We start from the raw sequence: 125947 nt of genomic DNA, 5'->3' as shown, positions 1-125947 counted from the left end.
CGATCCAGGCACTGGTAGACCCTTTCCATGGAGTCGCTTAGCAGGTTATTCTCAAGTATACTTGGAATAGCCCACCAACCCCGCCCCGAGTTTGCTACATCGCGCACTCATTTTCAGAGTGAGAAATAATTCGACCGGTCGACCGGTAGACGACAGATCGTTTCAATGTTTCACTTATTGACGATACGTCCAGTTGCTTCATGGCAGCGCAGAGGCAAATGTCTCCGCATTCAATGCCCGCGCCCGAAGATCAACAAAAGGGCAAAGCAAAGGGCCACCAACGTATCAACTCTTCATTTGCCAAAGGTTTCGTTCGTCAAACTGCTTCCTCCGTTCGCCAATGCCATCGCTCGCACTGAGCCTGTTCGTCCTGCCCTCTCAACCGAGATACACGGCACCCACATCTTGTGGTTCTCTTCCGCCGAACGAGCCAGAGTCGTATCGTACGACCATATTTCGTCCTCTTTCGATGTGTCAAGCTCCGCCCGTCCACATTGCAATACACCATGACCTCTATTGGGAACAGCAAAACACCTTCATGAAGTACCGGTACACACAACGCTTACACCCCAACATGCGCCACCACACAAACGTTGCGCCACAGGCGTAACCGGCCCGAGCTCCAAGAGCGCCCGCTAAGGCGGCACGGCACATACTGCCACTACCCGTGCCCGCCCCGCCCCCACTCGCGTGGATGATGATGGTTCTAGTTTAGTGTATGGGGACGTGGTGTGCTGCGTAATTAATTAACCCGAAAAGTGGGAAAGGACGCTGGTAATTTCGCATCACGTCGGGTTTGTTATCCTGCCCATCCCATTTCAGGGCAGAGGTGTGCGTGGGACAGGGTTTCGGGGCTCTTTATTCGGAACAACCAAGTTAAATTGACGCCCGTTTTTGAACCCTGGGGGGCGGACTCGGTTTGGGTTAAGCTATGGAGGGTTCCCGAACTTAGTTTCGCACGACAGAACCGGCAGGGTCCTAAAAGAACGATCCTCGTTCTTAAATTCCATATCCCCCAGGGTTTGGTATCGCGTAGCTTCCACCCCATGATCATGATGGTGTGCTCCGGCGGGCCATTGCAATTTGCTCCGTGAACTTGGTTGCTTCGTTCACTGCATCATCATTCAGAGGCAGGTGGATTTTGCCGATTATTCAACTGGCTTGGCTTGCTTATGCAATTTTGTGTTTATTTGAATTTTGTAACAGCACGAATATGGGTAGGGGGAATGGATAATGTTGGTGACCAAGCACCAAAGCAGTCACTCTGGTGATACTGGTAGTCATGGTGATGGTGGTGGAAAATCTGGTCGCTTCGAGCCGTCTGCCCCAACAGAAAATGCGGACTTGAGGGAGTTTCGTAGGGTCTCGATCGGGTTTAGTCCATCTCACAGGGCTCAGTGATTCTTCCACTTTCGGGGCTTAATTTCCCCATTCCCTACCTTTTTATTTCTCATCCTTGCCTATATCTTTGGTCATACATTGAAGAGAATATCAATATCTCCATAGCCAATGCAATGGTAACCCATACATACCTGCATGCTTTGTTGTCCGGAAGATCGCTTCATGGTTTCCTTATGAGCAGGCGTGGCTTCAGTTGAGTTGTAAATGGCAGCGTTTTACCAAACAATTCACATGATAGTTAGAGTTCCCATTGGCCCAGTAGCACGCCGAAGGCAGACGCGTAGTTCGTAATAGTATAATGTACAAGACTGATATCATAATGAGAACCCGGAATGAGCCAAATGGCATGAATGAGATTCTTGAAGAGAAAAGTGAATAAAAACTGCGGGAGCAGCTTGGTATATATAAGAGCGGCATAATCGGCTTACGCCCAACCTTCACCTCGTACAAAAGAACCACCACCGTCATCATCAGAAGCTATTTCGTCGTCTCCTCCGCTATCGACCATTTCGTCTCAATCGTAATGGCCTGCGCATTCCTCGGAAGCCTCCGCGTCGACTCGCTCTCCGAAACGTCGTCCTCGTCCTCGTCGTTCGTCCCCGACCCCCTCCGCGAGTCACCCCGGCCGATGACCGTGGTAGTGAATTGCACATGGTTCTTGCCATACATGGTCTCGAGCGGTATGCCGTTGGTGAGGTCCGACACCAGGTGCTCGTGCTTGCACGACTGGCTGTTGCCCCCGAGCCGCGACACGTACTCGTCCGTCTCGAACCGGCGGTGCTTCCAAAAGGCCCACAGTGGCAGGAGCATGGGCAGGCTGTTGCATAGGATGGTCAACTGCGTCTCGAGGACCGTCAGGAAAGTCGTGATGGGCATGTTGTTCACGACCTGCGTCAGACTGTAGACGTTCATCATGATGGAAAGCCTGACTATGGATGCAATAATTGCGCTGCGAGTGAGGAGAGTTAGTCCAATATTCGGCAGGAAGACGTCGGAAGAGGGAGCAAGGCCACGGCTGAGAATTCAGGGGGGCCACCTACATCAGATTCAACAAAAAGACGCCGCTAAGGCCCCAGCGTGTCGACACGCTGACCTTCTTCAGGCTCCAAATCGTGTACAACGGCACCAGCATGATGAGGGTGTTGGTGATGCAGTTGAATAACCCGGTGGAGAGGATGCTCGCTTCGTGCTCGCGGCAGATGTCCGGGTTCGTGGCGTGCCATTTCCCGTCCTTGATGTGGCAGACCAGCAGCGTCTGCAGGATATTCCCGATGCCCCAGAGGATGACAATCGCAAACGTCAACCTGGTCGCGATGCGCATGGGGCGGCTGGTGAACACGCGGAGGTAGAAGAAGAGGACGCTGAGCTTCGTCGTCAGGCTGACGAAGCCGAAAATTGTGTCCGAGGGGAGGAACAGCTGCGAATCGACTCCGTCGTTAGCAAAGAGAAATCACGCACGCCCCTCGGGTTCCAACCCGTCTGCGTAGTTGGATATGGACTCACAGAATCCAAATAGGCCCAGTTGTCCGTCACCTCGGATAATTGGTATCCAAGCCCCGCTGCTGTCCCTGTCATGAGTTTAGCACACAGTCCCCAACTCGTTTCCGAGCCGCGCGCGGTGCCGGCGCCAATACTTACAGAGACCTTGTATCACCAACAACGCAATTCCCTGAGGGACGGCCAGCAGAGTAAAGTAGTCATCCCATCCCAGTTTGGATCCCGCCAAAATCCGGGAGACGACTCGCAGCGCAACCACCACCACGGTGATCAAGGCCACCACTGAATTGGCAATCAGATACGCCTTGGCCTCGGGGACTATGGCCATTGCGGTGTAGGTGTATCGTCGTTGTATGTTTGTCTCGAAGCTCGCCTCATGGCTCACCTCTGACATGGCGGAGCGTCAGGGTGGGAAAGGAGGGAAGAAAATCCTCCGGGGCACGGAGTGCGGGAGGAGCCAATGTTAAAGTCAACATGCGCCTTGCAGTCCCGACAGGGATACGGTCACATCAAGTTTCACACGAGGGCAATCGCGCGTGCAATGGGTCCGGTCTTCTCGAAGGGGCAATGACTCGCACTGGGGCGTTGTCTTGCCCCTGATCTCGCTTCCCCCGGGCTATTAAGTGGACGCCTGGCGATGCTGACTCGAATGAGAATGCCCTCGAGCCCGGTTAACCCACAATCCGTCAGCCCGCACATCCACAACCCGAGTCCGGCAGATTCTATTCGCTCGGCTCTCCGAGTGATGTGCACTCTTTCCATCTTCTCCCCTTGTCGAGCCCTCGCTGATTGTAACTGACTGCCTCAAGTTGTAGAGTAGGGCAGGGGGATGTGGGTTATGGGTTAAGGATTATGGGTTTTAATACAACCTTCAAGGATTTGGTCCGTGAGCAGGAACTCGCGATAGAAACGGCCGAGGTGTTAGATGAAAGTTACAACAGCGACGACTGGGCATGTCAACCTGCTTCGGGGATACCAGGTGAATTTGTACGGCTTTGCTGTTGCAGCAGGCCGCGTCTTGTGGAACTCGCAAAGGACACCATGGCCAAGTTCCAGCAAAACACGACGTCCGTTAGGCCACCGGGCGCTAGGGCTTCAAGGCTTAATTAACCTTAACAGAAGCGATATTCTATTTTTACGATCGACAACCACCTTGCCTACATGGGGTCTTGGCAGCCTGAGAGCCGACCCACTCTGTAAGTCAACAGAGTCGTCTCGATGCTTTTGCGCCAACGAGGGACGCCAGTTCCCGCCGGGACCTGCCACGCAGCAATTCACGTCGCATCCCGTCAAAGACGCGCAAGCCACCGCCACAGATTCTGAGGGCTTGTAACTAATTGAACTATATGAATAGTTACCTCGGATTCGAGAACCGCATCTCTACTCGTCGCTGTAGAAGTTTTCAGGTCAAACACTCAGCTTAATGACAGGACTGCAAGGGCACAGGGTGTGTTTCTGCAGCACGTTCACAGCTCGGCCCCGTCTCTGGGCTTTCCCAACGGGGTTGATGTGCTGGATGCGATGGACCTCAAGGATCTGGCTGCTTAGACCTTGCCCCCAGTCACGCTTGCGTCAGCAGACAGCATGGATCTAGGGGAGCGCCAGATAATTTCACCTGAGATTTGATTGGAGACTGATTGCGTTACTAAGGGTTCTTACGATTCTTCAGGGGCGATGACTTGATATTGCAAAGTAGCGAGCTTTTGACGTCGATGGAGGGTGGATTTGAAGAAGCATGAGGAGCAAAAGCAGATGGTCCGGCCATGGCAGCCCTTCAGGATTAGATAGTCGTGTGCAATGTAAGTATGTGTGGGGGATAAACTTGACTTGATGGCTCCGATGTGAGAAATTTTTACACAAGGTCATTGACGTCTTCATGGTCGTAAGTGATGTACAACCTGCCGGATGGAGGTTGAGGGGCAAGGATGCGCAGGGACGCATGTGCCTGAAGAAAAGATGTTTGAACCCCTTTGACTCTCAATCATGAGTCCTGTAACCCTGACGTGACGAAAAAGGGGGTGAGGTAAAAGTTGAGATGAGTAAGAGATGAGATGGCACATGAAAGGATCCTGTGAACCGGGCTCACTCACATCTGACTCACATGAGTTTGTCACAACAGTGTCTTTTATATTATCTGCGGCTGCTAGGGACTACTTTGAATATCTGGACATGTCATAATGACGAGAAAATAAATACTTCGCCGTGGTACTGCATCCAAAGAAAAAGCGGTTCCGGACACCATAGCTAACACTTTACCACATCGACATGACTCGCGCAGCTGGATGGATGGGTGGTACAGGACGGGACACTTGTCGATGCATCACGCCGAGACATCAGACGCCCCGCCCCCACCTGCCAATTTCAGCCAAGACACGTTCTGTTGTCAACCCCGCCAGTTCTCCAGACATCAGAAACTAGCATATCCACTAGTAATGACGTGAAATGTGGCTGCGGTTGTGGCTGCATCTGCCTCTGTAACTGTGGTCTTTAGTTTCTAGAATGTGGACTGTAGGTCGTACGATGCAAGTCACGAATTGCGGACTACGGACTGCGAACCCGCAGTTTAAGGGGTTGTGAAGGATGGCGTCGATAGGCCAGCATCCGAATGGCTGCACTGATCTTTCGCAGCTTGTCGCAGGGAATTGCTACTCAGACCAATCAGCTCCGACAGCCTCTTTCCGGCATGCCGGTTCCCAGTTCCCTTCTCGTTTTGCCAACAATGTTATTGTCATTCAATCGAGTGAAGAGAATGTCTCGCGGAAAAGGGCGATCAACGGGCAGCGTATCTTCGAATCCCCGCACGCGGGCACCGGGCGGCGGATTAACCTTCCGACGGGAGATCGGCATGATTTTGACTCGGAGGTCTTGTTGCTGATCCTTTTCTTTTCGATGTAATTTTTCCCGTTTACATCCATGACATGTGCCGATCCCAACTATCACCCTATTACCGGACTGAGACAGCGTTTCAAGGGGCAGGCCTCTCTTTGAGTTCACTGCTTGTCCACCTCCTACAGATGGTCGACTTCATCTCGTGATGGTTGAAAGGGTGCACTTCGCTGTGTTTGCTTCCCTTTCTGATTTTGGAGGCAGATCATGACATGTCAGTTTCCCCATACAACTCCCCCAACCATCTGATGAACCGAGTGCAGACCCCAGAGAGGGGGGAAATATGATCGTGGTGGCCAATGTAATCTATCAGCGCCACAGAAGCAGGCTCCCCAAAAACTAGGTATCCCATCAGGGAGGTGTTGGAAGATGCGTTGTCCTAAAAGAGGTTAGTGGTATGCATACTGGGCACCAGCAGCGAGTGATGCGGTAAAGAAACCTGGTCGGCGGAATGGAAGAAGCAGAAAGCCACCGGACTGTTCGGAAAACGTTTACGTAAGGGTTGCACAAGCACACCATCTTTCTCGACTTGCAAATCCTTCCGCGGAGATGTTATTTTCTGCGCGCCTGTTGTTGCTTCATATTTACATCTTATTTGGGAATGCAAACGACGGACTGGACTTTTCTAACTAACAGCTCCAGAGAGGATAGCTTTCCAGAATATCATCAAAATACATCCGTCAACCTTTTATCTCCCGGAACACGAAGCCGGGGTTCTCAACCGAGAGAATCCATTGGCCTTCTTGGTACAAACCGTTCAGACGGCGGTGAGAGTTGTACAGCAGCAACCATGCAGTCGCTGTCACAAAACGTGCATTTCAATTGGGGAAATTTTGTACGTGCTACTTGTCTGTCAAAGTAGCCCGATCTCTAGCCAGACTATGCTTGAGATACCTGTTGGCACTTCTTTAGGCAGCAGAGTCGACAGATTGCTCTGCAGACAAGTTTCCTAAAACGTGGCTATTGTGGTGAAGTCTTGCTGCTCGTGATGTAATTGTCAGGGAAGCCTGCACGTTGAGGCGCAGGGGGAAAGATTAAGTGCATCACAGCCTGACCAACTTTAACATAAAGTTTGTTCGTCCTGCTACCTGATTACTGAAATAAAACACAGGGTTGAGGCTCAAGTTGCTTAGTTTCCTGCAGCCAAGCCGTGGCTGAAGGCAAGGTAGCAATAGTCCCTTGCAAACACTCGCATGATTGGCGCAACGAAGCAGCCACAGCGCCAACTAGGAAGTATTCGTATTGTCTTGCAGAAGTAAGCCCCCTCCTCTAAATGCTTGTTCCGGCGCAACCTGAGCCCGAACCCGACCAATGTGAGGCCATCTTGGCCGATAGACAGCAACAAACGGGAGACCGGGTTCTTTATCATCTGATGATTTCAATTTCCGGCAAGGCGAACCTGCAAGGCGAACCCGCAAGATGGAGGCGAGGACCTGCCTCGGAACGGTGTGTTGGGAGATTTCAGAGGCAAGTAGATAAACCGTGCGACATCTGCTTGTATCCCCTTGGTCGAACCGGTCACGCAAGCATTGTGATCCGCCGCCCTCTTCACGGGCGTCATTGCCTAGCGCGTTCAAAATGTACAAACGAGTAACGGGCTACTTATCGATCGCTACATTTTTCCTCGCCGCCACTCTTTTGGCTCTTGAAAATGCAGCGCCTCCGAGAGCCGGCGTCGATGTCCGTGGTCTTTCTGCGGCCGCAACCCCCCTCCCCCAACAAGGAATAGGGGCAGATATTCTCGTCGACAGAACATTCCAAGACTCTTTCCGCCCTGATTCGGGTGTCGAATCACTTTTCAAGGACAAGAACTCGACCGGGTCTGTATCCGAAGGCTCACTCTTCGGCCGGCAAACATGCGATAGCCCCGCGAGCCCCCGGTTCTGTGGCAGCTTCTGCTGCGGTGCATCGGACCAATGCGTACGTTGAACCGAGCCTTCCTCCAACTCCTCTGCCCCTCGATCCATGGGAGTAGTTGGGCTAAAGTCTCACCAGTGCTGGAAAAATTGCTGCCCTCTGGGGAACTCGGGCACATGCTGTCCGAGCCCCATGACTGGATGCTGTCCCAACACAGACAACTGCGTCCCAGTAGTGAACAAGTGCTGCAACAAAGCTGCAGAAACTTGCGGTGGCGGATCCTGCTACCCAGCCGGGTCAGTATGTTGCGGCAGCGGCGCATGGGCGTGCGAAGCCGGCTGGTCGTGCTGCGCCTACAACAAGTGTTGCAAGCCTGGAAGGAAGTGTTGCAACAACGAAGGGTGTTGCGACAATGACACAAAGTGCTGCCCGGGGATCTGTATGTCTGACGTTTTCCTGCGAGTAATTGATGGGAGTCGTAGCTAACTACCGCGCAGGCTGTCCGAATGGGTATGAATGCGGTGACAGCTATGGGCAGTGCAAGCGAGAGACGACGTCAGTATCGACACCGACTTCTACGTCCACTCGAACCTCATCTTCCTCCACCGCGTCGCCGCCTCCGCAGGTAACGATTCCCAAAATCAAGACGCCAAAGGTGTCGTCAGAGCCAGTTACCTCCGGCACTTGTGCATCGGCAACAGTAGTGGCGGTACCTACGTCGACAAACCTGCCCGTGCTTGAATTTTTCTATCCTGGCAAGGACATCTTTAACGATGTAAGTGCCACCCCCTTGCCGGAGAATGAGCTCTGCTCAAGACAGCTGCTGAATGTAACGGTTCAAGATTCCCATGAGTACTTGCCTAGGTTTGTCCCTCCCAGTATTCCCTGTAAATTATCGTACCGATGCTTATTCCATTCAGGTATCCGCCACCAACTCGGCTACTCGGCCCAGGAGATCGTCCTCACCTACGCCGGCGACGGAAGCGACTGCGCCAACCAACGCGGTCGAGAGTCAGGCTGCCGCGGCTGCTGCAAGAACATCAGAAAGCTCTCCGGTGTCAATGCGGGCTCTCGGACCGAATGCGACGAGTTCCCATACAAGTCCACCCTCGAGGGTGGCGCCAGCGCCTGGACGCGATGCGTCACGGCCTGGGAGAACCAGCTGCAGGGGTACCACCTTAATTCGTGGTACAGCGATGTTGGCATCTTGACTGGGGACCAGTTTATTGTAAGGGTCCTCGGCCTCGATTGTGCGACGGTGAAGGAGGACGATTTGCAGGGCTGTGAGGGTGGTTCTTTCAAGCGGCAGCTTGCGTCCGAGGGATATTCGGGCACCGAGACTACGATGCACCGCACCTTGGATGGTAAGGTGAATGTGGTTGTTGTGCCGTTTGGCGATCTCGATGGCGGTTCTTTTCTGGCGAACGCGCGAATGGTGACCGGGACGTTGAACTCGGCGACCATCATTGACGGCGACGGACAGCCGATGGCTTCCTTTTCTTATTCGGAGCTTTCCAAGCTATACACCCAAGGGGGAATGTCGATGAATTGGGATTTGAGTGATTATGTCGGCGGCATTGGGCTCATTGGGGAAACGTCCTCGTCCAACGTCAACCTGGTTTGGAATTTGACAACCGTTTCGGGCCAGACGACTTCAACCCTCGTTCCGATTCCGACGCAATCAAAGTCGGGCTCCCCAGATCGGAGAACATATCTGGGCTCAGTTGTGTGGCTTCTTTGCTTCTGGGTACTTGTCTTTTCAGTGGCCCTTTTCCCGCAAACTTGAAGCATACATGTTTGGCGATTCGCCTTTTTTTGGGGGGGGGGAGACGGGGGTGGGGGTATCTGTCTTCGTCCTCGTTTTCTTTTTGGGAGAATCTTTTCCGTTCCTTTTTTCCTTTCAAAATTATGTTTCGTACCAGGCCGGAGATACCACATGCTAGTCTTTGGTCGATTCTAAAGCGATACTCATGATACGAAGCTGTCATTGACAACTGCTGCAGCTGATTGTGTTTCGTTCGTGATTGAGATGAACTCTATACGGATACAAAGCCAGTAGAGCCTGTACTAGACAGGGTTTGATAGTTCGATGTAACTCGAGAAGCCTGACTTGGTAATTAATGACCGGGTGTTGAGGCTAACCCCCCTTTTTCATTTCGAATGGTCGGTCTGTATTCGCTCGGCGTTTTCGCCGAGAAATGTCACCTTTAGCTGTTGGTTCCAAGTTCTGCCAGCAATCTGCTATTGCAGGCACTCTTTCAACCCCTGAATGTGCGATTGGCCGACGACCAATTTCTCCAGCACCCCCAAGATCTTGCCAATGCCAGCAAGATAAAGCTCTTCGCAAACATCGCCCGTAGCAAAACTCCCGCAGGATCGCAGAAATTCTCGTGCTCCGATTAGCGGAGAGGCAAGAAACATGCGGGGAGCTCCAACGGTCTTGCAAGGCCCCATGCCGGTTGCAATCTCGCTAAGGCGGTGATGGCGTGAGCTAAGACGAGTTGGTCAGTGTTGGTTGAGAATTTGGGAGGCTTCTCCTCCGTCCAGTTCCCGTCCCGGCGCTGCGAAACACGTCCCTCAAATTGGCCATTGCGCGTTTCTTGCAAGGATGTTGATCGGGTAAAGCCCAGGCAGATGCCTGCTAGTTCTCGCGGGATGATGGCTGTGTTTTTTTTTTTTTGTTTTTTTCGCGTTCTTCATCACCAGCACATAAAATCACCATCGACTTTTTGGAGTGGTCCGGATCGTGAGTTCTCCCTCTCCTCTGCAGTATCGGAATCGAGCGCAATATGCTGACTGATTCGAAAGAGCATTGAACGTCTCGTCTTTGAAACGAACCGTTGGTACCCCATCCCGATCCGCGAACCCGAAAAAGGTCGAAAATGTCGATCCCAACCAAATCCGAACCGGAAGAGTCGCATTATCAATCGCGGTGCTGGTCGGCAAACACCGAGGAAGAATCGACAACACCACCCGAGGGCCAAGAAAGCAGCGACAAGATCACGGTGACCACTGTAATATCCATCGGCGATGTATACCTCAATATGCCTACGAACCCCACGTTTCGTAAAAAGAAATACTGACCAGAAGACAGCACGACGAAGTTTTCAACCAGCCCGTGGATGCTGGCGAGAATGGCGCCGACGATAATACAGCGGCGGAGAAATAATGCGTAGAGATGCGGGGTCAACCTTGGGGGATTTTGTGAATTCTTAGCCTGAGCGAGAGGGAGGCATGATTTTCGACATGAAGCAAAAGTATCAGCCATTATGTGTGCCTGGATTCTGCGGCAAGAGGCGCAACCGAGACAGAAGTGTTTAGATGGAAGCGACGTAATCATATTTGTAATCATATTGTGTAATCAAGACTAATTAATCATAGCCATAGTTATTTACTGCACTGCCCTTTCACAATGGCCTAGGAATATCAATCTTTTATGTGTCATTCTTGAGGTTGCCGTCAGGACGCAAGAGTCAAGCAAATGCAAATCTTGGCTCGGGGCCACGCAAACCTGGCGAGTCATCGTATCTTACCGCTATTTCAGGGAGCTTTGAAGGGCAAATGGCTTGGTATGGATGGATTAGTAATTGTAGAGCGGTGCCTAAGTTATGATGGGGTTGTGCCATCCCTTTTGATGACCACAACACACCTATTAGCGCGAAATTTGCTGGCCCGTGCGTGACGAATTTATGGTCTTATACAAGCAGTTGGTCTTGATAGTTGATATTGTCCGCTGAATTCCCCGTTTGCGCGGGGACGCTAAACGGCGTAGTTGTGGTCGGCAAAGGGCGTACGCAGCTCAAGTGCCCACATGCCTTGTCGCAGCTAGCTCAGGCTGCCTTAACACCGAGAGCAGCTGATCATAGCATAGCAACATCGACATGAACACCGATTCAATTCCCCCACATTCCAGCGGGCCTCCGAAGATATCCAAGCCATGAAGCACGATCCCTGCAGCCGAGTAAATAGCCGCCATGCCCTCTGCTTTTCCGTCGGCTCCTTCATAGTGTTAAATGCATAAGACCTGTTCGGTGAGAGTCCTCATTGCCAAGTTCCAGTGGAAACCCGATAATGTCAACCAGGAAGAAATCGGTCACAAACTGAACCGGTGGCTTCCCAGTGAAAAGAGGCATTGACGGCGTCGCGGTTTAAGTATGAACTACGCCCCAGAAGCTGCTTGGAAGAATGACAAGAGAGCTTACTGACCATGTGATAGTTGCGAAATCCCCGTAATCAGTATGGTTGAATAAGACTCCCCTAGTCCTGTGGAGGTTGGTCGGGTCTGTGCCTCGGACATACGCGCACGGCCCGGCCACCCTTCAATTTGACTGTTGGGTCCCCTGCCTGTGCCTGAGTCTTGACTGTTACGCTTCTACTGAGACTTTCAGAGTGCTCAGTTAGCTCTCAATACACAATCAATTTTTACCTTCCAACTACGGTCGAAGTAGCTTAGCCGACTTCCGAGACGAAATCTGAAATCCCAAGGGGAGGGAATTCTTGGCCGGCTATTGAGCACATTCCTCACAACGGCAAAACATTGCCCGCATGGATACCAACAGGGGTTGTTAGCCCGGCTATATACTGAATAAGGGGGGGTAATTGACTAGGGAGAAAATATTCTACCAAGGTGGTACAACGTACCGGGAAGCGGTCATGTCATCATTGCTTCACTGAAATGTTCTTGTCTTCAAAAATCCAGGCATGCAGTTCCCATTCAATCACTTGGCACATCGTATATGCTACGTTGACAGCCATCATTAGTTAGTTGATACTCGCCTTGCACAATTTGAGAGAAATGCCGTTTCACCAAACAGCTCCGCAATCATCAACAAAACGCGATGAACCGAGTTCGGATTGCCGTATCTGTTTGGGACGCAATGCTCCTTGACAAATGAGATCGGCGAAGATTTAACCTCGAAAATAATCATAGCATTATGGAGAAAATTATTATCGCCACTGCAAGGGCGCGGCAAATCATGTGTATTAAGACATTGATGAAGGAGAATGTGTAGCACTTGGGCATTCGGTGGCATGACCTGTCATAGCCAACTGGCCAGCGGCATTTTTTTCAAGTCACACTCCTTGCTATTCGGGGACTGACCACTCTAGTTGAATGGGTTACATGGTTATCGCTTCCCTTTGCTACGGATGAGGAAGACTTTTGAATTTTCTGGATGCACCAGCTGACGTTGCTTTTAGCCCAAAAACAGTTCGAATTGCAGAAGTTAAGACGTGTTTATTTCAGGTCTATTTCAAAACTGAGCAAAACAAAGGAAACTATTTCGGGTCAGATCCAAAGATGACGACGAAAGATATAAAGACGCAGAAGTCTGAGAATACACCCTACAAAGACACCTCAAACAGCAAGGGCCATGATCCTTGGAGCATTGCATGGGTTCGACTTTTCGGGACAATGGATTCTAGCTATTTCTGTATTTCAACAAGAGACGATCAATGTAATTTCTAGAACATGGCCGTGGAACCTATTTCCAAAACCCGTCGCAGAAAGACAACAAAAACAAATTGCAAACCAGAGGGTCGTCCTTTCAACAGCAATACCTTTGGATTGGTTCATATCTAAGTCATTCTTCTTCTCTCATGTTTTATATGTCACATTCAGCTCAGAGTAACGTGTCGATATCAAGTCATAAAACCATTCAAAACGTCGGCGATCCCCCTCCACAGCACCTCTCTCATCACTTGTGCCAGAAAATGGGCTCCGAAAGTTCAAAATTGCAGTCTCCCCATGATGTGGCTGAAAAAGATCCGCACTTCCGATCTAGTCAAGCAGAATCCGAGTCCGGCAACTACAGAGATGAGTGCTGCAACCCTTTTTTGGTCCACAGACGTCCGGCCTCAGCTGCCCATCTCAAATTAGATGAGGCAAGTTGTACACTCTCTGGAGTATTCTGTGGGCTGAATTCGGAACAAGACCAGCCTTTCAATGATCGATGGGAGCAGGTCGATGACACCGGCATGACGTCGTATGACCGTGTTGCTCGGCTGATAGAGGGACGCACCCAGGACTGGACTCTCATTGCCCTCCTCAACATCAGATTACCGTTGGAAAATTGGAATCCTGTTGAAACTGGTCAAGTCTCAATTTGCATTGGCGTTTGTCAAAGCGTCACAGACGATCTCGCAAAAATGATCGCAACCGACGTCTGTGATCTCTTGACAAGGTAGGTTGTGTATGCTGCATTGCTACTGCTGCTCTGACTCTGTACTGTAGTTTGGGTCTCAACAACACAGTCGCAGTCTCCGTGTTCCATTTCACCCCGAGCCTGTTTTTCTGCGGAAAACCTAAAGAGCTGAAGTTTGGACTGGACTTTGAGAGTCTGTACCCATTGGACATATACTCTGGCAAACACCTGGGTAGATCTCTCGGAGTCGCGGAGACTGGTCGCACGGGGTCTTCCGGCTTCCTTGTCCGGGTTGAAAGACCCAGTAGAAACAAACACGACAAAAAGGTCCACAAGATCATGTTGCTCACCTGTCATCACGTCGTCTCCCGTGAGTCGTTCACAGATTATCCTCCCGCTGCTGACCAAATTTGGGTTGCGGATCCTGACAAGCCTGCCTAGGTAAACGCGATCCGATCCTCACAGCTACCAGAGGCCACCTAGCTATCGAGAGCCCGTCTTTCGAGGACCACGAAACATGGAGAAGATACCTGGAGGATAAGCTGAACACCGAACCAGACTCCCAATATGCGGAGTGGAAGAAGAGACAAAACGTGGGAAAGCGTCTGATGGACTATGAAAGGAGGCATTTGGAATCTTGCGATATGATGCAAGTTGGATGTTCCAAAGCGCTGCATACATTATCCACATCCGACAGGCATCTTGGGACCGTATTTCGGACATCAGGTGCTTTCATCCCCGTACAAAAAGATAGAGGATTAGATTTTATCCAAGACTGGGCTTTGACCGAAATAGATGACCGACGTATTGAAAAGCACAGGAAGAAGGAACTCGTCAACGCAAGTCTAAACCTGAGCCCTAGTCTACAACCAAGCTGACAGTCGTAATAGAGATCCGTGGCACGAATGGACGATGATCCCGTCGATGGCTTAATGCCCCATTTGGTGTACAAATTGGGCAGATCATCTGGCCAGACCGCAGGTCACAGCTGTCCGACTGCCCTCTGTCGATTTGAGTACGAGACTGACGAGGGAACGGAAATGATCACTGGCAAGACCATGCCAGTGGTGAGTGACCAGTGGAACTCGATGCGTGTTTTTGGGCGTAAAGGAGACTCGGGAGCTGCTGTTCTGAACCATAAGCATGAAGTCGCCGGTATGTTGTGGGGAGGAGGGCACATAATGGAGGCAGGCGAAGCCTCAAGTAAAGGTGGATTACAATTCGCGACTCCAATCAACCCTCTGTTGGAGGAAATTCAACGGGCATTGCGTAAAGACATGGGAGAAGAATTGAGGGTCACACTTCTTTGATTAGTGACTGAGTGTAAGACAAGTCAGCCCCCGGCATTGAAGCGTTGCTTGAGAGTTGTTTAAGTCATCTAGTTCTGAGCATTTACGCCCATGAAGAGTTTAATGGATTTTAACATTTCCCCTAGATCCATGAATCTGTTCGAGTATATGTTTACTCATTTCGTTCCCTCACCTTGCTGAAAAATTTTGCGACAGCTTTTGGGCTGCGAACTGTCTGCCCGTTGCTGATTTAGGGGTTGATCTCATTTTGAAAGCACATCGAACAAAATTCACGCGGCTACGCCTTCTCCAACCAGCTATTGCTATAACCCGCACAAATCAACTCAATATACGAGCATTCGATGCTCCTACACAAGAGATGGTGTGCGGGGTCTCTGTCAACACTGGCTTCTACAGGGACGCTACATAGGAAAAAGCATATATTAGCATAGTATGATTACACGCAAATCAAAAAGGGGTCACTGTGCTTCGAACTGCGCAAAAGTGGCAACGTGGACGCTGGAAAAGAAATCAGCCACCAATCTTAAGTAGGAAGAATACTGGCAAAGGAGTACTGTTGCATTGGTTTAATTGGTTCAGTGAATGAATTGTCAATTTCGCTGCAAATAACTTGCAATATCAAATGAATGCTATAAAACGCCAATCACGAAATGATGTAATCGCATGATGTCCCTTTTCTCCTCCATCGACCTGTTATTAGAAGGCAATCGCCTCGTCAAGACACATCTTCTTATCGTCCATTCTGCCTTTGTTTCTGCTACAGCAGTCCACTGCCGAGCAGAGCTTTGAATCACTCTGGCTCACCTCGGCGGTCTTTGGCACCTGCTGCTGTGCGGGCCAGATCTCGCTGCCAGTCTCTTGCTCCTTCTTCCAGTGCTCGGTGATGATCTCGCGTACCCTCCTCTGGAAGAAAAGAGGTCCCTTCTCCATCTCCGGGTGCAGCTCGCCATTGACGAAGATGCCGGCGTTGATGTTCTTTTGCGCGTTGAGGCAGAGGTACTTGTCCTCCGACATGATTCTCTTGTACATCTCGTTGATGACGTTGAAATCCTCGTCGCCGGAGTTCTTGTTACGGTATACTTCGTAGCGCATCTCGGACTTTGAGGGGCCGCTGGGCACAAATCGCTGAATGAAGAAGAAGTGTGGTCTAGGGCAGCAAACGTTAGCATGTTTTCAGGAAGGACTCTAGAGATGAATGACTTACGAGACGTTCATGGAGGCATTGGGCCAGAAGTATGTGGCGGCGACACGGAAGCCCTTGGCAATCTGCTCTTCTGTGGGCTGGCCAAAGTGCTGGATGTACGCGTTCTGAGTGTTGACGTAGTAGGAGTTCAGGTCGGCGATTGAGGGGATATCAGGGTGTGCAGTAGGGCAGTGGTAGCACTCGTTGTAGTTATCGGCCAGAATCTTCCAGTTGTACTCGCCCTCCATCTCCCAGTGGTGGTCGAAGACGTAGTCATCAAAGTTGTAGTGCTCGAATCTGGGCTGCTCGTCGATGCCAAGGAAGTCATCGTTCCAGGCGATCTCCGGCTTCTCACCGGCATCAAGGTTGACCCAGATGAAGCCGTTCTTGTCGACGTGGACGTGGATAGGGAAGAGGTTGTTCTTGGACTTATCGAAGCCCTCAAGGTCTTGGTATCCGGGTGCCTTGGCGAGGTTGCCGCTGAGGCCGTAGGACCATCCGTGGTACTTGCAAGAGAAGACGTAGCTGTTGCCCTCCTCCTTGGTGACGACGGGGAAAGCACGGTGTCTGCAGATGTTGTGCATGGCATTGATTTTTCCTTTCCTGTCTTGGACGATGATGAACTGGTAGCCGGCGACGTCATATCGTACCCAGTCGCCCGGGTTAGGAATTCTGGCCTTGTGGGTAGTGAGGAGCCACTTTCTGGAGAAGATGGCGCGACGCTCCAGCTCGTACATCTCCTGGGATGTGTACCATGTTGCCGGCAGAGCTCTGACGGGGGACTTATCGTCCTGTGCGGGAGTGGAGCCGCCAAAGCCGAAATAGTTCTTGAAAAGTGACATTGCTAGACCAGCCGGTTTCTGTGTAAGATGGCTTAGATGGTTCTCAATGAGAAAAAATGCTAAAGAGCTTGGAATGGAGCTTGAGCTCGGGTATTGTGAATCTGATGATTGTGGTCTGATTTGTGCTACTTAGAACCTTAAGCCCAGAGATGACAGTCCTTCTATATAGTAGTGATAAGCTGGCTGCCCGTTTCAAGTGCCTTCCGCCCTCCGCTATCTCTTGGGCTGGAAGCCGATCATTCGCATCGGTGCTCGACGTCGTGCACCGGACGCCTCTCAATGATTCAGACACACAAAGCCATCAGGTGGCTGTCCGCCCGGTCGTTATACCGATCACATGACCGGCATATGTGTCGCACGGGGCCGATTGGATTTCCAAACGCCGTGGTGTGGGATGTACGGACCGAGCCGCGCAGTGGTGGCCGTGATCCGGGGTCCTCGAGAGGTGTGGATGTACACTAAGATTCCTCCATGATGCGGTGCTGGTGCAGCGCCCACCCCTGGGAGTCTAGACTCGACGCACGATGCTTGATCCAGACACCCTTCTCTGAAGATCCGGCCCACCGACACACACCTTAAGTTGCCCATCCTTGCTTATCACTACTTTAACCAGTTATCCCTCTCGAGGAAACCCCATAGAGTGGATCAAACAACTGTCACACATCGGCCACTAACGAGTATCCTTACCGAATCTGGAAACTTTTGACTGTCCATTCTTCATTGGATGGACCCCGCATCATGGACAACCACGCGGTTCTGACTCCATTGGCGCCCGAAGAGACACGTTGTTTTCAGCAGGCTCGTCCGCAGACATGCCAACAGTGTAATGGATTTTCCCCTATTGGTTAGGCTGAAGCACGGTGTTCATCCCACTCGCTGCACGCTGCACTTTCCCCATGGCGCCTCATCGCCTCCGAGTCGACCACGGGCTAGACCAGGACCCTTCTTCGCCATGCATTGAACGAAAAGTGTCACGTTCGGCACCAGGCCGGCACGCCGCCCAAACACCGCCGGCCCGCTGTGACGATGGGTTGCATCCGTCGACGAGTCAACCACCTTGTCACACACGGTACACCGAGAACCTTCGTATCTATCGTGATGGTGTCGCCCATATCTGATTTACACGGAGGTGAAGACCCAAGCCGAAAGAACCAGGCCGGGGTCAGCTCCTTATTCGGGCCCCTGTCAAGCGTCTTATCTCGGTCCATCCGGGGGCATCCCTGAGGTCTTGGTCCGACTTGGGGCAGATCCAACAGGATCAACACGAAATGTCAGCCAATGTGTGGGATCCTTCTTCAATCGCAAGATAAACTCGCATGGCAGCACTCGTACTTGAGGGCTCAACGATCGCGATTTGGACGTCTTCCAGTTTCGCGCGCAGAACAGACCGGTCCTCGGCTGCCCGGACTTGTCACGTGATCGGCATCCGGGATATCAGCCGACATCGGGACCCCTTCCGGTCTTGGAGGTGGGGGAGATCACACAGGTCACCGATAAGTAAACCGTCGCCTCGCTCCGTGAAAGGCAAGATACAAGGTGCTCAGTATGTAACTTGATTTATTTGCCTCCGTCTCTCCGTACCGTCTTGCAAAAAGCCTCGGAAATTGAGACCCTACTTGCTTGGCTGCAAGAGACCCCTTTTGCACATCATCACACTCCCGTCGACTCATGTCATACTACTTCTTCAACAAAATGACCGAAAGCAAACCTTCATATCTCATTGTCGGCGCGGGTGTATTTGGGGTGTCTACCGCCTATCACCTTATCAAGAAGTACCCCGATGCATCCGTGACCCTGGTCGACAAGGATGCGTTTGACGCTGATGACCGCGTGGCCGCCTCATGGGACTGGAACAAGGTGGTCCGCGCCGACTACGATGATTTCACCTATTGCCAGCTGGCTCTGGAGGCACAGGATATCTTCAAGAATGACCCGCTCTGGAAGCCCTATTTCCACCAGACGGGGGTTTACTGGATCTGCCGCAGCGACTACGCGCAGAATGTCATTGACCACCACAAGAAACTCGGTCGCAAGGACGACATCATTGCCTTGCCCGTTTCCGAGGCCCGCAAATTGTATAATGGGCTCTTTGAAGACGCCGACTACAGCGGCGCCAAGGAGGTGCTGGTGAACCGCGCCAGCGGATGGGCTGCTGCCGGAGACTGTTTGCGCGCAGTCACCCGCAAGGCGGTGGATTTGGGTGTCAAGTACGTGACTGCGGAGACTGCGTCTCTGCAGTTCGACAGCCGTGGCAACTGCACGGGCATCCAGACAGTAGCGGGTGAGACACTGACAGCTGACCACACCATCCTTTCCACTGGCGCGTACACACCAAAGCTGTTGGAGTTGAGTGCCGCAAAGAGCGGTCTGACCAACCTCCGAGCTGGTGACAGAATCCTGGCCGCGGGAATCACAACGGGAATGGCTGAACTTGACGAGGAGGAGTACAAGAAGTACGCAAATATGCCTGTAGGCTTCCAAGGATATACAGGACATGGTAAGTTTTTGGCTCACGATGATCATTTTCTGGATTTGCCGCGTTGAGCTGAGGGGCTCACCGTCAAAACAGGCAAACCGTTTATCGGAAGTATTCCGCCGACAAAGGATAGAGAACTCAAATGGTGGGGATCCAAGATCTTCTCAAATACCAAAGAAATATTGCCCGGCCGCCACGTTTCGGCACCACCACCGGCAAAGGACTACAGCCAGTGGAAAGTCTCTCGGCGTCTCAAAGAGGATATCGCCGAGCAGAGAGATCTGTGGTACGGAAGCAAGAGTGCAGACTGGAAGATGACCAAGCACCGCATTTGTTGGTAAGTTTTTGCAACGTGAACTAAAAGGGCAGTCCCAAAAAGGAACCTGCTGACTGTCAAAAGGGATGCCTTCACAACGAGTTCTGACTTCATCATTTCTCCACACTCCGCCGCCAAAGGTCTGTACATTGCAACCTGCGGCTCATTCCACGGGTTCAAGTTCTTCCCAGTACTCGGCAAGTACGTGATTCAGATGCTGGAGGATTCTCTGTCTCCAGAGCTGAAGACGAGGTGGGCCTGGGACCGCGAGCGTCCAGACCACCTGGAGAACCCAGAGTACCCCAACTCAGAGTTGAGTGATCTTGTGGATCCAGTTGCGAGGTTGTAGTATTTTAAGCAACTTTTCTATAGCGGCATTCAATATAGATACTGGGCCTCGGCAGACACAAAGCAGTGGGGCCTGGGATAATTCAACGTTTCAAGACATGCCGTTTTTTCCCTCCCTGCACCGTGGAGTGTACACGATGGAGTGGGTGCGATAAATCTTGACATGTGGAACCCTATATGGAGCATGCACAACTGAGCAATGATTTCAAATCCACTATCTGCCAGAGCTGGGCCGCTGTCAGTCTCTCAGCTAGCCAGGAAAGCTTGTTTTCGTACCGCAGAGGAGACTTCTATGTCCTAGAAGCCGAATCCCGAATCTGCATACGGTCTAGTGTTCCGCTGTTCAACCAGGCCCAGCATCGCAACGAGGGCTTGTATCTCGCGCCAATTTGACCCAGCGAAGACTTTGCTAAATTTATATAGACTTGGAGGTCGTTTTAAGGTTTTTTGACTACCGGCGTGCCACCATGTTAGTCGTGGTGGCAGGTCTTGCTGGGTTGTTGGATCATCACGATGAGCTCATGGACTCAGAAGGCCGAGATCTTTGCGACATTCACGTGACACAAATACAGTTTTAAGCGCTCTTATCTCCTCACACACGTATCTGTTATGCTTTCCGGTGCTTATCGTAGGGTCACCTTGCCTAGGGCGGTTAGTCTGAGAGGGGAATGCACGGTGTCCGGTCCCCTCACTACTCGGATTAGTCCGTACGGTGCGGGGTTCGTGGCAAGGGTGTTTATGAATCGAAAGTACTTAGTGGAGGCACGTACGCTTCTAGGCCTTTCTCATGAACCTTCTTGTGTTTTCAGGCTGTGAAATACTTCAATGTCATGCCGCCAGAGGAGGGCTCCATCAGTTCTGCCGGCCTGAGGGGGAGACGACGTTCACATCATGCTTGCCTTACTTGCAGGTTTGTCGGCTTCATTCGGTTCTCACTTCATTTGCGCGCCGCTGACAGATGACGCAGGCGGAAAAAGACCCGCTGCCCGGGTGAGAAGCCGTCGTGCTCAAGTTGTGTCCGGCTCCAGCAATCATGTTCGTATCCTGCGGTGAGGCCATCACAAAGCGGGAGGTCGGTACGTGTTCCAGACGCCTTATGACCAGCGATGCCAGACGACTTACCACCGATAGGATGAGAGGCTGCAAACCTTGGAAGAGAAACTGGATCTCCTCCTGAGCGGAGGGGGATTGTAACACGGCACCGCACGCGAATATGCTACGTTCAGACCATCTGACCGGTTCTTAGACCGAACCACCCCGCCCGTCAAGGACATCCGGCAGCAGCATACGAAGAGGTCACCGACACCTCCGAAAAGTCATACTCGGTAACGCCCCCGTCTCGCAGTAACAGGCCGACTTACCCTTCCGACCACAACACGTCCGCCGTCGTCTTCGACCCTGATGACATGGCGACCGGCATCAACCTCTACTTCAAGTACTGCCACCGTCAGCCGATATGGTGCTTCGAGAGGGACGAGGTCGGCGACTACGACTCGCTGCCGGAGGAGCTTGCGAGCAGTATTCTGGCGCTGACATCGCGGTTCTCTGAAAAGCGCGACCACATGCAGCTCTACAGCAGCAATGCAAAAACGCTCATTATGCTCCGTATAGCGAACGGCACGGTGGACATCACGACCATCGAGAGTCTGTGCCTCCTCTCATACGCGTCTTTCATAGGTAAGCGATGACTACCGCGAGACGGGTAGAGAATGCGCGATGCTGACAGTTCAGACGGAAACGTGCACCTTGGTCAATTTCATCTTGGGCTTTCTCTTCAGCTCTGCCGTTCGGCTATGCTTGATATGGAATCCGTTTACAACGTCGACGATCCGACGACGGACAGGAAAAAGCGGCTTTTCTGGAGCCTGCAGCTGCTGGAGCAATCGTACGGCCGACAGGATGGACTTCTCAGCTACCCAAACGACATACGGCGACCGGCTTTACCAGCAAGCGGGAACCATATGGAGCCGGACTCCAAGGCACCGCCGCTGCCCAGGGACGAGCTGGGAACCACGACTCCGAGCGAGCCGGGGATCTGGAACACGAGCGTGTGCTTGGGATGGGTCTGGAGTCAAGTAAGAAAATACGTGTCCGATTGCTCTCACAATATCCTCAAGGAGCCCTGGCGGAACGACTCCATGTACGCCAAGGTGCTCTCGGATTTTATGGAGACGGAGAACAGGATCCCCATGTGCCACCGGTACGACTCGGTCAAGTTTTACGAGCGCAAGATGGAGGAGCTGAAGCTGAACCGAGACTACTGGGCGCCGTGGCTGAAGGAGCAGTTCACGTACCACGCGATACCGACCGTTTTGAACCACCCATTCCTCTACATCGTCGGGGCTCAGCACAACCCCAACCTAGGTATTCCCAACACCTTCTGGAGGAGATCGTCCGAGCAGGCGCTCCTCCACGCCACCTGGATCGTCCGAATGATAGACATGGTCGTGGACAAGCAGGTGCCGCTCGTGGATCCGTTCTTTGGACATGTGGCCGCGATCGCGGCCACGGTGCACCTTTACTACTGTTGTGCCGCGGCAGCGAGGTTGAAGCACAAGTCCAACACAGACTTTGCCAAGTGCAGGAGGTTTCTCAAGAGCTTCATCCCCTGCTCCGCCGCCTGCGGCGCGCTTGTGAGCCGCCCAATCAAGTTGCCATGCCGTGAACCGCATCGACTGACAGCACGCTAGGACCGCAACCTGGACAGGATGACGCGCATCGCCGCCGGCTCAGAACACATGGACGTCGAGGACTGGATGCCGTCAAAGATCTACCTCAGCGTCCCCCTGATGTGGGAAATCCTGCAATTCAACTCCACGACCGACTTGCAGGAGATTCCCAGCGCCGGCCTGCTGGACGCGTCTCTCACGCCCGCCGCCCCACCCGTCGATACGGGCGAGAGCTCTACGCTCGAAATCATTGTCGCCACGTCGCCGGAGATCACGATCAACATTGCAGATGGCGGGCAAGAAGCGCCCACGTCGTCGTTCAAAAGGCCCCCGATTTCCTCGGAGCAGAACAACACTTCCTCCTCGCGTGCGGCCGTGTTCGACCCGCCCACAGTTGAGCAGACCGACAGTCTTACATTTAACACGACCCCGTGGTTGTACGCGGAGCCTTCGCAGCTCGTTGGGATTGGGGACATGAGCTTCCCGCAGTCGGAGCCGGGCAATGCATGGTGGGAGGGGGAGAACTTCAACAATATTATGTTTAATCAACTTTAGCAATGAGCATTTCTTCTGTAGCATTACGCCCTTTCCAAACGTGTTAGTGCATCTTGGTCATCTTGCTGTAGAAGGAATTGTGAAGCACACCAGGAAAAGATGACAGTCAGACCCGGTATGCGGTCCTGCGTCCCCAGCCTCTCTGGTACTCATTGCGATATGTCTTTCCATGCCCTCTCTTGAACCGGCAGTCCAACGCGCCACACGATACCTGTGGTCAGGGACCAGGGTCTGGGATGTGTCACCGAACGGCTGGAAAGCTGACACGAGGACGCAAATGCGCGGGTCTGTCGGAGGCCACGACAGGGTTATCATTATGTAATGATATTCTCTCTGCCCGCTGGGACGAGTCCACATCCCTGCATATCAGCGGCAGGAGATGTCTTGTGAAGGACGCACTGGAAACGGTACGCCTTGGCCTTCCCCAAACGAGGTGGATCGTGCGGGGTGAGCAGGGGGTCATGCTCTCATCTCCCACTAGGCGCCCTCGATGAAGGCGGTTGGGGTGTCACGGCCGGGGGGGCGGGCGGAGTCAGGCTCCGGAGAAGATGAGCAATGGCCTCGGAGTGATACGTCCGAATGTTCTAGCCCTTTCAGCCCCGTTTGGTGGAAGCTCTGCGGGTGTGGTTCGAGAAGAAACACTGAGTCTCTATCGGCCGTTGCCAGCCGCGCGGCATTCGGGGATAACTGCCAACCTTTATGCCGTTGCTCAAGCTACCGGGTTGCCCTCTGCACGCATGCCAAGTTCAGGGTCCTCAGTAGTGTACATGGCCTTAAGGCACGCTAGCGATCGGGAACCCAACTGTTTTTTGACCCTGCGGGAATGTTACATTCCTCATTTGCTACCGCACTGTTCTTCTTAATACACGGGCAAACAATGGCTAGGCTTCGTTTCTAGTCAGGAAAGCGGTGCAAGTCTCCTGTCAACGCAGAGGGGGACGCGGAATAATTCAGCCATGTACTTGACTTGACGTTTGACTGCGATTTGTACTAGACACCACGAGAATGATCTGGTCAATTGGACCTTGAGGCATGATTCGTGCAATAGAACGGCACAGGCTGCAGAAGCGCTGCACCCACAATGGGCAACTCATAACGTAGCAGTGCCTACATGGTGCTGGGGGCACTCAACTGCAATCCCCCAATACGACGCAAGTGGAGGAATTGATGATTCAACAACCAGTCTCGAGCGCACGAAATGCAGCAATGTCCATATTCTCCCAAACGGAAGAAACCCGCATGGGAAACCGTGGCTTTGCACCTGAACGGCGAACCCGACCAACACGGCTTTGCGAGCCCTGTTGGGACCGTCTCGGCCAACACCAACACAATGCCTCAGTGGATGACAGTACTGAAATGGTAGATTGGCAACGAAACAAAATCCGGGTATCGTGATAGTTGGATCAAACCTTGAAGTAGGTTATATTCCAACGTCGCATGGAACATGCGACCAAGCGAGCCCTTTTGTTAACGAATCCGGCATAATCCCGGCCGTTATGTGAGACACATCAATTCTGCACCTCGTCAGAAAAGCAAAAACTGGGCGACGATAGCTGCAACATAACGGACGACGACCCAACCACGCAGCAGCGCACTTTGCTCGGAGTTCAAGATGGAATTGTGGGAGCACAAAACACGGGTCTGCTGTTGATGTCCAACGTCGCAGGGTTGGTTGATGCCTGATGGAGGGACAAACCGTTGGGTATTTCATCGAGATCCAGTTGACGTTATCTCTGTCGCGACGACATAAGCAGGGCATACCGGTAGATTGATTGAGGCGATCGACACGACCCTGATAAGACGGATGCTCGATGACAGTGGCGGGGTAGACAGCCCCAAGGCCCGAGCTCGGAGCGGATCACCATCAGCCGGGCCGGCTTCGATCGCCCAACCCGGGGGGGTTGGAGTTGCAAGTGCGCAGGTGTTCAAGGGCGCGCGCGTCCGCTATCTCTGTTTGCGAGGTGATCCTGGCCACGACCGAATCAAGCACTGGTGAGGCTATGTGGCGATAAGCCCGTAGAGTCGTGGTGGTGATGGTGGTGTCGAATCTGGCCACGCGCGTCGGCAACACGGGCGGCATCGGCATCGGGAAACCGATCACATGACCGTCATATTGGAGCTACCGGGCCACGTCTGGGTGCTGCTATCAATAGCAAGCGGGTTCTCCAACATCTCCACCTGGGGATGGTGCTAGTCTGGATCGGGGTATTCGAGACGGCCACTGTGACTTATAAGTCGTGCTACGAGTGTACAAACAAACCACTTGAGAGAGCCATCGCCAGACGGTCGCTCATAGCCACCCTTCATCCGTATTCTCTTGCATCAATACCAATACCGATACCAGTGTACTCTGAAAGGGGCCAACCAACCATGGATCCCTCCCAGCGTGTCGTCATCATTGGTGCCGGCATCGTCGGTACCAACATAGCCGACGAGCTGGTGTCTCGGGGGTGGACCAACATCACCGTGGTCGAGCAGGGGCCGTTGGCCATGCCGGGGGGCTCGACCTCCCACGCCCCCGGCCTCGTATTTCAGACCACGGGCTCCAAGACCATGAGCTCGTTCGCGAAATACACGGTGCAGAAACTGCTGTCCCTAGAGTGCTTCAACCAGGTCGGCGGGCTAGAGGTGGCAGAGACCCCCGAGAGACTCGAGGAGCTTAAGCGGAAACACGGCTACGCCTCGTCGTGGGGCATCGAGGCGCACCTCCTCAGCGCCGATGAATGCAAAAACGTTTACCCGCTGCTGAGCACCGATGTGGTGCTCGGCGGCCTGCACATTCCCACCGACGGGCTGGCATTGGCCGCCCGCGCTGTCCAAGTGCTTATCGAGCGCACCCGCAAGGCGGGCGTGCGGTACTTCGACCACACCCTTGTCACCGGCATCGAGCGGAGCCAGGGCCATGTCACGGGCGTCGAGACGAGGAACGGCACCATTCCCGCCGATCTTGTCCTCTCGTGCGCCGGTTTATGGGGTGTGGAGGTCGGGGCAATGGTCGGCCTGCCCGTTCCTCTTCTGCCAGTCGGACACCAGTACGTGAAGACGACGCCGGTGCCGGCGCAAAAGGGGAAGAAGCTCCCGGAAAACGGCGCACAATTACCCATCCTCCGTCATCAGGACCGGGATCTCTACTACCGCGAGCACGGCGAGCAGTACGGCATCGGGTACTATGGCCACCGCCCTATGCCGGTCGTCGCCGCTTCGCTGGGCGAAACCCCAGAGCACGTAGACGAGCACAACATGCCGTCGCGTATGGACTTCACTCCAAAGGATTTCGAGCCCGCGTGGGAGCTCACCAAGAAGCTGCTGCCTGCGCTGGGGGAGAGCAAGATCGACTACGGCTTCAACGGCATCATGTCTTTCACCCCGGACGGCGGCCCTCTCGTTGGAAGGGCGCCGGATCTCGAAGGCTTCTTCGTTGCAGAGGCCGTCTGGGTGACGCACTCGGCAGGTGTCGCCCGCGCCGTGGCTCAGCTGCTCACCACCGGCAAGTCCGAGGTCGATCTCACCGAGTGCGACATCTTGCGCTTCGAACAAGTCCAGCTCGCCCCAGAATACGTCAAGGAGGTCTCGACTCAGAACTTTGTCGAGGTCTACGATATCCTGCACCCTCTCCAGCCGCGTGAATCCCCGCGCAACCTTCGCGTCAGCCCGTTCCATGCCCGCCAGCAGGAGCTTGGCGCCTACTTTCTCGAGGCTGGGGGGTGGGAGCGCCCGCAGTGGTTCGAGGCGAACGCGGACCTGGTGCAGCAGCTGCCCGAAAGCTGGAAGCCCAAGGAGCGCGATGCGTGGTCCGCCCGGTACTACTCGCCCATTGCCGCCGCCGAGGCCTGGAAGACGCGTACGGCCGCGGCCATGTATGACCTCACGCCGATACGACGTCTCGAGGTGTCTGGTCCTGGGGCCGTTGACCTCCTCCAGCGGTTGACTACGAGCAACATCGCGACGAAGCCCGGCACTGTCACATTTACTCTGCTGCTCGACGAGCAAGGAGGCGTCCTCAGCGACATCTTCGTTGCCAGGCTCCGTGACGACCTGTTCCAGTTAGCCGTCAACGGGCCAGTTGATCTGGCCTACTTGGCCCGCGAGGCAAGGCTTCAGGTGAAGGAAGCCCCGGCACGCTTCGTACAAGTGCGCGAGACTACTGGAGGGACCAGTGGCATCGGGCTCTGGGGCCCTCGCGCCGCCGACGTTGTTGCTTCCATCAGCTCGGACAGCATCCAGGATTTGCCTCACTCCCAAGCCAAGACAGCAATCATCGCTGGTATCCCGGTCACGGTGATCAGCTTATCATTCGTCGGCGAGCCGGGATGGGAGATATACACGAGCGCCGAGAACGGCCTGCGCCTTTGGGACGCCCTCTGGCATGCCGGCCAACCGCACGGAGTCATTGCAGCGGGCCGCGCCGCCTTCAGTGCGTTGCGGCTGGAGTCTGGGTTCCGGACGTACGGCGCCGATGTCACCACCGAGCACAACCCCTTCGAGGCGGGCCTCGACTTCGCCATCGACGCGGACAAGGAAGGGTACGTCGGCCATGCCGCGATCAAGCGGCTTTCAACCGAAAAGGTTTCCCGGCGGCTGCGCTGCCTGACAGTCGACGACGGCCGCTCCGTCGTTCTCGGCAAGGAGCCGGTGTTCCTGGACGGAAAGGCGGCGGGCTACGTAACCAACGCCGCGTTTGGGTACACAGTCGGCAAGCCCATCGCCTATACTTACCTCCCCGCTGCGGTGAAAGAAGGAGACAGCGTGGAGATTGAGTACTTTGGGCGACGGGTCAAGGCCACCGTCACCGCCGAGCCACTACACAAAGCCAAAGAGAGCCGGGCGGAACCTAGTTCAACTGTAAATGAACGGCCAAGGCGGCCGCTTGTCAGGTCACGACTGTAATTTCGCATGCATTATGAAGCCTGTTTTTAGTTTATGATAATGAGCCAATTCAAAGCATTGTTTACGTCAGAAAAGTCTCACCTCGGGAAGAATGTGCTCTATGAGCCGTTGTTTGTAGATATTGCATCGAGTTCATGTGTATGGAAAGCATTGCACTTCTTCGGGCGTTTGCGAATTTATCACGTAGTGCTTTTTCCAGGGAGATGTTTGTGTTTGTTTTGTTCCATTGGCGATTTTCGTTCAATAAACATGTATACGATACTTTCAACACCACCTTCTTCCTATCAATCGTTCACAAAGCTGACAGGGAATTTACGGGAACAGCTCATACTCCATCATTTATCTACATTCGGCATGCGGAATTGCTGTACTTTAATCATCTTTTACAAAACCTCTACTTCGGAGACCTTGGGACCTGCCGATAAAGAAAGGCCTATGCATGCCTGCCGTTTACCCGCAAGATGGTGATGCCAGTGCTGTCCTTGTCAAGGCCGTTAGGACCCAGGCTGGCACTCTATAGCCAACAGATATACTTACGGGCCTCGAATCATGCGATAGAACGCAAGCATACATATTCTTTGACAACTTTCTGAGAGCTTTAACTCCACATGGGCTCCCACCGCAATTGCAGTGATTCAAAGTTTATCAATATGAAGGGGCGATCTCGGGATGATTTACTGCAGATGAAAACTAAGTTCTGGCATTAATCAAGTAGCGCGATAGATGGGAGGTCATTTCTGATAGAAATTCTGCCCTTGTCAAAAGTCGGCGATCGGTTGAAATCGTTGAGACGGGACGTCCCGGATGTCTCGACTTGGCTATCTACGTCGCATTCTCTTTGCTGCCAATAGAAACTTTGAGCTGCAGCTTCATCGGGGTTCCCCAGTTTTGCTTTGTGATCTTCATGAATCCCAAAATGCGTATCTGATCCCATTCCGGAGTTGGCTGTGAGGAGCTTTATGATCGCCGTAAATTGACCTGCCAATAAAGATCACCCTGAGAAAACACAATCAAATGATTGCTGGCTCGCGATCAATATGTTAAGGAATATTTGTATACTACGCAAAACCTGAAGCAATCTCACAAGTGGCCTCTGTGATGTATTCGATTTCAATTATTTACGGAGTTCTATCAACAGTCGGATATCAAATCTGCCTAGCAGCTAGAGTTCTTGCGGTGAGAAAAGATGAACTAGCGTGGCATTAGCAGGACTGTAAACCATGCAAACTGTACCATTCATTGACATGTGGTCTCTCTCGTTAAGTGTTGAGACAGCAGCAGTCTCTAACCCAGAAGCAAATGCCAAGGCAACTTGTCTGAGATACAAGCTTTCTTGGCGACCTCTTCCGGGCCGTGGAGATAGGAGATAGCGTCTTTTCATCAGGATGATCTTTCTTTTCCGGAATCCTCATTGCATAAACAGTCAAACATGTTTCCGCGGCTGTCCAAAAGTAGTGCTCAGCTCTCCAAAGACAGATGCATCAGCATCTTACCAAAGAGTTGCAAAGGGGAAAAGAAATGTGTGAATGTGATCCAAAGTTTTGCTGATTACTTGACGTCATAGCATAGTTGGCATTCATGACTAGTAGGGGAACAAGTACATAATTTGCATGACTCTACACACCTTAATAGTGCTATGGCGAAAAGAGGATAATTTAGCGAAGGTAGGCAAAGCTTCTATTCAGCGGGAGAGATCCACGTGAGACATCTCACCCCGGGAGCTAAAATAGGACATGTGGACCTAACAGTTCTCACCCGCGTTAAGAATGAAGATTTCATGTCGGCCAGTAATTGTGCAGATGTGCCAGGTGGAGCTTAGATATGTATATGTCTTCAAAAACCTACTTGAATTGGATTACTACAGCCTAGTCCAGCCACAGGAGATCTTATATGGATGATCAGACTGTAGCGTAGATCATGGGAATAAATCGAGATCTATCTACGAAGGATTACGAACTAGGGTGGGCAGAAAGAATAGCTCGCGTGTATTTAGCAACTCTGGGAATTCACATCATCGGTTTTGTTCCCTGGTGTACGCTGAAAACGGTATCTCGTATCATCAAAGGACTGATTCATATACTAGTTTGGGTATTCTGTAAGCCAATGCGGAACAAGCCCACTTCAATGATTGAAGCCGGCGTGCACGCCCCTGAATGTCGATGAATGCGGTCAGCTGAGGTCTGTCTCGTAACGTATTTCCCATGTGGCTAGCTCTTCCGTCAATCATTTATAAGGTTGAGTATGACATAACCGTGAGCCGTTACAACGTTTCGTTTAGGTTAAGCAGGCTCTCAAGATGGTCAAGATCCATCGCTTGGAATGTGGGGCGGAGGAGTGACTGTGCCAGCGGCTGTTGATTCGTCCGCAACTCATGGTTTAAGGAACATGTGCCAAGGAGATTTCAGGGGAGGTTGAGACAAATCAGTTCTGCTGAATCTCCCAACTCAACCCCCGGACTCTGTGTGAAAGGGAGAAGAGACAGTGGTAAGGAAACATGGTTTCCATCTTTGTACGTGAATAAAGAAGATGGACAAATTGATCAGCGTAATTTCTGATGCCGTTGCAAGAAGCTGGAGCTGGTTTCTTGGCGTTCGGTTCTACATGGAGAGTTTTGGTTGAGTAAAGCAGGGCTGTTTTGAGGTCAGCAGAATCAACGAGGTAGGTTAACCAAGAGGAACCCCCTTGACAGTTGCACTACCGGCTATCAGTGACCGACTGCTTCGTAAATACTGCTGTAGCCACTATCAGCGGGCAGGCAATACCAACGCTTAGCACCGAGTGGCACATGGAGCTTGGGATGCTAATACCACGCAAACAGCACCAGAAGATGCACCGTATTGATTTCGTAACTAGAGAAAATCCACAGCTGCGCGAGATTAGGGTTTTATATTATGCTCCCTTGATGCGATGCGGTATCGGATCGGTAAATGTGGAGGAGAGTTGACGTTCTCGGCGTGCGTGTGTTAGCGCCTTGGCAGCCATGTCTCTGGCATTGTTGACAACAGAGTATGCCATCATCCTCTTTGCAGCTTCCACGCTCATTTGCTGAGAATATTGCCAAGTGACGGGATCGCGTGGACTCGGTCCGGGGTAGCTGGAGCACACTTTACAGTTCGCAGTATCATCCAGTTCTGACAACGACTGTGGGTCATCGCCTACCTGAAGACGGCCAGAATTCATGGCGTCACGGCGCCAACAGTTTTCGGCCTGGATAAAGGGGGAAAACTTACGGGCAAAGGTCAGCCGAAAGTTCAGCACGAGTCCAAATTGGAAGCCAAGCCGGGAGAAGAAGGTCCAGCAAGCCGGTCGCCAAGAAGCTGGCTTGCCGCGTTAGGTGATTCCATGCTTGTTTTCAGACATTCTAAAGGCATGGCAACGTCGAAAAAGTGGGTGTTGTAAACCTGGAGGTATGCAATTGACTTTTATAAGAGTCTACTGCATCTCTGCCTTCGGCCTGCTCCCTTTGCTTCTTACCACCAAGAACCAGTTTCTTGAATCTCGGACTGGAATTTCCTTCTTCGACCCTGGCGGTTTCAGCAGAAAGTCGATTTAAAACTCATTGATGCTTTCAATTGAACAATAGCATCCGCTCAGATCCACAAAACCGCAAGAATGCAGACCAAGATCTTAGCTGCAGCCGTCGCGGCACTCTCCTATGGCAAAGTCGAGGCTGCCATCTTGCCACGAGTTACAATCACACCGGGCAACGTTGTCCTTCCTCAGCTCACTTTCGGCATTGACGAACTCGGACTTATTCATGCAACCCTCACGGGTCTTCAGATTATCAACAATGATCTCTTGAAAACTACCAATCTCATCAACGACCTCAACCGGCCTAGCGCGGCTGGGGTCGAGACTCTTCTAGAAGTAAGGCTGGTAATCAAATACGTGACTGTCAGTGGCATGCTGACACTTTCTTTCAATAGATTGTCAACCAAGCCTTGGGCGCTGCAACACAATCCCAGACCAACGCCCTGAACATCGCCACCAGGATAACCATCATCCTCACCGCCCTCAGGGGAGTAGAGCCTGTCCCTGGCATTGATACTCCAAACGCCCCCGACGCTGCTCTCCACAGCGCAGGGCTTCCCAGCGTGGGTGTCCGCGCCGTTGATGTTTCCAGCACCAGCGTTACCAGCAGCCGTGCTTCAAGCACCAGTGTTTCCAGCGCCAGGTTTCCCAGCGTCAATGCTTCCAGCATCGGAGTTCCCAGCGCAAGTGTTTCCAGCTTCAATGGTTCCAGCATCGGAGTTCCCAGCGCAAGTGCTTCCAGCATTAATGGTTCAAGCACTGGAGTTTCCAGTACCAGTGTTTCTAGCTCCGGAATTCCTAGCGCCAGTGTTTCCAGCTTCAATAGTTCAAGCGCCGGAGTTACCAGCGCCACTATATCCAGCGCCAGTGGTTCCAGCGACAGTGGTTCCAGTGCCAGTGTTTCCAGTGCCAGTGGTTCCAGCGCCAGTGTTCCCAGTGCCAGTGGTTCCAGCGCCAGTGATTCCAGTGCCAGTGTTTCCAGTGCCAGTGGTTCCAGTGCCAGTGTTCCCAGTGCCAGTGGTTCCAGCGCCAGTGTTCCCAGTGCCAGTGGTTCCAGCGCCAGTGATTCCAGTGCCAGTGTTTCCAGTGCTAGTGTTACAAGCGCCAATGTGTCTAGTGCTGGTGTTTCTAGTTCTGGTGTTTCCAGTGCCAGTGGTTCCGGCACCGGAGTTCCCAGCGCCAATGTTTCTAGCGCAACCATCCCCACCATCGATATTCCGAGCGGAACCATCTCCAGCGTTAATATCTCCAGCGTTGCGACTCCTAGCGCTCCAGTTCCCAGTGGTCCTTCAGCGTCCGACGTCGCCGCTGCTGCCGAAAAGGTGAGTGGTCTTGCTTTTCATACCATTATGAAAATGATGTCGCTAACATTGCGAAGCTTGTCCTCACAGCACAGACTTTGGCTAGGGCAGTAACGTATCAGCTGGATCTTCTCAAGTCGAGAACTATTCCAGACCTTGACCAGGCTGGAGCTACCATGCTCCGCGCCGCCCACACATCCTCGGAGCTCCTTCTCGGCACCACTATCGGCACTTTGCGATACCCCCTGAACCAGCTCATTGCTGCTGCCATCGATGCTCTCCTTTTCTTCCCCGACATCGCTGAGCGGGTTCGCAACGCTCTGGAAAAGCTGAACCCAGTTTTCATTATCGGTAATACCACTGATATCGTGTTCTCAACGGCGAAGTTATAAATAACTGCCCCTCCGGTCTGGCGCCGGGGTACAAAACATCTATCACATCCTGGAAGGATTTATTGAACGAGAACAAGCAGCGAGTGTTCTTTGTGTAATATCAAGCAACAATGACCAATACCAACTGGTTCGGGCGCTTACAACAATAAATGGTTGGCAAACGGATTAATATGGAATGTAAAAATTCAAGGGAAGGATTCAATTGCAGGGCATCATTATACCATTATTTACACTCCTTGAAGGACATGATCCGAAAACGGAAGAATTAATATTTTGCTGTATATTCAGCTACGATCAAACTGATGATATAATTGACCCTGTATATTTTCAAACTATGACCTCGACTATGCTGCAAGCCGGAAATCGCTGATGTTCCTTCTGGTTGGCACGGTGGGCAGCGGAGTGGCGAACTTTGGTAACAATAGGTTGGCATCTTGGAACGACTTGAATGATACAGCCTAGATGGGCGAGAATTCATGGGAGACTGCCCAAAAACAGTATGATGCTCTTTGAAGAGCTTGTATGATTAATAATATGTGTTCTTGCATAATAATAGTAAGGATTGATGAATTCATTTGGAATGGATATATATGTGCAGAAAACGATAATAAGAACAACACCGACCCACTCTTTTGTCCTTTTGACAGAATGTTCTCCTTTTGTGATTACTGATACTTTTGCCGTTCCCCTTAATAACTCACTGGCCCCCAAAATACTCTCTTTGTCACCAGAGGCATCATCAATCAGAAATAATGCACTAAATGTAGAATCCCGGTTACTTTAATCTATTTTTACTTTAAAATAATTTTGCGAGAGGTCTAAGTGTTTGTCGGGACGTCGAGCTCCGACTAAGTTTCCTGACGCCATCGCCGCAGTGTGTATTCGGTCTGATTAGTGAACGGAAATTCCATCATGCTATGCGGTGTCTTTGCAGTCGGCTTAACTTGTTCAAGAGACAACCATGACACCGACGCTTCGAAGGCGAGTCGGTCATTTCATGGGGGCGGGAGCAACAATCTACTCCAGTAAGCCATTGCGGGTTCCGAGCTGTTCCCGTCGGTAGCCAATGATTGGCAAAACACCCCGAGGCGAGTTAGTGACAGGGATGCAGATGACTCGATCTGTAAAGTAGAGAAGAGACTGGAAGAGGAATTTCATCAGTCTTGGCGACTGCGGAGTGCTGAATAATGTACACTAGTGTTGGCCATCTCCCAACACGGCAGAAATATCGCATGCGGGCCACTTTGGCGCTCCAGAAAGCCTATTGAGAACACATCATGAGTAAGGATCTTGGACGGGGTAGTCGGGGTAACTGAATTCCGTACAGATCAGTTCAGAGATGTGAGCATTCGTCTATGCATAGAAGCCCGAGGCAATGTTTTTGGTTTACTTATCATCATGAACTTCGAAAGCCATAAGTAGCAAAGAAGCTGGCGAGAAGACTGAGAATGTCAAGATTTATAAAGCATCAGCACTTGTAAATCCCTTTCGAACACAATTCCCATCTGACAACCCAAATTCAAAATGAGAGTTTCCAACTGTCTCTTTGGTGCCATTGCGGCTTCTGCCATGGTCACAAGCAGGTAACTATCCCCTAGAAAGAAACAAAATTTCATGAAAAATGTACTGACTTTCATTAGATTTGAGACGCGCGAGATAGCGCCTTGGCTTCATTCATCCTCCCTAGTTGACCCCCCGGCGCCTCTTGCGCAAACCGTCGAGACAAAGTATGTCGATGTCAATGGTACTAAGCTGGCCTACCGAAGATTTGGCAAGGTGAACGGCACTCCGATTGTCTACTTCAACCACCTCCGAGGAACCATGGACGTCACCGATCCTTTGCTGTTCAACTACATCGCCCAGTTTAGAGAGGTGATCTTGTTCGACAATTCAGGGATTGGACATAGCGAGGGCAATGTTTCTCTCACTACCGAAAGCATGGGCGATAATGGCGTGGGTTTGCTCAAGGCCCTAGGTGTCAAGAAGGTTGTCCCCTTTGGATTCTCTATGGGCGGTGGTGTTGCTCAATACGTCTCTTGGCAATACCCCGAGCTTGTGGAGAAAGCTATTTTCTCCGGTACGCAATCTGGCATCGGTCCTGGTGTGGAAGTAGGCGACCCGAAAGTTTTCGAGGTTGCCGCCATCCCAGGCGAGCCCACGGAGGAGACGATGGCGTACTTGTTCTTTTCCACTACGGAGACAAGTCTGGCCGCGGCCAAGGACTGGTTTAAGCGGAGAACCGATCGCCGGGTCAAGGGTGAGACGCTCAGCGGATCTGTCTTGGAGCCTGGCGCTACGGCGCAACTGACGGCCATCTCCACCTTCACCGCCGACCAAGGAAACTTTGCACGTCTGCAGGATATCAAAGTCCCGGTCTTGGTCACCAATGGAAAGAATGACATCATGGCGCCGACAGTTAACAGCTTTATTTTGCAACAGCAGTTGCCCTATGCATACCTACACCTGTATCCCGACTCGGGCCATGGACATCTCTTTCAGTTCCCCAAGGCATACGCCCAGGCTCTTAAAGAGTTTCTAGAGGTCTAAATCGACATAGGAGGGAATAATGGTGTTTCGAAGTTTTGGCAGGATTCTTCTCGGACAGATACGAGCCCGAAATGTCAACGCCTAGTCAGCACCACCCTTTCGAGCACATGGCGACATATTCCTTTCAATTCTAGCGCTGAAAGCTCTCAAAATGTTTTATTGCATATTTATACACAAGGAAAGAAATAGGCACAGATAATGGAGGTCAAAAGACAGTGTTAGGAGATTCTATTAAACGTCTTGATTTGTAATCTACATTTTCGCGCCTCGTAAACCCACCGGTTGATTATGGAAATGTTAGCCACGCGATATCACTCACCCACCTCGTGTTAAAAGTTCATCCTGCCAGCCTCAAATGACTGGTGACATAGCCCTTTCACACCTTCGTATTCAAGATGGCAGCAAAAATCGCGATGAGGAAGCATATGAACTACCAGAGGTATTGAAATCCAATCTATGTTAAGCACCTTGGCAACCTGTCGGAATAATGTCGGCATTAGAACCAACAGGACTTCCAGTATGACTTTTCCCCGTCGTTCGCATTAAAACGACTGAATAAGCCGCTGTTCTAGCCCACCTATTTGTTCGATCTTTTCTAGTTCGGCGTCGTAAAGCTCTGCATTGCCATCCAGGTCGCCGTCATCAAGCTCATGCTCCATAGTTTCATATGCATCCAATGCTTCTTCAGCTATGATATCCTCCTCTTCGACAGGTGCCTCTTCTCCTCCATATTCAGGTCCTATGGCCTGAAACTCGTGACCAGGATGCAGGGCCTCTTTCCTGCGCACACATTTGTAACAGAGGTTAAAGTCACATCTACGGCATTGCCATCTGATTCCAACAATGCCCTGGTAATACATAGTTAGTCAAACCGGATCCACGAGTATAGAGAGGAACTTACCAAGAGGCAGTACTCGCACCAAACATCTCTTTTAAACTCTGCCTCCTTCTGCTCGTGAATTCTATCGTCCCATTCCTCTTCGTCGCCATTATCAAGCACCCGTGTTTGCTCTTTGGGCGTCAAAAGTTCCAATACTGGATCATACGCTCCAAAGTACCGTGCAATCTTGAGTGGTGTCCATTTCCGATCGCTTTGAGTATCCGTAACCCAGAGATCGGCCCCATGATCCAAAAGAAATTGCACGCAATCAGCGTCCTCTTCGTTGTGTCTTACGGCCCACATCAGCGGCGTCCATCCGTCTGCATCCTTGTCGTTGATGTCATAGGACAGCTTGGGGCTACTGGTGACCTCGATGCTGCCATCAGTATTCGAGATGGAGGTTTTGGCATCTTCACCTTTGCCGATAGTCTCAATTGCCGGATCATCTTGAAGGTCAGAATCCTCGATCCCGCCACATTCTGCCTTCACATCACCGCTCAACTTCTCTTGGTTGACTACCTCGTCTGATTCACTTCGGGCTTTTTCTTCAGCATCAGTATCGCCCATCATGCGGAGGAGCTCTGTCATAGACTGAACAGCCTCATTGTTCGTGGTGGCGAAGTGCAACGGTAGCATTCCAACCTTCGTTCGTGCCATCGGATCTGCTCCTCTTTGAACGAGCAATTCAATGAGACCCCAATATACACATACGGCAAAATGTAGTGCAGTCCGGCCCATACCGTCAGCCACCTTAGGATCTGAACCATGATCAAGTAGATAAGCCACTAGGTCGTATGGTCTTTTGCATAACGAAACGCAGGCGATGAGAGGATACGTCTCGAACATCTCTGGGCACGGTTCGTTAGGGTCCACTTTGGCCTCTTCTATCAGGTATTCGGTGATCTGCAAGCGGTCATCCAGCGATTTCCCGCTAACAGCCGAATACAGAACTGATTCTTTGAATCCCTTGGAGCTTGCAATAGTAACATCAGCGCCGGCGTCGATGGCTGCCTTGAAGATGTTCCAGTTACCTGCTTTGGCAGCCATGTTGAGAATGGTGCCTGAGTCTGCACAGTATGCGTTGACGTCTGCGCCCCTGGAAATGAGAAACGTTGCAACGGCCCTGTTATTGGCTAAGATTGCCTTCATGAGCGGCGTCTGGCCGGCCAGATTGACTGCGTGGATGTTGGCGCCGGCAGTATACAAAATTCTGATAGTATTCCTGGATGTCTTCGAGGTGATGTGGTGCAACACCGTGTCCCCGTTGTGATCTGCCAATGACAGATCTGGGCGGAATCCGAGGATAGATTCTATTGATCTGGAAGGTCCAGATTCCAGACAGAGAAGTAGTGGGAAGCTGTTATCCTTTGGACGATGGTTTGGATTGGCCCCGGCATGTAGTAAAAGCCCAATGCAGTCGAATTTGCTACCTTTGCATGCAATGCACAACGCAGTCATGCCGTCCTCGTAGTCTGGGACGCTTTTGTTGTCGGGACCAGCAACTGTCTCAATGTCGACATTAGGTTTCGTCTTGTGTCCTAGGAGAGCCCTGAGAGAATCGAAAAAGCCGTGTTTAGCGGCAAGATAAACCGCTGTGCCTGAGTCAGATAGAAGATCAATATCAGCACCCTTGTCGAGAAGGAACTTGATGACTTCGGCATCATCATAGGCGGCATGTAGCGGAGCCCAACCTTCCTCGCCTTTCAGATTCACGTCGGCACCCCGGGAAAGAAGCAGGTCCATGATGTCGGTGAATCCCTCCCAAGCTGCGACGTACATGGGTGTCTGCGTTACACCCACGCCAAGGTCTGGCGGTACACCGTGATCCAGCAAGAATTCCACCAACTCTCTCTGACCAGTGCCAGCGGCTCGTGATAAAGCATTGCTTCGCCAGGAATCTGACGTGTCTTGAAGATCAAACTGTGCGCCAAATTCACAGAAAAGAACCAGGAGCTTTAGAATCAACTCGGGTTTGTGTGACGAGGAGATAACCTCGAGGATCAAGGGATCAAAGCCCTCAGGATTCTCGTTTGGATCAGCTCCTTTCTCCAACAACATCTGGCATATCTCAAAGTTTCCCTTCGACGCGGCGTACCACAGCGCCGTCCTTTTGTCTAGTTTGGCTGTGACGTCTGCCCCGAAGTCCAAAAGAAGTTTTAGACATTGGTTGTGACCGTTCATCGCCGCCAAAAATAAAGGCTTTGCTGTCCAAGTTGACTCTAAAGGAGTCGAGTGCAGAAGGGTTTCGTCTCCGTCGTTGGGATCCGCTTTGGCTTCTAAAAGCAGTCTGACCACCTGCACCTCTCCGTTCATGGCGGCTACTTGTAACGGTGTGATCCCTGCCTTATCTTTGGGGCCAACATGGGCACCAGCGGACAGCAGCATTTCCCCAATACTGGCTTTCCCACCTGTTGCAGCATACAAATGAAGCGGCGTTACTCCAGACTTTATGATATAATTGGGGTCGCTGTCAGCATCGAGCAACAGCCTTACCATGTCCTCATGACCCCCTCTGGTTGCCAGATGTAGGGATGATGTGGTTGGAGTCCCTTCAGGTTGAGGTACTGATACCCCCGATGCGAGGAGCAGTCTTGCGGTTTCTGTCAAACCAAGCCATGCCACACGATGAAAGAGATCGGGTGGCCACTCAAATTCTGCGAAGCTTGTTGCTAAATTGATCAGACACCGCAATGATGTTTCATCCCCGGCAGCTGCAGCCGCAAGGAGGGCTTCACTCAATGCGTTCTTTTCCGGACTGCTCGCATCTACCAGCAGTTGAACGGTAGTGGTATGACCCTTCATCGCGGCCTCAACAAGAGCCAACCTTATATCAACCAAGAATGAAGTAGACTGCGGCGATCCGGGAGCCAGTTGAGTTTCCGTTTGGTGTGCAACCAAATCGTCTAGCCCAAACATGGAAATGATTGGTAGACAAGAAAAGTAACTCCTCTGTATTCGGGTAATGGGGTTCGAAAGCACATAAACACACTGCGCCCATGAATTCCATATTTCGAAGTTTTCAAAGAACTTGATGGCAAGTGCTTTGGGCGATTTTGGGCCAGCTAAGAGGTAGTGCTTGGGCCAATACTTGACAGCATAAATGGCCAGGCTATGTCGAGGCAGTGATGCGGGAGATTCCTCTAGAGAGACGCAGTTCTCGGCAAGAATTCTTAGTTTCTCTTGCACGCTTTGAAGGCTGAGGTACCGTAGGCAAGTGGATGCCATTCCGGCGTGCGTTTCGGTGCTTTCGTTGGGCGTGGACACTCTTTCGGCATAGCTGGGATGACAGAAATCAACTTCGAACCGATTGAAGCGTAGAAAACCGGCGAAGTGGTCTATATCTCTGTAGAGCTCATTGTAGTCGATGTCTTCAAGGCTATCCTCTTCTTCCGTGAAGTTACCGGCAGTGTACAGCGCTTCTCCAAGCTCCCATACCGTAGGTGTCTCGAAAGCAAACCTGATCCACGAGAGAATCTGCTGAGCTACGCCTATTCGAGAGCCAAACGATTTCAGAATAGCCGTCGCAAGTGATTTGTATGTCAGCGGAAAGGATGCCTCGATGACGGAACGTATGGAAGATGAAGAGTTGTTGACATTGCAAGCCCAATTGACAAATATATCGGCCAAGCGAGTTTCATTTCCACAGCTATGAAGAAGTTCCCGGATCTGCATTTGGAAGCGAGCTAAGTTTGGCCTGAGTTCCAGGATCCGTCGTATTTGAAGTTCCTTCTTCTTCTCAGCGTTGGTAGCTGTAAAGCTATTTTCATTCGTTGGTTTTAGGCTCTCTGCATCAATGGTTGGCCAAAACGCAAGCTTTGACTGGATGTCTTCAACACCGCCGGCGGTGGTAGTGATGATGAATTTGACTTGTTGCTCATAGAGGCCATGCATGGCACGGATGAATTCGAGGAACTGATAAAGAGTCGTGTCGCACTCGTCGAGGCTGGAGACGAAGAAGATCAATCGCTGCGTGCGCATTGCACTGCGGTCGGCCCAAAATAACTGCAGTAGGTCGCGTATCGTCCAACCACGCTGGGCAGCAACGACTTTCCAATGCGCCATGAATCCATAGTTGGGCGTATGTTCGGCAATTTGGGAGAGAAACGAACAAATCATTCGCTCAATCGAGTTAAAACGTGCGTCGTTGGCTGAGAAGGCAAAGAACAGAGTCTGTGTCGACATGATGTCCCCCAGGAGATGGACGTAAAGCTTCTCAGAGGCCAGCTTGGTGTGAAGGTGAGGGAATCGGATATGAAGTACGCGCAGTCCTGAAGAGTCCCGCCACTGATTATACTCATCATGGTCCTTTATCAACGAGTTATATCTGAAAGGATCTCTTTCGTAATCAGCCCAGTCTGGGGCAATTGGTGGCGCAGAATTGGACAGGAGCAGCTTGTGTCTGATTGCGAATAAGGCAGACGGGTCGATGGCTAGGTACTACTTCGTCAGCTAATCTGGTCAATGTGAATGAATAAAATACTGCCTGTGAAAAACGTAAAAACGGCTGTTTCTTGAAAGAAGATGATTCGGAGAACTTTCTCGGGGATGTAATGGAAGTTCCCCACTAACCCGCGTTCAACCTTTCAATATCAGAGTCGTAAGTATCCGCATAAATCGATGACTTGGACCTGGCACCCAACTCCAAGTGCGGCACTCTGATCTGAGCCCCTAATGTGGTCGGTAGATTGAGCATGCAGTTATGAAATCGAAAGGGTCCAAATGAGGTGTCTTTGTGAATGTTGCTTTGCTCGCTACCGTTCTCGCTAGCATTGTTGACCCCGCTAGGATGACCTTCGTTATTACCCCAGTCCTTTGTGGTGTTTCCGGCGCTAATAACGTTGAAAGCGAGAGAGTGAAGCAAGATTTTGGTATCCAGGAACTCGGCATTGATGCGTTGAATAGAATGGGTTAGTCCGATGGCGGCCTCAGTGACTTGTTCGCTTATTGAACGGTCGGTGGCTAGAAGGAGACGAGTTATCGATTCTCGGATAGTGAGAGCTTCACCCCCATGTGGGCAACCGAGAAAGAACTAGACCTGTCAGTGTGCATACTTCGTATAGACCCAGAGAGCTGGAAAGAGCAGCGGCTAGCAATCTGTGTCAGAATAGCAAAACAAACAGGGAACTCACAAACAAAGCGCAACGATATAACATATCCGGATACTTTTTAGGATTCATGGACGCGATAACAAGAGCCTAATTTGGGTTAGTTGCATAGAAGAAAAGAAAGCAGCTAAGCCCCTCGCCCGAATGGTCCTGCAGACATTACAACGCAGAGGCGACAGTCGAACTGCTGGCCACAAAAGAGAGTTCATTTACCTTCTTCACAATGATACCTCCGATATCGTGAGAGACAAACATTATCCGAGGCAAGTAGGTCTGAATGCAATAGTTAGAAAATATTATGTAGAAAGGTACTTTGCACGGTGGCGATTTTGGAGCAATAAAGCGTCATGGGCAACCAAGCATGTTCGAGATAAATCACGGAAGGCGATACTCACGCTTGGGGGACTATGCTCGACAGCATCTGCTTCGGCAATTCTTCTATCCTCTTCCATCAAAGAGTCAATCAGCTTCTGAGCTTCGCGCTCGATCCCACCGGGCCCGAGCACGTCTTCCTCGTCGCCCACAGGACCGTCTATGTTGTAATGATAGTGCAATACACGATGCCCTGACTTGTCGCGGTCACAAACCCAGGATGTGCTAGGTTTGGTGCCCGAATATGGGCTCCAGGAGCCATCCCGAAGCTCAGTAGTCCAAGGAGTGTGACATATGCCGTGTACCACCACGATGCTGACGTTCGTTAGCCAAGATTGCCTTCTCATTTGCCTAGCAAGAAGATCGCCAAAAGGGATACAGCCCAAGGTTGCGTTTCCGACAAGGTATGGGTATATGTGGCGTACATGGAATGAACATCTTCTCTGTTCGTGGTCTCTGGAAAGAGTCCATAGAGCGGACTCTCGGCTTCATGTTCTGAAGACTCCTGTGACTCTGCTTCAGAGCCTTCGGTATCTGTTGAGTCAGCTATTTCGTCGTTGGCTGTCCTTGTGGCCTCCTGCTCCGCTGTATCATTCCTTTTAAGTTCGTCAACTTCATCGCGCTCTGCTGGTAGTATCTGAGCTGCAGAATCATCAACTGTACGGTTGTTTGTCATCACGTGGTGTTCACCCAAATCATTTTTGGCTTCAGCCTCGTCTTCAATCTCTTCGATCGTGACCAAGCCTTTGGCAGCGGAGGGCATGACGTCTCAACGTGGCAGTTGATGCCCCGCCACTCGTGGACTATGGATGTTAGAATAGTTCAGAAGACCTAACAAGCCCAGGTATGATGTATACTAAGACTCAGAGCAAACGCCATGCATGCATTGAGACTGAGAGGGTACGAAGGTCGCGGGAGGAAATCAGGCTGCATCGCTGCACATTCAGGGGCCGTTTTGCTCCGCGCTGTTACCTTCCCACCCTCCTGTTACTTCAATTGCCTCATTGGCCCCGTTCTGCAAGCTGGAAATAATTAAGCGAGCTGCAGTCAGATCGATATTGGGGTTAGCGCAGTTCAGCTTTTGTGATAACACGTCAGCTGATAGTTGCTTGGTCCAATTATATTCTCATTACTAGCATGTCAGAATTGCGCGGTCCGATTTTTCTTATGTACTGGTACGAGGCGTTATATCGCAGCCTAGTTAGCCATGGCGCGCAACATGATGGCAAGCTGATGTTTCAGGCAGAGGAACCAAATTTAGTAATCGACTTCAGCAGTTGGTATGAAAATTGTAAACTATACATATATATTCATATGCGCACCGATAGGGACATTGCGACGAACACCACAATTAAGTCTGTTACACGTGCATCATAAAAAGATCATCAGCAAGTCAATCTCACCAAAAACAATATCATTTCCATTGGAGTCGACTTCCCTTCAGGCAAGGTTTCCTTCAAACCCTCTCCCTCTTGTTCCTTGCTGCTTCTCTAGTTAGCATAATCACTATGGAAGACATCGCCAACTTCCAAGATGACGATAGAAACGACGACATCGAGGTGGATGATGATGCTCTGGACTTTGATTTGAACCTGGTCTCAACTGAACATCAATCTGGCTTTCGAACAAAAAACGACCCCCTTGATCCTCTTCAGCGGAGCAACATTGTACAGCGGAAGGGGCCTGTAGACGTCAAGTGCACTTGCGTCGATGTCATTCACGGGCACTGGGGTTCAACAGAGCCTGATACGCAGGCAACCTTGGTGGTTATTCTGTTTCGTTTCGACTCTCGCAAGCAGGCGCGGCGAATTATTTCGGTGAATGCGGAGCTCGCCTTCTTTGACTCCCAGGGACGCCATCGCAAGAACCCAGAGGTCGCGATCATATCACTAGATGGCAACTTTAGTCTCACTCCTACGCAACAGACAAAGTCAACAGCCATTGGATCTGAAGGCGCTGTCGGCGGCGGCATTCTTGGCGCAGAAATATCTGGGAAATTTACGTGGGAGCACCGCGGAGAGTGGGAGACCACAGATGCAGCGCAGATCGTAGGGTCCATAGACAGGCTGGGAGCACCCGCTGGCCCATCCAACGCGGCGAACTGGACACTCCAGGAAAACCCACTGACCAAAAAGGGCGTTCCTGCAGCCATACGCGTTGGAATACTCATCAAACGCCGCGCAATCGACGACGACTTCTTCTGTACTGTCAAGCTTGAGACGGAGGTTGACATGAAAACACGATTGGAGAGACTATTCGGCAGTCGTGAGCAAGATGATCCAATCTTATTTCGCACCAGCAAGCCTCCGACGAACAGACTTATGGAGTACGACACCAAAAATCTCGGCGCCATTGACATGTCACTCGTTGAGGACGTGACGGCGACGACCGTATTGAAAGATGTCGTCAAGGAAAGGTAGCTTGAACGCCAATCCGGCACTTCGATTCAATTCCACCTTCACTAGGTACCATGCCTACCGAGTCACAACACTCAGCCTCCGGGAGGGAACAGTCTTGGCAGAAACAAAGAGAATACATAGTAGTATGGATATTGCGGTGGAAATATTGCTGCCGATGGGGGGTAGCGGGCTTATCTTGTCACAGAATATGCGTCCAATGTACTGGTACTGAAGAAGGCATGATTGTCAGGCTATCCCACACATCCCGTAATGATACGTGCGCTTCCTTTGCAACTGGGGGCGCACTATACCCGAACAGCCAAGAGGGTGAGGTAGCACCAGTGACGGACTAGGGCGGCACGGGACGACCGGCTGTGCGAACCACTTTCTTGAGACCAGGCTCTAACATTTTATGCCTACATGTACAGGTACTTGTGAATAAGGGTGGATCACTGCCCTGGCTCAAGGCCTTTCAGCAGAGCGCATTTGATGTCGGCAGGACAGGGTAGTATACCTGGGATCGCACATCCACAAAGGGTACAGCTCAGGCATCTGAGACTATGCTACCATTATCGCTCTGCGAAGCAGCCTCGAGTGATTTTCAACATTTCAATTGCTTCCCGCGACTGGCGATCATCTGCTAGTCATCAATTGGTTGACTCGTTCCGACATTCAATGCCAACCATGCCAGAATTGGGAGCGCTCAACCTTGCCTAAGCTGTGGATTATCGCTCACTGCAAGCATTCGGTTGGTTCTTGAGAACCCCCAAAATCACGATGAGCCTCGAGTCACCAATCGACGATGGCCGCGAGGCAGACCGAGAGAGCATGTATCTCGAATTGGCTGAGAACGAGAACATATATTACGTCGAGAACGAAGAATTCTATACCACTGCCGAAAGAACGCAGCCACGACAGGTCGAAGCTTTTTATGACATTGAAGAATTTTTGAGGGCGATGCCCACAACACAGGCTTCGGCTGAGGAGTTCTGGAAAGATCCCAAATCGGTCTTCGAAAAGTACCAACGGCTCGGATCGGTCTCTGAGCATGACGATAAGACGGTATTACACCGACTTGTTGAGGAGTACGCCAAGCCGCCGCCGGAAAGAAATGGTGCCAATCATGACAAAATGCACCTCCGACTGAGCGTTCGGAACATCGTGGAACAGTACCCGCACCTTGTAAAAGTACGCGACAACAAAGGCCGGGGAATAACTCCGCTCTATGGCGCTTTGGCCAGAGTCGTGAAGGACCGTGACTTGGGACTCGCCCACTACATGATTTTGGGCTGCTTAGTACCCCCTCAGTCCGGTGGAAAGGGGTCATCTACTGCCACAGGCGAGCCGAACACACCTAAGCAGCATCCGCTGACAGAGGCACTCGCTATCCGGTGCTCTGTGGAAGATCGGACTGAAAACGCGTTACATTTAGTCATGCGTCACCCTTATGTTGTTACTCCAAAGGCTCGCAAAAAATTGGTGGATCTTGCGGATGGGTTCACAATTGCCGATGCTGACCTGAAAGGCTATACTCCTTTGCATTATGCGGTAGAATACGTCCGTAGCTCTGAGGAACAGTATGAGCTGATACGCCAGATGATCACAATTGGCGACTGCAAGACATTGATAGAACAGGACAGGGCTGTGTTAGATCGTCGAACAGATAGCGGCCTTTCTGTATATCAGTACCACATGCAAACTCGAGAGAGGTTCCTCTTGAAACCTCCAACAACGACAAGGCCGGGCCGTGCACCATCCAGAGTCCGAGCACCAATTAGGCGTCCGACCGGAGGAGGAGGAGGCGGTGGTAGGGATATCCCAGACGCGGGCCGTCATCCCAGAGACACGGAGAGGCCGCAGGTGCGGAATTTCAGCCGTGAGAGGAACACCAGCCGCGACAGAGATCCAGAAGCCGAGCGGGAGAGAAGGGATTCATCACCAGGTGCCGAGAGGAAGGATGGACCCGGTGGTAAAGAGGGGCCCGGGGGGTCAAAAGAAGGCCCAGGTGCTAGAGAGCCCACTCGAAGAGGCCGAGATGCAACAAGAACGGTTCATCCATCAGGCCGAGAGAGTAGTGCGAGAAGAGGTCAACTTTACGCACAAGGCAGAGTTGGATTTGCAATTGACGACAGCATTACGACACCAGTGACACATGGGGAGCCAGCAATAACGAGAAGAACAGCGCAAGCTCCTCAGCAGCCCTCGCCAGAGGAGCGAAAGAAAGTCTTGGAAGACTGGGCTAATAAAATCCAGTTAGAGTTAAAGATACAGTGTATGAGAAAACGGAGCCACGGCGCAGCTGAAAGATTTCTGTACGGCAGGAATTCAAATGGTAAGTATGCACGTGGGTTCGACTCAATTGTCAAGCAACTTTCCACGTACTGCCTAGTGTTCCAAGTCAACTGTTAACCAATTGATCAGACATACACATCTGGTTCGACTACCAGGGTCTTCCACTGGAGGTTGACGCAGACGGCTTCACTGAGTCGTTCCAAGCTGTCAAGTTCGATTCGGTGCTCAAGTACGTCGCTTTTCCTCCGGTTAAAGTTCGCAACTGGAGCAAGAATCCATTTTCCAAGAACGACCGTCGGGGTCGCTCAGATATACTTTTCTTCTTCAAATGGCTACGCGAAGTCAAAAAGGTCCAACGTATTCTCAAGGTTATCGTTGATGATTCGACCAACCCGCCACACTCAGATGAGGCCATCGAAATGGCCTTGAAAGGCTTTGGTGTGGAATCGCTGGATTGGTCCAAGCCTGATCTCGACCCCGAGACCATCTACAACTCAAGCAGTGATTTAACGGAGATCACGCTCTTTTGGAGTGGCAATAATGCTGTACTCCGAGCATGGGGCGAGCCAGAGGGGCTGAGACGACTGCCGAAGCTACAAACCGCCTTTTTAACAGTGAATCAGGTAAGGCTGTAATTCCTAGTGGTTTTCTTCATAAACCAACAACTAACCATACCTTTCTTGAAAGTCCCAATTGCTTGAGTCCCGGGAGCGTACTCGACGTAACATCGCCAACTTCCAAAAACGCCTGACAACACAGCCGGCCTACGTAGAACAGATGACGCCTTCACTACTATTCAAAACCAATAACGACATAAACAGAACCACTAATGGTTATAGTGCCAGTGTTACGTCTGCAGGCGGCAACAACCAGTCCAAGCCTGCGGCGATTGTAACCGACATGGGCCCCCCACCTGTCCCCTCCCGCTCGATTCTCGCCACTGATATCAGGTTACCACTTCGCAATGTCACCCTTGAAGGAGGTCTCGACGCTTATGGATCTCGGAGGTCTGCTGTGCTTCAAGGGACGTTAGGTCGTACTGGAACTGCCGCCAGCCTGTCGACGCCGCCCCATCGCTGGCTCGATGCCACTGACGCCTTCGCCGATCGTATATACAACGTATGGGACAAGATCATCATTGAAAGAGCCCGTTTAAGAGAGAAACAAGGCGCCGCTGCACTGGCTTTACAAGTCAACACTACCGCGAGCGATGGCGCTTCCTCCAGTCCCATTGAGCCCTTTGCTACAGCAACATCCGGAAACACTGGCGTGGGTGGCGCCCCAATAAGGGCCAATGTTTCTGCTGCAGTAACATCCGGTACTAACCCGCTTAATTACCCGTTAGCCAGCGAACCTCCGCCTGAGGTCATCGTGGCTCTCATTGATGATGGTGTGGACAACATGGCGGAGCATTTGGCCGGGCGCATCTTGACAGGCCGAACATTTGGCTTTGACGGCGAAAGGAACCTTCCTTGGTACGCCTCTGAGTCGGGCCATGGAACAATTATGGCCACAATGATTGCACGTGTGTGTCCTATGGTCAAAATCTACCCAATCAGGCTTAACACTGGCTCCCGACAATCACTCGGTGCCGGCGCCAAAATTGAGATTGAGTCGGTGATTGAAGCTATAGACGCAGCAGTCGAAAAGGGCGCTTCCATTATCTGTATGTCCTGGATCGTCCAGGAACCTTCCAACGACCTCCTCGTAAAGTTCAAAAGGGCCTTAGACCATGCCATTGAGAAGGAAGTGCTTCTCTTCTGTTCTAGCCCTGACGCAGGTCATAACAGCGACAAGTCCTACCCAGCTGCCTATCGGCCCAACGATGTCATCAGGATCGGCGCCGCGAACCCTTCGGGCTTGCCCTACGAGTGGGCTGGCGACCCCGAGTTCCTCGACTTCATTTTCCCAGGGGTCGAGGTCGTTCAACGACACGCGGTGCGAAGTCCCCCGGGCGTTGACAAGTTGCCCAAAACAGGCTCTTCGGTGGCCACGGCCCTGGGTGCTGGATTGGCGGCCCTCATTATGTACTGTGCCCGTGTCGGCCAGATGTACGGCAGCTTTCAAGAGGCTGACATCCGCCGCCTGCGCAAGCGCAATTTTATGGTCAAGACAATTGGACACTTCGGCATGAGTGTGTCCAAGGGCACGGGTGGAAAGTTTATCGAGGTTTGGGAAATGCTGGAGCCCAGGACCCAGCAACTCAAAGATGCTAGGTCTGAGTTGGAGAAACGACGGATTGTGACCGAGCTTGCGAGGGACCTAATAACGCAATCGTCATGATATCTGTGTTCTATAAAGTTACGCAATAACCCCAAGTATGGGATCTTGCCGATATTTCGGCACTAGAATATAAAAGAACATAATAACTACCCAATTATATTTGAGTTGTGACAATCTCTGCTTGCATCAGATGTTAATGCTTTCATTACCCATTCACCATTTGCCTACTATATCAAGTGATTGTTAAGACTGTGTTAGATGCAAATTGTGTCTCGTCAAGGTCTACTACGCAGAGGAAATCGATCTCGACATTCGTAGCTTCGGCCCCTCACTGAAAATGAGCGCGGTTACTCGGCGACTCTCAGCGTTCGATTTCGGTCTGTTCAATTTTGCAATTGCTTCTCACACTTAAGTCCAGTATTTGATCTGCTAACAAACAGAAAACACGGAATAAAGTCGTAGGCAATCAATATGACGCCTCGAAGTCAAAAGGACCGAAGATTTGATGTAGTTGAGAGATTTAGGACGTGATTTAGTAGAATTGCGCCGCAATTCACCATTGGATTCAATCATAGTTCAGTCCTAGTTTGAGCAAACACCATCAATGGCCCCGCAAGATCACTCACGCCGACACTAATCATCTCTGGGAGCCTTCCGTGGAATTCACCCTTTGTAATGGCTTGTCTCTCCGATGCATCGGCCAACTGAAAGTCAAACTCGCGCAGCAAAGTACTGGTAAGTTTGTAAATATTCGATTGGGCCAATGTCTTTCCCAGGCACTGACGACCTCCGAGGCCAAAGTGCATCAAATAACGTGCGCGTGTAGCTGTTTCCGGCTGATCCCAGCGAGAAGGATCGAAAATATCATGGTCATTACCCCATACTCTAGGGTTATGATGAAAAGCGTGATTACAAACAGCAACCGACATCTGTCGCAGTGGTCGTCAGCAATCCATTATTAGCGAACGACTTTTAAACCCATAACAATCTAAACAACTTTTGAATGGGAGGGTTTTAGGCCTAACTCACCCCTTGTTTGATATGGCGACCTGCTACAACAATACCCTCAGGAGCAGTAACGCGTCTTGCCAGCGGCATAGTAAATACGGGCGTAAGACGGTAGTTCTCTTTGATGCAAGCTCGAAGGAATAGTAAAGAGCTCTCTACTTCCGTGATTGAATAGGCTTCTTTGCCACTATCGAGGGAAGTCAAGTTTTCGTCAACCTCCCGGACACACTTCTGGAGAGATGCAGGATTGTGCAACAAGTTCCAAAACAGCAGAGTAGTGGTGGCACTAGTCGTGTGAGTCCCAGCAATGCTGCAATAGTATGTTAGTCATGGCTATCTCAAGCCTAACAGAAATGCTCACATCATTCCGAATGCTTCAGCCTCCAGGTCTGGTCTCGCAATCTCTTCCCCTGTATCGGGATGTCTTGCCAAAATGAGATTTGTCAGGATGTCCTTTCTTTGGACTTTTCCTTTTTCTTCGTCTTGTTGAACCTCTCGGAGTCGTCTCTGAACGCACTCAGCTGCCACGCCGGCGCATTTTGCTCTTCCAGCAAACAAATCCTGCAGACCTCGATTGGGCACTTTCGGTAACCATTGCTTAAGTGTACTTGTCATGGATGGCCAGGCGCCCATAGCCGAACCAAGCAAAGTGTGCGGAATGACGGGAGGAACACGAGACTCGTCATCGGAAACCTGAACCCCAAATGAGCGGCTGAAAGCTAGCTCGCCGAGGATGTCAATGGTGTAATAGTGCAATAGTTTCTTTAGATCAAATGCCTTTCCTTCCTTAGCAAACTTGTGGACCTTTTCGCGGAGGATACTTATGTTCTTGTCGAGATATTGCTCCATCCCCTTTACGCTCGTGATTGAGAAGCTGTGCGACATATGGCGCCGCCGAATGGAGTGTAACTTGGACATACAAGCGTTAGAAAAAAAGAGAAGACGACCAGGTTTGAGCTTCATACTTCTGGAGATCTCATTCCAAACACATTTGGCGTTTTTGATCCAAATGCGTCGTAGTATTCCGTCTTCGGTAACCGTTGCCCGCCCTTCTGGTACACTAGAGGAACGACGTCTTCGGCGGTGACGCTGAGCTTATCGGGTCCATAGCGCACAAACTCACCATACCGTTCATGCAGCTCTGTCAAGTTGTATGGCTGTTTCAATGACAGGAACTCATGAACCTGCCATAGATCCGTGATTGATGCCCAAAAAGGGCCTGGGTACTCCGCCAAGGGATGGAAGTATCTCTGGTAGATGATGTAGGCCGCAAGGCCCGCTACAGTGAGCCCTAGTAGCAACTTAGGGAATGAAACTGCCAGGTCGAGAGATCCGAGAATTGAAGATCGCATTGTGACGCATGTGAGAAATCGGTTGGTGAGTTCAGCTACTTGATGATGTGGAGAGGCGGAATGCGTTTGATGTCTATTTAATGGAGTTTCGACCCCGCATCGACGAGGTTTGATAGAGTGTGCATTGTAGAACCAAACCTGTCAAACTCTCCCCGCACCACCTTCCTACCGGCCCATCCGAAACGTCATTTTAAGAGCATACAATAGGTTGACACCTAGAGGCAAAGTCAGGGGCATCGCTGCAATGTCAAATTACACCCTATGTGGCCGAGGCAGCGCAACAGTTTGGCTTTGGGCTCGGGGTCCTCGGGCACTACATGAAATTACTACTGTCAACATTGGTTTTCCTTCTAGTATTTTGAATTCACCAATAGATAGACAGACCTTTCCCTTTACGGCGGGAACATCCACTGCGAGCAAGGACATATATGGGTGTAACCGGGGGAAAGAAAGGCAACCTAAATAAAAATGGCTTTAAGCACGGGCAATGGTCCGAATGAATCTTTTCTTCGAATTCTTTCTCTAAAAATAAGCCTTGGAGATAGAGCTGAAATTACCACTATTGTATATTGTGGAATTTCTATGACAGACCATTATTGACTGTTAGTCGTCGTTGACTTAGTGCGATATTTAGTGAACTCTGGAATAGTTGATGCAATACGATGAAGGGCGGTCATGTTGTCTTTATACATCTAATTTGTAGTGTACCTTAGCATGATATTTGGACGGGGGCAAACTTTGAAAGGAAATTCATTGGAAGCCTGAGAGTAGACTTACCTTGCCTGCTGAAATGACCGGGTACTGTGCCACATGTTCTCCGGTTATAAGCTCAGGAATAGGTCTGATCACAGTCTCGTAGTTTGGCGAAAAGAAAAATGGAACGGAGTAGCGCTCTTGTCCAGTGTAGTTCATTACGCGGTGACGAGTAGAGACGTAGAGATCATTCGTCAATGCTTGCAATTGGTCTCCAACATTGACAACAAAGGCTCCTTTCATTGGAGGTGCCGAAATCCACTGACCTGCCTTATTGGCAACCTCGAGTGCGCGAATGGGACCTGGGGCGAGAATTGTAAAGACTTGCTGTGTCAGTCTCTCGTCAATAATCGCAAATGCATCAGCACTCACATTCGGAATCAGTGTGAGCATCCAAGCCACGAGCTTCCTCTTGGTCCTTCTGGGGCGGATAATGAGCAATAACCGTAGAGCATCCTGGGTGAGTGATGTTGGAGTCAAAGTAGTCCTCCCTCAGCCCCAGTGAGAGCGCTACTACTCTGACCAACAAACGGCAGAAACCTCGAACCTCTCGGTAGTAGGCAGAAAGGTGTTGCTCAAACCCAGCCGGTTCTCGTGGCCATCTGTTTGGGCCTATCATGTGAGGGTCTTCCCACTGGTTGTTAGGGTCGTCATCCAGCTTGGGATCCAAGCCCCATTCAAAAGCCTCGTTCAAATCTGTCATGTCAGATTAACTTCTTAGTAACTATACACAATGAAACTTTTGTTGTTAAAAGACAGACAGTGGGTGAACCTACTTCCTTTGCCGTCAGGGCCAGGCTTGCCAGAGCCACCAACCGGAGTGTAACCTTTAAAGTTAGGGCTGTTATCAATGTAAACTTCCATTTTCTGCTCAAAGGGCAGTTTGAAGAACTTTTCTGCAAACTCGAATACACCTTCGGTGAGGTGTTCGGGAATTCCGTGGTTCTTGATGTAAAAGAACCCTACCCGTGTGCAGGCATCTCTAATTTCCGTAGCTACCTTTCGTCGGTCATCAAGAATCTGGCTCCGGATCCCACCAACGTCTATCACTGGGATAGTGTCAAAGTTTCCAGTCTCTGCTCTCCAATCATGGTCGCGGGGCAGGGCCGGCAGGTTGTTATCATCCCAATCCGCGAACCCCATTGTAAGTGCCGATAGTGACTGGATTCCGTGGCGAAAGCTAATAACTGTTTGTCGTTTACAGTATATCCTCCTACACCACATACTATTTATCTATTCATGTGGCTGCTATGAGCCTCTTATCCTTTGAGAAGAGTATTCTAAGGATGCATACCACCCCTTTCAAGATCAACGCTCGAGACACCAGTATGGCTGGTGTCCTGGGATCTGTCAAGGGAAGGTGTCAGCGAGAACTGGTCCTTAGCCTTATCTTTCATCATGTTTTCTCTCCAATGACAGCCAGCCGCCAGCAACAAATTGGAAATAGATGTAATGCGGGCTATTGCAGATACTTTACTTCAATAGGTGTATAGCTTCATTCCTCAAATTTTATGATGTATCATTTTCGAGTAACATAACAGTGGCAACGCTTTGAGTATCTCGGAAGAATAGATATTCATTCTCAGATTGCAAACCAACACGAAACATTTACTGATAATGGTTGCCAAGATCATGAACACATTCAGATTCAGTGATAGTCCGCGGATTACCTTGCCGCAGCACGTATCCAAGATGACGTAACTGTTTATCATCTACTGTGCTTACTAATACATGCTCAGGAATGGTCATGGAATGATTAGATAGTCTGCCAATTCAGCGACTCTGGAATTCAAATGGCAAGCAACTCCGAAGAACTCCACTTGATCCCTGATTTTCAACCATCACGATTGCTCACGTTGTGTCTGACGTATTTCGCGTTGTCTGGCCTGGTTTGTGTCTTCGACGGATATTGCCACACTTCTATTCTGCAATTCTTTTTGGCACGCATCTCGAGTTCAGAAACACGGATTTGGGTCACAGTGAAGTTTAACACAGTGGCAAATTAATAAGCTTCGAGAGGTTGTGATTCGAAATGAGCTTAATTCCAATCAGTGTCTCCTAGTTAATTCTAAGGTAGCCAAGACTACACAATGAAATATCGTGGCAGCCTCATAAGGGTCCCATCTATGAGGGTGAAAGATAGTGGTATTAGTGGTTATCTATGGCAGAAGGTGGGCAGACTTCAGGCTCCAGAAAAGGCCAGTAGAGAAGCCCTGAGACGCCCCTCCACATATTTAAAGAGCGTTAATCTCCATCTATCTGCCTTGAACTAGACCATTCTAGTCGCCATCATCATAGTTCATCCTTCACATTCTCATCTCGAGCATCCCGAACGTCAACTAGATCCGCTCTCTCCGCGGGCTTCATGCCTCTCTCTTTCATGCCAAGCTTTATCACACTGGTCAACATCTCATAGACCACCTGCGCCGCAACCAGAGCTGTCTCTTCCCCTCGCCCGTCAAACGCAGGACTGACCTCGACAACGTCCGCACCCACTATGTTTAAACCTTCAATGCCTCGTAGAATCTTGATCAACTCTCTTGATGTCCAACCACCAGGTTCCGGGGTTCCTGTTCCGGGGGCCAGCCCAGGGTCAATCACATCAATATCCACAGACAGATAGACAGGCACTTCGGTGCCTATTCTCCGTATAATTATATCAATGATGCCTTGGGTTCCAATATCGTCGATGCTGTCTGCCTCAATACGCAGAAATCCCTGCTCCTGGTCATCAACGTAGTCGCCATAGTCATCCCCTGCTAGCCTACTACGCAAGCCGCCGTGGACAGAGCTCCCGTTGCGTATCAATCCCTCGCGACCAGCAACCCAGAACATAGTTCCGTGAGTAAAGTCCGAGGGGGAAGGCTCATCAGAGGTCCATGAGCTTGGGTATTTTCCAGGGTGTAACGTATCGAGGTGGGCGTCAAAGTGAAGGACGGCTATGGGTTGGTCGTATGCCTTTTGAAGCGCCCGAAGGGCACCAAGGGCCACGCTGTGGTCTCCCCCAAGAGTCATGAGGACTGGCTTTCTGCTTGGATTTGTGGATGGTCGAGAAAGAAGCTCGTCGTACGCGAGTGTCATCCGACGGAGCGCGAGCTCGTTGTCAAAGGGGGTGATGGGAATATCTCCGCAGTCAATTATTGTACCCCAAGAACTGAAAGGGTTGACACCTGCGCGATGGTTGAAACCGCGAAATGATGTTTGGCGAGCTGAGGCAGCTCTGATGGCCTTTGGGCCGAATCTAGCCCCTGGTCTATAGCTCACAGCTGTGTCAAAAGGGGCGCCGATGATGCCCACGTCGAATGGCTGATTCGGTGTGGTCAAACATTTAACATGGTTCAGATGCGCAAAGGTAGAAATGCCTGAAAACCCCCACTTCCTATTCGTCAGCACATGTGGCAGTCTTAGTCCAAGAGAGATCTTACATCTGTTCCCCATTTAGACTCTAACTCCTCCAGTCTTGCTTGAGAGCTGGCAGCATCATGTTTACTCTGTGTTGATGTTCCAAGAGAGATGATTCCGAGGAATGCCGAAGCAATTAGGAGGCACCTCATTTGGAAGGAGGTCATAACAGAAAATATAATGCACGGAAAATTTTGTTATATATGGAGTGTTATTTAGAGCATCATGGGCATTTAAATACTCGAGACCCATCGACAGAATCACCGTGAAGCATGTCGGGTGCTAGGATACCAAAGGTAAGTGAAATTCCTGTGACTCCGACCTCGGATATCTGCTAGCGGATCTCTCGGTGTCGCTTTCCTCCCTGGGGTGGAACGATCAGTGACATGTCGGCTGGTAACGCAAGCACAGAACAGTTGGCTCAAGAGCCACATGCAAATTACAGCTTGCTGCCTCCGGCAATACCAGAGGACTTTTAAAGTTATACTCTATGACATTTTCGAATTTATCTCTGCTTGGGAGAGGTTCGGCATCTAGATAGAGAAACAATTCTGATGACGCCCACTCGTTTCGATACACGGGATAATCGATTTGTCCAAGAAATGAAGCATTCACAGATAGTATTTTAAAATATAGCACGTCTGCTTAAAGAAATCGTTCGTTAAACACTACAACTTCGCTTCTTCTGCATTAAGATCCGCCAAAGCCTGTGCAGCCCCTCGTCTCCCGCTGCGAAGCGCCCCCTCCATATATCCACGCCATTCGTCCGACAACTCCGTGCCGACAAAGTAGATGCCACCATTCTTCTCGCTGGATATCTGGCCGTCCTCGCTGTCCCCGATTGTACTAGGTGGCGTGGCAGCAAAAGGGCAGCCCCATCCAGCCCAAGGGTCCTGCATCCACTCCGACTTGAGCGAGCCCAAAAATTCGGCCTTCACAGCGTCGTAAGCTGTGCCAAATAGGGAGCTTATCTGCCTAAGCACAGCTTCGAGACCAGCTTCATCGTTGAGACGCAACCACTTTCGTCCAGGGGCGGAACAGATAAAGCATGTCAATGCAAAGTTTTCTTGGCCGTCAACTGAAGTGTCCCGGCAATGGTTGATTGGACCCCGAAAGCTCTGTGCAAGCCCGCAAGCACCCTGACGCCTCCAAAATGGAGTTTTGAAAAGACAAATGAACTTGATGTAACATCCGTAGCGCGCAGTCAAAGTGTATAACTCCTTCTCGGGGGAAAGGCGGGGTTCAAAGGTAATGGTCTTGTATGCCGGGCTGGGTATGCTGACAATAACCTTTCGCGCTTTGAATGGGCGGCCATGTGTCGTGGTGACTATGTACGAATCCTTCGACGATTGCACAACCGATTTAACGGGCGAGTTCAGCTTGATCACATCTTCAGGAAGCAGCTTCAACATCCCAGTAGGAATGGACAGAGTGCCCTCTTGAATTCGGAGATGCTGCGCCCCGTCTTTGCCGTCATATCGAAGGTTGACAACACCTAGCGCTCCACGAGCAATCTCCAAAAAGGTCAGCGCCGAAACTTCGCTTGGATCCTGACCGAGAGTCCCTCGACACCAGAGCCGAACAGTCTGCAAGGCTCGTGTTCCTGCTCCGAAATCTCGGCACCATTGCTCAAGGGTTTTGTTATCGAGTTCGCCTCTCTTTGGCTGCTGAAAGGTTTGGCTGTCGAGGGATGCCGCTTCGATGATGTCGCGAGTCCGCGCAATGTTGTCGGTGTCAAGCTGACCAAACTAAGATCTTAGTGAGCCAGCGTGAATTCGGCGCGGATAGGGAGATCACTTACCTTGGGTAATTCTCCGAACGGAAAGAAATGACAATTTCCATCAGCGTCTTCGCTAGCGACAGAGCCTTTGATATTTTGGACGACGGGGGTCAATCCAAACTTTTCGCAGTAGCTCCAAACCAAGGACTGGTGTGTATTGTTAAGCCATGTCGCGCCGAGCTCCTGGATCCCCTTGCCATCCGGCCGCTGTACTGAGTTGAGTTTGCCGCCTACGCGGTCACGAGCTTCAAGAATAGTGAATGATCGGCCATTCTTGTGAAGGTCTAAGGCAGATTGAAGGCCGCTAAGGCCTGCGCCGATAATAATCGCGTCAAGGGTATCTTCCATGACCGAAATTGAAACGAAAAGATAATGCGCCGGTGTTAAACAAGACCTTTGAGTGTGTGAAGTGCAGACCAGCAGGGCGTCAGAAAGCCATGCAAATATTACATTCTGACCTCTTATCTACAGCAGTCAAGCAACAGCATCCTTGGTGCTGGGTGTCTTGGTGAGAAGGCAATTGGCCAGGATCATTCTTAGCAAACCCAACCGATAAGAGCTCGTATCTTCAATCAGGGAGCGAAGTTCTGAATTACGCTGAGGGAATGTACCGCCGAGGGGCTAAGATAACATGGGAAACGCATACATGGTCCTGTGTGGAATGGCCCACTCTGTCGTTTGAGCAGGTTCGGAGAGTCTTGACCTGCAAAAGAGCCACCCAGTGGTGAGCAAACGCAACCATGCCTCGGAGAGTTTGCCCATTGGCTATCAACATTTGTATCCGAACCAGTCAAGGATCATCTTCTTGGCAATGAGGGGAAATTCTGGGTCCGATCGCATGTGGAGCCATCTCGCAAACTCCTGCTCTTTAGAATACACTAGATGCACACGACACTGGTGCTCTGCAGCATTTTCGGCATGCGATTGACTCCTCCATCAATTACAGGACAGCGGGTCACTTCAATACCTCGTGGGTGTCTTGGGACGTAGTTTGTAGTCTCTGTCGACTATGTTGTCTGCTCACGGGCTCATTCACGTAGACTACGGCAAACCGCTGGACAACAGCAGCAAGGCGGTTTCATCTCATTCTTTATGTTGGACTTGTCTAATCTAGCAATCTAGCAGGCCTAAATGGTTTGTCGAGGCACCGCCCTATACCTCAGCATCAGAACCGTGATTGCCACGAGATGGTGAGTCCAGCGTCCACCGCAATCTCCTGGCCTGTCATGGAGGTGTTCTGTGCGGCCGAGATGTACGCATCCGCACAATCGTCAAGAAATGTCTTCCTGATGTCAGCTGCTTCCGACGCTGTGGACAAGAATGTGAGCAAAACCTACCTCGTGCTTCAAAACAGACTCATTCTGCTCCTGGGCAATTTGTTCTTCGGTAAATTGCAGTCCCTGGGAATATTAGTAAACAATCATGCCATGACGGTGTCGCAAATACCCATTCCGTCAATAGCTGCCCTGGAAGAATAGCGTTGATGCGCAACTTTGGACCCTGAGTAGCGGCAAGACATTTCATGAGATGAAGGCCTGCCGCCTTCGTTACCGAGTAAGCCATGCTACTGCCACTCTGAGTACGACCCTATAAAGTTAGCGCGGGCGGGAAGTCGTGCTTTGCCAGTCTTACTGCTATGGACGATGAAATAAGATAGACGCCCCCTTCTGCATTGGCATTGAAAATTGGGCCGGCTGCTTGCATGAGCTGAAGATGACACAGGGTGTTTGTTGCCCAGCACTGGGATTGTCAGTTACGAGGAAACACGGTGTGTTGTACAAGCATACCTTATTCCACTCCTCAATGCTTAAAGCGTTCAGATCTTTGAAGTCGGAAAATAGCGTCCAACCGGCATTGGCGACAATAATATCCAGCCCACCTAGTTTTTCGACAGTCTCCGCAACAATTCTAGAGTTGTCTTCCGGGACACCGGCGTCCTGTGCATTTGATAAAGGTGGGCGAAATATGATTGTAAGGGAAGCGGAACAAACATACGCCTTGGACTAGGGCTGCTTTCACCCCGAATGCATCAACTTCCTCGACGACTTGCTGTGCTCGCTTCTTGTTAGAAACATAGTTCACCATTACGTGAGCCCCATGTTCTGCGAATTTCCGGCATATGACAGCACCCAAGCCTCTACTGCCGCCCGTGACAAGCACACAGCGGTCTTTGAGTGAGTAGGGCATTTTCGCAACACTCAAAATTTAATTAGTAGTGTCTTAGCTCACAGGCCAATATAAAGGCGAAAATGCAACGCAGAGAAATGACTAGGATGGTAGGGGATGCAAAGGGAAAAAAGCGATCTTAAATATCTCTCATGCAGCTAATCGTATAGAAATGAATGCTGCCCTCAAAGGGAAGGCGTCTGCGATAGTCCAACCAGGTGGGAGGCTTTGAAAAGCCGGATAACTACTCTGCGGACCATCTAGTCTATAGTAGGTACCTGGATGCAGTATAAATACTCAATGCAATCAATTACTTGTTCCAAACGATGGAGCATTTTACTTTCCCCCAACGTCTCCGCTGTAGCTTTAATTACATTTCTTTCACCAGTCAACGATATCATGTCGAATGCACGCTCAAAGGTCCTGGACCTCAGTCATCACTTCTCCAAGGCGTCAAAGCGAAGAGCCCCGAATGTCTTGAAAGAGTATTACAAATTTCTCCGTGTGCCGGAGATGAGTAACCTTGCTGGCGGTATTTGATTCTATTCTCTCTTGATTTGATGAATCATCAACTGAACCGATAAGTAGGTCTTCCATACCCGGGGAACTTTCCTTTCAACTCCATGCATCTGTCGTTACTGGAACCGAGAAGCCTTCTTGCAGTCAGAGAGAAAGGCGGCGATTCAGCGCCTGAAGACCCCCAGACTCACCAGATCTATATTCCACGACAATCTGAGGACTCGAAATCGGTGCACAGAATCGATCTCGAAACTGCACTCCAGTATGGGAGTGCTCAGGGATACCCACCTCTGCATGCGTGGATCCGAAAGCTGACCAATTCCATTTATCATCCCAATATACCCTACGAGGGTGGTGCTGATGTCATGATCAACGGGGGTTCATCGGATGGGCTTTCCAAAGTCTTTGAGCTCCTATTCGATCATTGGGATGAGGATCTAAGTAGCATTCGAGATCGACAAAGCTTGATCGTTGAGGAATTTGTGTATGGGCCACCAATTGCACAAATCAAGCCGAGGAACGTGAATATAGTTCCTGTCAAGATGGACACTGAAGGAATGCTGGCGTATGGACCTGGAAGTCTATTTGACGTCCTCCATAGCTGGGATTATTCACGGGGAAAGCGGCCGCATGTTGTATACGTCATTCCGTAAGCTTTTTCAGTCTCATAAAAGGACCGATGACTGACGACGAGTTAGGACCGGCCAGAACCCGACGTCCGGTGTACTTTTGTTCCCGCGGCGAAAGGAGATTTACGAGGTTTGCTCGCAGTTCGATATAGTTCTGATCGAGGATGATCCTTACTGGAACCTTTATTATCCTTCCGCCCAGACATTGTCGCTGAAGCACCGGGGAGTTCCTAGGTCCACGAGCCTTCCCCATGATGCGGATCACAACTATTGCACTCAAACCTTGCAAGGCAGGTCGACGGGGCATTCATTCCTCGACAGGCTTATCCCAAGTTTTCTCAGCATTGACAGAGATGGCCGTGTCATTCGTCTCGACTCTTTCTCGAAGACTATTTCACCGGGCTGCAGACTGGGCTGGGTCACGGCCCAACCTGCCGTATGCGAGCAGATCTTCCGCATTACTGACAGCACAACTCAACAGCCTTCTGGATTCGTTCAGGCAATAGTCGCGCAGATGATTGGCGATTCCAGTCAGCTTTCGGGCGGAAAGCAAGTAGGTTGGGGATCAGAAGGCTGGGTTCAATGGCTGGATGGTTTGCGCCTGGCATATGAACGCCGCATGATCACGATGGCAACGGTCTTCGAGGAGCACAGGTTTATACCTGGCGAAGCAGGCCGGACAGAGATGTTTTCCTTCGACTGGCCGATGGGCGGAATGTTTCTATGGGTCAAGATGAATATCGCCACGCACCCTCTAGTATCCGTGGCCCAAAGGTTTTGATGTTGGCCCTGTGGGTTTTCTGCACCCAGCACCCCTACAGAATCTTGGTCGTTCCTGGGGGTGACTTCTCCGCCAGCGAGTTCATCAAAAACGACCGTGGCTACTTGTATTTTCGCTTTTGCTTCGCGGCAGTCGAAGAAAGCCTCCTGGAAGCCAAGTCGCAATCATTTACCGAGGCCTGCCGAGACTTTTGGGCCATCACCGATGCCGCAGTCATCGACACCATTCTACTGGAGGGAGGTGTAGCGCAGACCACCCAAGGAGATCAAGATGAGGCTGATAGAGAGATGATTGAAGAGTGGGAGTGAGGTTCCCGTACCTTATTGTTTGCGGAAAACGCTATCCATATGGTGCAGTGAGCAATTATGCGTAACCTGTAAGCAAAAGTCTTGCTAGCAGAAGGGTTTAGGTATAAGTCAACTCTTTTTGCTAACGGGGCGAGATGCTGTCTATGAGGCATTTTTAGCCACCCGAAAGTGGATCTCGGGCGTTATGGGGACTATGAACTCTAGAACACTTCAGGATAAGCATAAGAGTGGTTCATAATTGATGTTCAAACAGCAATTCATGGATGTTAGCAAAAGTGATCTCATTCCCCCCTACAAGGCAAGTCAATCAAAGAATGAGAGGATTCTTAACTTCTTGTTAGTAAGTCAGTTGCTGTTATTACCCCATAAAAATGGCCAAGTACCAAAAGTTCCGATAAGGTTCAATTTAGCCGGCGATTAACCAGATAGCACTTCAGAATCGCGTACTACTATGGGCAATGTCGTCCCTGTGACCCCTCCTCGCTCCCAGACACGGACAGTATTTCGGCTGACGAGTTGTGCTTTCAGCGCATGCAATTCAGATAGCACCTGGTGCTGGCCATTGCCCTGGTAATCCCGATACGCAAGGTCGGATAGATCACCACCATGCCTCCTTCGTCGAAGGCCCGGTCCGTGACTTTCACCGGGTATGTCTAGAATTTTGATTTGCAGTCAATCAAAGCGTCTGCTAACAAATTGTAGCTGCTGGACATGCAAGGCACGCAAAGTTAGGTGCGACGAGAGGCCTCTAGAATGCAGCAATTGCGAGAGGAGGGGCGTTATCTGTGGAGGCTACGATATCAGACTACAATGGATATCTGACCCGTTCGCGCAGGATGATATATCCACGGGGCTAGGTAAAAAAGGAAGAAGGAGAATAATGCTTGGTAAGTATGCTCTGATAGCTACGCCTCTTACATATCCATGAATTGACCACTTCCAGATAAAGGCAATACAGACCGATACGGGCTAGAAGAGGTTGATGATCTCCTTTGTGCCCTTGACCACGATGCTCGAACTGGGATGTCGTCGCGCAAAGGTCCCTTCTCCGTCTTTCTGGCATGCATTGGTACACACAAAAGCATGGAGTCACCATCTTCTCCCTCTGATGTTTCGCCTATGGTCCAAGAAAATGAGCAGCCTCAAAATGGCGGAATCTCAGACGAGCACGCTATATCATCACCTGCTGACTATGTTGAGCCTACATGGATTGATTCGAGTCTAGTTTCGGATTCCCAACCAGCTATAACTCCCCACGAACCGTCTGTAGATGACATAGCCAAGGTTGTTGAGACACCCAACAATCTTTCAGCGCTTGAAGGGGATATCAGACTAGAAGTCGACACAGACGCTAGCTTACCAAATAGTACTTCAAGAGCTGGCCAGTCGGTCTCAGTTGACCAGTCAGCTCTCTCTAGAGTCGATATGGATGCGCCAGAATACTCAACAACAACAGAATCCACCACGGCACCCAATTTCGCCGAGTTAGACCTTCTCTCGATGCAGCAGATACAGATTACCCTTTTTGGCGATACCAAGACAGATGTACTGATGCACCATTATATGGTCCGCATTGCTGACCTTCTTCGGCCTGTCTTACATCCCAATAACCTATATCGTGGTTTATATGTCCCAACTGCATTGGAAGGCGCCTTTCTGTACCTCTCAAATCCATCTGAACTCACAACTGGGAATGCCCATTTGGCACTATACCACGCTATTTTGGCAATAGCTGCCTTTCATCTCTGGAATTGCGATGCAGCGCAGAAAGGTTACCAAAGAATGGGCGTCCAGCACAAACATTGTGCTCTTCAACATTTGCAAGCTGCTATCAACGCTTCAACGTGCAAAGGAGACTACAGAACAATTATGATGGCAATGTTGTCTCTGGTCACTATGGGGGTACGATATCTGACTCTCTACTATGACGCATCGGGTGCAAGAACCACTAACATGACGAAAGATAATTTCTGACGACCACCAAGATCTCACTCTACACTTAAATGCTACCGCGCAGTTGCGGAACTCCCGGAAACGCTGGAGGACCATCAGTAGCTCGACTAGGCAACTGAACCAAATTAGCGCGTTCTTAGCCCTCATGTCCCGGTCAATGTCATTTCAGGTCGACGGATTGGCTTTGCTTTACGAGAATGACGAAAATGACCTTTTGGACAATCTTACCATCCAGTCTGGCACCTGTTACGAGTACATGTATGGGATCACACCTGACATCGCTGCGGCAATTCAAGAGACATGTCGTCTTGCGGAGCTTGTGGCACGATTTGGCCACGACAACAATCCGATACCGGAGACCCTTCTCGAAGGTTGCGAAGCGCTCGGTGATAGACTCCTGCGTTGGGAATTTGATTCGGAGACGGTAACGTCGATACCTGCAGGATGTGGCGTGATGTCTACAGTGTTTGAGCACCAAGTCAAAGCCTGGCATTGTGCAGCGCTGATTTATTATTATCGACGCATTCAACGTTATCAGAATGTAGACCTTATAGAGGAAGTCGAATGCGTGGCAGCTCACATGCATGCTGCCGAGGATGCCAAGTCAGCTTCGATGCCTACTGGAGCCGGTCCGACAGCCCCGATCACCTGGCCCATGTTCATTGCCTCGTGTGAAACGGTTCCATGGCGTCGAGAATCTTGCATTCGATGGTGGGAGAGGGTTCAACATTATGGTATAGCAAACATAAAGCGGCAGTGGGAGATCATCCAGCAGATTTGGGCAAAGGAGGATGCGCAAGAAGAAGGAACCACTGGGGCTAGCTGGATCGATATTTTAAGTGAATTGGGAACTAGCGTCCTTCCTGTATGAATTCAAAGACCCAGCACTCTGAAAGCTTGACTTGACTTGATTAACTACGTTCTTCAGACCATCATAGAACCATTGTATGGGGTCTTTGAAGCATTTTGCCACAGTCTGCCTGACCTACAACACCTCCAGCAAGTCAGCATTTGGTTGGATTCATCCTGCCCCGACGGTCGATAACACATTACGGTAGCCGCAAAGTTTTGGGACAACCTCAACGAATCGCTCGTTCCTCCGCTAACGACAGTGTCTATCCCGAAATTGCCCGATGACGCTCGCTTTGACCACTCAGAACATGCACCATAGATCTACAGATGTGGCAATTCCCATGTATGGGTCGACCATAGCCGCGGGCCTTTATATTTAGTCAAATGCAGGGACTTTGATTCAGAACTTGCCGCTATCGCGGTGGCGCACCCTACTGACCGGCGCGCATGGACTGTTACCAGAATTAGATACCGTTACCCAGATATAGCCATCTTCGCCTCGGGGCCACCCTACGACATTATGACCAAGGATAGGGGTTGAGATGCGTGAAATATAAAGGAACAAGAAATTCCAGAGTTATAGGTATATTGTACTTCAATGATTCGAAAGACCTTGCAAGGGGATGTTTGTACCATTTAACCCTAATATTCATCCATTATTTCATATCAACGCAGGGGCATGGTTGCAAGTTAAGATGCTTTTAGATATATTCAACTAGCCTATCATATGAAGCCGGAAACTGTAGATACCCATCTGCCATCGCGGAGACCGGATTAGCTACTATTACCTGCCCAGTTGAGACGTAGTCGCTTAAGATGCCTATAGCTGATGAAACCGACAAATCGGCTTACTTCAAGTTAGAATGGATTGATTCAAAAATCCCAAGATGACATCGTATCAATGCTCCGATTGTAACCGTTGTGCTATGGTCGTGGTTTTACTCACAAGCGCAATCGGACATTATTTGCAATCAAAGCATCGTTCATTAATGCACTTCTGAACGTCTCCTCCGGTAACCGTTTGACAGCCTTGTTGACATTCCTTCTTGGTGTAGAGGATTCCACTTGGCTTGGTCGGGCATGCCGCAATGCCAACGCTAAGGACCGCGAGGATGAGTGTAAACTTCATTGTCGGTGGTAATCTGATAGTGTGGTGATGTAGGTGAAATCGAAAGTTGCTTTTGGTTGACCCTAAGAGAACAAGATGTACCGCTGTCTATACTTTAAATACTGATTTTCGGAAGCCTCGGATCCTCAGTTATGAGAGTCTGGCGATGTTTCGCGAGACAGATTGCAGCTACGAACCCCGCTTGCTTCATAACGTGTACGAAACACTTGGGCCTAGCGTCCAGGGATTTCACAACTAGGACAGGTTGTTCAATCAAAAAATGTATCTTTAGACTCCATTTTCTTGGTAGGCGAGTTGCTAATTGGGCTTGATCAATTCCCTCCCTACCTTTAGCTACGGCACCTACTGGGCATGCCAAGAAGCACAGATTAGTGCTTCTAGTCATGACATCCGAATGCGAACGAGGTACTGGAGTTTACACAGATTGTGATTGGCAACATTCTAATAAAATTAAGTTTTCAACTCCCGCGCGGGTTCTGCCTCCTAGGTGTATTGAGAAGTAAGCACATTAGAAACCCGAGTCATGTTATCCGAGTGCGAACGCGAGTTAGCCGGAGGTACAGAAATTGTGGATAGAGTCGATGATAACAAAGAGACCCTCCACATGAATTTCAACCTTGATTCAAGAGTGCATTTAGTTCTTTTCTTCAGTGTCTGGCTAATGTTACATCAATCGTCTCGTAACTAGGATCTGACATGACTTCAGACGTGTCCATGTGCATTCATTATGTACACGAATAAAATACTTTCTTGTGACGAGAGAGCTCACAGCGGACGTAAGAGATTTGTAGGGAAAAGTGTCTTGTATTCTATATAAGTGAAATAAGGACAAAGAGCCCGTATAATTAGGATTCTTGTGAGCTGGTCACGTACAGGCGCACGGGACTTGTGCGCCGCGAGGTGCTGCAGCCAGAGAAAAAAGGCTTGGCAGAATGAAACTATCATGACATTTCTAAATATCACATCGCTTCGATCATTTGGTATCTTAAAACACAGTTTGCTAGAGTTAGGAAACCAATGAATTCAAGGCTTTTGAGGGGGGTAACTGTTAAGATAAATGGGAAATGGCACAAGAGCTGGTGCATTCTTTGTTAAAATTGTAAGACTCAAAGTTGTCATTCTACGGCATAGATGTGAACTAGTGCAGATAACTCCTAAATACCTTCCAATTACGATTTTAATCCCTCATTTAAAATACTAATGATGACAACAGCCGCTATCACCTACTCACAGCAGATAGCATCGACATGGACTATTCTTCTGTCCCATAGTTATGTTCAATACTGACGGTTTAAACTACTAAATATATTGTCCCAGTTAGTTATTTAGATAAGGCAGTGTTTTAATATACAGGAATTATCCATGGCGGATTTTGTGTCGCATATCAGTGCTGCCACGAAGTACCAGACCAACCCTTCTGAGGTAAGTAAGGTATGTTGGGTCAAGCTGATTCATGGAATAGTTGACGACATCAAGCTAAATTTTACAACGCTTTGATGCGAGTAACGAACCGCATCCAAGTCGAATTGCGCGGGAGCGGAAAATATAATCCGTAGGCCAAAATTATCCTAGGTAGTATTCCGCCGAAAAAACATCCGCGCGGGAAAATCCACGCGGGAAAATCCACCCAAAAACAATCTCCGCTCGAAGAAAAAAACATCCGCCCAAACAAAGAATTGACACCGGATAATATTTACTTGGAAATGACTAAGAGAGTACCTGCCCAAGATAATATCCGCCTGAGCAAAAGGTCGCTCGTTTGTTGAAGTGATTTGGGCATCGGAATCAAAACGATGGTCTTAACATTTGCTGGGTAGATTACACATACTAGTTATTAGTCAACATTCCGTGCCTCTTTAGGTCAATTTTTGTTAAGTTGCGCTGTATCAACAAAGGATAAATATCTTTGACTGAGAAGCTAAATCCCCCTTCTTTATACAGAAAACTCATACCGCTGGTTAATCCCCTCTAGTTATGCAAAACCCACTTCAAACCTCAATGGCAGACCTAAAAGTGCTTGTCTTGGGCGGCACAGGCCCAGCGGGCATCTGCCTACTGCGCGAGCTAGTTTACCGCAAACATGCAACTATTGTGTTTGCTAGGAATCCAGCCAAGGTTCCCAAAGATTTGACTTCAAATGCACTGATTGAGGTTTGTGCCTTACAACTCCTTATCCGTCCTATGTACTGTGCTTTGTCTTGACTTTGCTGACCACTGTCCCCAGATTGTCACAGGCGAGGTGACCGATGCAACCGCTGTATCAGCAGTAATTGCTCGCAGTTCTGTTGTTGTATCGCTTCTTGGGCCTGATGTTAAGCGAGATAGAAAGATCGACCCTTCTTTCTTCGCTGATATTTATCGATCATGTGTATTCCCCGCAATGAAGCGACATGGGGTCAATCGTATCATAGCTATGGGTACCCTAACTATCAAACGATCCGAGGACAACTGGACAATTATTCAGTCGGCTATAGGCATCTTAATGCCCTTCCTCGCCAATAATCTCTACCACACGATGCTCAACCTTGCCGACGTCTTCGAACATGAGACCCAAGGGCTAGACTGGACGGTCTTTCGCATTACAGCAATTCCGGGAGAATCTGACGAAGCTAGCTGGAAAAGGGACCGTGAAAGCAACCTCTTCACCGGGCAGATCGGCGAGAAAGGGTGGACGTCGTCAATCAAGCGAGCAGCATTGGCCAAATGGCTCGTAGATGCGGTGGAGGGCAAAGCTGACGTTTGGATAAGGAAAATGCCCGCGGTTAGCAGTGAATGACAAATCGACTAACCGCATTCATGTCAAACATGACAACCGAGTCTATATGACCATAGCCTGCATATCGTGCCTTTCATTTCGAGCTAGAAATGCATTCTAGAAGCTTGAAGTGGACGGAAGGCGTACAAACATTCTCAATGTGGATGAACCCAGTCATTCCACACCACTTTACGTTTGGATGAAATTTTCGCGCAGATCTTCACTTCAAGGACTTTTAAAGAAGTTACGTTTTGTAATTGTTTTCAATGAACTAGTATTTGCAGAGGGCTCTGTTGTGGAGGCATGTTGATGTTTACAAGAACATAGAATTTGTGTCAAAACCCTGTTTTAAGTCTTCCTCATTTGAAGTTGCCCGAATTTACACACTTATTACCCACCCATAATCACCCTAGAACTTGACGACAAGTTTGCTTCCCGACACTTTTCTCTGGCGTAAAAGATCTAATGATTCAAGCAGGACATCTATTCCACCATCGATTGCTTTGATAGGGGGCGGCTTTATGACGTTCGTGAGCCGCGGCAAAATCGCATAGAATCGCGCAAGAGCCTGGCGGTGTTCCATGTCGACAGGGAATTTGGGTCCAATTGGCGGTAACCAGGCAAACTCCCGTCCAAATACTGTATAGAGCATAATCATGTCGTATTTGACACCCGCAACCTTTGATTCTCCTTGGTCGAGCAGCGTCACTATCTTGCCGCCTTTGGACTTCAGCACATTAGCCGTGGAGACGCCAGATCCCCCTTCAGATATGCAGTCCACTGCGATACTGATATCTGGGAATGCTTTCGTTACATCTTGCACCCAAGTTTCAGACTTGTAGTCGAAGACGCTATCGGCGCCATATCGTTTGACAAGGTCAAATGAGTGCGGTGATGCTGTCGTGACGACTGTGTATCCTGCGAGCTTGGCAAGTTGAATTGCGAAAAGACCAGCTGTCGTAGATCCTGCGTAGATGAAAATAGTCGGTTGGGCTGTCGTTGATTTGTTCGTTTCTTGGCGTTGCTCCGATTGGTCGGGCCACTTGAGGCCGAGATGAACATTCACCGCGAGCATAGCTGTGACGGCTGAGACACCATAAGTTGCTGCCTCTTCATTGCTGACATTTGAAGGTATCTTCCATGCCAGATCCGACTCAATCTTGAGGTATTCCGCGAATGCGCCCCGGTCATGGTAGAGTCCGCCGTGAACAACACCTGCAACTCGGTCGCCCACTTTCCACGACCCTGTCGCGCTGTTCCCGACCTTGACAACCTCTCCAGCATAGTCGCATCCAACAATACAGTGCTTTGGAGAGATGACGTCGATATGCTTGTAATCGCTTGGATTAAGAGCGACAACGTGCACTTTGACGAGGATTTCCTGATCCGTGATTACCGGCTTGGGCACGTTGATGACATGTGCACCTTTGAATCCCGATTTCCCCGTGCTGAGATTGAACAATCGGGCAGGAATGCTTCGATTTGATACTAAGGCCTGCATTTTGTCAAGAACCAGCAGACTGTAGCGGTGGTATGGATGTTCAGTTGGCTGTTACAGAGGGTGTAAATTGTTGGCGGTGCTGAAGGCTTGGATTTGCTGTGTTCAATTCACTGGAGTGGAATAGAATGGTTAGCAATAAGTGCCTGGTTTAAATATGAAAACCAAATAACCTTGCCACTGTCACGGTTATCACTTGGGATACCCATTGCAGCCGCGTTTGCAACGGCTGGCTAATACTGATTCAACAGATTGTTGCGTGACTTTCCAACTTGCAACGCCGAACGTCATGTGTCGGAGAGATGGTTGCGCCGATACCAACTGTGAAGTCGAAAAAGGAGTTTAAACTCATCTTGTGGCGCCCGTGCGCAAGCTTGGGATTTTTCTATTGACTAATCAGGCGCGTATATTACCGCGGCAAGCTCAGATGTCCATGCGAAGGTCGAAGCTCCTTGCCTAGTGGAGTGTTCTGCAACAGCCCGATTACCCAAACAATGGAGAACGGTTAAGTTCACTAATCATCCCGCGCAAGTCACCCTGGGTCCCATTGGACTCAGTAACCAAATTCCGACGGAGTCTAGATAAGCCGGACCACCAAATGTTGCAAGTAATCACCCATGCAACTTTAAGCTTGAATGATTTCTCCTCTGGTAGCTGGTGATGATTTATGCTTGACTGCTTTGTAAGCTGTAATCGCGACATCCGAGACTCCCTTGAGTCTCATGAGTCCAATTGACGATTGACAATGGATGCTCTCCAAGTTAGACACCAAATAATCATGTTCTAGAAATGATGCTAATGTGAAAATGAAACATCCATCGTCGTAAAAGGTAATTCCTGCTGGAAATACTATATAACCAGCTGGCAAGCCACTGTTTTCTTTGTTTTTTATCATCGTTTCGTGACACCATCGTCTACCATTCAATCTACACATCAAAATGTCTCTGAACAAAGTTACTATCGTCGGTGTACGTCTGCCCCTCCTGTCTATTTGTCACCAAGCCCACCTAACGTTTGAACGAAACAGGCGAGCGGCAATATCGGAGCCGCTGTGTTGCCCCAGCTGCTCAATTCCGATCTTGATATAACCATCCTCAGCCGCCTAGACTCTTCTGCGGTGTTTCCAAATGGAGCCAAGGTCATCAAAAGTGACTACACTGTAGATTCGCTGACCAAGGCTCTGAAAGGGCAGGATGCCGTTGTGAGCATGCTTCCTATTGTTGCTCTTTCAGAGCAGCAGAATGTGGCTGAAGCTGCCATAAGAGCGGGTGTAAAGAGGTTCATCCCCAGCGAGTATGGGTCAGACTCATCGGTATGGTTTAGATTCGAGACCCTCTAGTGGCAGCACTTTCACTAACCATGTTGGGGGAAGTCTGATGAGGTCGTCGAAGCTGTCCCATTTTTCCAAGCCAAAAAGGCTCAGTTGGACTGGCTTGCTACTAAGGAAAACCAGATGAGTTGGACTGCAATCATTACTGGCCCCTTTTTCGACTGGGTGCGACCGTTTGATACCCCACAAAATAGGCGAAATGTTACTTTGCTAACTGGAATCGTTCAAATTTTAGGGATTGAAGCTGGGAATGACGGGCTTTGACATTCAAAACAAGACTGTCAATCTGATTGATGAGGGCAAAACTCGGTTCACGACCAGTACTGTGGCGCAAATTGGCCGCTCGATTATTTCGGTTCTCCAGCATCCGGCTGAAACCAAGAACCAACTAGTATTCGTGGAATCTTTCACGACAACACAGCTTGAGATTCTAGCTGCGCTGAAGAAGCTAACCGGTGAAGAATGGAAAATTAACCATGGGAGCTCGGAGAGCATCAAACAGGATGGCTTCCAGAAACTTGGAAACGGAGAACTCCTCGAGGGTGGGGCTGCCATCATAATGGCGTTGGTGTTGGGCAAGGATGGACTGGAAGATCACACTCATGTTAAGGGTGGAATTTGGAATGAACGACTTGGACTGAAGAATGAGAGCGTCGAGGACACAGTCAAAGAGGTCCTTGGGCTGTAATCTCAAGCACAACTATGTGATGTATCTGTATAAAATCTCGAGTTTGTTGGACGGTTTACGGAGATCGGAGCCAAAACCCCGATGCAATTTCAATATCTGAGTTCAAAACCCGTGCGGATGTTGAATTCACGGCTGACTCGCAGGTGAATTGTGCCTAAGTTATTTCCATGAGACAGGATTTGAGCCCGTCCCCTTTCCCAGGCATTGCTACATAGCATGTGCTACCCTCCTCCTTCTGTTCATCTCATCTGATGTTATTAGGATACTATCAGAGAGGGCTACCAATGTTATTCTTGTAGATATCCTTGTTCGCTGCAGCCTCAGTCTGCCTCACCCATAGCTCCCAAGCACGAGGGTAATACCCAGTCCCAAGACCAATAATGTCGTTCAGCTCACGGTCAGTCAGGTATCGGATCGGCCCGCCGCTGCCACCGGGCTGACCCGCGTTATCACCTTGTGCAGCCAAAGCGATGGAGTCTCTCTGGCTGTTGGCAGCGTCCTGAGTGTTTACAGCACGGAATACGGCCGTCTCTATGTCTGGACCAATTACCGCCATACCGTGGCCGCGCATAAGAACCACATTGTTGACAGGTATGGTACCGTTTATTTCATCGTTTGAGGTGCTACCATCGAAGTATGCCGCGAGCGCTGCGCCAAAACGCGCATTACGGATGAGCAGAGCGTGGGTATCGTTGGGGAGAAAATAGTCGGCAATGTCAAATACGGGAGCAGCTTGCCCTAACTGAAGTCAGCAAATCCAATACACGTTCTGATGCTCCCGACATTCAAGAGGGTAGCCGCTGACCTAATACACTGCCCATCTGGCCTACGGGTAGCAGCGGAACTTGGGTTACGCCGAACGGAATGATGGAATCAGAGTGGCTGTGTATGACACTGTTGACCGATGGATAACGCTTGTACACCTCGCTGTGGATGAACCGCTCAATGTAGCCGGAAGGCGGATTAGGCGTGACGGGGGCCGCATTGTCAACCAGATACTCGACGATATCGTCGGCACTGGATACCAACGCTGGTGCAAGATCGCGGGACAATAGAAACGTTGAATCGTTTTCTGGGTTTCTAACCGAGATATGGCCATATGCGTCGAGCACGCCATTGAAATGCAGCACATGATTCGCGGCGACAAGCGATTTCAGAATCTCCTGCGGTGCCACCATCTCGGACGACTTTCTGGAGGATGACGGACTTGGAAAGCGGTTTGAAAAGCTTATGAATCCTGGATGAGAATGTTTTCTGGTTTCGAGGGTTTTGTATCGTAGCCAGAGAAACTATGACTGAGTAGCAGGCTTTCCGGAGCTTCCCCACCTTTCGCTGATGTTGTGTAACTTGATCAATGATATCATTCGAGACCTCAGAAACAAGAAACAGACGTAGATTATATGATCGCATGTCTCGGAGTGGTTGCATCGAGGCTAAATGTTTTGGGTAGTCTGGTTGACACGGCTAAAGGGTCTGAGATAACTCATCATGAATGACAGAATTGATGCAACAATCCAATTTTTCAAGTCGGTTGGTTGCAGAAGTGCTATTCTTATTTCTTGCGTCTTACACTCCGCATGCCCACAGTCAATGATAGCTAGCGACTCAGACTTTCTACCAAAGTCACATAAGCCAATTCAGTGTATTTGTGCCAAGAGCTCAATATACCCTTTCCCTATCCATGTCTCATTCGGCGCCACCACCGCCACCGTGACCTCGAACGCTTTCCATGTATTAGCTTGTGGACAGTTGGGAAATTAGCAGGGTCGGGCCGAGTTAGCCACTGCTGCAATTAATTCACATCACCCCAAGCGGTTACTTGATATCTTCTAAAGAGTTTGTTAGATGATGATCGCCGCAAGATTGCAACCTCTTCTAACATCAAGACAACTTCAATTAGTCCAGGGTTATCCTATCATCTTTAAATTTCACGACAAGTGAAATATTCATATTTTAAGATTAGTGTTGTAGATTCTAGCACTCACACAGAATACGTTCTTTCATCATTATTAGGTACGCACGTGCGGCTTTGGGTGTTGTTCCTTTCGAGGCACAATCCACTGCAAAAACAATACGAGAGAAAATCATATTCATTCTCCGCTGTTACATTATTTAACCAACACTAACATAAAGCGCCTTTCAACACTTTCGCAAATGTCAACAACACTTGATACGTATCCGCATTTCTGCTTGTTGATTGGTTCGCTTCTCGCTATGCAGCATTACTTCTCCTCCGAAGATGTCAACAGAGGACGACTCAACAACTCAGACCAGTCTTCACTCTTGATATAGTCCTCGACACTGGTGGTTTGGCCTTTCAGCCCAAGCTGTTCATGGTGAGTGGTTGTCCTTTTATTGATCGTGTACATGGTAAGACTTACTTGATCAGGAAGAACGATAGACGGATCCCCTCCCCAGTATCCAAACTCCGTGGCGTATTCATGCATCTCTCCTATTTCAATGCCGAAACCACCTGGACCAAGTTTGTCCATGTCCGCCATTGTGAATCGTTCAAATACTGCCGGGACGCCAACTGTCTTGCTCCACAGACTGACAAAATCCGGCCAAGTGATCAGCTCAGAACAAGCAAGGAGATGCGTTCCCAAAGGAGCTTCGATGAGAGCCTTCACATAGGTCCCTGTCTCCTCGGGCAAGACTTGAGGGATGGGTTGGTTGCCTTCCCCAGGCATGCGCAAAACCATGGTACCATCTTCACGCTGGTGGATATTAGTTGGTAGCCTAAAACACATATTTGATAGTTGCAAATACCTTTATCCATGGAATGTTGGTCGGTCCAAACTTCCAGTTCGTTAGAAAAAGTCCCATTTCCAGCAATGAAGTCTTCTTGAACAAGGCTGGGTAAGTGGTTTTGATGAATTCCACCACGGCGGCTTTCGAATCGAAGTGGAAAATGTTTTGGTATTTTCCATTCGACCACTTCCGAGCCCCCGATAGCGTCGACCAGACAAACACTTCGAGTGTCTCCACGTCCGCGAGGGCGGTGGCTATGTTTTTGCCCTGTTGCGCTTCGAGCTCGTATGACCACTCTTGCCATGACTGATTCGGTTGGAGTTTGGGCGATGAGGTCAAAGCCAGCTCGAACGGAAAGATTGTATTGCCGAACACGGCGTTGGCGCCTCGAAATGCGGCCTTCAGAGATTCAACACTGTTCAAATCACCCTCGACAATCTCGACGCCCTTGGCAGCCAAGGCCAAGCTGTCTGGCTTCGTGGCGTCCCGAGTGATACCCCGTACTTTCCACTCCTTTTGCCCAAGGTACTTTTCGGCAACTGAGCGGCCCTTTCATCAGTTAGTTTCATGCTAGAGGTTATCAAAAAGAAAAATGGGTATATCTGTGAATCACCTGGTTTCCAGTTACACCGCAAATCACTATCAATTTCGACATCTTGACAAAGGTGCTAATCAGGGGAGAAAGTAAAGTGGAACAATGTAGTCTTATAAGAGGTCACGAAGGAAGATGGGCCTTTCATCGAGTTTTCTCGCAACCTCGCGGAGCATTATATGCATAATGCATTTTGGTTTCTCAAGGCTAAAGTAATCATTAATGATTGCGTGTAACGACTCGCCAACTGGGCTTCAGCGCGCTAGAGCTGAGGGGGGGTCCAACCGGCGCCGAGTTGAACCGCCATTGACGCACGGTCATCATTTCGCATTTGTCAACAGGCTCGGCGAAATCAGATGACCCGGCCAATTGTTTTGAATTGGTAATCCGTAAGGCCCAGACCAAGCTGATAGGCTATCGGCAATTGGGCGCCCTCGAATATGACGCAACGGGCTCGTCTTATTTACCAGTTGGGGGACTGATAACAGCCCGCTGTCTCTGCAAATGTTTCATGATGCTGACTGTGCGACCATGTGGCTTGAAATCCGTTGGCCAATCCGATATTCTTTTAATTACTGCAAAGAGAGATTTTGCCAAGGGGGTGCTCGTATCATTGGCTGGTTGTGACATTTGAGAGTTTGCTGAAGGGCCATCATGTCGATGATGATTAATCATAATATTTTGCATTTATGTCTATTATACCGCAAATCTCGGGTATTTTTCACCCTTTCCCGCTGTCTGAAAGAAATAGGGGTATCAATTAGCTACGGAATGTGATGGAAAAGCACAACCGACGGTTTAGAATTACAGCATAATAGACAATATTCCAACTAGAATCCCCCAACAGAATCTCTCAACAACAAATATTTCCTTGCCTTCCAGAACGTCATATGCGGTAGGCAATGTCTCTGGCTCGCTGGTTTTCCTCTCATTTTGTATCTATTTCAACAATCAACCAAGAGCTTTCGTAATCTATGACTTATTGGAAACATCCCCTTTTCTCTGTACGGGATTCTACCGAATCCATAGGTCTTTTTTCCTCATTGAACTACTATACTTGATATCTCGAGTCACTCATATTCCGTTCAAGATGTAAGAAGGATCCTGACTGAATGATATTATTGGCGGTGATACAGCTGACTCGTCAAATGAGGGGAGTGTAGGTGGTCAGTACGGGTCATTGGACACTATCTCACCAGCTCGAGGTGCGAACTTGGCTAATTCTTCTACCAAGTCTTTACAGCTGATTCGTTCGACCATGTCGCACAGCAACATTTTCCTCCCAATAAGGTCACAAAAGCCGGTAAGAAAATTCGGGCCATTGTCGGTCACAACATCTTGATCAAGTTCCTCGAGCCACTGGTGTTGCGGTCGATGTATGAAGTAGGAGTTAGAATCCGTGAGAGGCTTCAAGAGCATGTGGAGGAGTACGGCGAGTACATCCGGGAGTGCACTCACATCACGGACGGCATGGGCCTGGCAACTCAGCTTGTAAGTTAGAAAAGCACCGACATGTGAACCAAAACCCAGCCACTGAATTTTCTCAGGAGATCAGCCACATTGGCTGCGCAGACGCCAGAACCAACCAAGAGATATCGCGAGTGAATCTGGATGTGGTCAGGATGGCACGGCGAGACGGGAACATGATGAAATCGATTGCGGTTCTGGGAATGATCTTCCTGCCCGCATCTCTCGTGACAGTACGCTTCCCCAACCTGGTGGCACTTCATCTTTACTGACAATGCTACAGGACTTTTTCTCGATGGACATGTTCGACTAGGTAGGGGAGGGCAAGAATCTATCCTTGTCAAACTCATTCTGGATTTACGCTGTGGCCGTCGTGGCCCTGACCTTGGGCACTATCGGAACATTTTATTTTTGTATCTTCGGGGATAGACAGGTGGAGAGCGGTAGGGGGAAGAGGGATCATTCGCATGTGTAAACGAATAAATGCAACAACAGATCCAGCACAGGATAGTATTTTACTGGGATAATCCTCTAGAAACCAATTTTGGGTGCAGCTAGGATCACCTAACTTTCCTATTATATATGTGACACAATACAATCCGTCTCTAAGATAGATACAACGCAAAGTTTAAGCAGTGGTATCAGTATTGGCACGAGCGCTTGGGGCATGATGGCGCTGAGGACGTTCGATTTAGCAGCTATTAAGGATTATTTTCAGCCGGACTTAATTACAATTGTCGAGTGCCAACACCATTGTCCCATTACGCCTTGTGAGGAAGTCGAATTCAGACGCACTCATTTTAGTCTGTGGACAGGGGTGGAGAGTTTTCAATGGCTTTGGATAAACTTGGTATCCGAGCAGAGCATAACGAATGTTGTGCAGAACATGATCAGGGGTGAAACGAATCATTACCTAGTCCATAAAACGCAGCCACTGGTAAAGGCTAACAGTGTCACGTTGACATGCAGGTGTTTTCAAGCACTCTTCGGAAGATAGTATGGTTCATTGTGGTACTGTTTGTCCCATGTTTGATGTTCTAATAAACTCCAGTCCGGGATGATAACTGAAAAAACAGGCATCACTGTATCCCCCCTCTAAACTTATTTTCCCCTTCCTACGCCACTAATATCCTGTATAGAGAGCATGAATCCGGAAACCATCAACGCCACGCTACTCTGACCTATTTGTGCTCGCCCTGACCGTTGCAGAAAGGAATGGGGTACGTCTCGCTGCTGCAGAGCCGGATGACGCCCTTGACCCAAGACAGGCCGCCGTAGCCCTGGCTCTCGTACGTGTCGGCCATGAAGTAGGTTTTTGTCGGGCTGTCGGTGCAACCCGTCAGGAGGTTGCCCTGGACGCGGCGGACGTAGGGCTGGCTGACGATGACGCCGTACATGTTGGCCGGGACCTCGTAGTCGAGCGAGTGCTCCAGGGAGGTGGACCAGGAAATGTCCAAGTCCATGGACAGCGACATGCCAATGATGGCGTCGCCGCCGACGCTGATCTCGGAGCCGATGGTGAGAGAGTTGCCGATTTCGAAGCCGGTCGAGACGCCGACGGTGGCCTGGCTGTCGCCGAGGGAGGAGACGATGGGGGAGATGGCGACGTCCCAGTTGAGGAACTGGTCGTCCGCGGTGACCTGGACCTCGGTGCTCTGCGCACAACCGCGGCGGAGGAGGCCGGGGGTGCTCGTGGCGTTGAACGAGGCAATGGAGGCGGGCGCGGGGGCGGCGGCCTCGAGGGCGTCGTAGTCGGCGGCCTTCATGATCTGGGAGGTGCCGTCGTGGTTGAGGAGGATGACATCGTCCGCGGCGAGCATGCGAGGTCGGGGGGGCGCCGCGACGACGGCGGCAGCAAGGCCGAGAACTGCGAAAAGTGCGGAAGAAACCATCTTGTTGTTGGATGGAACTGGTGGGAAGGAAGGACTGTTGAGACTCTGAGGAAGAGCAAGACTGGCGTCGTTTTCCAAGAAAAGAATGACAAAAGTTGGCAGGTAGAACGTAAAGACAGTGAAGCCGACTAGGGCGAGTGAGGAAGAAGCTGAAGCGAACTGAAGTTGATTTCTCCAAGAAACACCGTCTTCTCGATGGGAGGATTCTCAGGCCATTATAACTATCCACTCACCTCGCCCTCACCTCACGTTCCTAATGCCAGTACAAGTGATCCAGCGAACTGTATCCTTTGGCACCCGTCCAGTCAGCTCACACTATCAGGACGGAGACGCAGCCGAGAAGGGTGGACCACGACGCTCCTGGCCCCCCTCCACTTTTGAGGCTGAAGGATCGAGCTTCTTCCAATGGGAGCCCGCGGCCTCGGGCCCGGATCTCCGCCGTGGACATAAACAGGCGTGGAGTAGTTCCCAATCCGGACCGTCGCCGAGGGGTTCCCGGACCTTGCAATTTCATTTTGTAAGGGGGAAGATGCCAAATCGGGACGGCCGGCGATGGGACCAGCTTCCCCTGGGCATTAAATTAAGGCCGGCCGGTATAGATCTCGGAGAGCCGTGGTCGTGTGCCCTCTTGCCAATTGCCGGCCATCCGGGGAACGTCAAATGATCTCAGTCGCCAAAAACAGATCTTAGAGATGGCGCTATAGCTAGCGTGGTAGCTTAAAGCATAAGCGTAATTTTGTGTTGCAATTCCAAACTAAACATTCTGTGTATTTGTGCCCCCAATGCGCCCCCAAGGACCCATGAACCTTTATGCTACGTTGAGCCTGATTGGCTGCTGGACACGCTGCGAGTCATGAGCGGCTGTTGTACGGATGCCGGACATAACCGTTGATGAATTTTCGTCTCAGGTGTCCTTGTCCAACGAATCCTTGGCGACTCCGTCAGTGCGTCCGTCCCTTTTGCACAATGGTCCTTTTCAGCCCATAGTGCCCAATAGGGCAGAAGATCCCGCGGGGGCCGGCGGTTGTGAAGCCAGGCGCATATGCAAGTCATGGCACACGTGCAAGTTTGTCGTACTCTCTCTCTCCATCGCAGAACGACATCGCATACCCCTATTTCTGAACGGACGCGATACAGAGTTTCCGAGGCTCCTAAGCGTCTTGGATAGACTTGGAAAGTTGGAAAAAAAATATGAGCCAAGCCAACCTTGGCGGCTTGGCTCAGGCGTGCGTCCGAACATCTCGGGTGCCCAAACGCAAAAAGACCACCAATGCTGCCGCCAGACCCCTGTCCGTAAACCTACATCCTTGGGAACTCTGGGGTTCCCCATTGGGATATGCGAGAAATGAGAGTGCAGTGCCGTACCCCGTTTGCGCTCTAAACTTGCAACATTGGCGGGCTCCTCGCTGTGCCCTGAGCTCCCCACAGCAGTTGGTGGGAGGTATAAGGAGACGTCCCACACGGGTTCCATGAGAGGGAACCGTGCCTGACAGGTGTTTTGTGAACCGCATATCGTAGAGAGGGGCTTCGATATGCTCGATGTTTGCTCCTATTGGTTGGCTGGATGGATGTAGGTAGTAGTGATGTGGGTTAGTTCGTCAGGTTTCTTGGGCTGTGAACGAAAGAACCGTGCAGAACTCCCGCCTATTTGCATTGAGTGCTTCTTGTATGTATTTTGAGTGCCGAAGGCCAATTGCGGCATAGTCGCACGGAGAACCCGGGACGATGCAGGGTTTGATGGTCGATGCCCGACTTGGGAACTTCTGAAGCGTGTGGGGCTTGCCCGAGAACAATAGCTCAACTGTTGCCTACACTACGTCGTGAAGTCAAGGATTCCCGCTGTGGTGTCGCATCTTGACGGAATCCCAGACTCTGGGTGCCAAAGGGACCACCGCAGGGAGGCTCTGACCAGAAGTCCCCAGCCCGACATGGATAGAACACTCGGACCGGGGAGCTGGGCTCTGACTCGACCAAGGCCCATCAAGGTCCATCTCGATGCTGCTTGTCTCTTGTGGGCTGAATATTATACTAGTCCAAGCACGTTGAAAAGGGGACTTGGGCCAGCTATGCCGCTTCTCCTGCGTGTCCCCCTCCCGGAAGTGAGGGTTCAACTCGAACGTATTTTCCTTCCTAGCTGTCTGCCAGCAACAGCAGCAGCAGCGGCAGAAATTGTCGTTAAAACATGATAAATCCCGTCAATCGACATGTCTATCTCGAATTGTGATTTTACTTCTCCCATTGTACAGGCTCATTGCGGATACTGGGAGGACACGCCACTGTTCAAAAGGGACCAGTACGTCGTGTCGACACCTTGGAACGCCCAGTCGCCGGCCTCGGCCGTGATGCTCGGGCACGACCATCCCATGTAGTCGGAGCAGTCAGTGCTGAAGCCGGGGCACAGTTGCTCCGGTGGGATGGTGCTGTCCTGGCCAAGCAGCGCGTCCAGGGTGACTGCGGCGGGCGTCCCATGCTCCGAGGGGAAGGAATCCGGCGACACGGTGGTGGTGTTTGCTGGCGTCGGGAGCTGCGAGTGGCTGAGGTCCAGCGTGTGCGACTCGGCGGCCTGGTTCGTGGTCGTCTTAATGTTGATCGTCCCGAGGTAAGGGATGCTCAGCTGGAGGTTCTTCGCTCCGTCGTGGCATTGGGGCTGGTTGATGCCGTTGCAGCAGTCGACGATGGGGAGGAGCTGCTTGATGATGCCCGCACTTTCGCCGGAGAGCTTGTCGTCGTTGAGGAGGGCCAGCTCCTCCATCTTGGCCGTGACGGTCTCAGCCAGAGCGCGGTCTTCGTTGCGCTGCTTGGTCCACTCCTCGTCGCACATGCCTGGAGGCCGGCTCAGGTGGCCCAGCAGAAGCGTCATGGCGGCCATCAGGGATGAGTAGTCGATGTGGCGACAGGAGAAGGCGGCGTTGTTGGCGGTGCGGAATATGAGGCAGCGCTTCAGCACGGCCCGGCTCGACTCCAAGCATGTGCGCTTGCTGTAGTCGAAGCGGCTGTTCGCCTGGTTGCGAAGCATGTAGGGGAGGTGCAGCAAAATGAGGAGGCTGTGGTGGTGGACCTGGAGCATCAGGTGCGACATGGTGCTCATCTGGGAGATTGTGTCTGTGTACTCGGGTATCGGCGGTATCTCCCACCACCCCCTGCCCATTGTCCTTGCGGCATTCTCGAGCTCGCAGTCGACGGACTGGGTGATGGCGTAGGCATCGTTGGGCGGCGCATGGTTTCTCTCGATTATGCGGAGTGATATCGCCGAGTAGGTCTTCTCCAGCCTCTCCATGGGGGTGTCGTTGATGATGAGTTCATCGGCCAGGAAGCTGTTGTCTTTCGTGCCGGCGGGCAGGCCAAGAAGCAGAGACAAGAAGCGGTCGCAGAAGTTGATGCGGGCCCACAGCTGATGGGACGTCGGTATGGTATCCGGGTCCGTCGCAGGCTCGCACGACTTCAGGGGCCGGGTGCCGGTTCGCTCGATGCCCATCAGTTGGGCCAGGCTCAAAGCCCTGCGCATGGCCAGCCACGCCTTGCGAAGATTGCCCGAGTTTACCAGATAAAACCCCTGCAGCACGAGACACTCCAGACCCTCGGAGGAGCCGATCAGGTCGTCATTCGAGGTGACCTGCGTCGCAGTCGTAGCCCACTCGTTCATTGTATCCTGGATGGAGCTCTTGAAGCCCAGCTGGGACTCATCGAAAGACGGCGGCAACTGCTGCAGACATATGGACAGCTGGAGCAGATGCTTTGCGAGGATGGCGGGGTGCCTGGACACGTCGGGCATGTCGGTGAGGGAGGCCGTCGGCGGGCATCTGCCTTGGAGGATGTCCTGGTACGAGTAGGAGAGGATCAGTACAAAGACCGGACCTCTGCTGGACTGGACGATTATTTTGGCATCCTGGGCAGACGGGAACATGGAACAGATGTCCTGGCATATTCTCTCGTGCTTGGTACCGCCCGGAAGACGGGCTGTCGCCGGGTCGTCCGCCGGCGGTTGGGACGGGGACGGGCCGACGACAGGGGCCGACGAAATCGAGGCCCTTCCAGGCGGCCGCGCCAGAGTTTCCGGGCTGCTGGTGGACTCGGAGGCATGCAGAGACCCGTCGACCGACGAGGCGGGGGTGTTTATCCTGTCCTTGAGGGACGCTTCCGGCCCCATCTTGTCGGCCAGCTTCACCATCAGCTCCTCCAGTCGGCCGAGGCGCTGGGCGAGACCACGCTCGGGAGCGCCGGACGGCTCCTCATCGGTGAACTCCTGGCTTACACAGGTGGTCCCGCGGGTCTGACATCCGGCACACGTCTCCGCCTCGTTGGAGGCGAATTCACAGCGGATCTTCCTCTTCCTGCCTGCGCGAGATGTTAGCCCTGTCTACATTGACTGGCCCGAGGCGATCACCCCCCTCCCATTCTGCATTTCGGGGAGGCGGTGTCGTATTCGGACGAACTCACACTGCCAGCAGCTGCGCGTTCCCTTGCGGACCTTGCGTTTTTTACTCGGACGTTCGTCCATGGTTTTTTTCTTTCTTTCGTAATTATGTCCTGTTCAATGCAAGCTGTTTAGATATTCCGGTCTGGTTGTGTATGGATTCGTATAAACCGTAGGTGATGAATCAGGACACTGTCGCCTCGGCCGCAATCAACAATGCACGGGCACGGGGAATTTGGAATGAAATGAGAGAGGACAAAGATTTCCCCCTGATTGCCCATAAGTGTCAGCGCCTCGCTGTAGCCTAGCCTGGTGTCTCTCACCGATGCCGTTGATCGTTGCAATGCTTACCCATCCTTCGTCCGTTTCGTCCGCTCGGAGGCCGACGCGGACGAAAGATGCGTGGAAAGGAGGAGGGTACGTACCCCCGGCCGGACGAACGAGATCCGAGTCACGTGTATGAAGCCAATCACAACCGTTGCTGACGAAGACGCCCCGCTGTCGCACAAGCGTCGCACTCCCATTGGCTAATGTTTAATACACTAGCCAAAGGGGGAAAGGTTGCCATGTGCCGCCGCCGAGGTACGTACCCTGATATCTCATCCAGACATTTCCCCCTCATCTCGTCTCATTTCGTCTTGCCAATTCTCGCGTTCCTTTGTGGGAGGTCTCAGGCCATTCTTCGTGACTGATGACTAACTACAGCACCATTACGATTTTACAACCCAATTGATCTTGACCGGTCTGATATGCGCTAGTAGCCAACTGGGCCAACTGCAGCTGAAAGCGGCCGTCCGTCCCTCGTTGAACAGGGGTGCAGAGCCTGTCTTGTCCCCCCCGAGTTGAGGCATTGCCCAGGATTAATGTGACCCCCTCCAATTGCGCTTTGCCGTAGCCTCCCAGCTAGCCAGTCAGCTCCTAACATGAGCCCGGCGTCCGAGTTCAAGTTCATCACCGTCGACGGCGCCGAGGGGAGCTTCCCGCCGGCCGACAAATCCATCCGGAGCCATGCCATCCGGACGGCCATCCTCAAGGGCCCCTCTGAGATGGGGGCCTCAACGGCCTTCACATCCCAAGACACAATCAAGCGAAAGGCCTTGCTGAAGGGCCGCTTCAGGCTGGCCGGCAAAGCTGCCAAGCCCAAGACCCAAAGGAGCCAGACGCAGCGCCACAAGTCCGATGCTCGAGTACGGCACTTCACCCCCCCGGAGAACTCGGCCGCTGTGCAGATTGCTCACCTCTCCGTAGTCTTCCACAGGCGACGCCGACTCGTCGTCGAATGCATCGCTCCCGCCCTGGGTCCAGAGGCTGGGGAGCGACAGCGCCGACCCCTTCAACACACTGCCTATTCCGAGCAGTCCGTCAGTGGACTCTCTAGTTAAATACTGTAAGCCTCCGTCGCTCCAGACCTTCCTCTTTCCGTGCCTCCTTGCGTGTCTGAGAGCTGACTCTGCAGTCACCACCAGGTTCAACCTCAACTCAACCACAACCGATACCCAGAGGCCGTGGTTCCCCTACGCCATGCAGAGCGCTCTCATCATGCGAGTCACGCTGGCTCTGGCTGCCGAGTTCCTGACGGCAACCATGCCGCTGCTGGACTCCCAGCTCCAGCGGGAGGGGTACCAGCAAAAGGGGGAGGCGATGCGGATGATCAGGAGCCGCCTGGAGACGCAGGAATCGGCCCAGAGGGCGAGCGAGGACCTCTCCGTCCTGGCGGGCGTGGCCATGCTGGGGAGCGTCGAGGTGAGTTTCGATCCGAGTCCCGCCGCTTCCTTCTGGTTGACGCAACGAACGCTCGCTCACACGCGCAACTTGCGGTCAGGCGTTCCAAGGCCACTTCTCGGCGGCCAACATCCACTTGACCGGGCTGCACGCCATGATTGAATCCCGCGGCGGGCCATACACCATCAAGCATGACTACATCCTCTGCCGCTGCATCAACTGGTGAGCAATATAATGTTCTTTTCTCTGACAAACAAACGCGGGGGAATCCGGGGGGAGGGGATGGGGCGCATCCGCTTACTAGACTTCTCCAGGATTGACATTCAGGTTGCCTCGGGTCTTGGAAGAGTCCCGAAATTCCCCATGTTCCACACGCTCGATCAGGTGTCGCTGCCAGCGTCGGTCGTGAGTCGCGCAATGACGCCTTCCCTGCGTCACATGGACAAACTAGGGGGCCACAACCCCGACGAGGGCAATGAACCACGTAAGATCTTCACGACGTTGAGGCAAGCAATCTGCTCCTCGCAGGCGGGGGCCGTGTCCGTGTCAGCGGACGACATCAGGATTGTCATGAACACGGCCGACAGCATGATCCTGCACTTCCTGTACGTGGAGCGGCGGACCGCCACGCCCGTCCAGAAGCGGTTCCTCGTGCTCGTGTCGGCGGCCCAGGTGTTCCTGTACGCCGTGCTGCGCGAGATCCCGACGACGGGCCACATGGTCCGCATCCTCGTCGCGCGGCTGCGCGAGGCGCTGGACGACGCCGACTCCATCCCGCTCATCTGGGTGCCTCACGACGCCGCGCTCCTGTGGGTGCTCTTCGTCGGCATCGTCGGGGCCGGAACAACGGAGGACCGCGAGTGGTTCTCGTCGCGGCTGAACGAGCTGCTGGGGAGGGCCAGGGATATTCTGCCGCCCGAGAGCTGCAGGCGCGAGAACCTGCAGCAGATGCTTTCAGGGTTTCTCTGGCGCGACAAGCATTGCCTGCCGGTGCTGAACGACGTCTGGGCGTCGTGGGAACGGGGTGTTACGTAGAAGAGTTACGTAGCGTAGAAACGAAGAGCAGACTTTTTGCTTTTCCCTTTGCGGTTCCCTTAATTTGGCTTCTCCCCATCTGGCCAAGACAAATAACGAATACGGGATTGGTCCGGCTCACCTCCCCCCCTCCCTCCTCCGTCTCCTCCTCTCTTCCTCTCCGGGTTGCCGGGGTCCGGGTTCGTGAGGCTGCATGGATCGGAAGACGCTGACATCCGCTACTCGGAGGGCGTCTGGCCGGGATAACCCGTGCTGCAGCAATGTCGGCCGTTGATGCGTTCGTCCGGCTGAAACCGCGAGGAATGACACGATTCAGTTCTCGACTCTCCCAATCTCCAGGCGGCTGGATAAGTCGCGTCGATAATTTGAGGGAACCCGCACCACCCGCGCAGCATTGCCCTCTTTCGAACACTACTGGGCCCCCATCCCCGCAAACCTACCCCGGATTACATGACACAATTGGAATTGCCAATACCTACCTAGCTCTTGTTTTTTGGTTGTTTTTTTCACGCTCGCGCCCCTCCCAGCTAGCCCTGGGACCGGCACCCTTGCAACAGGCACGCGGGCAGCGAGCATAAGCCCGCCGTAAACCGCGGCGGCCTGCTGCGAACTGTGCCCTCCTCGGGTCCTGCGGCAGCGTTGGCCGAGTCCCTTGATGCAAGCGCAAACCTTCCGCCCCCGCTAGTGCGTTGGTGGTCGACCAACTTCGGGGTGTCACGTCTCCAGGCCGACGTTGCAACATGCCATGCCCAAAAGAAATGTCTGTCAGCGACGCGGGTAAGACTCGACGATTCGTCACCGGCACTTTTCTCGAAACCTGTTATCTGCTTGCCACCGTACCCTCCCAATGTCGGCCACTTCGGCGTAAATGCGTCTCCCGCGCGAGCCAGAAAAGCCCGCCCACACCCGCAATTCGAAACTGTTATCTCTGGAGGCCGGGTTGGTAATGGGTGTTTGTCAACTTATTCGGTGGCACGGAACGCTGGCCAGTCATGGTTCCCCCCAGGTCTGGGTCTGGGCGGACGAGAGAGAGAGCCAGACGGACGGGAAAAGAAGGGCGGGAAAAAAGGGTCTCTGGTCCGAGCAAAAACTCTCTCTCTGTGTCTCTGTCCTTGGCATGGATGGCAGCGCTGTGCCCGTCGCGTGAGATGGATGTCGCCTCGCGCAGCGCAGCGCCGTCGACATGGAACACGCAGGGGCCGGGCGCCTTGGCTGCAGGGAACGACGTGGGAGGCGGCAACAAGCCTTCGTGGCCTTGTGGGAGATCTTCTAGAAGCCTGCCAAATGCGTGACCGTGCGAGTGGGATCGGCAGGGATCACGACTCAGGGATGTCGGAATTGTACGGGACCAGGAGCCGCGCTATTACGTCTTACTTTGCGGCCCTGGGCGGGTAGACGGCATTGCAACCACAGCCGGCTAGCGCATCGACGCAAGCACAGCAGAATCGTCTTCTGGCTCGCGGGAGCGATGGCGGCTGGCCTATGGGAGACTTTCTCGCGGCCGGATCAGGCCCCCCCCCTTGTCCGGCAATCGTCCCTCTTGGCTCCCTTTCTTCCCATCTGAACACCACTTGAGCCTCATCCGCTTGGCCCAACGTCCGGTCGTTTTCCTCTCAGTTTGTTTCAGAGACTCAAAGGCGACGACAAAGGTCTTGTTCCCGCCTCCCACAACGAGCATCAGGTCGCCCCGGCGAGGGACTTCGGTCATCCCAGTCGTGCCAGGCCTCTTCCCAGCGCCACCGGTCGTATTTCGGGGTTGATCGCGGGCATGGACTGACTCAAGGGGCGACGTGAGGCCACTCTGCGGCTCTGCCTCTGGGGCCATTATGTAAAGGAGAGGTCAGAATATCCACCCTATTACGATGCGAAAACTCCTCCAATTGCCTCAGTCCCGCAATTCCTGGACCACGTCCCATCGACGGCCCTCGACTCGCTCGGCGCGAACCTGGTCCTCTGACAACGCAAAATGTCATTCTTGCTGGGAGACTCGGGACGCAAAGGGGGTAAAGGGACAAAAAAATAAGGGCCAATGCCATCCGGAATCTCAGGGACGCTGGTCGATTTCGCGGGGAAACTCTGCAACGGTCTATTCCCCCGCAATTTCACGACGCACGGAATCTAGCAAGGGACCGGGTTGTTGATGGGAGCTGCGCGAGAGAGAGCCCTCTCATATTGCTTGCTGACGAACCGCCGGCCGCCAATCGCTCGATGCCCCCCCGCCCGCCCTTCCCATCCAGCCCAGTCGCCAATGCCCATACCAGGTGCCGGTGTCACCGCCGTCCAAGATCGCGGGGGGGCCAGAGATAAGACCCTTGTCCAATGAATGAATGTACGTGCCGGGGCCAGTCTCGTTGATTCCTCTCAACTCGACGAGGTCGAGCCCTCGGCCTGACTCCGGGGTCGGTGCTGATGCTCCGCCCTTTGCCACCATATATCCTGCCTCCGTCTGCCCATCTTCTCGTGGTTTGCCCTCTCTCTTTTACCAGTCCAACCGGCTCTTGACTCTTCTCTCTCTCTCAATCACTTTCAACTAAAAGGTCAGACCAGCTCAACCCGGTCCAAAAACTCCTCCTGTCCGTGAGTGAGTGTGTGTTTGTCGTGATCATCGCAGCAACACCACCGGCCTTGCCCGCCTCCATTACGCCAACCACCAACTGGGAAAAAATCAGACAGCCCACTCGGCATCCCTCCCCCAGGACCACCTCCGCCCCACGCCACATTCATTCCCTGGCCAGGACACAAAAAATAATAATATCAACAAAGCCTAGCCTTTCCAACACGCAATAATCACCATGGATCACGATCAGATCAGGGAGCAGCAGTCCCGCGGGGCCGACAACAAGGACGCCAAGTCGGACGGCGCCGCCGTCGCGCCTCAGTTCTCCCGCGATGCCGTCTTCCCCGGCGAGGTCGTCGGCGAGGTCACCGACCTCAACCGCCAGGACCTCGAGAAGCAGAAGGCCGCGCAGGGAAGCGCCCACTTCCACCGCCTCGGCTGGAAGCGCCTCACGGTCGTCCTCATCGTCGAGGCCATCGCCCTCGGCAGTCTGAGTCTGCCCGCTGCGTTCGCGACGCTCGGCATGGTCGCCGGTGTCATCCTCTGCATCGGCCTCGGCATCATCGCCATCTACACCAGTGACGTCGTCGGCCAGGTCAAGCTCAAGTTCCCCCACGTCTCGCACTACGCCGACGCCGGCCAGCTCATGTTCGGCCGCTATGGCTACGAGATCATCGGTGCCATGTTCGCCCTGCAGTTGACCTTCCTCGTGAGCTCCCACACCCTGACCGGCGCCATTGCCTTTGGCAACATCACCAACGACGGCGCCTGCTCCATCGTCTTCGCCGTCGTCTCCGCCATCATCCTGCTGCTGCTCGCCATCCCCCCCTCGTTCGCCGAGGTGGCCATCCTGGGATACATCGACTTCGTCTCCATCATCCTGGCCATCGGCATCACCATCATCGCCACCGGCGTCAACAGGGACAGCATCACCACGGCGGCCTGGTCGGCGTGGCCCAGGGAGGGCATCACCTTCGCCGAGGCCTTCATCGCCATCACCAACATCGTCTTCGCCTATAGCTTCGCCATCTGCCAGTTCTCCTTCATGGACGAGATGCACACGCCCTCCGACTACGTCAAGTCCATCTGGGCGCTCGGCCTCATCGAGATCTTCATCTACACCATCACCGGCGCCCTCATCTACGCCTTCGTCGGCCAGGAGGTCCAGTCGCCCGCCCTGCTGTCCGCCGGCAGCACCATCTCCAAGATCGCCTTCGGCGTCGCCCTGCCCGTCATCTTCATCTCGGGCTCCATCAACACCACCGTCGTCGGCCGCTACATCCACGGCCGCATGTACAAGGACTCCATCATCCGCTTCATCAACACCAAGATGGGCTGGATCACCTGGCTCGTCCTCATCACCGTCATCACCGTCATCGCCTTCCTCATCGCCGAGGCCATCCCCTTCTTCTCCGAGCTGCTGTCCATCAGCTCCTCGCTCTTCATCTCCGGCTTCACCTTCTACTTCCCCGCCCTCATGTGGTTCATGCTCATCCGCGAGGGCTCCCCCTTTGCCAAGCACAACCTCACCATGACCGCCCTCAACGGCCTCGCCTTTGTCATTGGCATCGTCGTCCTCGTCTGCGGAACCTACGCCAGCATTGTTGAGATTGTAAGTTTTTTTTCCCACCCCCGAATAAATGGGTTTCGTCCTGGTTTGCACGATGCTAACTGCTCTCTCCACAGAACCTCAAGTTCAAGACTGGCAAGATCAGCAGCCCCTTCACCTGCGCTCCCCTCGGCTAAGCCAAGCCGCGCCGGTGTTTTTTTGTTTTGAGTTAGTTGGTAGTTGCGTAGTTGAGAATATACCCCCTGAAGTTCTTGCGGTACCCTGCGTCGTCTTTGATCAATTTGTTTGTGACATGGAGTGTGTGCTTGTGATGAATGACGTTTCATGGCCCAATCCGGGTCATTCTGCTTATGTAATACATCGGTTTTGGACGGCTAGTTGGGATTAGCTCACCTCTGCTCACCTTGCTCACCTTGTTCGGGTCACGCTCACCTCTTACTCACCGTTCCTGTCTGAGCATCTGAACGTTTCCAACCGAGTATGAGCGCCATCGTTCTCGTATGCACCACCAGTACTTATTTATGCCATCTTAAATTATATACGAAACCACAAAAACAAAAACCCCCCAGTATTCGACATCCCGCTGGACCGCATCAGAGAATCATCTATCCTTCAGTCCCTTTCGCAAACAAGAACACCGACGTGGGCTGAAGCCATGATCACACTATATTCCGATCCACGGCATGTTTCCATCTCCTTCCACCGCGTCCAGTAATCCTCGCCCCATTCCTCGATGAGATAAAGAAAGTACCATGCGTCGCAGCCTGTAGAGTCTTGCTGATCTACTTCAGCCTCGCAGTGGCGAACGAAAGTACACCCTTCCCCGTGGAACTTTTGCCAACCACTGAATCCGGGTTTCAGGCGGAGGCCGTAGTCAATTAGAAACAGCCTGGTTTTCCGACCGCACTTTACGATGTCGTCCAACGTTCTCAGGAATATGCCACGCTGGTCCTCTCGTATTACCAGGTCTTCTACGCTATCCACCTTGGGGTCAAAGGCCCACGTTTCATCGAATTCGAAAGCAATATTGCGAAAGTCGTCAAAGCCCAACGAGAAGGAACAGAACGACGCTTGTGCCATTAACCACCTCGAATAACAAAAATCCTGAGCATTCGACCCCCGGAGGCAAAACAGGTCGCGGTGCGGAAAGACGGCGAAGGTCCAGTCTTCGCTACCTTGTCGAAAGCAACCAAGACCAGGTGCGTCTTCGTCCCTATATAAATCCAGATAGTCTCTGAGCCTGTTGGGGTTGATTCTGCGAAGGCTTTGTCGCTTTTTTCTCCAGAATGCCGTGTTGAAATGCTTTTCCATTACGACTCTTGAATCCCTGCATGACGTCCAGAGGCCGGCATCGACGAGGTAGGTAGATGGGTTATTCTTGACCCATGAGCGTTCATTTTCAAATGCTGGGGCCGCAATTAACGCTTGTGCCTTGGGGCAAATATTGTAGGCTGTTCCTTGATCCCCACCTCGCAGGCTTTTATCGCGAGTAATCGTGAAGAAGTGAGCACCGCATCCAGACGGTCGGACGGCAAGCTCCCATATTTTCAGTCTTAGTTCTGCAGGGAGCCTGGAGAATCCATGAAAGGTCGTAGGCATGATGACCGGTGACAAAGTCGTGTGCTTGCGCTGATAGGTGTAGTCTCCAGGCCGAGTAGTGTAAGGGGTTGGGTTGGCAGGCAATGGAGGCTGTTTTTCACAAGGTGACGGAACGAAGGCTCGCCTTGAGGCTCTCGTGAGAAATTGATTCAGATTTATACTACGGATGGTATCTTTTCGGAGAAACATCTTTGCAATTTAGACTTTGCGCGATCCATGAAGCATTGCTTGTGGAGGCGATGAGGGACCGCCGTGGTAGCAATGGACTGAGAAGTAACAAGTTCAGCATGAATCTTTCGCAGATGCAAAATATCAGTCACTCCCATCTTTCCTCCGTTGCCAACTTAGTACACCAAATGACAACAAAGAGGGAGTCATGTCCATCTAGCATGATGCCGGCAGACCGCACCTGTTCGCCATTTCTGAATTAACGCGAAGCGGTGCAGGAGCATTCAACTCTAGGCATGACAATTTGGTACGTACCTGAACCATACTTTACTGGAAGGTGGACTGGGGCTCTGAAGTCAGGGCAATGACCTACTTGAGCATTCTGAGGCCTTCTAACCTTTCAATCCTCTGCCCCACGATTGCCTGTTACGTTGAATCCGGGATCCACCCGCGCCTTCATGCGCCTCATCTCGTGACTGCCGCCCTCCAGAATCAACCCAGGCAGTGCCATTATGCTACAATGGCCCCGTTCTCTGCTATAAGTATTGCGATTTGGCTCGATTGAGGCTTCGCTGACCTGGCTTGGGCGTGAGGAAAGCTGCCGAGAGAGGCATAGGTACAATGATTGACAGCAAAATGAATGAAATCCAATTAATCTGTCTGAATTTCTTCCCTCCCACCCTCTCTGTTCTTTCCTTCTCTTTTGCACTGACGAAAATGATGTTGGCCCAGGTCCGCTCCTTCCTCAAGACGAAGAGGTGTCCCTCGAGGCCTAAGTAGTGCAGGCAGGTTCTGGTCAAGGCCCAAGCGAGGCAGGTAGCTAGCTGCATGTTTTCGAGGGTAATTGTGAAGGAAGGCAGAGCCCTTGCCTTTAATCTGGAAGTCATGCCCAAGGAAATAAATGACGACCGCCTGCCTGCCTTGGCATCGCCGGACGGATGGTTGATGAAGCAGGAGGCTCCTGTTGGATTCCCGCACCAGCAGCGGAGCCCGGAAATTCCATCTCCGGGCTGCTAACAGCAATATCTTCAGTACTGCTGCTGCTGCTGCTGCCAACAACCTTTCTACTTTCTCTTCCACGCACCGATTGACAGTTTCCGAATATACCATATTGCTATTCGGCGAGTTTCTACCTGTACAGGTGTCCTGGGATTTCAACAGCCCCTTGCGTATATGCTCAATGGTTCCCAATTAGCAAGCATCAAACTTTGTAAGATGACACTCAGTTTTCGCCTTGGTCCCTTTTTTGCTGATGTTCTCCAAGTCTACGAACAGACCAAAGCCGCAACTCGCCATCTCAAACGACCTCGTCCGCCCCCGCCCCACCCCGAAACCACGGTATGTTATATTGCCTTCCTTCCCCTCGCCGTCCAAGCAACATCTTTTGGAAGACCGAGTACTAATATCTATGTTTCGCAGACTTCTGACGCTGCAAGCCACATCCCTTCGTTTCCGAAACCCGCGTGCCAGCCGCCGAAGTTTCCGGCCCCATCCACGAACCAAGACACTGTCACACTGATATAAATTCCATATCGGATAACGCCACCACCACCAACCCGCAGAATGCTGGTATTGGATTACCCAGCCAGAATACGGGCAGGCGGTCAGCAGCAGCCGGCAGCCGGCCGCGGCAGCGGAACCCGGAGATTCCACCTCCAGGCTGCCAACAGCAGTATCTTCACTGCCCCGAGATTGACGTCAGTCTTCTCATATGCATCTTGGTCGTTAGCAGGCCCTGCTGACTAGCTTGTTTTGCAGAAGCAGCAAAAGCTGCTCGATGTAAGTTTCACCTTTCCCAGGCTTCCGATCTGTTCAAATTGGATGTTAACAGTTTTCACAGAAGGCCATTATTAAGATAAGCGTAAGTCGACAACAGACTTGTTTTTAGGTATTACAGCTGACGTGTGCGTGAACTTCGATAGTACCACCAAGTTGAAAAGGAGGTATGTCCAGCAATGTGATTCCTCCTAGGTTGATTAAGTTTCTAACATGAATGCAGAAAGATAAAAAAAATGTAGGTTTCACCCTTTGCTAAATCTTAAACTTCTTGCTCAACATTTTGACCTGTAGAACGTCAGCTCTCGCATTGCGGCCTTGGTCGCCAAGGCGCGCGGTAAGGTATGTACATGTCTGTAACTATCCTGCAAGCATTTCTGACATGTTTTAGACGAGCCAGGGCCGAGAGGAGGAGAGGAACGCCAGATGCATGAATCATATCATCATTGTTACAAGAAGGTGTTGGAACTGCAATGGTGGCCGATGAGTGCGTTGATTCTTCTAGGTTCATCGATGTACAGGAAGAGGAATCCAGGGGGGGTCTAATGTTGTTGGTATCACAGGATACCCGTACGGGTGGGAAATCAACGTAGCAAATTCAAGCCTGTAACCTGTTCTGTATATCTGTGGAGAAGCAAGGTTGGTTGGCAGCAGCCCGAAGGTGGAATCTCCGGGTTCTGCTGCCGCCGCCGGCTGCTGCTGACCGCCTGCCCGTATTCCGACTGGGTAATCGAACAAATAACTCTGTCTCGCAGGTCAAGGTCCGATTCCCCATGCCGTATCTTCCAAGTGAATTTCTTCGTGATAATTACAATGTTGATGAAGAGAGTGGGCTTTTTCTTGGGGGTTTGTCTCCTATTCCTGGCAGCCTGTCGGGAACAGAAGCCAAAGCCGTCTTGCTTCAATCACACACCGCCGCGTCATCTATTGCCTGTAATAACAGAACATCAGACTGATATTGGCGTGCAGCCGTGTGTATCGACAGACTTGTTGCACGATCCCTCACACACAGTAGTCTCCATCCCAGACTGTGAGGTGCATACCACCAATGGTTTGGGGTGCGATATTGTGTAGTTCTCGCACTCGTAATTGGAGCCACAGTTCGAGGAAGCAGGACGTCCTCATCTTGAACCATCCAAAATACCGCTGAGGCACGCGGCTTCTTCGCTCGTCATCTCCTGTCCTCTCAGGGGGCGGGACGTAGTCGGCCTGAATGCACTTGATCCACAAGTCTCCAGTGGCAACATCTGCCAACACCTCCTGATCGGCGACGAAGAATATGATTGACAGGGCCCAGTCCTCATTTGGAAGGGCCTTTCCTGTGCGGATCTTGTCCGCATGCATCTGGCGCAGACGCTCCAAGCTCGCGTCCCTGAGGTCGGGATCGTTGGGGTCGGAGTGCAGGCTGAGACAGAATAGCGACATCAGCTTCTTTTGCGGACTCAACCTCGAGCTCATTGTCGTATCGCCTCTCGAGCTGGTGGCGTATCTGGGCGCGGACGTCGTCGACAAGGCCCTCCCAGGCCCTGTCGGACTCGGGGCCGCTGTAAGCGGTGCGGTAAATGTTGAAGCCCCATTTCCTCGTGTAGTAAGGGCTCAGGTCTTCGTCAGGGGTGTATGGGATATCTTCCGTAACTTCGAGCAGAGTGGCGAGGAGCTCGGGCATTTCAGGATCCTCGTCCAAGGTGACTTGGCGGGCGGGCGGGATCAGAGGAGTGTGTGGCGATGCTGGCTGCCGACCGTCTGAAATTGCGGAAATTAACTGTAAATTTTTCTTCACGGTTCGCCCCCTTCTCTTGCCTGATCATGTGGACGAGGCTGAGTGTTGCCTGCGTGTATGTTGTTGAGTTGAAATGTGGTACTAATTAGCATAAGTCGTCGCCGGCCCCCCCTGTAACCCCGCTCCGCCCAGCCGCGGGCTGTTGGAACCAGGGTAAAGGGATCGTACGAGCAACCAACAGTGATATCTGCACTACTGCTGTTGTTAATGAGGTTACTTCTTGAAAGGCGCAGATGGGATTTTGATATCACGACAGATGTGATTATGGCCGCTGTAAAAAAACGAGAGCAAGAAACTGGTTTGGTCGTTATGGTCTTGTTATCATCATTCAGATACCCTGGCCCTGATCGAATAACTTGATATGGCTCAATCCAGCAAATCGTCTGGTTGTTTGATCCAATATTCTGCCTCTTTGTTACAAATTGGCTCCGTCAAGCGTCACAGTTACGCACTTCCCTTAGTGTCTCCAAGTTGGAGGAACACGACCAAAACCGCACAGTAACTTCAAATGAATGTTAACTCTCGAATATGCAAGGGTGATTGAGACTTGAAGGAAAACATACCCCGCAGTTGCTGCCAGCATCTCAAACGGTCTGGCCAAGGTACCCCAGGACAGGAATGCCAGCAAAATGAGAGTGAAGCCGGTTATCGCGCCCAGTTTGCTTTCGAGGTTTTTCATGTATGCCAGAGCCCAGAGCGGCGCGATGAGCATAGTCAGCACGACGCAAAACACAGCCACTGTTGCGATGAGATTGATCGGCCCGTCGTCACCCTGTACGGTTGTTGACAGCCCGTCCTTTTTGCTCGTCCGACTTGGCCTGGGCGGCAAGAGACCCCAGAGCCCGCGGGTGGGCGCCAGTATCTTTTGTTCAAAAACGCGTCGAACGACCGGCTTCTCGGAGGCTGCCACCGAGATCAGGTCACCTTCGTAAGTGAACACGACTTCATCGGAGCTAATCGGCTCCCCTCTATTGTCGAGCCAAGTTTGTACGTTTTCGATATTCAGGTTCGGGGCCGCTGGTCGGCTTTTGAGCTGCAGATATCGGCAGAGAACTCGATCTGCCGAGATGATTAGGCTTCACCTCGATTGTTTGCGTCGACAGTAACCAACCGTATTGCTCTACTTTCACTCGCATGTCCTCGAGAACCTCTTCAGTCTGTTCATGTTCTCGCGCCGAGTCTCTTCTCCCGATGCTCGCATTGTGTGTGCTTCTTTCCTCTTCCACCAGTGCCAGTTTCTTCTCGAGTCTATACAGCTGGTCTTGCAAACTCAAAAGGACTCTGGTGTGCACTGTGTCGAACCGCCGTAGAATAATGAAGTCATCGTCGGAAGCGAGGAATTCTGCAAACTCGTTGTACCCAATGGTTTTTCTTTGAAAGTAGCCAGGGACGTCATCAATCTGCGTTCCTCTCGACTCGAAGATATATTTTTCTTACCTTTTCTCTGGATCTGGATTAGCAGATGTGCTCCCTGGTTGCGTATGGTTTAATGAAGATATGCGGATGGAGGGCTCGCGACCTGAATTCTAAACAATGCCATGATAATAGTGATCGAATATGAGACAATAGAGGGACAGTTTGAGATTTCGCCAGGTTTATTTTGTCAGGCTGGATATTGACGTGAGACGCGGGGTTATATGTATTGTCTGCGAATCATAGACATTAGGTCAGGCGGCATACCTTAGACTAGGCAACACCCACCCACCATTGATTACTTCTAGTAGACTTACCAAGTCTACAAGCCTCGCCTGTCTGGTGCATTGATGCGGACTACTTGCCTATCAAGACTAAGGCAACTGAATTGGCCAGGTCACTATTTGAGGTGTGTTGCGTTTGTCCAATCATTGCGACCGAGCCGCCTCACTTTTTGGTCATGCATGCACAGCTGATTCGCTCCCTTCTCGCCATTCAATCAAAGCAAATCAAAATCGAGGTGGACGGTTGCCAGGTCTTCCGGCACCACCCGTACCAATTGAATTTATTATGACTATCATGTACTTAAAAGACCAAAGCCCCCTCGCAGCCTGATTTTTCACCCCAGTGCTGTGGATGTGACACACGGACACGAAAACTTTGGACGCGAGAAGAGAAGTTGCAATTAGCAGGGAAATCCCTTCAAGGTAAAGAGAATAATAGCCATTGTGGTAAGTTTCGATGCCTTTTGCTCCAATTACACGTTCCTAATGAGTAATGTACTCGAGCACCAGCACTTCAATATGGAAAGTTCCAATAGTTACTATGGCAAAGAGTCCAAAACTTCGATGGGCCCGAAACAGACCGCAACCATCCGAATGGTGGAATGTTCCGATTGTTACAATGTTTTCAACCCAGTCGTTACTCAGTCGTGTCATAGCTGTGGCCACGTATGCTGCGGACAATGTTTACCGGTGAAAGTGCGAGTGAGATTGTGAGATAATTTCGAGCGCGCCAAATAAGTTTCGTGACTGCGCAGGTTGTTTTCTCGGTACGTGGATCAGGTTCGAAAATGTATTCCTCTTGCACGTAATTATTGAGAGATATACTCAGCGAGCCATGAAGTCCCAGGTGTGCTATTGCTTCCGCCCGCTCGCGTTATCCCTATACTGACAACACCTTGCAGACCACTGTTAGACGAATCTACGATATGCAGTTGCTGGAAACATATCTCAATGGTGCTTGGCGTCTGTAGCTGAATTCTATGTTGACTCTAGTCAACTATATTGTGCTCCTTTAATACTCCAACATGCCGAATATTACAAAATCACTTTTCTGCTTGAGAATAGAAATTGAATGTTGTAGCGAAATCCCGTTTTCATGGCATCTAAGCATGTGGGGTGCGCGGGTATGTAGTGGGTTGACTTACAAAGAACCCAAAAGCATCGACTAACTGGTATGCATCTTGGTCGGTTGTTTAAATTAGCTATTTATCAATTGCTCCACAACGAACCGTTCGACCTACTCACAGCGTGGCGAAATTTATATCTCTCTGTTGGATTACGTGACCAGAATACGGGCAGGCGGTCAGCAGCCAGGCTGCCGGCCGCCGGCCGCGGCAGCGGCCGCAGCAGCGGAGCCCGGAGATTACGTCTCCGGGCTGCCAACAGCTATATCTACACTTCCGCTGCTGCTGCTGCCAACCTTCTACTTTCTCTTCTACATACCGATTTACAGCTTCCGAATATGCCATATTGATATTTGGCGAGCTCTAGTCCATGCGGGCAGTCCTGTTGTATATAACAGATACCCTGTGATTCCAACACTCTCACCCGCTTGGTTAGGTTTTTTTTATCTCAAATTTGTACGGAGGCAGTGGAGCAAGGCATTGACCCTCTGGGGATTACAGTAACAGTATTTTTGTCATCCTGATTTCTGCTCACCCCGCCCAACTTTAAGGCAGCGGGCGATCTGGCTGCAACTGAGCGATGTAGTGGCTCGTGAGACCCTGCTCAAGCAGTGGTTCTCTCTTGGATACCGTCACGGCAACCTCTTCGACTGACTTGTGGATAGCTTGTGCCCTGCCTGAGTGAGATTAAAGTGAGCTCTTCAGAGAAGTGCATGCCATGCCAATCCTGAAAACAGGGTCTCTTCTCTGAAGCAGCCTTGGCGCCCCTCATTCTTTGGACAGTTCTGTTACGTGATGGCCAGCCTTTGTGGCATATTTTTACTGATAGCTTTCCTATAGTAGTGTTTTCTACCAGCAGAAGCTGTGTTTGGCACTGAGGGATAGCGTTAGACTGCGACCTGGTGGGCCGAAGGTTGAAGGGGCGGAGACCATTCGTGTACTGAGGACAGGTAGGTTGGCGGTGGTATTACTAGGGGAGCTGAGTTATCATAAATACTGAATGAAATAGGCTGGTAGTAACTACTATGTAGAGTGCGAGCTACAACGTGAGGCTGTCAGACAAGTAACTAACTACCCGTACCATTGCTCTCCAGCGATGAACTTGTGTCAATCTTCAATGTGATAGGGGAACAAACAGGATAGAAGTTCGCATCCAGAGTGCTCACCCAAATGAGCACTGTCGATCACTGATGGAAGCTTAGCAGTTTTGGCGGCCTTCACGCGGAGAATTGCGTGACGACACGCCACTCTGCTAAAATCCAATGCGATAGTTGGGCTGTTGGTAAAGAACAAAAGGCGGACAACTTGACAGATGGTGGCGGCGCCCTATTCATGCTATTGGTGCTGACTGCATATTGTTTCTTGGCGAAGTACTCATTTAGGGAAGGACACAGATCTACCCAGCAAACAAAGTTAAGCTGCTCTACACGGGATTGGTGGCAATACGATCACAGGGTTCCAGACAACAAAATTAATTGCATGAAGGATTCCCTCGACCCTTGTATATGTCCCGCTTGAGAATAGCATGCACTTACAGTCAACCCCTAGTGTGTCTGCCACTTTCCGCCATTTGACAAAATCTGAATGGATCAATGACTCAATGCGACGTGGTAATCGCTGTTGTTCCGGGTTCTTGATGATTATACTAGTAGTGTTTATACCGTTAAAGGCTGTGGAAGGCATGAGGCCGTTAATGAGATTTCACGTTGTTGAACCCTACACCGTCCCTGCTACCTTTGCGTAGGATGGGATCGTTGAAAAATCGCACGGTAGTCGGAATCAGCTTGACGGACGTAAGACTAGTAAAACGTTGCGGAAACCCCTGCTAGCTATTGCCTGATGTCTGGCGCCTAAATATTCCCCATTGGCATCAAGGCGGCCGACAGATACGTTTAGAATAGCCAGATAAATTCTATGATGGTAAAGAACAGCTCACGTAGCCGGAAAACCCCCACCTAATTACGGGAGAAACGCTTCCGCGAACATGGGCCGGCTTGGACAATACGAATCAACACTAGCGACCTCAGCTCTTACGTATTCGAAGCCGCGCTATCCTGCCTCGGCATTAAACCATCGAGTATACATATGGATATTCAGCTCTTTTCCATGCATGGTTCTTGGCGAGAAGAACAAGGCCGCCAAGTGATTCCCGTACCGTCGGACCATGCGTTTCCCGGGCCAGAACATGTCACCTGCAGCACCCCTTATCAATATGCAATTCTGCCAGGGCTCATACTTCTTGTAGGGGTATGGTGGCGGAAAAGTCCCAACTACCAGATTCTCAGTCACCAGTTTCCCAAGTTACCAACAGCATCGAGAGCAAAGGGCCGTTAAGCGAACCTATTATGGACTGAACCGACTTTGTGACCCTCGTGCCTCTCTCTGTAACCTCCGCTCACAAGGATCCGCAATCGTATTTGGAAGCAGCTCTGGTTAGCACATGGGTGGTCGTCACATGGGACTGGGTACTCAAGTCCAGATGGGAAATATTAGACCTAACAAAAAGTATATAAAACCTTTGATCTCTCCAGTATCCCAGCCAATATCTTGCTGTTCACCACCATCCATCATCCACCATCCAGAATTCATCAGATACCTCATCCAGAGAAACCATCCACCAGACACACTAGAGAAGATGCGTTTCGACACCGCCGCCCTCTTCGCCGCCCTCGCGACCACCTGCGCCGCCGACAGTCTATGGGTCTCTACCGAATGCTATGAAGGTAGCTGCAAAAACTACGCCACGTTCTACACCAGCTATGGCTCGTACGGAATAAACGCCGATAGCGGTTGCAGAGGGGCGACCGCCGTTCCCGGCATGACAGAGTTCTGCATGGACTGGGACCGCAGCCGCGCCCACTTCAAGTTCAGCCACCAGTCCTACAAGCGCTGCCTCGTGATGCAGTCCAAGACCACCATCCACCCCGTACCCTCTTTTACGTCGGCCTGGGTGGAGGTCGGGTGTACCTGGAGACTCCCGGCGCCCGAGGTTGACGATACCGTCACCGCGAACGGCACCGCGCAGGCCACCGTGTCGGTGGTGGCAGCGGACCCCCTCCCGGCTGCGAGCGACGCTCCCCAAAACTAAGCCGCCTGGGTCTCCTTTGGGGCACAAGAGATCGGAACCGTTCCGGAGGGGTTGGAAATGATCTTAAAGTGTCCGTCGGCGTGTTTTACGCATCGAAAGGCCGGTTCTCTTGAGGATATATGCCTTCTACAGCAGCATCACATATGGTAGAACAAGTCATGGTTACTAGCCAAGACAGCTTCTTTTATTTTAGCGGTCTAGTGATTCGATCCGCAATAAACTTTATAAGGCGTCAGCTGTACCTTTTTGCATTTTGCCTCATCCAAGAACTTCAGTTATATATGGCTTGAACAACCTTCCAGTATGGCTACATGTTTTGGTTTTTATTACTGCGTGCGCCTTTTTAGGCCACGCGTTATGTGCAACGTAGGTTCTGTGCTTGTTGTTCTTTTCGGAGCCGGGATTGTAGAAGAGGTTGTACGCACAGACTGAGCGTTTCATCTCGCAAAATGGAATCAGTTTGCCTTAGAAGTGAAGCTGCAACATAAAATGGCCATCAGTTATAGAGGCCCAGCTTGTAGAAGGTCGATAAATATGACCTTGGTCGGCCCTAAACCTAGAATTATATGCCAGACCAAGAAGCCCAGAACAATTTGTGAATGAAGCCACTGCAACTTGTATAGGAGTCCCAGCCGCAACGCCAGTTTCTAAGGTACTGTACATGTTAAAGAAAAGTCCGTACATCAAGGCAAGGCACGTTGATGGCATGAGGTTGGGGCATAGTGTCAAAACTGTAATGTTAATACCGGGCACACTGTATCAGGGTCGCTTCCTTTAAAGATTGTGTCATTAAAGAAGCACACTCATCAAAATAATTTGGAACTGTAAGCATGGCATGTACACTATATGCACAATGCAATGCATTGTTAATGTACGGAGTACTATGCTCCTAATACATTGCAGTGCGGTCAGTGGATCCTATTCTGGTACGCCCTCATCTGGCAGCTGCTTAGGTCAGTCACTCAAGAAGACGCGATGTTGGCGCGTGCTTGTTGTAAGTAAACGCAAATCTAGTTCTTTGTGTGTCACAGCCGGTAAAAGTGCAGGTCACCTCTGATAAAGTCTAGGTTGCCAGGTGCATCGATTTTAAACAGTCTTGTTTATCAACAGGATGGTCTGTAGAGCCCCTTTACGCTCTCTGGTGTCATCCAGCTAACAACACAAGGCCAAAGGGCCAAACAATGGCGCTGCATAACGTTGTGGCGTGAAGTTAGCTGTTTTTAGCACTGTGAAGAGCAGAAGCGGGGCCCATCCCGTCGCTCACCCTCTTCACACACCCTTGTCCCAGCCTGCTTGCCTATGCCCTTTCTCTCATACATTGGTGCAAATGAAAATGACGGCGTATGAAAAAGAGCTATGGATGAACCGACCACCTAGCACACAGATCCCAAAGAGGGGTCGAGACAGTTACACAATACATACACAATTACCACTCTAAGCCTAACGCGTAATTCGATGGAACCAGCACGTTAACTAATTAGCAAGAATATTGTATAGGAGGTAAGCAGATAAATCTCAAAGCAGCTAAGATCAGTATTACTACTATGCAGCAGATGGCTGCTCAATCTTTATTCGCCGGGGCGTGCATTAATCGTAGAGGTTACCAATACGTACAGGGGGCTATCCCACTAACATATTTCTGTTGAGCTACTATCTGTTTACTGTGCAAGCAACCTAACATAGTGGCGGACGTGGATATGATTGAACGCACAGAAAGTCTTTTATAATCGTTTAAGAAACCATGCTAAGCCCCATGGTTTTATTTGTCGTCATTCAGATCCTCTGGCCCTGGTTGAACAACCTGACGAGGCTCAATCCAGCAAAGCATCTAGTCGTTTGATCCAGTACTCTGGGTCGTCCTCATCATTTGGTGTGTCCTTCACCTTCTCCTCGTCTTGTAGGCACAACGATATTCCTAATCCTCTCATTCCCACCAGGTTATCCTCTGTAAGCCTTTGCTCGTCCATCTCTCGATGCACCGAAGTTATTCGGGGTTTCCAGTACGATTCCAGGAACTCCGACAACGGACAGCCTCGGAGACTTAGCTCCTCTTCAAATTCGCGGACCAGCATCTCCAGTCTTTTGAGTTCTTCTGAATCTTCGTCTCTGATTGCCAGCACTTCTTCATGGCTGAACCGTGGAGTTCCGTATTCGCAGCAGGTATGGCGTAGGGGGAGCATAGCAAATGTGCATGCCCGAATAGTGATAGAGCAGAATAACAACGAAATATCCCAGCCTTGTTCCATCAGCTTAATGTTGTCTAGTATGGCATCAATAAGGGTGTTGAATTTGCTCTGTAGCCGACCGGTTCCATTCCAGAGTCTATGGTCGTCTACGATGGATTTCCACATCAATGTGAAAGGCTGACAGCCTATCAGTGAGCAGCCGCAGACGCAAGAATCCTCGTACCGAGTGGTTTGTGTCAAACCATCAGTTACCTTTGCCAACTGGAGAAAATCTGCGTTGTTCTCTTGAAAATCTACTCTTAGACCAAGGACTTCGTCCTTTAAGAGCAGGTGTGCGGTAGTATAACCTGCAACTCCAAACGGTATTTGGTGGTCCAACCGTGCCCCGTGCTCTATAAACCAGAGTTTGTGTGCAGTATCAGTTGAGCGCATCAGAGGTGTGAAACCATCAGAATCAGGTATATCGATATCCAAAAATCCGTGCGAGTAAAAGGCGTCCAGCAATTCGACTACGTACGACTCCACAATGAGGTGGTAAGTCGAATTCCTGACCGCCTCATCGCCACGCATCACGTAATCCGACACGAACAAAGTCGGAATCCTGACCTTGCGAGTCTCCAGGATGCTAATCGTCTCGCCGAGGTATCGATCTAGTATTGCTGGGCCTGAAAGGTTCAGTTGGTCAATTTCTTTTGGGTGCAGGTGAAGCAGAGCAAGCGCCTTGAGTTGTTCCCGTCGACTTTTTATTTCAGAAATTGTCAGCTCTTGCGATTTTATGGATGCTGACGCAATTGCCTTTAACCCATGGGGATTATGCACAATTTGACATCCGGCCTTCAAAAGCAGGTCGACAACCTGGGTACAGACACATTCCTTTGGACATCTCTCTCTGCCTGAGTTATCGCAATTCGGACCACTCCAAACAAGAGCACACTCGAGAATTGTAGTCGGATTGGTTCGGTCATGTAGGTGAATGGCTGTGTTGCCAAGATGCTCCAAAACCATGGCTATGCCCTCTGGCCATATTACAGCCAATTGTAGAGGTGTTAGTCCGAACATGTCTGTTTCACACAGTTCTTTTATCGGTGAATTTTGGAGAAGAATGTCGGACCAAGACTTTTCGTCGCGACAAAAGATAGCGGCCCTGAGAGGGTCGGCGTAAACAACTTTTTCAGTCCCACGTCAGCTCAAGTACCACCTTAGTCGACTGGGGTAGTTGGGCAACTGAGAACTTACCTTCAGCCACTTTTGGCGAGAGTTCTATAATGTCCTGCTGTAAAACTGCATAGGATAACGTAGATGTGCCCCTAAAGTATCCCTGAAACAATTGTGCATATGTGGCGGGAAGAGAAAGGTCGCCAGGACACACATCCTGTAGTATTTGTGCATGATCCAAATCCAATTCCCCGAAAGAGTTACCAAGGTAGATGGTTTGAAATGGTAAACTACTCGGCGTATTAGATGGGGGCATAAAGACGTTCCTAGCTACTGGTACTTACATTCCGTCATCAGCCGGGTGTTCTGGTGGAACCCCGGCGGCAACGAGGAACCTGATTAGAGGACGAATCTTCTGAGAAGTATGTCGATAGACACTGCCTTTAGCAGCTACGTGTAGCAGGGTGCATCCTTCACCATCCAGCAAAGCGGGGGTTGCCCTTTTGCTTGCAAAGAGTATTCGAAGCGTCTGAAGGCCTCTCAAAAGCACAGGCCGGAACTTTTCGTCGTCCAAGTAGGAGCAGGCATTTGATAAATAGACCACAGCCTCATGTGCGGGAGAGGATGGGTCTGTAGGGTAATATGTGAAAGTGGGTGCGAGGCTATAGCCGCCTGCCCCAAACGGCAGAGACGTGCTTAGCTTGACAGATGTGGAAACAATCATTCTGAACATTTTGAAGGATATCCCCAAAGACCAGTTGTTATGTTGTTGATTAAGATTTGCGAACGTACATCCCGGAAAATGGGCTTTGTCAGTGACGGTTTCTTGAAGGAGAAAGGCCGCTCCGAATTGCTGTTTCCTGCGTCGTTGTCGACGTCGTGGACTGCATCGACATTCAAATAATCCGCTTGAAAGTCCATTCTCGGCATTTTCGTATCTGGAAACAGTTTCACAAAAAACCTGAGATGTCCTGAGAGGTCGGTCGAGTTCTGTCGCGTCACATATTGCTCGGAGTGTTGACGGCTTCGATACTAGTCTTTTTTGGAGCACGCCGACACTGAGTGATTGCAACTCCCCAACCAATTCGGAAATTTCGTTTTTAAGAGACTGAGTATCGAGCTGCATGTTTAGCATCCTCAAACTGTTCTCGTTTGTTTGCCTTTGAATATGCTGCAGTGATGCAAGTGAAGTCTCTGCTTGGTGTTGGGATTGCGGGATGAACTGTTCCAGCCCAAGGCTCACTTGGGAAATAGTTTGCGACATGGTGTCCAGCGTGGTTTGCCCCTGCCCTTGCAGGTGTCCAAGCCTGTCAAGCCTTTCGCCAAGATCACCTCGAGTTGTTGTCAAAGTACTTTGCATTTCTTTCAGGGAATCGCCATGTTGCAGTGAGACCTCCCTGCAACTCTGTTAGCTGGTTTAGTGGCAATTGAGAGAGACAAAGATACAATTCGGCAATTTGAAGAGCCGTCTGAAGAGATTCATTCGCTCTGACGAGGCGACCGTCAAGACGTTCGAGATGATCTCGACGAAAAGGGTAGAGCAGCTTCTGTTTTTGGTGTTTGATTCTGTCGGCCACGGACTTGGTTGTTGATGAGTCTGTACGAAGCTTTTCAATGTAGCTCTGAAGTGAGTCCAACTCTGAACTTGCCGATGACATCGACTGCTCTAGAGCAAGGCTGCAAGGGCTTGTCGGTAATACGGACAATCGACCTTGGAGCGATTCAATTTGCTTCAGCAACGCTTGCATCGACTGAACATGTCCGATCGTCGACTTGATCTCTTCTTGGCGACATTGAACGCCATCAACGTAATTGTTGACTCCGGCGCAAACCTGAATCCCCAGCGACACTACGCCAACCACCGTGCCGAGAATTTCCGCCATTTTGAAGACTTCGCTCAATTGTACATGAAGTATTGTAATCCAATCTTTGCGCACGTCACTCAATTACTCAGTTTCGGGTGGGACCCTGAGTCTGAGAGAAGTACTGCAACGGCACTGATGGCGAGATAAATGGTTGTAAAGAATCAAACCCCACCTGGTTGAAGAAGAAATGGTGAATCAGCTTATCGGAAAAAATATCAGGCTGGCGAATCAGAGCTTAAAGAAAGCACAGGGAGGCTTAGTCTGCTGACAGGCACATACTGATGCACGAGTAGTGGGCGATTTTGTTGATTGGATGGCAGAAGGTTTGAACGAGTTGTCTGGTACTTTTTCATGCAGGAAAGCCAATCGATAACAATAGGCGAAAATTGCGTAATAATATGGGTCACTTAGTTTTAAACATTTCCAACAAGTCTGCTTTCTGGTTATGGATGGTGAGTATCGCACTTAACAAGTCAACAGCCTATTTGGAGCACTACAACATCTAGAAAACACACACAGTTCGTATTCAAGAGTACTTTAAGAGAGTAGGAAATCAGATGTAATAAGCCTCATTGTATATTTGATTCTATCAAAAAGAATAAAAATAATTTTTGAGAGAAGACCGCTTCGTATCAACCCGCTATTGAGTCCGTTCGCACTACTTGAAGCTAAACAGGGGAGAAACTCTGAAGAGATAGAGCTGCTTACAGTTGTCGCGAGGTTTGAGTAATGGACCGTACTGATACTCTTTATCTTTGTTGATGATGATGCTAGCGATATTTCTGACGATGTTGAGGATGTCGGGGAGGGATGATTAGGGTATTCGAGCTATCTAGCTAAACAGACGTGGTTTTGGCTATGCTCTTAGTAGAGCACTTACAACTCTCAGACAAAGAACCGGCGAAAGTGGGAGATTAAACGCATGTAGTCGAAGAAGAGGGGAATGTTTATAATGAGCTAGAGTTGTTTTTGACCAACTCCTACTTATGCATAGTATATACATGTATTCATAAGAAAGGGCCGCCACAAGGCGCCGAAGGGGATTTGAAGCGGATGTTTGTGGAGGGGTTCTCATTTGTGAGACTCGATATATGCGTCGTCTTTTGTCACGAGAAAAAGCGGTATCATGTTATAGAGTCAATCAAGAGAGCAATTCGGTGAGCTGCTTTGGGTCATGAGATGGCTAATTATGTGGTGGTCGGTGTGGTTTCTACCAAAATTGTTTCATTCTAGATTCTAGGGAGTTCGGCCGTCACGTAAGTATGCCCAATTAAGCTTTCCGCAAAACTTATTTACTATGAAGGTCTGCTAACAGCATACACCCTTTTCACAATGACCTCCTCCTCGTCAGACCTGGTCGTCTCATCACCCTCTATGTAGACCTCGCATGTTCTTTGCACATATATCCCTCCGTCAAACTGCCCACTCCGGTGCCTTTCATCCAGTGGGATAGACTCGGCAACCATTACAGACCGCGATGTCGTATCAGGACCATAGTAGTTGCCGTTACCCGCCGGTCCGGCAACGTACGCCTTTGGATTGTTTGTCTTACTTCTGTTGTACCTCTTGATCCCGCGAGAGAAAAGAGACTTCAGCGGAGGCAGAGATCCCACAATGATGGCAACGCCAAGCTCCGTAATGCTCCAGACGGCTAGCCCGACCAAATCCACCGTCTCTCCCTTCAGAACCTGCGTCATGCGGATGATGGCAGTGAGGATGGTGATCAAGGCAAGACTGAAAACCACGCCGAGACATATTTTCTTCCTCAAATCGAGCTGTAACGATGGAAGCACAGCGATGGGAAGCGCCATGATCATAACATCGGTGATGATATCGGCGACGGTTGTATAGAAGATTGCGAAGTGGCCGAGCCAGAGCTCTTTCGGCGAGGAACATTTGCCTGGTAGCGCATAAAGATTAGGATATTTCCGAAATTCTTTTTAAATACTCTTCGTCCCCGAAACTACTAACACACCACAAAACAATGAATGCTTACCTGCTACGAAGTAGTCGGGCGGGTAGTTGCATATAAGCGTTCCAGACAACCAGCCCCCAACGTATGATAGAAACGTGAAGATGGCGACCAAATACCACGTCTTTCGGAGTACAGCGATCGGGCTGACGAGATGATAAAACACAGTCATAAGGCTTGCCTTGACTGCAAAGAGACCTGTCCAAAAAAGGTAGGTAAATGGGTACGACCAACGAAGCCACTGCTCCGTATGCTGTCGCGACTCTTCTTCAGAGGCTGGGAGAAAGTGTTTTGCATTGATTTTGATGATGTACCAGAGAGATTCCATCTGCTCCATTTGTACAATAGCCAAGGTCAGTAGGTTCAGCCAGGCGAAGATCATCCAGTAGTCGTCGTGAAGAAAGTAGTGATTGCGACGCCAACGGACGCAGAGGCGCAACGCCAGAAAGACTGCTGCGGTGAGGACATTTCCCCAGCAGATCATTGTGAGGAACTTGCGGTTGACATTTTGCGCTACGCCGAACAAAGGTGCGTCGGGATTGGTCGCCGGCGTCGACATTGATGAGGAAGAGGGCAGGTACCGCACGGGCTGGCCAAATGGGACCGAGACTCGAAAAAGATGCGATTTTAATTTGGCCACTCGCTATAGCAGAAGAATAAATGTCGAAGCTGTTCGGAGTCTAACATTGTCTTACGACAAGGTGGAAATGGAGATATATGAGAGGACGTTCGGCGATCGACAAGAAGCTATGCCGAACATGAGTTGCCTCCTCCCAGCCTGTACAAATATCCAAGGTCCGAACAATGACGAGATTGAGTGGCCGACGCAGGATTCTGCGAGCGACGTGGGCAAACAATGTACTGGACCAACGCGCTGTTGGTGGTGAGTGGACAAACAACGCTTCTGTTTTGGGACATTCGCTGTGCTAGGTTCCAGGTTCAGGACGATGAGAACCTGGGCCCCAACAAAGATTCAGTACGGGAAGTGCAAACATTTGCCTGATAATCTCATCGCCTACCTCGGGTAACACTCTTCCCATCGGCGGCGCCCCGATATGGTCAACTGTCCAATCAACATGTAATTATTTGTTGCGGTAATGCGGCAGAATCCAAACCGTACCAACAGCTCAACTCAAAGACCCAAGTTCCCGGTGCCAGGCGTCCACAACCCAGGCCGTGGCAAAAGTCCACATGCACATAAGGCAACAAGCGGGCAAGGCTCCATCGGCGATTTGCGATCGTTTTCTTTTCTGCAAGCCATCTCCATAATGGCCGCTTCGCTTAAGCGACTCGGTCTCAGGACAGTGTATGGATCAACCCAACCCATATAAACCCCAGCCAGCAAACATACCCACGCGGCGTGTACGAGGCAGTCAAAAATTTCATGAAAGAACTAAGCCACACATAAGGCCATGAATGCAATAGCGGTCTGTATCTTTCGACAGAGTTCGAGTCCAAATTAAGTTATGAATACGATGTGATCGCGGCGTGGGCGATCCAGGACCGAGTCACCTGATATCCAAAGCCAGCGGAGCGCCGAAGATGCCCATGGATCATCGGGAATTATTCAGGGGGGAGGTCATTAGTGCCCCTGCTCGATGAGGCCACTCCAAGATTGATGCCCAGATCGGCTTCATCTCCTGCATCGCGAGTACACTGGCCGGGCCAAGCCCAAAGAGGGGCACACCCCTGGCCCTTATGCCAGGCAGGGGCTTGTGTTGGTAACGCCAAACTGACTAATTTTGCGAAGTAGATTGCGCTCAAATCATCCTCGTGGCCAGTCCCCGAGTCGATTCCGTGTTCACAGCCATCTTTGAATGACACCCGCCTTGGAGCTGGCCGAATCTCGGCCCGGCCCTTAAATCACCCAGCCACGATCAGCGAACCAAACTCGTTCATGGAGATCGTTGACCAGACATTCCGTGGTAGCATATTGCCAGACTCGGTTAGTTTAGTTGCGCATATCGCGCCAACGTTGAGCTACATTGGTGGTTTCAAGCTTAACCATGTCATCCGTTTACCTCAATGATTGCCACGAATACTGCGAGGATGGAGCATGACACTGATATGTGGCCACAAAGAATCTGACTTAAATTGACCGTTCCGTCAAGACCTGCTGGATGGAATGACACTTCGCGGCTTTCAAGCCGACACAACCACTCGCCCCCATGCTCAAAAGGCCGACCGCGGATGATACTGTCCCCATAAGTGAGTCCCAACATTCTAGAGAAACCCCTATAAGACGGAAAATTGCAGCCGGTAATGACTTGACTTGATTTCTGGTCATGAGGTACGCAGCCCAGATTCTCTCCAAGATGTCCTCCCTTCCCCTTTTTGGTCGTTAGTCTTCTCTCCCTAAGGCTTATAGCAACAAGCAATTTGAAGCTCTTACATCATCTAACAACAAACAGTGTGTGGGCATGACCACCAACGTTCAATCGCCACGGCACAGACACACTTTCCAAAGGTATATTATAATAGCAAATGCTTGCTTTGTTCTCAGCCCAACCTCCCGCGCCGGTTCCGGACAGTCATTCATAAGAAGTGGCACAAGGGCTCATTCTTCTCCTATTGTTGAAGTTGACAACCGACAAAGCATTCATTATGCCGGTGCGAACTACTACGATGTGTCTTCACTCAAGTCCCACCACTCGAAGATAGACAGCTTCCGCAATTGAACCCCTGGAGGATAAGTTTGGAAAGCTAGATCGCCCTTCAAAGTGGCTTTTGTCGCCCAAAAAGTACTGTTGACGACAAAAGCGTCGATGTACTCTTATAAAATATGATTGAGCTCATCGGGATGGGATTGAAAATATCTTTGCTCCTCTCCAACTCTTCCTCTCTCTCGCATCGCCAGAAATCTTCGTCTTTCTTTCTCTTAGTCTTCAACAGCAGAGGAGGCCCGCCATGTGCATCAGACACATCCAATACTTCAAATGTCCTTCGAAAGCGGGCCTCAAAGCGCCCGAAATCCAGCACCATGCCAACACCAACATACTGTGCTCCCACACGTTCCCATGCCCAGACATTTACTGGGAGCGCCGCACCAGTCACTACAGTCACATGTGCCCCGGTTGCTCGGGTGAGTCTCCCGCCGTGCCGCGCACAACCCCCATCGCGGACGAATGGCAGCGCGACAACTCGCAAGACACCGCCTGGGCCCAGGGGTACGTGTCCGAGTACTGCAACTCGGCACTGCTCTGGATCCGTGCCAGGTTCGACGCGGACGACGTCAGCAACGAGGAGATGGTTGAGGTGTGGTACCGGTCGCTCTTCCTCGAACGCCGCTGCAAGGAGGACGACCACCGCGTCGGTGTCTGCCGGTGCGACGCCAACGGGCCGCTCGGCTTCCTCTACAACCCTGCGTCCGCCGCGCGCCGATACCTGACTGACCAGGCGGCGGAGAAGCTGGAGAAGGACTGGCGGGTTCAGAGCGGCGAGATGCAGCAGGTGTTTGCCACCCGCCACGCCGTCCTCTCGGCCATGTGCCAGGAGCAGAACCTCTGCTTCGGAGGCGGCATCGGGCGGCAGCCCTTCTTCTCGGAACAGGCCGTCCGACGGCGGCGCCGGACGCTTACGAAAAAGATCGAGCACAACTTGCGGGCGGCTCAGGATGCGATACTGCGGAGCGCCGAGGACCTTGGCAGCTGGAGCGATGTGCACACACTTGAGTCGACGCAAACGGCGCGGCGTGCCAGCCTCATCAATTTCATGGGGGAGGTCCTGCTGCATGACAGCGGCATCTCCAACGGCCGCCTCGGTCTCGCTATCGACCGGCTCGCCCACGTCATCCTTCTGCCGGAATCCCGCCAACAGTCGCGGATCGCGTCCCTGGAGAGGGTGGCCGAGGTCGCGAGCTCGACTGACCGGGGCTCGAAGCCCGACGACCCGTTTATGTGCTTTGTCCAAGCGGTGCAAAAGTACTACTTTACCCGGCGCAAGCAGTGGAATGTTGAGGTGCAGCGGTACAAGGCACGGCGGGCGCTGTTCGATACTATTGTCGAGCCCTTTGATGTGACGGATCCCTGGGGCCTGACGGGACCGAACGGGAAGGACGAGTGCGTGATATGCAACACACCATACTTTGACGCGCCCTCGGCTGCGGATCTCTCGGCAGACGCGAGCCACGGCGCCGACATGTCTGGCCACGGAGAGCCACCGGTACGCATCAAGGCGTGCGGGGATCTCTTTGGGAGGCGCTGTTTGTTCCAGTGGATGACAGACCCGACTGCGAGTAACAGGGAGCCTAGGTGCCCCAGTTGTGACGCTGAGCTGCCCTTTGTGGCTTATCAGCTGGTGGAAGCTGCCATGGGGTTGTCACTCAGACACGAGCCTCCTGGTGAATTGTAGGCTGATTTAGGGCTATGGAGCCGGAGCTGTCTTTTGCTACTAGTACCGGTTGTTTGATGAGCGGTTGAAGTGTATAGGTAATGTACCCGGATTGTATACGTTTATATACATCAACCAAGCAATCGTACACTATAAGGTTCTAACCACATGATCGGACAAGCAGAAGGGTAAAACAATATTCAAACTGGGGGTTTTAGAACTGGGAAATCTTTAAACAGAAATTACAACACATATCTCAGCTTAGACTCAGATCTTTTCACTGGCGACGACGTGAGTTGCCAATTGCCAGCTGATATAAGCAGTGCATAAAAGGACGGAAAACGTTTTTCCATCACGCTTTCCCTTTCTCAGGTTGATATCTACTGCCGGATCCAGAACACCTCCTCAGCCAGAGTTATACAATATTCTTTTCTAAATCAGTGGATGAGACATGCTGGAGGTGGTATAGTTCACGTGTATTGCCAGTCTTTTCCCCCCCTTTCTAGTGAGATTTGAAGGGTCTATTAATTGCCAATCGCTATACCAGCCAGTACGTTTAAAGAGCACTTTGCTTGTGAAGTACATACTGAAAAATCCGTTTTCTAAATGGATGCTTCTAGAGGTATAAACGTTGAATACGCCACAAGGCGCATGTGGCGGTTGTGGCGGTTGTACACTGGCAATTAGCAACTGGCATTGTCGCCAGTGAAAGGATCTGAGCCTTGGTAAACTCCGAAACAGTGTGTACTTAGTAGACTGTCGTGCACTATAGCGATTTAGGCATATTTTCATTGGACACTACGCCCACCTATAAAGTTTAGCAGCCGCCTGACAGGTTTCTCGATTGTAGTCTCTATTCAGTGCCATCTGTAAAGACTAGTAACGCCAGTGGAATGGGATGGGGCGATAGGTGGATCAAGGACAGTTTTCCTAATTCTCTCATGTCATCCAGTCTGGAGCGCGTGCGAGCGTAGTAAAAATATAAGCCTGATCAAGGCTTAGTCTTAGAGGAATGAAACGATGGACTTTTCAGCAACAGATCAGAGACCTAGATTTCACCGCTTCTGTGCACTTAATCAGGCACTCCGCGAGCGAGCAGGCAAATTGTAGCATCTATTACTATCTTCAACACTGCAGTAAGCCTGCTTATGGCCGTACTTCTATTACAGTTAGCCCTGATCGGCTAGCTGATTGATCACCTGGATTAGGGATGACTTGCGACACCCTAATTAACCTCACGCCACAAGAGCAGCAGTCTCGAGCGGTCTCGGTAGACCAGGCTACCTCAATTTACAGTCGTGAAGATAGTGAACATGGGAGATAGGAAGAGTTTCTTGTCAGATCAGGGCGAGCTTGCACCTGTAGGCGCCCCTGATCCAAAACTTGTCAGAGATAGGATACAGCCATTATAGTCATCATGCAACATTGAAGACCACCTCCCTTTTGCGCAAATGAATCAATTGTGTATTTCTGACAAAATCCTGTTCTTCCTTTGAGGGGTGTGGCGATATTTTACCTGTGCGCCACGGCCCTTCAGAGTCACCAACTACCTCCTCAACTCCCTTCCACCAGCTATAGCTCTATTTTAGCCCCTTAACCGAAGCATCACCTACATTGGCTGTATCCCTAGTCGATAGTAAATTTCTAAACTGTAAGATACTATCTACCGATAATCCCTTGCGTTAAGGCATAAGAATACAGTCATTCTACTTCTCAATGTGGCTTTAGCAGCCGTAGTTGCTCACGTTGCCTTTGTCGCCCAAATTCTATTGGCATAGGAATGCGTCGCATGCCCGAGTTTACTCGTATACGCGGCAGAATATTGTGGAATAGACGGCCTGTCTTATTGACTGTGGATCGGGGGCAAAGGTCTCTTTCTGCCTGTTGGTATCACAGGATACCCGTACGGGTGGTAATTCGAACGTAAGCAACGAAAGGTCAAAACTGGTACTGTATTATTGTTGTTGTATATATAGAAGAGAAAGTAGGTAGGTTGGCAGCAGCAGCAGTAGTGAAGATATCGCTGTTGGCAGCCCGGAGGTTGGATCTCCGGGTTCCGCTGCCGCGGCCGGCTGCTCCTGCTGGCGGGCTCTCGGTATTCTGGCTGAGTAATCCAACAGTACCTTCGCCTGGGACCATCGCTGTGGGGCGAATTTGTCGGCTCGGATAAGTGGGTCTTCTCGGCAGGCTGTGCGATGCTGGCCGGATGGGTTGCGGCATCACCACAGAATGCTAATATTGTTAGCATTGCCTGTTGTATATGCTTCTGATAATCTAATCTCTTCTATTGTTATTTTACTTACTCCTCTATAGATGGATTCTTTGGCTTTTGTTCTGGGTGCTGTTTCTTCTGCCATTCTTGGTGCTGTTGCTGATATTGGTATTCCTGTAGCTCTATCTGTTGTTGTAGCTCTAACTGTTCCTGTTTTTGCTGTTGCTTTAGCTCTGACTGTTCCTGTTCATGCCGCTCTAAAGCATCGGATAAGCTGGGGAGTATAACAAAATTGTCAAGTTTGGTCCTTGAGGCTTGAAAATTGTTCTTTGTACCCAAGTGTGCCATTCCATCAGCGGGGATTGAATTTCTGCCAAAATGGTATGATTTACTAATATTCACAGTTTTGGGGCCCTCCGAGTCGATTATGGTGGCTTGTGTCGCGGGAGTTGGTGTGTTTAGGCTTTGTGAATGGTAAGAATCTGGCATGGCTCTGGTGGCTACGTTCCATTTGGGTCTTTGGCTGGCTCTTGGTGCTGGAGGAGGGTTGTGAAGCTCTCTCACATGTTTGCGTAGCGCCTGAGCCGACGTAAATTGTGGATACTGACAACCAGAAAATGTGCACGGGAATCTCCTTGTGTGAGACAGCTCGTGCTCAAGAAAAGCTTGCTTAGACTCATATCCGACAGTGGCCCGAGGACAGGAACGAACTCGACATGTGTACGCCGAACCACGAAACTGACTCTGAAAGACCCTTAAGTCTTCGGCAGAAATTCCTGGGAAGTCTTGTTGCTCGAGGAGAAATCTGACTGTTTCCTGATATATTTTCCGTGCAGCTGAGATGCCATTGATTGGAATATTTGCCTTGGTTGGACACCTTTCGTCCCCAGGCGCTATGCCAAGGGAAGTCGTTAAGTCGCCACTGGGGTTCAGATATTTAAACTCCAGCGCCTTAAGGGAACTCGTCCTTAAATAGATCTTGACGTGTTTGAAGAGTAGCGGCTGATGGTCCAAAAGATGGAGCCGGTCGTCCAAGAGGTCAGTTGTCGTTTCAAACTCGTCATCTGCTAAGCTTTCTTGTCTATGCTCCAGCTGTTCAGCCAGATCACAAGCCAGGGCAACGAGAGCAGAGGCATTATTGGACTTGGAGGTAAACTGCACGTGAGAAAGCAGATAATCCGCCCAGTGCTCTGTCGCGTATACGTGGAGTCCGTGGATACCTTTGGCTACCCGAAGTTGTCGATCATATTCTTTATATGTCGTGCCAAAGACGTTCAGCCCAGAAATTAGACAGGTAATCATCGCTAAGCCGTGTTCTTCTAGCGCCACTTGCTCGTCAATGGTTAAGCCAATAGAGGCATTTTGGAGAAAGCTATAAGCCTTTGTAAGCCTTTACCGGGATTCAATTTGCGGGCTTAAAGTCTTACTCTTTAACCGAGGAGTGGATAAAGGTCACTGTGGTGTCCTGCCTCTGGTAGAGTAGTCCTCCACAGACGTCTAACACAAAATCGGGGGCAAGGTTGGCAATGTACGGGTCGCCATAACTGAAAGTGATGGCCGACAGAAATTCGAGCTTCTTTAACGGCCGTTTTTGGAAGGCGACCCAGCCAAGAACGCACCTGACGCGGTCTGTAGAACGGGGATCCAACTGAACCAGAATTTGAGTCAAAATCTTCTGATAGCTATTAAGGGGTCAATTTCGGCCAATCAACTCAATGAGCGTTAGTTGGTCTCGGCTCACAAATCTACAAGTGTCTCTGGAAGTTGGTCTATCGACGTTTTGACCTCATTCGCCGTTATGAAAATATTCGTCGCGAGATAATCAAGAACCAATCGAGCGTAGAGGAACATGCCTTATCGAGGTGTCAGTTATTATGTCTTAGGTAGACTGTGATTCAACTCCATATACCGTCAGCCTTTCCTACGATTTTGTGTTCAATATCTTCCATTTCTTCTCGGTCGAGCTCGAATCGGGAGAACTTTTGGTACAGGCATCTCAACCTATACGATGCATACAGTCTTATCGCCTTATCCATATGCACTTTCTCGTTCGTAAGAGATAATATGCGGTGGTTCCGAAGTCGATTAGAAATTGCCGGCGAAGCTCGACTAGAAATAAGTACCTTACACACGGTACTACTGGAAGAAGAGGGTCTTGATATGATATTTTTAATGAAGCTTACCACCCGAACTTGTTTTTCAATTTGGCATTCGTCAAGACCATCAAGAATTATCCACCTATATTCGACTTGGCTCGGCTCGTTAGAGCTCACCGTAAGTAGAGACTTTAATAGATTCTCGAGGGTAGATAGGATGGCGGATTTCTTCCCTAGGACATAGTCGGAATAGACGTGCGCGATAAGGTCGCCGTCCCTCTGGAGAATCTGCAAGATGAAGGTCCGTAAGATCTGCTCGTAGGTAATGGACGATTCATATGAGTATGAACAGAAGTGATAAAGTACCGGCATCTTTGCCGCTTTCATGAACCTAACAAGTTCCGCCGTAATAAAGGTCTTGCCGGAACCTGCAACCCCCTGTACCCAGAGCACAGGAGCGTCTTTATTGCGTTGAAGCCATTCTTTCACCACTAGGCATTCGATAAGCCAGGAACAGACACCTGGGTACTTTTCCTCTTCAGTGGTCACAGAATCTAAGAGGGCTAATTGATCAGACTCATCAATCTTAAGCCATGACAAGATCGACTGGAACTGTTTTGAAGATTGCTGCGCTTCCTGTTGATCCAGGCTGCCTAGATTCTCCTCTCTCCACTGGCGGATGTCTTGTCTCATCTGGCGAGCCTCAAAGATGTTACGAGCAGTAGCCTCTTTATCGATCAGAGCGCCGTGGCGTTCAATATCTTCCAGGATGCCCTCGAAGCGCCGTTGGAACCGACCCCAGGAAGTGAGAAATAGAATCTTCCAACCTATAAGAAGTTACTATTTTCCGCTGAATATAACTAGATAAACGGTTTGGTAGCATACCGCTGCGACGCACGAATTTATACGCGTGTTTGTGAAATTGCAGAATATCATCGTAGATTGCGGCCATTGTTTCTTGGAAACCAGGCTCACTAGCAAAAGCTTGACTTAGGATCTCAAACCGCTTTAGTGACTCCGCGATACGCGAATAGCCCTTGATGATCTGCTCAAACGCCTCTACATATTCTGATGCGATCCTCAGAATAAGGGTGATAGGCGACCAGACCCATGGCAGGAATGGTGTGCCATTGCAGAGGACATCCATGGATTTAGAGTAGTGCTCCATTCCCTGAAAAAGAGGTGTGAGACGGCGCATATTTCGTAGCGACCGACGCGCAGCAAGTTCCCTCTCGATATCCCGCGCGGCCTTCCGTACATCATCAAGTGTCGTGCAATGAAACTGTCGAGAGTCCTGGGGGGCGATTGTTTGTTCAAGGTCTCGAAAAGCCTTGTCCATTGTCTGCCGCGCTGGGCCAGAAGCCGGTGAAGGTCGAGGCATCGTGATGAAAGGTTTGTGTTTTCCTAGCGTTTATGTGACTGTAGACAATTTGGAAGCTCGAAAAAGCCATGCAAACGCCAGCACGCGTTGAATGAGGGGGATACTGTGCCTCTTCTGTAGGAATTGCCTGCAGGGGTGAGGATGCGAACTGACCGCCAGTCTTCCCACAAGGCGCACCCGGATGTGGCTCAGACTGGTACCAACAGAAATTTCCCAACTGGCCATCAGCTTATTGGACTATCACAGTCGCTCGGTTCTACAGCCTGCTTAATACGTGGCTGAATTATGCACACTGCCACCGCCATCAGGCCCCAATCTCTTAACCCCTAAAGAAACTGCTCTTGAAAATGTGCCTCAATTGCAACCAGCTGGGTTAAAACTCATTGGGAAACAATCCCGCAAATCTTCACCCAGTATTCTTCACTCAACGGAGGTTTTCGAACCCCCCCAAGAATTTACGTGAGGCTTAGTTGTCAAGTTTACAAATTCATCCTGCAGTATTCGGCCTGCCGCAATTCATCAGCGAGATCCTGAGACGGCCACATCCTACATTCAAATGGAATATGGGGAACATTTCCAGCGTCACTCGACAAAGAGGCGTCGCTTGGATGAAACTACGGACATGGTGTCACAGACCATGCTAATCGAGCAGGTTATCGACAGCCATGGCTTGGATAAATTTACCTCGCTCAATCAGCGAGCAGGTATTAGGCCTCAATCTACATCGCGTAATACGTTTGCACGCGGGACGCAAGCTGGCCTCTCGCCTTTCGATCCGTCCATGTCGACACATCCGACTCAAGTTCATGTTACATTTTCCACTCGCACTTCGTCTCTCCATCTTGACGGACAGACCAACGAGCAGCTATTCTACACGCCGTCGAACTTGAACGCCTATACTCACAGCTGCCAGATGCCACAGGTGCAGCAGGAAAATGTTCTACCAACTCCGTCAGCTCTGCCCTCACTGTCTACGCTGATTCCAGGTATCCCATCATCAAATGGTTGGGCTGGCACTAGCCCATTGGCTCCGTATCCGGTTCCCAGTGACCATTCATATCCACGATTTACGGTACCAAACTATCTGGAACGGTCTTTATCACAGCAGGCCCCATCTGCAGAGTCGACATCCACGCATAACCTACCGTGGCCGAGCTGCGTTGAAACTGGAACTCAAAGCTCGGGGGAACCCTCAAACTTGATACCAGAAGACCCAAAGACTGACAACGGCAAAATCGTCTGTTTTGGCATGGTCAGTGCCTACACTATCATAAATACAGAATCTAGCTCACGAAGTTCATAGGTCCCTCCAATCTCTGGTAAATGTGCGCAGCAGGCAGTGGCAGCAGTTCCATCGCCGTTCTTGGTCACGCTAGAATCAAGCTCCGCTTTCCAGGCGATTAGTATTCCTGAAGTCAGAGGTTGCATCTCTTCGGATCCCTGGCAGAAACAGATGATTCAGGACCTAATGAACGATGACACTTTGATTCTCTTTATATCGTGCTCTATCGATGAATTACCGGATGCACGGAAGCCAGCGAAAAAGTTCGCCCAGGTATCTTGTAACCTGGAAATAACCGTCTACGGTCCATTGACGGAATTCGACGAACTCGGAAGTTGGTTTCAGCAGCATGAGGTATATCTCCAGGACCCACTGGAGTGCCACCGAGATACCAGATATTGCAACCCTCACAAACTTTCATCGGAGGACTTCAGCCTTTGTCCTACGGTTTCCGAGATTGTTTCCCAATTGCCATGTCAAAGCCAAATCCAGGACATCACGGATCACCTTGATCCGCTGGATGCTTTAAGTACTCGTGGCGAACTAGAAGAAGCTTGCCAACCACGAGCCATAAGGGCACAACTCAAGAGGTTATCATTCCAACCACAACTAGTCACCGAAGGAAAGTTTTCTGACATCAACGCTGCATCCAGGCATCAGAAACAGGCTCTCACATTTATGCTTCGTCGAGAAAACGGATGGGGGTTCCAAGACGGGCACCCAGATATCTGGACGGTCATGGCAGACACGGCTCAGAATCAATTGTCAGAACAATTGCGCTCATATGGAACAAAAAAAATGCTTTGGCTAACATTGACCCAGCTTTGTGAATATGGTTTCTGGGGCTCACCAAATTGAAGAACCGCCGCAATTTTATGGGGGCATCATCGCTGACCCCATGGGTTTGGGCAAAACCCTGACAATGATTGCATTGGCTGCCTATGATCTGGAACTCAACCTTCACAACAATGCTTTCGAATTAGATGAAGATGAACTGCTTCAGGTTCCGACAACTCTGATCATCATTCCTCCGCCGCGTAAGTCCCATCCAAGAGCTCTGAGCTCCTGTAATCAGCTGCCGAATAAAGTATTGACATTATACTAGTTCTCGGCTCATGGGAAGAGCAGCTTCTCAGGCAGGCTCTCGTATCACGCTAAAATAGTCTGTACTAATGATTGAATAGTCACGTCATGGATGGAGCAATGAAATACCGCCGCCATCATGGCAAGTCAAGATTGACGAATGCAGACGAAGTAGGTGAGCTAAACATAGTACTGACAACCTATCAAACAGTTACAGCCGAGTGGAAAAGTAAGAGAGGCGTAGGACACTCGGCCCTTTTCGGCGTCCGCTGGAGGCGCGTTATCCTTGACGAAGGTCAGTAGCCATACGTTTGACTAGATGCATGTGATACGTCGTGAAATAACATGAGCAGCTCACTATATCCGGAACGAGTCCTCTCAGGTGTCCCGTGCAGTCTGCTCGATTAACGCTCGGTCGAGATGGGCCGTTACCGGCACTCCGATCCAGAATCGCCTGAGCGACCTAGCCACCCTCGTTAAGTTCATTCGTGCCTACCCATATACAGACACGAAACAGTTCGAAACCGATATCTCTCACCTGTGGAAGTATGGCGATAAGGAAAGAGCACTAAAGGGGCTTAAACATTTGTCATCATGCCTACTTCTCCGGAGACCCAAAGGCATAATCAACCTCCCTCCTCGACACGATAAGCTGCGTGCCGTTGATTTCAGCAGAGAAGAGAGAGCAGTGTACGAAGAAATGCGACAGCAGACCATCCAGACTATCGATGACGCCCTCCATAGTAACTCGAGCCTCGAAGTCTCAAAGACGGTCACGTACATCAACGTTTTGCATCAAATCGAATCCCTGCGTCTCTTTTGCAACTTGGGGCTCCGCTACCACACGCGGCACGACAAACCAGAGCAGAAAGTTTCCGATTCCGACAGCTGGACCAGACTGGCCCAGCACGTTTTCAATATAGAGCGTCAGAGGGGGCCGATCATTTGTTTCGGTTGCTCGTCCGCCATCGAGCTGACAGAGACGCTTATGGTTGAGGCTGATGTCTCCAGTTCTAGCCCCCAGTTCTACCAGTGTCTCAAGTTCCTCTGCGGCGACTGCGCGAGGAAGCTCAATGGAGCGGGCCATAGTCTGGCTTGCCGGCATAACCCGCCGTGCCCCACCGCTCCGGTGTCTATTAGCAATGTGGCCCTGGAGGAACATCCCAGCTCGGTTTTATCAGGGAGAACGCCAGCAGCTAGGATTCCTTCCAAGATCAAAGCATTCATTGCAGATATCAAAAGTCTAGGGCCAGGTATCAAGAGGTATGTCTCGTTCGTTATTTACACTGTTTTATCCATATTTATCATGCTAATAACTCGTAGTATCTTGTTTTCGACCTGGAGACTTACTCTCGACGTAGTCGAAGAAGCACTGGAGAATGAAGGGATACGCAGTCTCCGCTTTGACGGCAAGGTGTCTCAGAAAGACAGGCAGGCCGTGGTTGAGAGATTCAGATCGGATCCCACGATTTCCGTCATGCTGTTGACACTATCCTGCGGTGCGGTCGGGTGAGTAGCCCCTCCTTACGCAACCGCCCAAATATTCGGTGACAGAAGGTAGCTAACGATGCACAGCCTTACTTTAACAGTTGCTTCCCGCGCTTATCTTATGGAGCCACACTGGTGAGAACCCAGATGTACCAAGGGAGAGATATCTGCTGACGGACTGTTCGAATGCCAGGAACCCCAACATTGAAGAGCAAGCACTCGCTCGAGTGCACCGTATCGGGCAGACGCGCGAGGTAACGACTGTGCGACTCTACATGAGAGACTCGTTCGAAAAGGTTACCCAAGTCTTTGGAGCGAAAATTGTTAGTCGATGCTAACGGTTTGTAGCGAGTGATGGAGGTGCAGGAGACAAAGAGACAACTCGCCGGCCTTTTGCTATCTCCACACGATGGCGGGCAGGTGGACGACCGGTTGGAGAGCCTAGAGGTGCGTGTGCCGGGAGAATCATAACGCAGTGATCTGTGCTAACATAGGTATCCCTGCAGAAACTGAGATCGCTTCTTTGAGCGCTGGCCTGGTGTGTGTAAATGTTTCATTGCGAGGGAGGATCTGAAGTCAGTCAATAGGTTCGTGACCTTAGATACATGATGTAGGCCATTCGATAGGATAGGCAGTTCTTAGTATGAGTTTTGTTGGCCACACTACCAACCCTGCATCCGTTTTACCAATTATGCACCATTATGGCGGATTTCGGCCTCAAAGATGAGCGGGACATGAGCGTGAACTGATCAGTGAGCCGGCCTGAATAGGTCTCAAAATTCCCGAGAAAAGGGCGTCGTTGTGTTACATAAGAAGGAGGGCCATAAGATACCCATTTTGGGGTCGTGAAACAAATCACACAGACATGTTTGGGGTGACGAGCTCGAATGCAAACGGTTCCTTTTTTTGTGTCAGAGTCTGTGGGTGTTGGCGTTGACGTTGCGAACAATGATGACTTGCATGCTCAATCAGACCAACGGCAAGCAAACACCAGATTAACCTCCAGGCGATTGACGCAGACGACGAAGTGTCATTCTAGACAGGACTTGGTTTCCATGCCCAGCCCCTCTGCCTGTCATGACGGGCGAACGCCGAACAATGAAGCACGAGATTAGTGAATGACAAACATTGGAATAGTAATCCAGAAAACCGACGGACTTTGGCGTAAGAAGGCGGCGCGAACGCGTGGGAAGAGGCTCTTCTTCTGCATCAGACTAAGACACAGCGTGTCATGTGGCGCAACCCGGTGTGGACTTGACATGCCCCTCCAAGTGCCCCGACAGCCCGGATGCGTGTGCGACCCGGCAATATGACAAGGACAAACAGCCACGGCCCAAGGGGGCAATGATGGCCCTTGGCGGTGGTGATGAAGGACCTACCTACCCGGGCAGGCGTGCTCGAGCCGGAGCTGTGCGTGGGCGGCGGCGGCGGCGTGGCACGCATGGCTACCCGAGATATGTGGCGCTCGATACCAAGCCACGCCACGGCAAGCCACGCCACCCAGCTGGGACGATTGTGGCCAGCGAGGAATGGGACTTGGAGCGGGAATTTCTCGTAGGACGGCGGGCAGGGCGGATGAGAATGGCGGTGTCGGTCCAATGCGGAATCAATCATCAATCATCAACCCGTCGACAAGAGAAAAGATGAAGGAGACCGCCATCAAAAGGTACGTACCCGAGTCATTGAGGGTACGTACCGGACATCTCGAAGATACGTACCTGACTCAAGTGGCCAGAGCTTCGCTCGGTGGGAATCTTTGAGCCAATGGGAGGCGTTCTTCACTAGAGTTTTTCGGTTCTGGAGCTCTGGGATTGGCCGGATATCTCAGCCCTGTCATCATTGGCTCGCTTACCTCAGGCAAGGGGGATGCCGGGTGGAGACGGAGCGGGGAACGGGCGACCCGGCCGAGTGGACTCGCTCGCTTAACGCAGCTTTAATCCGCCTAGTGCAGAGCCCCCGTGCCCCCGTCCGCTGGGCGTTGGCTCCTCCGTCACAGGATACACCTGGTAGAGAATCCCAGCTGAAAGGTTCACGTTTGCTTTTGCCATGGGGGAGGGATGGGGAGGGGCATTTTCCTTTTTTTTTTCCTTCTTGCCCACCGGCTGCGCGAAGCAAATCAAACATTGCGCATTGCGTGACATGCCCTGTCTTGCCCTGCCCTGCTCCCTCGACACTCTTGGCGGTTGGGTTTCGCTCCCAAATGCCGGGAATGACGCAGAGTCCGGCTACGGTACCATATCTTGATGTCTGTCTGCCGCGGTCCGAGGAGACGGGCGGAAAAGAGATTAAGAAAGTAGAGAGAAAAAAAAGGGGGATAGCGGTATGTAGTGGAGGAAGAAAAGAAAGGAAGCCCCCAATGATCGTCATCTTCAAGGGGTCCATCGAATCCATCGAATCCATCGAACCCATCCATCGCATCTGACATTAGGCGAATGCGAGTCCCTACGTTGCATCGGGGGCGCATCACACCGACCAACCAGCGCAGGCCCGCCAGACCATGGCATGGGGTGCCGTGGCAGGTAAGCACTTGACATGTCGAACTTGCGCAGAGGCTTTCTCCGTAGCGTGCTTGGCGAGGAAAATGCCATCCAAGCTGACGGAACGGAATGGGCAGCTCTCTGGATGGATTGGACGGGACTCTTTTCTCACCGCCCGGTTCGACATCCCTGGGCAAGACTGACAGACATTGTCCCATAAGGGACGGACAAAAAAACTTCTATGACGACGACATGGCAGGCCGTAGCGGGGCGGGAGCCTCGGCCTCGGAGCTGCCACCGCGGGCCGCGCTCGAATGAATCAATCATGATGACATGACATATGCCGTGGCCACCCGCCGCCTCATTGATCTGATTGATTGATTAGTTTCCTCTCTCTCTCTTTCTTCTCGCATTCGGACGCGCAGCTGCCCACACGACCAGGTACCTCATCCTCCACTGCAACCCCGTTTGATCGGTCCTCTTGTGCGTGCGTCGCACAATTGCCCGCAACCCTCGCAACGACGCCGCACTCGCACATCCCACACTCGCATCACGCCCGGACCTCTCCTCCTCCCGGGTTGCAGCATCAACCTCTCTGCTTCATCCTGGATATTTCCTGATTCGGCGGACAACCCGCATTAATCGGTTCTTGGTACGGATACTGTGCGGGCTTTGGCATCGACGTCCGCCTGCTACGGCCGTACCGTCCCGAACAGGTGCATGTCAATCCCCTCCCCTCCCCTCCACCCCTACCAACCAACCGCCAGCCCGTTGCTTTTTTCGCCGTCCTTCCTCATCGGATCTGACCTTTTCTTCTTGCCAACTTTTTTTCCTCTCTCCTTTTATGTTGCTCTGCATTCTCTTCTCTCGACTT

General features: G+C 51.0%; 29 protein-coding genes across 29 annotated transcripts; 15 read left to right on the top strand and 14 right to left on the bottom strand.

Annotated features, from left to right (window-relative positions):
* Nucleotides 1–1878: 1878 nt before the first annotated feature.
* Nucleotides 1879–3226, bottom strand: EsH8_V_001059 (uncharacterized protein; the record flags this gene model as incomplete). Its single annotated transcript, XM_083273575.1, has 4 exons — nucleotides 1879–2326; nucleotides 2442–2818; nucleotides 2905–2969; nucleotides 3040–3226. The coding sequence occupies 4 exons, from the start codon at nucleotides 3224–3226 to the stop codon at nucleotides 1879–1881; spliced, it is 1077 nt and encodes a 358-aa protein (XP_083126290.1).
* Nucleotides 3227–7362: 4136 nt separating this feature from the next.
* On the top strand, nucleotides 7363–9427 carry EsH8_V_001058 (uncharacterized protein; the record flags this gene model as incomplete). Its single annotated transcript, XM_083273574.1, has 5 exons — nucleotides 7363–7704; nucleotides 7780–8080; nucleotides 8139–8416; nucleotides 8484–8505; nucleotides 8562–9427. The coding sequence occupies 5 exons, from the start codon at nucleotides 7363–7365 to the stop codon at nucleotides 9425–9427; spliced, it is 1809 nt and encodes a 602-aa protein (XP_083126289.1).
* A 6363-nt stretch (nucleotides 9428–15790) lies between these two features.
* On the bottom strand, nucleotides 15791–17119 carry EsH8_V_001057 (aromatic ring-hydroxylating oxygenase subunit alpha; the record flags this gene model as incomplete). Its single annotated transcript, XM_083273573.1, has 2 exons — nucleotides 15791–16241; nucleotides 16299–17119. The coding sequence occupies 2 exons, from the start codon at nucleotides 17117–17119 to the stop codon at nucleotides 15791–15793; spliced, it is 1272 nt and encodes a 423-aa protein (XP_083126288.1).
* A 1692-nt stretch (nucleotides 17120–18811) lies between these two features.
* EsH8_V_001056 (sarcosine oxidase) lies at nucleotides 18812–20260 on the top strand (the record flags this gene model as incomplete). The annotated part of the gene is made up of 3 exons (XM_083273572.1): nucleotides 18812–19616; nucleotides 19689–19932; nucleotides 19996–20260. 3 exons carry the CDS (start codon nucleotides 18812–18814, stop codon nucleotides 20258–20260), a joined length of 1314 nt encoding a protein of 437 aa, XP_083126287.1.
* A 957-nt stretch (nucleotides 20261–21217) lies between these two features.
* EsH8_V_001055 (uncharacterized protein) lies at nucleotides 21218–23483 on the top strand (the record flags this gene model as incomplete). The annotated part of the gene is made up of 4 exons (XM_083273571.1): nucleotides 21218–21249; nucleotides 21506–21936; nucleotides 21991–22892; nucleotides 22950–23483. The coding sequence occupies 4 exons, from the start codon at nucleotides 21218–21220 to the stop codon at nucleotides 23481–23483; spliced, it is 1899 nt and encodes a 632-aa protein (XP_083126286.1).
* A 2370-nt stretch (nucleotides 23484–25853) lies between these two features.
* Nucleotides 25854–28370, top strand: EsH8_V_001054 (uncharacterized protein; the record flags this gene model as incomplete). The annotated part of the gene is made up of 1 exon (XM_083273570.1): nucleotides 25854–28370. One exon carries the CDS (start codon nucleotides 25854–25856, stop codon nucleotides 28368–28370), a length of 2517 nt encoding a protein of 838 aa, XP_083126285.1.
* A 3612-nt stretch (nucleotides 28371–31982) lies between these two features.
* Nucleotides 31983–33594, top strand: EsH8_V_001053 (uncharacterized protein; the record flags this gene model as incomplete). Its single annotated transcript, XM_083273569.1, has 3 exons — nucleotides 31983–32237; nucleotides 32297–33223; nucleotides 33280–33594. 3 exons carry the CDS (start codon nucleotides 31983–31985, stop codon nucleotides 33592–33594), a joined length of 1497 nt encoding a protein of 498 aa, XP_083126284.1.
* Nucleotides 33595–35118: 1524 nt separating this feature from the next.
* On the top strand, nucleotides 35119–36141 carry EsH8_V_001052 (Alpha/Beta hydrolase protein; the record flags this gene model as incomplete). Its single annotated transcript, XM_083273568.1, has 2 exons — nucleotides 35119–35177; nucleotides 35235–36141. The coding sequence occupies 2 exons, from the start codon at nucleotides 35119–35121 to the stop codon at nucleotides 36139–36141; spliced, it is 966 nt and encodes a 321-aa protein (XP_083126283.1).
* A 542-nt stretch (nucleotides 36142–36683) lies between these two features.
* EsH8_V_001051 (uncharacterized protein) lies at nucleotides 36684–43261 on the bottom strand (the record flags this gene model as incomplete). Its single annotated transcript, XM_083273567.1, has 7 exons — nucleotides 36684–36989; nucleotides 37043–41451; nucleotides 41591–42050; nucleotides 42151–42216; nucleotides 42340–42399; nucleotides 42522–42813; nucleotides 42924–43261. 7 exons carry the CDS (start codon nucleotides 43259–43261, stop codon nucleotides 36684–36686), a joined length of 5931 nt encoding a protein of 1976 aa, XP_083126282.1.
* A 745-nt stretch (nucleotides 43262–44006) lies between these two features.
* EsH8_V_001050 (uncharacterized protein) lies at nucleotides 44007–44918 on the top strand (the record flags this gene model as incomplete). Its single annotated transcript, XM_083273566.1, has 1 exon — nucleotides 44007–44918. One exon carries the CDS (start codon nucleotides 44007–44009, stop codon nucleotides 44916–44918), a length of 912 nt encoding a protein of 303 aa, XP_083126281.1.
* Nucleotides 44919–45674: 756 nt separating this feature from the next.
* EsH8_V_001049 (uncharacterized protein) lies at nucleotides 45675–49472 on the top strand (the record flags this gene model as incomplete). The annotated part of the gene is made up of 3 exons (XM_083273565.1): nucleotides 45675–47229; nucleotides 47319–47812; nucleotides 47877–49472. The coding sequence occupies 3 exons, from the start codon at nucleotides 45675–45677 to the stop codon at nucleotides 49470–49472; spliced, it is 3645 nt and encodes a 1214-aa protein (XP_083126280.1).
* A 1305-nt stretch (nucleotides 49473–50777) lies between these two features.
* On the bottom strand, nucleotides 50778–51772 carry EsH8_V_001048 (uncharacterized protein; the record flags this gene model as incomplete). The annotated part of the gene is made up of 2 exons (XM_083273564.1): nucleotides 50778–51329; nucleotides 51386–51772. The coding sequence occupies 2 exons, from the start codon at nucleotides 51770–51772 to the stop codon at nucleotides 50778–50780; spliced, it is 939 nt and encodes a 312-aa protein (XP_083126279.1).
* A 1114-nt stretch (nucleotides 51773–52886) lies between these two features.
* On the bottom strand, nucleotides 52887–53668 carry EsH8_V_001047 (uncharacterized protein; the record flags this gene model as incomplete). Its single annotated transcript, XM_083273563.1, has 2 exons — nucleotides 52887–53221; nucleotides 53287–53668. 2 exons carry the CDS (start codon nucleotides 53666–53668, stop codon nucleotides 52887–52889), a joined length of 717 nt encoding a protein of 238 aa, XP_083126278.1.
* Nucleotides 53669–54684: 1016 nt separating this feature from the next.
* On the bottom strand, nucleotides 54685–55540 carry EsH8_V_001046 (uncharacterized protein; the record flags this gene model as incomplete). The annotated part of the gene is made up of 2 exons (XM_083273562.1): nucleotides 54685–54738; nucleotides 54836–55540. 2 exons carry the CDS (start codon nucleotides 55538–55540, stop codon nucleotides 54685–54687), a joined length of 759 nt encoding a protein of 252 aa, XP_083126277.1.
* A 3332-nt stretch (nucleotides 55541–58872) lies between these two features.
* On the bottom strand, nucleotides 58873–59894 carry EsH8_V_001045 (SDR family NAD(P)-dependent oxidoreductase; the record flags this gene model as incomplete). Its single annotated transcript, XM_083273561.1, has 5 exons — nucleotides 58873–58989; nucleotides 59045–59107; nucleotides 59340–59447; nucleotides 59495–59644; nucleotides 59703–59894. 5 exons carry the CDS (start codon nucleotides 59892–59894, stop codon nucleotides 58873–58875), a joined length of 630 nt encoding a protein of 209 aa, XP_083126276.1.
* A 2822-nt stretch (nucleotides 59895–62716) lies between these two features.
* On the top strand, nucleotides 62717–64934 carry EsH8_V_001044 (Zn(II)2Cys6 transcription factor; the record flags this gene model as incomplete). Its single annotated transcript, XM_083273560.1, has 4 exons — nucleotides 62717–62757; nucleotides 62813–62997; nucleotides 63054–64012; nucleotides 64074–64934. 4 exons carry the CDS (start codon nucleotides 62717–62719, stop codon nucleotides 64932–64934), a joined length of 2046 nt encoding a protein of 681 aa, XP_083126275.1.
* Nucleotides 64935–69208: 4274 nt separating this feature from the next.
* Nucleotides 69209–70300, bottom strand: EsH8_V_001043 (chaperonin 10-like protein; the record flags this gene model as incomplete). The annotated part of the gene is made up of 1 exon (XM_083273559.1): nucleotides 69209–70300. The coding sequence occupies one exon, from the start codon at nucleotides 70298–70300 to the stop codon at nucleotides 69209–69211; it is 1092 nt and encodes a 363-aa protein (XP_083126274.1).
* Nucleotides 70301–71235: 935 nt separating this feature from the next.
* On the top strand, nucleotides 71236–72315 carry EsH8_V_001042 (uncharacterized protein; the record flags this gene model as incomplete). Its single annotated transcript, XM_083273558.1, has 3 exons — nucleotides 71236–71265; nucleotides 71325–71609; nucleotides 71863–72315. The coding sequence occupies 3 exons, from the start codon at nucleotides 71236–71238 to the stop codon at nucleotides 72313–72315; spliced, it is 768 nt and encodes a 255-aa protein (XP_083126273.1).
* A 268-nt stretch (nucleotides 72316–72583) lies between these two features.
* EsH8_V_001041 (uncharacterized protein) lies at nucleotides 72584–75721 on the bottom strand (the record flags this gene model as incomplete). Its single annotated transcript, XM_083273557.1, has 5 exons — nucleotides 72584–73053; nucleotides 73121–73478; nucleotides 74697–75032; nucleotides 75085–75615; nucleotides 75680–75721. 5 exons carry the CDS (start codon nucleotides 75719–75721, stop codon nucleotides 72584–72586), a joined length of 1737 nt encoding a protein of 578 aa, XP_083126272.1.
* Nucleotides 75722–78306: 2585 nt separating this feature from the next.
* EsH8_V_001040 (uncharacterized protein) lies at nucleotides 78307–79017 on the bottom strand (the record flags this gene model as incomplete). The annotated part of the gene is made up of 1 exon (XM_083273556.1): nucleotides 78307–79017. The coding sequence occupies one exon, from the start codon at nucleotides 79015–79017 to the stop codon at nucleotides 78307–78309; it is 711 nt and encodes a 236-aa protein (XP_083126271.1).
* A 2248-nt stretch (nucleotides 79018–81265) lies between these two features.
* On the bottom strand, nucleotides 81266–83515 carry EsH8_V_001039 (uncharacterized protein; the record flags this gene model as incomplete). Its single annotated transcript, XM_083273555.1, has 2 exons — nucleotides 81266–83352; nucleotides 83455–83515. The coding sequence occupies 2 exons, from the start codon at nucleotides 83513–83515 to the stop codon at nucleotides 81266–81268; spliced, it is 2148 nt and encodes a 715-aa protein (XP_083126270.1).
* An 839-nt stretch (nucleotides 83516–84354) lies between these two features.
* EsH8_V_001038 (uncharacterized protein) lies at nucleotides 84355–86188 on the top strand (the record flags this gene model as incomplete). The annotated part of the gene is made up of 5 exons (XM_083273554.1): nucleotides 84355–84618; nucleotides 84680–84818; nucleotides 84888–85174; nucleotides 85254–85375; nucleotides 85468–86188. 5 exons carry the CDS (start codon nucleotides 84355–84357, stop codon nucleotides 86186–86188), a joined length of 1533 nt encoding a protein of 510 aa, XP_083126269.1.
* Nucleotides 86189–88980: 2792 nt separating this feature from the next.
* Nucleotides 88981–90491, top strand: EsH8_V_001037 (uncharacterized protein; the record flags this gene model as incomplete). The annotated part of the gene is made up of 2 exons (XM_083273553.1): nucleotides 88981–90357; nucleotides 90432–90491. The coding sequence occupies 2 exons, from the start codon at nucleotides 88981–88983 to the stop codon at nucleotides 90489–90491; spliced, it is 1437 nt and encodes a 478-aa protein (XP_083126268.1).
* A 4369-nt stretch (nucleotides 90492–94860) lies between these two features.
* EsH8_V_001036 (uncharacterized protein) lies at nucleotides 94861–96774 on the bottom strand (the record flags this gene model as incomplete). The annotated part of the gene is made up of 5 exons (XM_083273552.1): nucleotides 94861–95230; nucleotides 95301–95601; nucleotides 96091–96140; nucleotides 96202–96697; nucleotides 96750–96774. The coding sequence occupies 5 exons, from the start codon at nucleotides 96772–96774 to the stop codon at nucleotides 94861–94863; spliced, it is 1242 nt and encodes a 413-aa protein (XP_083126267.1).
* A 4320-nt stretch (nucleotides 96775–101094) lies between these two features.
* On the top strand, nucleotides 101095–101547 carry EsH8_V_001035 (uncharacterized protein; the record flags this gene model as incomplete). The annotated part of the gene is made up of 1 exon (XM_083273551.1): nucleotides 101095–101547. The coding sequence occupies one exon, from the start codon at nucleotides 101095–101097 to the stop codon at nucleotides 101545–101547; it is 453 nt and encodes a 150-aa protein (XP_083126266.1).
* A 6501-nt stretch (nucleotides 101548–108048) lies between these two features.
* On the bottom strand, nucleotides 108049–109284 carry EsH8_V_001034 (uncharacterized protein; the record flags this gene model as incomplete). The annotated part of the gene is made up of 2 exons (XM_083273550.1): nucleotides 108049–108653; nucleotides 108750–109284. 2 exons carry the CDS (start codon nucleotides 109282–109284, stop codon nucleotides 108049–108051), a joined length of 1140 nt encoding a protein of 379 aa, XP_083126265.1.
* A 2504-nt stretch (nucleotides 109285–111788) lies between these two features.
* On the top strand, nucleotides 111789–113075 carry EsH8_V_001033 (uncharacterized protein; the record flags this gene model as incomplete). The annotated part of the gene is made up of 1 exon (XM_083273549.1): nucleotides 111789–113075. One exon carries the CDS (start codon nucleotides 111789–111791, stop codon nucleotides 113073–113075), a length of 1287 nt encoding a protein of 428 aa, XP_083126264.1.
* A 3614-nt stretch (nucleotides 113076–116689) lies between these two features.
* EsH8_V_001032 (uncharacterized protein) lies at nucleotides 116690–118530 on the bottom strand (the record flags this gene model as incomplete). Its single annotated transcript, XM_083273548.1, has 3 exons — nucleotides 116690–116941; nucleotides 117540–118189; nucleotides 118248–118530. 3 exons carry the CDS (start codon nucleotides 118528–118530, stop codon nucleotides 116690–116692), a joined length of 1185 nt encoding a protein of 394 aa, XP_083126263.1.
* A 769-nt stretch (nucleotides 118531–119299) lies between these two features.
* On the top strand, nucleotides 119300–123123 carry EsH8_V_001031 (DEAD/DEAH box helicase; the record flags this gene model as incomplete). The annotated part of the gene is made up of 12 exons (XM_083273547.1): nucleotides 119300–119995; nucleotides 120047–120615; nucleotides 120679–120789; nucleotides 120848–121062; nucleotides 121131–121161; nucleotides 121210–121403; nucleotides 121462–122371; nucleotides 122432–122617; nucleotides 122684–122731; nucleotides 122790–122892; nucleotides 122945–123043; nucleotides 123103–123123. The coding sequence occupies 12 exons, from the start codon at nucleotides 119300–119302 to the stop codon at nucleotides 123121–123123; spliced, it is 3183 nt and encodes a 1060-aa protein (XP_083126262.1).
* Nucleotides 123124–125947: the final 2824 nt, after the last annotated feature.

This window comes from Colletotrichum jinshuiense, chromosome 5, assembly GCF_051148585.1.
Source record: "Colletotrichum jinshuiense chromosome 5, complete sequence".
Lineage (NCBI taxonomy): Eukaryota > Fungi > Ascomycota > Sordariomycetes > Glomerellales > Glomerellaceae > Colletotrichum > Colletotrichum jinshuiense.
Note: the sequence above shows the minus strand (reverse complement) of the source record. Positions and strands in the feature narration are given on the sequence as shown.